Source organism: Musa acuminata, chromosome BXJ3-3 (genome assembly GCF_036884655.1).
Source record: "Musa acuminata AAA Group cultivar baxijiao chromosome BXJ3-3, Cavendish_Baxijiao_AAA, whole genome shotgun sequence".
Classification (NCBI taxonomy): Eukaryota; Viridiplantae; Streptophyta; class Magnoliopsida; order Zingiberales; family Musaceae; genus Musa; species Musa acuminata.
Genome location: NC_088351.1, coordinates 3,498,360 through 3,620,000, shown reverse-complemented (window position 1 = coordinate 3,620,000; position 121,641 = coordinate 3,498,360). Strand labels below are relative to the sequence as shown.

The 121,641-nt window shown below is 38.6% G+C and overlaps 15 protein-coding genes, 1 long non-coding RNA gene and 1 other non-coding gene across 29 annotated transcripts; 11 read left to right on the top strand and 6 right to left on the bottom strand.

Annotated features, from left to right (window-relative positions):
- Positions 1-5,194: 5,194 nt before the first annotated feature.
- Positions 5,195-10,687, top strand: LOC135586684 (uncharacterized). Of its 2 annotated transcripts, none has more exons than XR_010495043.1 (12): positions 5,195-5,400; positions 5,505-5,601; positions 5,676-5,753; positions 6,435-6,551; positions 6,664-6,849; positions 6,931-7,068; positions 7,197-7,681; positions 8,564-8,663; positions 9,186-9,245; positions 9,323-9,422; positions 9,493-9,612; positions 10,134-10,273. XR_010495043.1 is itself a non-coding variant. In XM_065143057.1 (12 exons), the coding sequence occupies exons 1-12, from the start codon at positions 5,327-5,329 to the stop codon at positions 10,446-10,448; spliced, it is 1,863 nt and encodes a 620-aa protein (XP_064999129.1). In that variant the 5' UTR covers positions 5,195-5,326; the 3' UTR covers positions 10,449-10,687. The 2 variants fall into 2 exon arrangements, 1 of the variants encoding a protein (XP_064999129.1); XM_065143057.1 differs by having other exon boundaries at positions 9,323-9,415; positions 10,134-10,687.
- A 1,660-nt stretch (positions 10,688-12,347) lies between these two features.
- On the top strand, positions 12,348-15,309 carry LOC135633127 (protein FATTY ACID EXPORT 7-like). Its single transcript, XM_065142239.1, has 3 exons — positions 12,348-12,583; positions 14,818-14,952; positions 15,042-15,309. Exons 1-3 carry the CDS (start codon positions 12,529-12,531, stop codon positions 15,185-15,187), a joined length of 336 nt encoding a protein of 111 aa, XP_064998311.1. The 5' UTR covers positions 12,348-12,528; the 3' UTR covers positions 15,188-15,309.
- Positions 15,310-24,405: 9,096 nt separating this feature from the next.
- On the bottom strand, positions 24,406-25,551 carry LOC135633850 (F-box protein At5g49610-like). Its single transcript, XM_065143795.1, has one exon. The coding sequence runs from the start codon at positions 25,549-25,551 to the stop codon at positions 24,406-24,408; it is 1,146 nt and encodes a 381-aa protein (XP_064999867.1).
- Positions 25,552-28,370: 2,819 nt separating this feature from the next.
- On the bottom strand, positions 28,371-29,552 carry LOC135633849 (F-box protein At5g49610-like). The gene has a single exon (XM_065143793.1). The coding sequence runs from the start codon at positions 29,550-29,552 to the stop codon at positions 28,371-28,373; it is 1,182 nt and encodes a 393-aa protein (XP_064999865.1).
- A 14,897-nt stretch (positions 29,553-44,449) lies between these two features.
- Positions 44,450-45,625, bottom strand: LOC135633848 (F-box protein At5g49610-like). Its single transcript, XM_065143792.1, has one exon. It carries the CDS (start codon positions 45,623-45,625, stop codon positions 44,450-44,452), a length of 1,176 nt encoding a protein of 391 aa, XP_064999864.1.
- A 4,111-nt stretch (positions 45,626-49,736) lies between these two features.
- Positions 49,737-52,012, top strand: LOC108952357 (uncharacterized). Its single transcript, XR_001977170.2, has 3 exons — positions 49,737-49,873; positions 51,405-51,622; positions 51,715-52,012. It is a non-coding gene; the product is annotated as an uncharacterized LOC108952357 (long non-coding RNA).
- Positions 52,013-53,163: 1,151 nt separating this feature from the next.
- LOC103976871 (leucine-rich repeat extensin-like protein 4) lies at positions 53,164-55,585 on the bottom strand. Its single transcript, XM_009392211.3, has 2 exons — positions 55,334-55,585; positions 53,164-55,251 (listed from the first exon to the last, which is right to left on the bottom strand). Exon 2 carries the CDS (start codon positions 55,224-55,226, stop codon positions 53,334-53,336), a length of 1,893 nt encoding a protein of 630 aa, XP_009390486.2. The 5' UTR covers positions 55,227-55,251; positions 55,334-55,585; the 3' UTR covers positions 53,164-53,333.
- Positions 55,586-58,420: 2,835 nt separating this feature from the next.
- On the top strand, positions 58,421-65,101 carry LOC135582017 (vacuolar cation/proton exchanger 3-like). Of its 2 annotated transcripts, XM_065143059.1 has the most exons (13): positions 58,421-58,897; positions 60,420-60,473; positions 60,703-60,963; positions 61,084-61,151; positions 61,267-61,295; positions 62,423-62,619; positions 62,693-62,905; positions 63,424-63,558; positions 63,899-64,015; positions 64,098-64,151; positions 64,268-64,384; positions 64,558-64,654; positions 64,837-65,071. In XM_065143059.1, the coding sequence occupies exons 1-13, from the start codon at positions 58,850-58,852 to the stop codon at positions 64,851-64,853; spliced, it is 1,407 nt and encodes a 468-aa protein (XP_064999131.1). In that variant the 5' UTR covers positions 58,421-58,849; the 3' UTR covers positions 64,854-65,071. The 2 variants fall into 2 exon arrangements, with proteins under 2 accessions (XP_064999131.1, XP_064999130.1); XM_065143058.1 differs by lacking the exon at positions 60,420-60,473 and having other exon boundaries at positions 64,558-65,101.
- A 543-nt stretch (positions 65,102-65,644) lies between these two features.
- On the bottom strand, positions 65,645-68,897 carry LOC103976869 (uncharacterized). Its single transcript, XM_009392209.3, has 6 exons — positions 68,480-68,897; positions 67,434-67,487; positions 67,237-67,317; positions 66,268-66,337; positions 66,099-66,187; positions 65,645-65,955 (listed from the first exon to the last, which is right to left on the bottom strand). Exons 1-6 carry the CDS (start codon positions 68,636-68,638, stop codon positions 65,821-65,823), a joined length of 588 nt encoding a protein of 195 aa, XP_009390484.2. The 5' UTR covers positions 68,639-68,897; the 3' UTR covers positions 65,645-65,820.
- Positions 68,898-70,054: 1,157 nt separating this feature from the next.
- LOC103976868 (glucan endo-1,3-beta-glucosidase 6) lies at positions 70,055-74,689 on the top strand. Of its 5 annotated transcripts, none has more exons than XM_009392207.3 (3): positions 70,055-70,165; positions 70,784-71,259; positions 73,546-74,689. In XM_009392207.3, the coding sequence occupies exons 2-3, from the start codon at positions 70,931-70,933 to the stop codon at positions 74,642-74,644; spliced, it is 1,428 nt and encodes a 475-aa protein (XP_009390482.2). In that variant the 5' UTR covers positions 70,055-70,165; positions 70,784-70,930; the 3' UTR covers positions 74,645-74,689. The 5 variants fall into 5 exon arrangements, with proteins under 5 accessions (XP_009390482.2, XP_009390483.2, XP_009390480.2 ...); XM_009392208.3 differs by lacking the exon at positions 70,055-70,165 and adding an exon at positions 70,243-70,478 and having other exon boundaries at positions 70,865-71,259; XM_009392205.3 differs by lacking the exon at positions 70,055-70,165 and adding an exon at positions 70,243-70,478.
- Positions 74,690-75,304: 615 nt separating this feature from the next.
- On the bottom strand, positions 75,305-75,377 carry TRNAE-CUC (transfer RNA glutamic acid (anticodon CUC)). The gene has a single exon. It is a non-coding gene; the product is annotated as a tRNA-Glu (tRNA).
- A 2,885-nt stretch (positions 75,378-78,262) lies between these two features.
- LOC103976867 (squamosa promoter-binding-like protein 12) lies at positions 78,263-84,104 on the top strand. 5 transcript variants are annotated; one of them, XM_065141806.1, is made up of 7 exons: positions 78,263-78,553; positions 79,535-79,731; positions 79,802-80,688; positions 81,114-81,250; positions 82,594-82,857; positions 83,316-83,688; positions 83,772-84,104. In XM_065141806.1, exons 3-6 carry the CDS (start codon positions 80,024-80,026, stop codon positions 83,645-83,647), a joined length of 1,398 nt encoding a protein of 465 aa, XP_064997878.1. In that variant the 5' UTR covers positions 78,263-78,553; positions 79,535-79,731; positions 79,802-80,023; the 3' UTR covers positions 83,648-83,688; positions 83,772-84,104. The 5 variants fall into 5 exon arrangements, with proteins under 5 accessions (XP_064997878.1, XP_009390476.2, XP_064997879.1 ...); XM_009392201.3 differs by lacking the exon at positions 78,263-78,553 and having other exon boundaries at positions 78,680-79,731; positions 79,802-79,899; positions 79,992-80,688; XM_065141807.1 differs by lacking the exon at positions 78,263-78,553 and adding an exon at positions 78,681-79,381.
- Positions 84,105-84,996: 892 nt separating this feature from the next.
- On the top strand, positions 84,997-88,072 carry LOC135632752 (SUMO-conjugating enzyme SCE1-like). Its single transcript, XM_065141515.1, has 6 exons — positions 84,997-85,040; positions 85,686-85,785; positions 85,879-85,962; positions 87,370-87,522; positions 87,601-87,714; positions 87,813-88,072. Exons 2-6 carry the CDS (start codon positions 85,717-85,719, stop codon positions 87,873-87,875), a joined length of 483 nt encoding a protein of 160 aa, XP_064997587.1. The 5' UTR covers positions 84,997-85,040; positions 85,686-85,716; the 3' UTR covers positions 87,876-88,072.
- Positions 88,073-89,073: 1,001 nt separating this feature from the next.
- LOC135633761 (aspartate--tRNA ligase 2, cytoplasmic-like) lies at positions 89,074-100,508 on the top strand. The gene is made up of 10 exons (XM_065143637.1): positions 89,074-89,652; positions 91,444-91,554; positions 91,786-91,899; positions 92,629-92,919; positions 93,005-93,115; positions 93,290-93,343; positions 94,249-94,328; positions 94,403-94,518; positions 99,029-99,143; positions 100,114-100,508. Exons 1-10 carry the CDS (start codon positions 89,089-89,091, stop codon positions 100,238-100,240), a joined length of 1,683 nt encoding a protein of 560 aa, XP_064999709.1. The 5' UTR covers positions 89,074-89,088; the 3' UTR covers positions 100,241-100,508.
- Positions 100,509-101,863: 1,355 nt separating this feature from the next.
- LOC103976863 (preprotein translocase subunit SECE1) lies at positions 101,864-102,589 on the top strand. The gene has a single exon (XM_009392196.3). The coding sequence runs from the start codon at positions 101,925-101,927 to the stop codon at positions 102,468-102,470; it is 546 nt and encodes a 181-aa protein (XP_009390471.2). The 5' UTR covers positions 101,864-101,924; the 3' UTR covers positions 102,471-102,589.
- Positions 102,590-106,614: 4,025 nt separating this feature from the next.
- On the top strand, positions 106,615-116,122 carry LOC103976861 (DNA repair endonuclease UVH1). 3 transcript variants are annotated; one of them, XM_009392195.3, is made up of 9 exons: positions 106,615-107,523; positions 107,677-107,900; positions 108,104-108,213; positions 109,386-109,553; positions 109,911-110,714; positions 112,012-112,122; positions 112,224-112,484; positions 114,035-114,258; positions 115,407-116,122. In XM_009392195.3, exons 1-9 carry the CDS (start codon positions 106,658-106,660, stop codon positions 115,615-115,617), a joined length of 2,979 nt encoding a protein of 992 aa, XP_009390470.2. In that variant the 5' UTR covers positions 106,615-106,657; the 3' UTR covers positions 115,618-116,122. The 3 variants fall into 3 exon arrangements, with proteins under 3 accessions (XP_009390470.2, XP_018678389.2, XP_065000000.1); XM_018822844.2 differs by having other exon boundaries at positions 114,035-114,253; positions 115,407-115,546; XM_065143928.1 differs by lacking the exon at positions 114,035-114,258 and having other exon boundaries at positions 115,407-115,538.
- A 2,852-nt stretch (positions 116,123-118,974) lies between these two features.
- On the top strand, positions 118,975-121,275 carry LOC135633923 (cytochrome P450 CYP73A100-like). The gene is made up of 3 exons (XM_065143929.1): positions 118,975-120,236; positions 120,317-120,444; positions 120,521-121,275. Exons 1-3 carry the CDS (start codon positions 119,401-119,403, stop codon positions 121,123-121,125), a joined length of 1,569 nt encoding a protein of 522 aa, XP_065000001.1. The 5' UTR covers positions 118,975-119,400; the 3' UTR covers positions 121,126-121,275.
- The last annotated feature ends 366 nt before the right edge of the window (positions 121,276-121,641 follow it).

The following is a 121,641-nucleotide window of genomic DNA, read 5'->3' as shown; positions in this document are numbered from 1 at the left end:
ACAAACATATCAATGACTAAAGAGATTGTTTCAAACAAACTTGATAACGAAATGCAATATAGGGACAAAAGAACTCAAGGATATCATTTCATTAGATATAAAATCATAAATATTATTTTATTCAAAAATATTTGGTTCATTACAAATGCAGTAAGGAGTAATTGGAGCATGCTAACGAGGAAAGAAATATTTCATAAAATATTAATGACATATGAAATATTTAAGAATATATCAATAACATTCTAAATATTTCGGGACATTTCGAAACAAATGCATATGAATCAACTAAACAATCCTCTTCTCTTTTTTAGCATGAATTTTTCTTGCAGAACCTGTTTACTATGCATATTAAGTCAAGTGAATTTCTCTCTGATATGTTATATGTTCTTATAACAATTTTAATATTGTCTCCCAAGTAATCTTTTTGTTTCATTCAGAATGGTAGAAAATTCTAGTAACAAAAAACTCTATTTCATGATATTTAATCGCAGCATTGACACAAGAAAGAGAAACTGGAGTAAATTTTTCTTATCAACTTATGTTATCTTATCTACGAGAATATATACATTATAGGAAATAAAAAAAAGACTCTTCGGGTTGTTTCGAACAGCTCCTCTTGTTCACCCCATGGTCGAAGTGTATTAGAGTAAGGGATCAACGGTGCAAACAACAATCACAACGGTCCCAATTTCTTGATTTCTCCATCCTTTATATTGTTGGTGTATGCATCTTCATGTGTGGTGAAAATAAGTAGCGTAGTCGTCGCCACCTCACACAGCATGGTGGACATCAATTTGAGTGGTTCCTTGAACCCCATCCGGGCTAAGCTTATCTCATGCGCCATCACCCATTGTAACGCACCGTTGCCACTCTTCCCTAGTAGCTCTAGAGCGAACACCCGAGAAGACATACGGTAACGATTCAGGCAAACTGACTTTCCCTCCCACTTGCCAATCCCAATGGTGTTGGAGGGATCAATGTTCATTCTTTCTGACAGATGGATGATCTGCGTGCACTCGGTCCTCAGGTTGAAGGCGACGACGTACATATTAATCATCGATGCCCAGAATATAGTCTCGTCGTAGACCACTGGGAGATTCAAGTCTATTGCACCCCCACCAAAGTCGAGATGCTTGTCCATCGTCCTGATCTTGGACTCCGAGTTGTAAACCTGGTAGCGACACAACGAGTGCCACCCTCAAGTTGACGAGAGGTAGACCAGCTTGTCGCATTTTGTCACTCCGTCCCCTTCGTTCATGAAGCTCACCTAGATGCCACCCTGTGGACACATGTTCGAAGGTGTGGGTAGATGACACCAAGTCCTACGAGCTGGGTTGTAGACATCCAAGCTAACAGTAGTAGCATTAGACAATTAGTGGTTATCGTCCATGACGAAGACAAGGTCATAAGTTGACCCATTGATGAAGCAGTTGTTCTTACTCAGGAATATGCTGAAAGTTCTAGGGACATCGATGCTAGAGTCAATAAGAAGAAAGGACTCAAGGTAGTGTAGCTCTCGATGAAGAATCTGAATACGAGTTTGCAGAGATATAACATGGTGTCGGGAAGTAAATAGTTTCTGATTTCGGGCTTCTCCTAACCCACGAAGTTGATGCTAAGGCTTTTCTTGTGGCGTACTGTCCATGAATGTAGAGAAGACGATATATATATATATATATATATATATATATATATATATATATATATATATATATATATATATATATATATATATATATATATATATATATATATATATATATATATATATATATATATATATATATATATATATATATATATATATATATATATATATATATATGTGTGTGTGTGTGTGTATATATATATATGTGTGTATATATATATATATATGTATATGTATATATATATATATATATATATATATATATATATATATATATATATATATCGATAATATTTCATTACTTACAAAATATGCTTATACAAGAACCACAATATATCAACGAACAAGACATGCCCAACAATTTGAATAGCTTTCCATTACCTTAGCCAAATTCAAACATTTTAGTGAGTGACAAACTAACCTGAAAAATTTATATAATAACAGAGTAAGCTAAAAAGCTTAGACAAACATATCAATGACAAAAGAGGTTATTTCAAACAAACTTGATATCAAAATGCAAGGTAGGGACAAAAGAATTGAAGGATCTCATTTCATTAAATATAAAATCATAAATATCATTTTATTCAAAATATATTTGATTAATAACAAATGAAGTAAGGAGTAATTGGAGCATATCAATGATATATGAAACATTTCGGAGAATATCAATGACATATAAAATATTTAGAAATATATCAATTGTATTTGAAATATTTTTGAACATATCAATGGTGTATAAAATGTTTTGGAGAATATCAATGACATATGAAATATTTCGTAACATATTAATGACAATTGAAACATTTCGAAACATATCAATAACGTTGGAAATATTTTGGAGCACATAAATGACATAAGAAATATTTCAAAATGTGTCTATATTTATTTTGGTATATATATTTATATATATATATATATATACATATATATATATATGTATATATATATACATATATATATATGTATATATATATATATACATATATATATATATATGTATATATATATATATATACATATATATATATATATGTATATATATATATATACATATATATATATATATGTATATATATATATACATATATATATATATATATATGTATATATATATATATATGTATATATATATATATATATATGTATATATATATATATATATATATATATATATTACTCAATTGGATCTCTAATTTGCTACATGAACTTAATATTATCTTTTAATTTACTCTAGCAATTTATTAATATTATGTTGATGTCAGTATCACCTACTTACACTCCAACTCAATATCATACTCTCTTTTGGAAACATATTTTTATCGACTTTTGTTTTATTAGAGATCAAGTTTTGTGATTTTATACTGCTTATTTCTCAATTTTTGTATTTTTAACCAACTAGTTGACTCTCAAAAAAAAACTAGTCACTTGTTGGGTATTTCAATTACATCATTATAAGATTAGTATTTTTTATGCAAGCTTAATTTTATGGGGGCATGATAAAAATAAATATGGAACGTAGAAATTTATATTTCTCATATGTTTTAATCCTTTATCAATCTATGATATGAAGATCAATGATATGTGTCCATGATTTCAGCACATGATTGAGAAGATCGAGAAAATATATTTTTTAAATTTATATAATTATGTATTGGTTGTATGAATGTAAAATATTCTTGACTTTCCTTGTCTCAAAAGTACAATTGAGATTCATTATAAAATTAACTTTTCTCGTCTCAAAAGTACATTTGAGATTCATTATAAAAATTAAATATATAAAATGTCAAAGTAGTTGTCACCTCATTCTCCTATATTAAATTACTCAAATTATCTAATAGCATCCTTATTATGGATCCCACGTAATACCGGCAAGTACTTAGTTCTTTATAATATTTATCTTTTATATATCTAAATATTTTTATTTATAGTTAATAAATTATCATAATTCATACATCGGCCCTCAAATATGCATTAATCAATTCTAAAATATATCGTGCGATATCAGACTCTTAATCATAGATTTCTTCTTTGTATTCATTCATCCTTTCATTTTCTTCCCTTTATCGATATTAATTGAGCAAGAAAAACTAATGATAGAACATGTATATCAATCTACATTATTTTCTTCGGAGCAAACATGATCAATTAGAGTTCTACGAAATAGAACACAATCGTAAAATTCACCACTAAAGCTAAATATTAACTCATCACCACCATTGTTTTAGAATTTGAACTTGATCACCGATCTACTACACTTGATATCACCTCCCAATATACTTCAATAATATACTATGATAGTGTCAGTACCACTTACTTATGCTTCAACTCGGTGTTCCACTCTTACATATAAATACATTACTTTCACATTGCCATCAAGTTGTGTAACGTGTTTATCATGTCCATACTTCTAACTAACTTATTGACTCCTCACAAAATCTCTTACTATTATAGTATTTCAATTATATCATTCTAATATTAATATCTTTGACGGAAGCTCAATCCTACGAGAGCATGATAGTGATAAATATGAAATGATAAATTTATTTTTTTATGCATTCTAATCCTTAATAAAGCTATGATTCAAACATCAATCACCATAATATATATGTATGATTAAGCAGAAAAATATCTTTCTCAAATTTATGTAAATATACATTACCTCTAAAATCATCATTCTTTTCACAGTAAATTCTTTAGATATATTTATCTTGCACAAAAGCATCTATAACATCTCTTATCTATTTAATGCCAACAATATTTGTTGGGTACAGTGAGAAACAATTAATTATCTATTTGATGCTGCCAATATTGCACTTCACCCCTGACTAATCCTTTCCCACAAATACAATGAAGAATAATTAATTATCTATTTAATATAAATAATAATTATTGATTTTCTAAAACAATAATCTTGTACTTCACCAATGAAAAGTTTTTTTTCTTGAATCACAATAAAGAGTAAATGATATGATAATTATCCATATTCAATCTCAATTAAACACACCAAGCCCAATCAATAAGAATGTGATCCTGATATGATAATTATCCATATTCAACAACACTTATATAAATACTATAAATAAGAGCTACAATTTATTCTGAAATCCTAAAGTGTTTTTTCACCCATATCAATACATACTGAGCATCATAGATGACAAAATACAGACATTCAACCTATGCAATCTTTTATCACCCCAGGATTGGAAATAAATAAGGTGACCAATGACATCAAACCCCATCATTAATTTTTTTATGAAAATACTTATTAATTTTTATGACAATTGGGAGAATCCAAAGAATTGTACTGCTTTAATAAAGTGGGAATAAAGGCCACTCTGCATGCGGGGATCCCAACTCTCTCTCTCTCTCTCAGCCAGTAAGCAAAGAGAACCAAAGATGAAAAAGAAGGGTCAGCATGACCTGTCAGGTTCTCCGCCTCTATTCTATTCACCATTCCTCCTCTCAGCACCAGCAGTAGTGGCACTTCCCTTCCATCATTGTAACACCTCTACCGCTCTTCCTTTTTGCTGTTGGTGTACAGTCCGACACAAGTGACTGCACACTTCGCTTTGCTCTATAATCACCTATTTCAGCGCCACACAGAGAGAAAGAGAGAGAGAGAGAGAGAGAGAAGAAGTCGGAGTTGAGTGAGCTGTGGTGGTGGTCGATAAGGAAGACATGCTGTGCCTCAAGGCAGAGGCTTTGGGTGACGAGATGTACTCTTCCAGTGGCGCTATGCCGCCCGTGAATCTGTGAGACCTCTCTTTTCTCTTTTCTCTCGTCTCTCCCTGTGACTTGGTTTCTTCTGCTTGTTCTCTTGTGCGCCTTAGCATAACCGCCCCCGCCTGTTTCACAGTGGGAGGTCGATCCGGAGACTGATGCATAAGGTTGGGAGGGGTGGTGGGAAGAGCCCGCACCGCTCGGATCCATCCGCGTCCTCGTCCGGCATGGAGGTTTGTCTTCTTCCTTCGATCCAGATGCTGTTCTCTTTGCTCTTTCTTGTTTGATAAATGCTGATATCTGTCAGGATGAGAAGAGCAGTTGTGGTGGAAGAGAAGAGAGGCGTCGGAAGGTGTGCTGTTACAGATCGCAGCTCGAACAAGAAGTAAGTGCATTTGGTGGTGTTCTTCTTCCGTCTGTTTCAGTGTTCCATGGAAGAATTGGGCTCCTCAGATTTTAGGCCATCGATTTGTAGACTAATCTAAGAGATGCTGACTTTTGATAATAGGGTGCTTCGGAAGTTGATCATTACAATGTAGTAAGAACTTAAAGATGCTATGTTGTTCCTAATGATAAATTGGGCTTATTTCACGACAATGAATGTTACTGAATCTATTGTGTCAAGCTCTTAGATGGACCATAAACTGAGAAATAATAGATTTCTTTTGATGTCTTATTGGTAGAATAAGGTGGATCTTAGTTTGTAATGACTAATGGCTTAACCTCGTTGGTGAATTGAGATACAAAAGCTATTTATTTTCCTTTTTAATCAAGTAGTTCTCCCAAGATCCTCATTCTTATTCTGGTGCATCATACCAAGCAATGAAAGACTAAATAATACTAAAATTTACAGAATTACTGTTTAGTTGCCTAATTGTTGCAATTTTTTTTCTTTTTGTATGGATATAACCAAAAGGAAAACTTTTTATTGTATGTATCTTCCACATACAAATAGATGCCGGATCATTCTTTTCGTTTTATTTGGATCGTAGCCTCAGTCTGTATATGCATTCCAATTTTCATCTTTATAACAGGATGACTCCTATGACATGCTGAAATAACACAGGTTCAGATATTACAAAAGCAGCTACAAGAGGAGATCAATCTCCATGAGGCTTTGGCAAATGCTTTGGCTAAAAATGCTGCCCCTTTGTTGAACTCTACTGATAACATTCCAGATGAGGTAACCTTCAGCATGCCATTTCATTTACTTTTAGATGGCTCTGGTATATGAAACAATCATATTCTACACTTTTAAGGACTTCTATGTATTTTGTCAACTTCAATGTTTTCAGATTCAGGAACTTCTACACAGCATAGCCACACTGGAGATCACTGTTTCAAATCTAGAAGAGGAGTTGGTTACCTTGCATCTTCAGATTTGCAATGAAAGGGCTGAGAGACACGTCGCTGAAGCTCATCTAGGATCCCCACCACTGACACCAGGGCCACCATCTCCATCTTCTGACTGTAAGCCAGAGGTATATTGTGCTTTTAATTTTTTTCAGTGAATTTAAGTATCAGGAATTCTTGTTGCTAATACTTTTTGCTGCCTTGTTTAGCATATATTTTCCTCGAGCATTTCAAAGTCTCAATTAACTCAGACACCTATCTCAATGCAAAAATATGTATTATCTGGTTGTGAAGATTCACAGTCCATTACAGACATAAGATCGATGGAGAGATGTCCAGAGGCAGAGGTCAGTTCTGTGCATTCTTTATCTTGCTGTCACCTACAGTTAAGCAAAATATGTTGTTATTTCCCAGTGAAGAACATTGTTTAAATTCCAATATAGTACCTCACATACAATCTCTTCGGCTGATGCAGATACTAAGATCACGCAATGCTAGTGATGAAGGGACAGATATGGGTGCTTCTGTTCAACTATCTGTTGAAGTTGAATTGAAGAATAATTTTCCTATAGAAGACATATCGAACAACCCAAACAAGCTTTCAGAAGAAATGGTTCGATGCATGAGAAATATCTTTCTTTGTCTATCTGGATCATCAGACATCCTTCCAGAAATGTCTTCTTCAGAGGGCTTTCAGTCTTCCCCAGTCGAGCACCTATCTTCATCTTCTTTCATGTCTTTCTCAGACTCATCCACAATGACCTCACTATTTCAAAGTCCAGAAGGGATTTACCAAACGGATGAGGTAGATAAACAAATGTCTTCCTTTGATCCATATGGAGTAAGTTACAAAATGAACTGGGGGAATGTAGGAAGCTATATTTTGGCAGCTGAAGTCTCTTGGATGTCAGTTGGAAGAGCACAATTGCAATATGCTGCTGAGTCTCTGAAAAGATACAGGTATCATGACATACACTTCTGCTTTCCATGTACAATTGTAGTTAAATGAGTTATAAGTCATACTCTTTCAACTTGGAAATATACATGTTAAATTCTTTGTGTGTCTGTATGTATAATTCATTAATTAGAATATCCATACAAGACTACTTATGATTAGTCTTGGGGAGCTTCATGTGGAACTTTATTTCTATGCTATAAGTACTAGTTAGTATCTGAATTGCATTATAGTTTCACAACTTAATTATAGAAATTATCCATGTTTGATTACATGAATTACATTATTTACCATATTTACACTGTTGTGAGGATTACTGTCAATCAAAATATGGAATTTTTGAACATCATGTCAGCAGCAGATTTTTAGATCAATTTGAACTGCTGCAATTTTAATTTACAAAACAATGTGCTGTTGATTGAGAATAAGAGATGGAGAAAGAGAGATAATAGAGGGAAGTTGAGGGTGTCAGTGTGCCACAGTAAGATGCATCACAACTGATGATGATGGAGGACTGCATGAGGGGCAATTTATCAAGTCTATTAAGATTTTTGGTTGGTGTATTGCTTTCCGGTTGCCCTGGCTTGATTTACAGTTGAAATTCAAAACCGCAAGGTCAATCGACTTTCCTTGAGGATTTTGGGTGATGTTTTTATATCATTTTTTTTAGCCTAACTGGGACCTGAAAGCTTATTTATGTTAGTGTGGTACGGATGACCAAGTTTTCGAAATCAGCACACCAACCAAACTTGTTTGATCTTTGCTAGTTTCTTTATCAAATAAAAAACTTTTTGGGATTGTCTTGTACTCACATTTATATTTTCGAAAAGATGGTACAATGTTTAGTGTGGGACGGCAACTTATTACTTCTAACTCTACCACTTCAGGTTTTTTGTGGAGCAGTTGACAGAGGTGAATCCAGCTTGTATGAGTCTCAATCAGAAGCTTGCCTTTTGGATCAATGTTTATAATGCCTTAATGATGCATGTAAGTTTAGAACTAATTTGTTCCTGTTCTATTGTCTCATGTTGAATACTAATGTATTATGCTCTAAAGAGAAAAATGATTTCAACATCAATTTAACAACCAATTCAGTACATCTCTGCATTTAGATACTTTAGTGCCTGTAAATTAAAGCATCCCTTGCTTATAAATTGGATGAAGCCCCTTGCAAACGCTACAGGTTCTTACCTTTTCTTTTCATGATAAGACAACAAATGATTCTTGATTCATTTGTTGATGTGTACCATCCAATAACTCTGAAAAAAAACTGAAAATAGATATGAGTGGTACATTAAGTGATACCAAATGGCATTATCCATAATGATGATTTGTCAAACCAGTAAGCTGGACCAGTATTCAAAACCATGGTTTTCTTATTCATCATTTTTTCTTATCTCAATAAAATTCAATGCGTGCTGCATTTTGCTTTCAGTAAAGAAATTAATATTCTTGAAATATTTTTTCTTCATGTTGTTTGTGATACAACCTCTCTGCTTTAACTGTCAGGCCTATTTGGCATTTGGAGTTCCTAGAAGTGACATCAAGTTATTTTCTCAAATGCAAAAGGTTTTATCTAGTAACTTTCTGTGACCATTTTGTTGATGGTGTGATATATGCTGTTACAATTGTGTTATTTGCCTCAGGCATCTTACACTATAGGTGGTCAGTCATTTAGTGCAGCTGAGATTGAATTTGTCATTCTGAAGATGAAACCACCAATGCATCGTCCACAATTAGTATGTGGTATACAGTCCTATTGTCTTTTTGTATGCTTTTCTTTCATCATATATCTCGTTTGATGCACTTTTTTCAGGCTCAATCTCTGGCACTTCACAAATTTAAGATTTCTAAGGAGCACCGAGAGTACTCGGTTGACAGCGCCGAGCCCCTGGTAGTATTTGCCCTTAGTTGCGGAATGTATTCTTCACCTGCAGTGAGTTAAATAGCTCTTACAATTTACTGCTTTTAGAGTGTATATTTGGTGGCATAGGAGTAATGTTAATTGTCTGAAGCTGAAAGCTGTTCTAGTAAAATTAAATTAGTCTAACTTCACTGTTGACTTCTTTGAGTAGAAGATGCATTGATGTGCCTGAAGCTGAAAGCTATTCCAGTATTAGTTGCATGCTTTTAAGCCCTTCAATTAAAAATTATGAAATGCTGCTGAGGAATTCTTTTCAGAAATTAGAAACTCATATACTACGGTTTACTTATTTATGGATTTCTGGTCTAGTTCGATAAAATTTCCTTGAGTTTGACTGTTCGTGACTTACAATGAACTTACAAAAAAGCATTGTTTCTCTTCTTCAAATTCTTAGATCATTTCAAGTAGAAGATCACTCATAAACCTTATGCTTGATATCTATGGTTCTTTTCAAAGCTGGAGGTGATGCAAGTTTCAGCTCACAGTGATTTGTTGCCTTTGTGCTCCTACAAACATGATTCCATTTGATGCAGGTGAGAATCTTCACTGCTGATAATGTTCAAGATGAGCTACAAAACTCCATGAAGGACTACATACGAGCATCGATAGGTTTAAGTGATAAGGGGAAGCTGTTAGTTCCAGAGATGCTGCATTCGTTTGCCAAGGGTGTTGTGGAGGACTCGCTGCTGGTTGACTGGATCTGTCGCTACCTTTCCTCGGATCAAATAATTATAGTTCACTATTCTAAACCACAGTGGAAGCAGAGGTTACTCGGTGTTCGGAGTTTTAGCATCATCCCATTTGATTCAAGATTTCGGTACCTTTTCTTGCCGGACAAGACTTCCTGAGATTTGACCACTGAATTGCTCAGAATCAGCCAATGACGAGTCATCTAATTCTGAATTTGTATGATTTTTTTCTTTCCAAATCTAACAACAGATATAATTCCATTGGAGATTCCTATCGACCTTCGGGTGCATAAACTGGTGAATCTTTAAGTGTGGATAATGAAAGCCAGTGAAGAGCTATGCACAGTGATATGGAAGTTGGTAGGTACAACCTCTGTAAATGATTTGTTAATTTTGGATCCGTGACTTTTTTTTTTATCAGCAACTTTGCAAGATTGCCAGAAGGTTGTCTTGATCTGCGGAACCATTCTTGTCAATTTTTTTTATTTTGTTTTGTACTCATCTTTTTGATTGCTCATAGATAATCATTTTGTGAGACCTCTGAATCCAATAAAGGGGAAGACATTGTTCATCTTGTTGTCCTTAATGTTTTGTGTGGTTCAGATAACCATTGTGCTGATCTGAGTGATGCTATCTTATGTAGTTGATGAATGCTAACTGTGGATGGCTTTCAACATGAAGCTGGATTGTGTGAGCTGATCCTGAAGAGATCAGTTGGAAAGGCCCTCGGATTGGGTGTTGTATGATCAGTAGCAATAAGTATCCTAATTAAATTCATAGTTAAGAGTATGTTTAGTTGCATAAAAAATTTCATGAAAAAAAAAAAGGTCAAGATTCATTTTAATCATTTTGGTCATGGACCTCTTAAGCATTTATAGTTTATTTCTGTGTAAAGTAACCTCTATATTTTAAAAAATATATTATATAAATTTTTCTCGTCAAGTTGGAGTTAACAAATGCTAAAATCTATTTACATGATATACTAACTCATAATAAAATATTAATATAATGATATATATAATTTAAGATTCATTTTATCTCATGTGATTTTGGCCATGGACTACTTGAGTCCTTATGATTTATTTATATTTAAAATAACTCATATATTTTAAAAAATATAGCATATTAGTCTCTCTCATCAAGACTGAATTAATAAATATTAGAATCTATTTACGTGACATACTAACTCATAATAAATCATTAATATAATAACATATGTAATTTAAACTAAAAAAAAAGTAAGACCATCATCAATGACGGGAGGAGACGTCATCGTGAAAGTGACCACCAGCAATACCATATAACCACTACTATCTAATAAGGCACCATACACATGTAGCTTCTCTAGTGTTGAAAATGTAAAGATTATTTTAGACGCGAGTAAATCATAAGGGTTTAAGTGGTCCATGACAAAAATCACAGGGGTTTAAATAAATATTAATTATTTTTTAAATTTAAATTATACATGTCATCATATTAATAATTTATTATGAGTTATTATGTCATGTACACATGTAAAGATTATTAATATGTAAAACAACATATGTTAAAATAAATCTTAGTGATTTAGTATATTAGTATGAGAAATTATTCTTTTAAGAAAAAGTTATTTGTTTTCTATAATTTATTTATTTTAATTAGAAAGAAAATTTCTTGAATCTCCCTTTTATGACTTAATCATGTAATATTATTTAGTATAGTATATTTCTTTTTTCCTACATTTCAAAACATTATTCACTTTTGTACACTAATAGAATGCCTTTTACTTTTCTTTTTCTCCTCTCTTCAAAACCAACAAATCCCAAAAAGTCATGATCAACACTATTATTTTATTTTCAGATTGGATAAACTATAATTACTTTTGAAGGAAAACATTTTCCATCTCTGACTTCGGAAACCAAATCGGTGGGGCCCAACTGAAACTGTAGGTGAAGTATTCCCATGGGCTCCACGGATTGGTCGATCAGTGTCCAACTACGGGGCAGGTGAGAAAATGAGGACTCTTTGACTGTGTACTTTTAAATGTTAATCAATATTCTGGAGTCTTCTTCCGCCCTTAAATCGTCTCTCCGCCACGGGCGACCTTCGCCGGTTGATCCGCCCGCCGCCTACCCCCCTACCTGATCCCCTGTCCTTTGTCCGATCGTTGGCGGGAGCGTCTGTCTCATCGCCGCCTCTGATCGGGTGGTCCAGGAGGTGGAGGCGACGGTGAAATTGGTGCAACGAGGATAAGTAGAAGATGGATAAGTCCACATCTCAGCTGCTAACGCTGGGTTATGCTGCCCTCCTCGGAGGTAATCCGATTCCCTTGATCTGTTCTGACAGTAAACTTAGCCCATCAGTTATGATCTGTCTGATATTTCATTACTTGGTGCTGTAGTTGCCCTCAATTAGGGCATCCTTCGTAAAGCCTTTATCCAATCAGGTGGAGTTTTCCTTTACACACTGGCCCACTTTGTTCCCCAGCAAATGACTCATGTCCTTTATCGTTCCCATCGAGTTCTGTGTGTGACCTTGTTAATTGGATCATATTTGTCGAATAACTTGTCCTAATCTTATCTCTGCACCAGAATCTAGTGGACACACCTTCTTGCGGCAAAAGGATTCGAGGTCAATACCATGAGCCAAACATTTCTTGGTGGAACCCAAGTGAACACCCCATGTTTTTTTATGTTCTAGAATCTGATATAATAAAAAATATTGAGTTTAGATATTGCAGACCAGAAAACAACAGTCATCTTGTTGTGAAAATATTTTGTAAAACTCAAAATGGTGCTATTGTGTCATTTTTGGTAGAAAACAACTCTGGTATATCGTAAAATCAATTGCTTGATTATCCACATAGAAAAATAATGCAATTTATTCATCGGCTTATGCAGCAGAAATGTAGCCCTTTTGCCTTTGCTCAGCTGGTGCACAATTTTATTAAGTTTTAGTTGTGCTGAAGAGCTACTCTTTTAATTTCATTAACCTTCATAGGATATACTAGCAATCCCCCTTAACAAAACTGACTTTTTCCCCTGATAGTTTTGTCTGCATGTGGTGTAATTTGGAACAATTACAGAGGACCTAGTGGGAAGGATCATCTGTGCAGTGCCATTTGTAAGGCTGTTTTTTGCTTACTAGTGCAGGTTTGGCTGCTTAAGCTTGACATTAAGATAAGTGATAAGATGCTTGTTACTAACTTTGTATTGGTTGTCACTAAAGACTAGATGTTCATTCAACAAAGAACTCCTAGTAAGTGCTGGTACATCATCTTTTTAGTTATATGAATATAGTTCTAAGTCAGCTAAAATTTGTTAATGATGTTAATGCAGCAGCAATATCTAAATGACGGTATCATGTGTTTGTTGGCGTAGTAGTCTTGAATTGATTTAGAGATGGAGGAAAAGGTGAATCTCTGAGGGAAGAGTATTAGGAAGTATGAACATCTCCATTGTTATGACCTAACACTGGCGACTCTCAGCATCGATCGTTTTTGTATCTTGGTGCATGTATCCTCTGAGTCTAGTTATGAAAGGCTTTTGTATATCTATCTGTACAGATGTGGCACTCATTTCTCACTTTCCATTTTAAGTTCTCATAAGTAATTATTGCATTTAAGTACTCTGTTAAGAACCATCATACATAGCTGGAAAAAAAAAGATAATAGTGAGAATAGGCTATTATCATGAGCTACTTTTTGTGCATTTAGCAGAGGCTGCACTCTGTTTGAATTGCAGAGATTTATGACAAGTATTTTGGGTAAAGAAATTTTTTGCCTGACATATGGTATCTCAACCTGAGCAGATTCAAAATGTTGACAACCCTTACTCTGAAAAAGCTGTGTATTGATACATATTTGATATGATGTGTAGTCTACAAATAATCTTCCTGAGCATGCATTACCTTTTGAGGACTAACCCAAACATTGTACATATCCAGACATCTAATCTTAACATTGGTCTTTTTTCTGACATGACTTAAGTGTTACGGGAAGACACACACGTTGAAAGATGCATGTCTCATTACCAACTCGTGTAGATGTTTTTCTCTTTATTTCGGTACTTCAACGTCACCAAGAAATCATATTTTGGTCATATTGTCCATCCCTGCAAGTTATATGTGCTCATTATTGTTTCTGAGTTTCGTAAGCAATTTGTTTTTGTGAAACATACTTTTTGCCATTTATAAATATGGATGTTTTCGGGCCATACTCAACTCAAAATCCATTTGGGGTCTGAATCTGATAAGCTTATGGATCCAAAATGAGGACCCGTACCTAAGATTCAGATAGGACATTCCAATTTATGTATCATTGGGTAAGATCTAGGATCCATACTTGATCCTGTAATGTTAATGGATCCAAAATTTTAGGTTGGACTTCATATCTTGTATGGAGCCACGAGGGTTATGGACATTCCTATCCCCATAAGACATGTAAACCACAGCAGCTTTCCTTTTCTGCTGCATTCTTGCTTGTGTTTGAAACAAGCATTCCTCCATTGGAAGGCTAAACATTTCTTTTCTCCCATTGGCATCCTTGTAGCTGGCGGTGTAATGGGATTTGTGAAGAGCTGCAGCCAGAAGTCATTAGTTGCCGGAGGGGTATCGGCTGCGTTATTGTGTCACGTGTACACCCAGCTTCCAGAACGACCTTTATACGCATCATCCCTGGGGTTAGGTATGATTCTAACCGGTTCTACCATGGCTATTCTGCTCAAGCTATATCTTTTTCCTCCTTGTGCTTAACCTGCCTGTTTTACTTATCAGGTACGTCTGTGACTCTTCTAGCTGTAATGGGGTCTCGCTACAAGAAGTCTGGAAAGGTATTCCCTGCAGGTGTCGTTTCTCTCGTGTCCTTGATAATGGCCGGTGGCTATCTTCATGGAATTCTGCGTAGCAGTAAAACATTGTAAGTTTGAATAGTCTTCTTCGTGTTCTTCATGGACATGCAGTAACTTCATCTTCATGGAATTCTGCGTAGTAGTGAAACATTGTAAAAGAATTCTGCGTGGTAGTGAATAGGCTTCTTCATGTTCTTCGTGGACTTGCAGTAACTTTTTCTTTTATGCAGCTTGACTGTGTTCTTGTCCACCCAGTCACAGTTTCTACTGTGCAAGAACTTCCATAATTTGGATGCAGTTTTGCTAGGAAATAGAACATAACATCAACAATGTTCACGGCACCAAAACTTATAAAAGAATACGCATAGTTATTATTTTCATAATTAGGTTCTAAGGTTGTCAATTGTAGACGCTTGATGGTTTGCTTCACAAGCGCATGGCCAATTAGATCATTCAAACAGGCTCTTTTAATGCTCTCTGATGGCTTTGTGGATGGAGCTAATTATAGATTAATCTTTGTAATTATTTATTTTAATATTTTAATTTATATTAAGATCTTTATATTTATGAAAGTAAAACATTTGATCATGTTACTTTAATAATTTTTTTTGATTTTTAATCCTATGAAATTATCTTTTTAATCTTAGAGGGATTTTAATGTTTTATTTTCGTAAGTATAAAAATTTTAATATAATTTTTGAAAGGTTAAAAATTAGGTTGTTAAAGATAGTTAATTATAGAAGGTAATTTGTAATTAGGTTTTGTTTGCCAACTTGATCGGTAATTAGTATAGTGAGAACAATGACAGATTAGGAATCACACAGAGTGAAGGGAATCAAGCTCAAACTCTCCTTATTTGTATTGGAGAAATAAAGAGACTTATGTTTTTATTGTATTATATTGTTTGTGGGATATTTTGATTCCTTTATCAATAATGAAAAAAGAGAATTCTGTTATGTTGTAAGAGTTTTGATGCTCTTGTTGGCCCAAATAATTTCATCTGGATGACGTGAGAAACTAATATTAATTATCATCAAGAAATAAGTGGGATTATATTATGTTAAGATTCTCTTACATAATCAATATTATAATATATTTCATCTAAGCTCCTCCCTCGAATGAGTCTAATGTTATTATTCTAAAATATCTCTTATCTCTTAGTCACTAAACGCTTTTGATTTCATTAATTCTATGTTATATGGATCCTAACATTTTGAATTTTGGATGATTGAAAAATATTTTATTTTGAATAAATTCACACTTTTATATATCTTGATCTATAATGCCTTTTAAAAAGTAGTATAATTTCATTGTACTACAAGAAAGAGTAAGGCATTGGACACTAAGAGAAACCGAAGAAAATTTTTCATGCTATTTTTGGTCTCTCTGCGGCAATGCATACATGACAGGGAAAAAGGAAAAAGTCTCATCGGGTTGTTTCCAACAGCTCCTCTTCTTCACCGCATGGCCGAAGCGTATTAGAGTAAGGGATCAACGGTGGGTAATGGCATCCCAGCGATACCAGCTTCTTGAGTTTTCCATCCTTTATATCATAGCTATATGCTTCGTTTTGTATGGTGAAAACAAGTAACGTGGTCGTCGCCACCTCACTCAGGATTACGGAACTCACGATGGGGAGTTCCCTGAACCCTATCTGGCCTAAGCTCACCTCATGCACTCTCACCCACCCTGGCGGACCGTCGTTTGTCTTCCTCAGCAGCCACAGTCCGAACACCCAAGTGCACATTTCGTAATGGATTAGGCACAGCGACTTCCCCTCCCACTTGCCTATTCCGATCGTGTCGAAGCAGGCGACGGCTGCTTCTTTCGGTAGAGGGATGATCTGCGTGCGCTCCTTCCTCACATCAAAGGCGACGACATAGTGGTCGATCCTCTCGAACGGTTCCGAATGTGACGATGCCCAGAACACGACGTCGTCGCAGACCACCGGGTGCTCCAAATGTAGTTCCATCCGACCGAAGTCGAGTTCCTTGTCCATCGTCCACACCCTCGCAGACGAGTCATAGACCTGACAGCGGTGAAACGAGCTCCCTGCTGGGGTCCGTAAAAGGTAGACCAACTTGTAGCCTTTCGTCACCCCATCTCCATCGTTCATGAATCTCACCGCGATGCCGATGCCGCCCCATGTCCAATACTTGCTCGGCGGGGAGGGCAGCCGGCACCGAGTCCCACGGGCCGGGTTGTAGACGCATAAGGCATCATCTTTGTACTGCAAGACAAAGACGAGGCCACCCGCTGACCCAAGGATTACGACTTTCCTGTAGGACAAGAATTCGAGGCTGCTTCTGGGCACACCGGCGTAGGGGTCAACGAGGAAGAAGGACCCAGGAACGTTGCTGATGTGGGGAAAGAAGCCGGAGATGACATTGTTGTGGTACGTCTGTGAAAGGAGAAAATGAGAATCTGATGAGAGCTGGCGAAAGGTCTTGCAAACAGAGAGGAGCCTAAAGAAGGTCTTTGCTGGGAGGTAGGAGAGGATCTCTGCCAGCAAGTTATCGGGAAGGGGACGACCGCTACTTCCGAGGTTGATGCTATGGGTGCTATTGAGCGTACCATCCATTCCAACGATCAGAGATTTGAAAGAGTCCAACTTATTGTCCATTATATAGAGAATAGAGAAGGACGATGACTCTTAGTGTGAGAAGATATCAAACTCTCCTCATCTGAAACAGAGAAATGTTTCGAGGACCGATTGCCATATTCATGCACTCTTTCCATGAAATTATATATATATATATATATGTTTCATATTTATTGTATTACAATAATGAGAAAAACATATCGTTTTCATATATTTTTTATGAAAATGACAATAAGTAATTACATTTAACATTATCATTTCAGACATCATATGAAAATAGTAGTTAATTATTAGATTTAGTGTGATCCTTCTAAGCACTCCCCTCTGTTAGACATTATCCATGATATCTAACTTGCCAAGTAAATGATAAAATTGATTTGACTTAAGAGCCTTAGTTATCACTAAGATCAATAGATAGTGAAAAGATCATTAAATTGCTCAAGTTGCCTCTGATCACTACTTTTTCCTAATTCAAATAAAGAAAATAATCATCTGAAAAAAAGAGAGCCATTTTTAGTTTCAAAATTTTCAGATAAACATAAGGATGCTAAAGATAGAATAGTCGTGTGAGGGATTATTTTACTACTGATTTTGAATGTTTAAGGGAATTTTTAATTTATGGAATTGCTAATTTTTAACGAATCTCGAAAAAAAAGAACATTTGACACTCTAGTAAATTGAAGACTTCCAAGTTAAGAATGCTATATGAGCCTTAACAATCAATCCACTTCAAACCATTTTTAGATAAATTAATTTGAGACGGTAGATTATGATATGGACAAAATGGACAAATGAGGGGTGACCATAACACCAAATCTTATCACAATGTGACTTACATGAGTGTAGGACAAAAGCAAAATCCAATGTATTCGGGAAGATAGTGAGATTTGTTACAAAGATGATCAAATTAGGGTCGAAGTTATGTCTTTTACTCCAAATTTTGGAATTAATCGATTGCTCAAACTTGGCCTACTCTACATATAATTTCTAATCTTAACTTTTCATACCTTTTGAATATAAGTAAATTTAAGATTTTATAAGATCTATGAATTTTGGTAAAAAAGACTCAATCTAGATGACTACACAATTGAATTATTTAGTGTTTGTTGGAATATCATAATGGTCCAACTGATTTTAATTTCATCATTTTTATCATAGGTGTATGCTTATTGATGATTTACTAAAGTTTTTTTTAACCAATATTATTATATAATTTAAATTATAAAATTCTTCCTAAAATCTTAATTGAACTTTTATTCCCCAAATTATCTCTCATGGGCAAAATATTTTTACAATTAGCCAACATTTAAGAGAATATTCTATCGACATAAAAAATTGTTGTTTTGGAGGTATAAATCTAGGGTAAAAGTCCTTTAGTGACAATTAAAATAAAAATTTTAAAAATTATGATAAATTATTTATTATCCCTCGATCTTGCATCATTCATTCATTCTTTCTGAGAATTGACCTTATTCTTCTTATATTTATGTCATTATTACCCAAGTTGTTACATAAATTCTAAACCATGATTCCTCCCCATAAAGTGCTTATTTCTGATTTTGATTGTAAAATTTTACAGATTCAACGATAGCTTGATGATTAGAATGTTAGTTGTCTATTCAAATGAGGTAACTAAATCAAATTATGCATGATGACCAATATACAATAATTTATCTTTGTTTCCAGGATAACGAGAAGCCGAAATGATGAATTTAGTCATGAATATTTTATTTATATTATTTTTTTTAGTTATAAATTGTTACATTATACAAGAAAAAATATTACCACATTTAGGATTTTTTTTCATAGGATTAAAACATCATTCCATATATCAAAAGTCAAATAAATAAATATTACTTTATTAATATATATATAATAAATAAGTATTATAATTTATTTATTTATCAAAATATAAATTAAAAGTAGTCAGAGGTTTTATTTAGAAATATAGTGATGCTAACTCATAAATAAAATTCAACTAGCCCTATCAATGTTTGTTCTCTACTAAAATTTGGTATAGTATTATTAGGAGGTTACTTTAAAACTTAAAAATAAAATAAAAAATTTCAACAATATTAAAGAGAAACCTTTTTAAACCAATTATAAAACAAATATATGTTTAAAACTCAATAATCGTATTACATATATCAAATGCATGAAGGAATACTCTTTCAATAATAGATAATGAGGCTTTTTCCTACTTAACGAGTTTATGATCTCGTAATAGTGAATGGAGTTAAATCTACATTACACTCTTAATAACAAAAGGAATAGTATCTCTTACTCGCCAAAGTAGGGGTACGTTGCTGAATCTCGAATTTTGATGATAAAATCAATTGATGAGTTTGTGATCTAATGTGCGTTTAAGTGACGCAGGACTAGCTTCAATCAGAAAAGAGAAATTGATTAAAGTAGGAGTAATAAGACGTTAGGCCAGAGTGAACATATCAGAAAATTGGACGTCGGTCGGAGGATCGATCGACTTGTCAGTAGAAGGCTTCCTGTCGTGAATTCGGGCATCGGATCGAAGGATCGGACTTTGCGCCAAGGAGATCGGAAGTTGCGGGAGTCAACATGCCGATTGGGCAATACGTCGAAGGATTGGACGAAGTGTCGGATAAACCAATGACAAGTCGGACAACATAGGATTCGCTTGGAATCGACTATGTCTAGATTGAGTTAGTTTAGAGTCTTATTGAGTCGATTTAGAATATAATTAGGCCAACTCAATTAGGGACTAATTAGGCCTACGTTAGGGTTGAGTTGGGTCGAATGGAAGACCCACTCGGCCACTTAGAACCATACCAGGCGGTGGTACCATTAGAGCCTAGTCTCCGAGACTTTGTCAAGTGGTGGTACCGTCAGACTGGGCGGTGGTACCGCCAATACCCCAAAAATCGGGGATGAGATACTTTTAGGCTCCAAATTTGAATCCGTTTGAAGCCTATAAATACCCTTCTCATCTCTGCTTACATCACACAAGAACTGAGAACAAAAAATAAGGAAAAAATTTATTGTAATCTTGTGAGAGTTCTCCTTCTCTAGTCTAAGGTTGATTTCTGTTTAAGAAAGAAGTAATCATTGGTGTAAAGGTTCTCTCCTAAGCCTGTCAAAAGAAGAATCAAGTTGTAAGGGTGTTAAAGGATCGAGAACCGACTTTCCCTCCCACTTGCCGATCCCAATATTTTATTTTTTTAAGTATAAAAAATTTAATATATTTTTTAAAATTTTAAAAATTAGGATGTTAAAAGTAGTTAATCATAGAGGATAATATATAATTAGGCCTCGTCGAAGCATGTGGTATCTTATTTGCCAACTTGATCGATAATTAGTACAGTGAGAACAATGACAGATTAGGAATCATAGAGTGAAGGGAATCATTGCGGGATATTTTGATTCCTTTATCAATAATGAAAAGGGAAGAGAATTATGTTATGTTGTAAGAGTTGTGATGCTCTTGTTGGCCCGAATAATTTCATCCAGTCGTAAATAGATGAAGCTGGATGACGTTTGAAACTAATATTAATTATCATTAAGAAATAAGCGGGATTATGTTATGTTAAGATTCTATTACATAATCTATATTCTAATATATATCATCTAAGATCCTCCCTAGAATTAGTCTAATGTTATTATTCTAAAATCTCTCTTATCTCTTAGTCACTAAATGCTTTTGATTTCATTAATTCTATGTTATATGGATCCTAACATTATGAATTTTGGATGATTGAAAAATATTTTTTATTTTGAATAAATTCACACTTTTATATATCCTGATCTATAATACGTTTTAAAAAGGAGTATAATTTCAGTATACTACAAGCAAGCAGGCATTGTCACAAGAAAGAGAAACCGAAGAAAACTTTTCATGCTATTTTTGTCTCTCTACGGTAATGCATAGATGACAGGAAAAAAGGAAAAGTCTCATCAGGTTGTTTCCAACAGCTCCTCTTGCCGACCGCATGGCCGAAGCGTATTAGAGTAAGGGATCAACGGTAGGTAATGGGATCCCAGCGATGCCAGCTTCTTGAGTTTTCCATCCTTTATACTGTAGCCGTATACATCGTCCCATACGGTGAAAACAAGTAGCGTGGCCGTCGCCGCCTCCTCACTTAGAAACACGGAGCTCACTTGGCCTACGCTTCTCAAACCTATACCGGCTATGCTTATCTCATGCAACTTCGCCCATTTTGGTGCACCGTCGCTCGTCTTCCTCAGCTTCCACAGAGAGAACATCCAAGAAAGCCTACAGTAATGGATCAGGCACAGCGACTTCCCCTCCCACTTGCCTATTCCGATCTTGTCGGTGTAGTTTATGCTTGCTTCTTCTGGCAGTTCGATGATCTGCGTGCTCTCTGTCTTCATGTCGAAGGCAACGACGTACAGCCCTAATTTCGTCACCCAAAACACGGTCTCGTCGCAGACCACCGGGTGCACGAAATCTAGTGCCTCTGGCCCGAAGTCGAGCTCCTTGTCCATCGTCCATGCCCTAGCCACGGAGTCATAGACCCGACAGTGGCTCAACCAGCTCCATTCCCTGGTGACTGAGAGGTAGACCAGCTTGTAGTCTTTTGAGACCCCGTCCCCATCGTTCAAGAAGCTCACCGCGATGCCGCCAAAGAAACACTTGCCCCTGGGGGATGGGAGCCGACATCGAGTCCCACGAGCCGGGTTGTAGACACACAAGCCATCGTCTTCCGTATGCAAGATGACGACGAGGCCACCAGCTGACCCGAGGATTATGGATTCTCTCTTGAACATGAATTCAATGTTGCTTTTAGGCACGTCAGCGTAGGGGTCAACGAGGAGAAGGGATATGTTGGTACCATAACACTGGACGAAGAAGCCGGAGATGGCGTTGTTATGGTATGACTGCGAAAGGAGGAAATGAGAGTCTGACGAGAGCTTGCGAAATGTCTTGCAGACGGATAGGAGCCTAAAGAAGGTCTTTGCCGGGAGGTAGGAGAGGATCTTTGTGAGCACATCATCGGGAAGGGGACAACTATTGCTTCCCAGCTTCTTCGGACGATCGGCCATTAGAGCGATGAGAGATTTGAAAGGCCACAACTGTCCATTAAATAGAGGATTAAGAGGGGACGAGATTTGCAAGGCAAGGAGGATTAAGACCCTTATAGTGAGAAGATATCGAACTCGAGCTCTCCTAATTGAAATGGAGAAACGTTTCGAGGACCGACTACCATATCAGTGGATTTGTCCAATTAAATTACATTTATATGCATATAGTTAGTGATTTAGTATTTGTTATTCTTAGATTAAGTTTACTATTTATATCGAAATTAACCTTAAAACTATAATTTAGATCCACTTCTTTTTATAATATAATTCTTGTCATTCTCAACTCTCCAAATATTTTTTTACAATATTTTGACATATTAATTAAGATTTAAGTTCCCCCGTGTGACAAAATGTTATATTGATGTCATTTAAGAATATATATATATTTATTTATTTATATAAAAGGGAGGAGACGAGATTTCCAAATTATGATAACATTCTATCATTTCAAAAATGAGAAAAAAAATTACTATATATTGATGGTATTACAATAAAGTGAAAATCATATCATTTTTCATATACTTTTATGAAAATGATAATAAATAATTGAATTTAATATTGTCATTCGGGACATCATCTGAAAATAATAGTTAATTATTAGATTTAGTGTGATCCTTCTTAGAACTCCCCTCTGTCAGCGGATTGATCCATAGCACATAACTTACCGAGTAAATGTTTAAATTGATTTGAATTAAGAGCCTCAATGAAAAGATCAATAAATTGTTCAAATTAATTTTCTACCACAAATTATTTGGAGACACAACTTTTCAAGATAGTATATTAAAGTGACTTGATGTACAAATCTAGAGATAAAAGGAGATCGATCGCTTTCAAATTTAAGAGAATATTCATGTGTCAGAGATTGATTTGAATGGAAAGAGGTAGATCATATACATTTGATTTGTCTCATAACTTAACAAATATAATATAAGCTTTTGGGTTGAGTTAGTATCAAATCTGATGTATGCTAATCCAAACCAATTTGACTCAAACTCATCATCCTGGATTTTAAAGTCCTTAACATGTTATTAGATCTAAATAGAAAATGATTCGAGCAGAAAAAAAGTGTTAGATATTTTTGAATTACCATTATGATTAAGGAAGAAGAGATGATTCAGTCGATATCAAGAGAATACTGATAATGAGAGATTGAAAAAGAAGTTAGGAATAAGAAATAGATTGAAAGAGTGGAGTGATATATGATGGATTCAGCACACAATAAATATGGAAAGTCTAAACATTTGGATTGATTTGGTATATTAATTCTAACTATTTTAACTCAAACTGATTGTTATTATATATATATATATATATATATATATATATATATATATATATATATATATATATATATATATATATATATATATATATATATATATATATATATATATAATTCTTAACATCATTGATACAAATAAGAAACAAAAAGGAGAGAACGGTTTTTGCATTCTTTCTAATGATACTGTATAAATCTTCATAAATATTAGCAATTACATATACATATATCTTTGCACGTTACTCTATAAAAGGTTGATCCGAGGATACGTTGCTATTATATTGCAGAAGAAGCAGAGAGACAAAAAAGAGAGGGAAAAGGAAAAAATGTTCTTCAGATTTGTTCCAACAGCTCCTCTTGCTCACCGCATGGTCGAAGTGTATTAGAGTAAGGGATCAACTTGGCGACATAGATTTCCGACGATGTCAGTTTCTTGAGTGTTCCATCCTTTATATCATAGCCATATGCCTTGCTCGATATGGTGAAAACAAGTAACGTGGTCATCGCCACCTCACTCAGCGTTACGGAACTCACGTAGGGGAGTTCCATGAACCCAAACTGGCCTAAGCTCACCTCATGCACCCTCACCCATCCTGGCGGACCGTCGTTTGTCTTCCTCAGCAGCCACAGTCCGAACACCCAAGTACACATTTCGTAATGGATTAGGCACAGCGACTTCCCCTCCCACTTGCCTATTCCGATCGTGTCCAAGTAGGTGACGGCTGCTTCTTTCGGCAGAGGGATGATCTGAGTGCGCTCCTTCCTCACATCAAAGGCGACGACATAGTGGTCGAACCTCTCGTACGATTCCGAACGTGACGATGCCCAGAACACGACGTCGTCGCAGACCACCGGGTGCTCCAAATGTAGGTCCTTCCGACCGAAGTCGAGTTCCTTGTCCATCGTCCACACCCTCGCAAACGAGTCATAGACCCGACAGCGGTGCAACGAGCTCCCTTCTAGGGTCCGTGAAAGGTAGACCAACTTGTAGCCTTTCGTCACCCCATCTCCATCGTTCATGAATCTCACCGCGACGCCGCCCCATGTACAATACTCGCTCGGCGGGGAGGGCAGCTGGCACCGAGTCCCACGGGCCGGGTTGTAGACGCATAAGGCACCACCTTTCCTATGCAAGACAAAGACGAGGCCACCCGCTGACCCAAGGATTATGGCTTTGCTGGAGCACAAGAATTCGAGGCTACTTCTTGGCACACCGGCGTAGGGGTCGATGAGGAAGAAGGGCCCAGAAAAGTTGCGGCGGTGGGGAAAGAAGCCGGAGATGACATTGTTGTGGTTCGACTGTGAAAGGAGAAAATGAGAATCTGATGAGAGCTGGCGAAAGGTCTTGCAAACAGATAGGAGCCTAAAGAAGGTCTTTGCTGGGAGGTAGGAGAGGATCTCTGCGAGCAAGTCATCGGGAAGGGGACGACGGCTACTTCCGACGTTGATGCTATGGGTGTTATTGAGCGTACCATCCATTCCAGCGATCAGAGATTTGAAAGAGTACGACTGTCTATTATATAGAGAAGTAAGAGAGAAGGATGACGACTCTTAGAGTGAGAAGATATGGAACTCTCCTCATCTGAAAACAGATAAATGTTTCGAGGACCGATTGCCATATTCATGCACTCTTTCCATGAAATTATATATATGATAAATTAAAATAAAAATAAAAGAACTTATGATAAATTATCTTGGGAAGCGTTTACACATGTTTTACAACTCTTCTATTTATCATCCCTCATTATGCTTGCATCATTAATTCATTGTGAGCATTCAGGAATCTTTATCTTCTTATATTCATGTAATTATTACCCAAATAGTCACATAAATTCAAAACCATGATTCCTCCCCCTTATTTCTGATTTTGATTGTAAATTTACAGATTCCACGAGAGCTTGATGATTAGAATGTTAATTGTCTATTCAAATGAGGTAACCAAACCAAATTGTGCAGGATGACCGTAATATAATAATTTTATCTTTGTTTCCTAGATAATGAGAAGCCCCCTCTATGGAAATGATGAATTTAGTCACGAATATTTTATTTATGTTATTATTTTTAGTTATACATTATTACATTTATATAAGAAAGAATATTATCACATCTAGATTTTTTTTTTCATAGGATTATGACATCTTTCCACATATACATCAAAGGCCAAATAAATAAATATTATTTTTATTTAATATATAAATTATAAATATTTATTATAATTTATTTATTTATCAAAATATAAATAAAAAATAGTTATAAGTTTTATTAAGAAATTTAGTGATACCAACTCAAAAACAAAATTTAGCTATCTTTATTTAACGGTACAGTAATGTTTGTTCTCTATTAGAATTTGGTCAAAGGCTACTTTGAAAATTAAAAATAATTAAAAAATTTAATAAAATCGAGTAGAAATATTTTATAAATTAATTATAAAACAAATATATATCTAAAAAATAAATCATTCTATTGAGGTTTAACAAATAACCAAAGAAATACTCTAGCAAATAAATAAGCTTTATATTATGGAATATATTTATATTCTCGCAATAGTGAATGAAAAGTGAATAGTAGCCCTCACTCGTAAATGAAAAGTGGAGATATATTCTTATCCATCCATCACATCTTACAGCTTTTTAATCCTTAAAGTAAATTACTTTACAAGTTATCGGTAGAAAAATAAAATCATCTTATACTAGTTATAATCATACAGACATCTTAATTCATTTTTCAAACATCATTAATATCAAATAACGTCAATTAATCATCTATTGACTTGAATCCTAACTCAATTATTCCAATTGAATTTGATTTAATTATAATCTAATTTAACTAATTTTTAATCCTCATTTAATTAGTTTAGAACTATTATATGCTAGTATAATTTGAATTAGATTAAGTAGACGTGAATCAATCTAAACTAATTTAATTTGATTTGATTTAATTAATATTTTAGCCTAAATAAATAAAATAAAAGAAATGGGCTAGATTATATAGTATGGTCTAGGGTTGCACTAGCCCGTATATTGATCATGTGTATTACATATGACTGCTCGGGTTGGATCAAGCAAGCTTATGGGTTGGGGCTTACTTCGCTGGTTGAGCCTAACCTGTTGGTTGAACTAAGTCGGCTAGCTAGTAGACTAGGCTTAGTCTATAGGTTGTGACCTGACATACGGACTAAATTTCAACCCATGATGAGACTTCCACATAAGATAATGATTTTATTTTAATATTTAATTGTACTTAATTTACTAAGAAAAATAACATCACCTAATTTGAAATATTAAAATTTTATTTTATTAAAATTTATTATTAAAAAATAAAAAAAATAAAAATTTAGTTCAAACAAGCTTATGGGTTGGGGGCTTATTTTGCTGATTGAGTTGAATCTATTGATTGGGCTAAGTCTACTAGCTAGTAGACTAGGCCTAGTCTATGGATTGTGACCTAATTTACGGACTAAATTTTAACTCATGATGAGACTTCCACATAAGATAATAATTTTATTTTAATCTTTAATTATATTTAATTTACTAAGAAAAATAACATCACCTAATTTGAAATGTTAAATTTTTATTTCTTAAAATTTATTAGTAAAAAAGAAAAGAAAATAATATACTTTAATTAAAAATTTTGATTACAGGATGTGCCAATTAGTTTCTATACTGCGAATACCCAAAGCATGGGTTGTGTTAGGCTTCTAAAGTAATATAAGGTTTTTTAAGCAAAACATAAAGATATATGATAGGTTGTGCTCGCAACAAATTTTCTATTATCTCCGTTGCCCTCAAGTGGTAATTTTGTGGTTTCATTGAGAGGGTAAGCCAAAGCTCCTAAGAAAAAACCTTCAACTTGTAATTTCTTTTACACGAGAGGATGATATTTGATTCTATTGTCGATATATGTTAAAAAGAATACTCATATGTGAGAGATTGAAAGAGGATTAAGGAATAAATTGAAAGAGTCGGATCACATATATATTTGATTTGGCTCACAACTTAATAAACTAAAACTTAAGCTTCTAAATCGAATTGATGTTAAGTCTGATATATGATAATTATAATCAATTTGATTCAGACACATCGTTATCATGTAATTTTAAATTCTTTCCATCATTAAAATAAATAATAAACAAAAGAGTCAGAACTGTTTGTGCGTTCTTTTTTAGGATAATGTATACATCTTCACCTTTCTCATAAATCTCAGTACGCACATACGTTTATCTTTGTGCGTTTCTCTATAAAAGATTGATCTAGGAAATCACTAAGAACAGAGAAAATAAGAGGGAAAAGGAAACGTCTTCAGATTGCTTCCAACAATTCTTCTTGCTCACCGCATGGACGAAGTGTATTAGAGTAAGGGATCAGCTTGGGGAAATAAGAGACGGGCAGCGATGCCAGCTTCTTTAGTACTTCTCCATCCTTTATACTGTAACTGTACACCTTGCCATATATGGTGAAAACAAGTAGCGTGGTCGTCGCCACCTCGATCAGATCGACGTAGCTCACAAAAGATGGTTCTCCCGTAAACCCCATCTCGGCCAAGCTTATCTCACGCACCTTCACCCATCCTACCGCACTGCCGCTTGTCTTCTTCAACAGCCACAGACCGAACACCCAATAAGATGTGCTGTAATGGATCACGCACAATGACTTCCCTTCCCACTCGGCTATTCCGAGAGCGTCAAAGAAGTTGAGGATTGCTTCTTTCGGCAGAGGGATGATTTGTGTGCACTCCTCTCTCACATCGAAGGTGACGACGTATGGGTCAATCCTCGTGTACGATTCCAATTCTGATGATAGCCAGAACACGGTGTCACCGCAAACCACCGGGTACTCCAACTCCAGTTCCCTCCGCCCAAAATCGAGCTCCTTATCCATCGTCCACGCCCTAGCAACTGAGTCGTAGACCCGACAGTGGTGCAACGAGCTCCTTCCCCGGGTTCGTGTGACGTAGACCAACTTGTAGTCTTTCGCCATCACATCTCCATCGTTCATGAATCTCACCGCGATGCCCCCCCGGATACACTTACCCGGCGGGGAAGGGAGCCAACATCGAGTCCCACGGGCCGGGTTGTAGACACATATGCCACTTGTGGAAGCATCGAACCATCCATTTTTGTTGAGCAAGACAAAGACGAGGCCACCAGCTGACCCGAGGATTTTGGCGCCGCTGTCGCTTAGGAATTCGAGGTTGCTCCTAGGCACACCGGCGTAGGAGTCAATGAGGATGAAGGATCTCAAAATGTTGTCACTATGTATGAAAAATCCGGAGATGGCCTTGTTATAGTATGACTGAGAAAGGAGAAAATGAGAATCTGACGAGAGGTGGTAGATGGTCTTGCAAACAGGGAGGAACTTGAAGAAGGCCTTCGCCGGGAGATAAGATATGATCTTTACGAGCACTTCATCAGGAAGGGGACAACTCCTGTTTTCGATCTTCTTCATACCAACAAGGTCGATGTTACGGGTGTTCTTGAGCATGTCAACCAGTACAACGATGGGAAGATTTGAAGGACTACGACTCTCATTATATATAGAGGAGTAAGATTGAGGGAGATATGTAAGAGGAGAATGATTAGGAATCACATGGTGAGAAGGAATTAAACTTGAATTATCCTTAATTATAATTGGAGAAATGATTCAAGGATCGACTAGTTTACACGTAGGATATTTATTTTCTTAAAAAACCTTTGTCTTTGTTTCTTTTTTCACTAAATGTCGTAATATTAATTATTTCCTTTGATACTTCTATTTTTCAAAATGATTTCAATTATTCTCCTATCTTGCCCTTTTCAAACATATTCAATTGAATAGGCTCATTCAATTAAACCAATTAACTAATCCAAATGTAGGACTGTCACAAAAGGAAAATATCTAAAAATTAATATCGTTAATATATATCAATAAAATAATTATAAAATTATCTTTAACTAATAAACAAAATATTATTAAAAATATACATCATAATATTGAATTAAAAGTAAAATATAACAAAAAAATTATATTTATATAGTAAATAAATAATAATAAAACCTACAAGTTTTAAATTTTAAATAAAACCTCAAAAAGGACTTGCAAAGACCTAAATGATCTTTTTTCATATTTTAAGTCTTAACTAGGTATTTTTAATTAATTTCAATCATGTAAATGTTGAATTTGTGTCACTTAAAGATTGAAACCAATAAAAATACATATTTTAAAAGTGTTAAAAATAGAAAAAAAGCTCATCTAGGTATTTGCAAGTCATTTTAAAAGATTTAAAATTTGAGAACTTTTGGGGAAAAAAAAGTAAGAGATGAGTTATCCTATTTTTGAATAGGACCCTAAGGTAATATAATCTCATTAAAAAAAATAGTGTAGCTCAGGTCATCAAAATATTTTTCTCATAATTCTAGAAAACCTCTTTTGTTAATATTCAAGTAGTTTTTTTTTTTACTAAAGTAGTCGTAAGTAAATCTTACATTATATATATATATATATATATATATATATATATATATATATATATATATATATATATATATATATATATATATATATATATATATATATATAAAATCTTTTGTCACCCCAACTCCGTCTTTCGTGAATCTCATTGCGATGCCGCCCCGTTGACAATACTTGCCCGGCGGGGAGGGCAGCAAGCACCGAGTCCCATGGGTCGGGTTTTAGACACATAAAGCACCGTCGATCCTATGCAAGACAAAGACGAGGCCACCAGCTGACTCATGGATTTTGGCGTTGGGGCAATGAGGAAGAAGGGCCCAGATATGTTGCGGCAGTGGAGGAAGATGCCGGAGATGACATTGTTGTGGTACGACTGTGAAAGGAGGAAATAAGAATCTGGTGAAAGGTCTTGCGAATAGAGAGGAACCTAAAGAAAGTCTTTGCTGCGAGGTAGCAGAGGATCTCTGCGAGCAAGTCATCGGGAAGGGGACAACCGCTACTTCCCCAGCTTCATCGGACCAACGAAGTCGATGCTATGGGTGTTGTTTAGCGTACTGCCCATTCCAACGATCAGAGATTTGAAAGAATACGACTGTCCAAGAGCGAAGGGGGTAATTACCGTACCCCGAGCCGCAGCAGGAACACGTTACCGTACTTCTTCGCCATGTCCACGAGGTTCCGGTGGTTGAGGTCATTGCCGACCTGTAGCCAGTTTCCGAAGATAGGGAAGGAGACGGGGTCGGGAGGGGCGCCATTGGAGCCGGAGCGGGAGAATACGAGGGAGAGAAAGAAGAGGAGGAGAGGAAGAGAGAGAAGGAAGGGAGATTGATCAGGGAACAGATGCTTGGCAGCGTACGTGCAGGCAAACTGCCGCAAGGGTGAGCATGGCCAACTTTGTGGTGGAGGCAGCCATGGCGATGGTCGTTGGCTTCCTTCTAGTTGCCAGTGCTGGTTGGATACAAAGGAGGGAGAGTGGACGGTGATTTATATGCGAAGTAAGCGGTGGTGGTTCGCTCGCCCGCCCGCCGCACCTCCCTTTCAGCTTTCTTGTTTAAGTTTTCGCATCCCACCATCGTGCATATGCATGTATGTATATATGTATATACATACGTTCTTGTCATCCTCTGCGTCATCTATCGACACAACTTTCTTCTTTAAGGACCGATTGCCATATTCATGAACTCTAACCATGAAACTATATATATTTCATATTTATTGTATTACAATAAAGTGAAAAAAAATATATATCGTTCTTCATATATTTTTATGAAAATGACAAATAGTAATTACATTTAAAATTATCATTTCAGACATCATACGAAAACAGTAGTTAATTATTAGATTTAGTGTGATCCGTCAAAGCAGTCCCCTCCGTTGGACATTATCCACGACATCTACCTTTCCGAGAAAGGAAGAGGAAAAAGGAAACATCTTCTTCAAATTGCTTCCAACAATTCTTCTTGCTCACCGCATGGCCGAAGTGAAAACAAGTAGCGTGGTCGTCGCCATCTCAATCAGTTTGACGTAGCACGCAAATAATGATTCTCTCATCAATCCCATCTGGGCCACGCTTATCTCATGCATCTTCGCCCATTCTAGGACACTATCGCTTGTCTTCTTCAACAGCCATAGACCGAACAACCCAGAAGATGATCTGTAATGGATCAGGCACAACGAGTTGCCCTCCCACTTGGCTAGTCCGTAAATATTAATGAAGCTGATGACTGTTTCGCTCGGCAGAAGGATGATTTGTGTGGACTCGTCCCTCACATCGAAGGTGACGACATATGCGTGAACCTTCGTGTACGACTCCCAAGTCTTTTGATACCCAGAACACGGTGTCGCCGCAGACCACCGGGTCCGCCAAGTTTAGTCGCTGCGGCCCGAAGTCGACCGCCTTATCCATCGTCCACGCCCTAGCAACTGAGTCATAGACCCGGCAGTGGTGCGACGCCCTCAAGTAATGGGTTTAGGTTTCTGAGATGTAGACCAACTTGTAGTCTTTCGTCACCCCATCTCCATCGTTCATGAATCTCACTGCGATGCCCCCTTGATGACACTTACCCGACGGGAAAGAGAGCCAGCATCGAGTCCCACGGGCCGGGTTACAAACACATTTGCCAATGGTGGTATTATTGAACTTTTGAATATTTTCAAGCAAGACGAAGGCGAGGCCACCAGCTGACCCAAGGATGAAGGAGCCCGTTTTGTCTAGGAATTCGAGGCTGTTACGGGGTATGCCGGCTGCTAAGGGTGCCACTGTAGTAGGCTGGGTGCCTTCGCCATAGCGAGCTTTGGCTCCCATTATAGAGAGTTTCTTGCTCGCCATAGCGGGTTTAGGGCTTCGACGTAGCGGGCCAAGTGCTCTGCCATAGTTGGTCTTCTTCCTCACAATGGTGGGTCTTCGCTTCTATCATAGCAGGCCTTGGCTCCCACCTGTTGGGAAGAAACCTGTTAATGCGGAATAATTCTTTTCTCTATTTGTGTATCAAAATAGGTTCCTCATCAAAATGCCAACTTGATATCAAAATGCTAATATCAATCAGCACAGCATAAACAATAGAACAATAAATCAATCACATAGTGAGACCAAATCTTTTTAACGTGAAAAACCTAATGTGGAAAAAACCACGGGACCGCAGTCCACCTCAAACTTCCACTATCAATAATAATAATAACAGGTTTATAGTATGTCTTCTCTAGAATAACTAGATGATCAGAATAACATCAAGATTATAGATCTTGGCTCAATAGCATATCTTCGTCACATAGGAAATCTCCTCGAAAGAGAATTCTAGGTCTCACGGAGTGTATATCGTAGGAAAGTATCTTAGAGAGGGTAAACTGTAGATCAACACCGTTAGGATTGTAGAGTTTGCTGCAAGGATTCTTCACATAAAATTTGGGTCGAAACTGATAACGTTTGGCCACCGATCGTCAAGCAGAAAAACTCAGAAACCTTACTTTCTCTCTCTATTTCTCTCTCCTCTTTTTTCTCGGCACGCCGTCGCACGCACGCTGCAATCGTATCTTTCTCTCCTCACCTTCTCTCTCCTTTTTTTATTTCTTTGATTTGTTGATTTGGGCTCAATAGGCCCAATTGTCCAAGCCCACATATGGGCTGGACCCAACAATTCTCCCCCTCTAGCTCATATGGTGGGCTGTACCAAGCCCGCTCTTCGCCTACATGCTTCAAGCTTTATCAATATATCTGAACCATTCTCATTGGTATGCACCTTTTCCAACTGTAATTCTTTCATCTCAAGCATATCACGAATCCAATGATATCTCACATCAATATGCTTGGATCTAGAATGATATGTTGAATTCTTGAAGAGGTGAATGACGCTCTGACTGTCACAGTAAACAGTATATACTTCATGTTTCAAGCACAATTCCTGTAGAAACTTTTTCATCCATAAAGCTTCCTTGCAGGCTTCAGTAACTGCTATGTATTCTACTTCTGTGGTTGATAGAGAGTAACACACTTCTGTAACTTAGACTGCCAAGAGACTGCTCCTCCTGCAAATGTCATCAAGAATCCCGAAGTGGACTTCCTGGAATCAGTATCACCTGTCATGTCTGCATCTGTGTACCCTTCTAACACAGGTTCATCATCACCAAAACATAAACACAACCTGGAAGTACCTCTTAGATATCTTAATATCCATTTCACTGCTGCCCAATGTTCCTTTCCAGGATTTGAGAGAAATCGGCTAACAACTCCAACTGCATGAGCTATATCTGGCCTAGTACAAACCATAGCATACATCAAACTGCCTACTGCAGATGAGTAAGGCACTCTGGATATTTCTTCTTTTTCTTTCTCACTTGTAGGACATTGTTTTGAACTAAGCTTGAAATGACCTGCAAGTGGAGAACAAACTGCTTTGGCTTTACTCATGTTAAATCTTTCAAGAACCTTTTCAATGTAAGTCTCCTGAGATAGCCAAATCTTCCTTTTCTTCCTATCACGAAGAATCTTCATGCCAAGTATTTGTCTCACCGATCCTAAGTCTTTCATGGCAAAAAACTTACTTAGCTCTCTTTTAAGCTTTTCAATTTTTCCAACATCATGGCCAACAATCAACATATCATCAACATATAGTAGTAAAATAATAAAATCATCATCTGAAAATTTCTTCATAAACACACAATGATCAGATGTGGTTCTATCATACCCTTGGCTCATCATAAATGAATCAAACTTCTTGTACCACTGTCTAGGTGCCTGTTTGAGTCCATATAAGCTTTTCCTAAGCTTACATACCAGATTTTCTTTTCCCTTGACTTTAAAACCTTCTGGTTGCTCCATGTAAATTTCTTCTTCTAAGTCACCATGAAGAAATGCTGTTTTTACATCAAGTTGCTCAACTTCTAAATTCAAGCGGGCAGCCAAACCAAGAACAACTCGGATATAGGACATTTTCACAACCGGAGAAAATATTTCTTCAAAGTCAATACCTTTCTTCTGACTGAATCCTTTCACAACTAGTCGTGCCTTGTATCTTTGTTGTGAGCTATTATTTTCAGTCTTCAATTTATAAACCCACTTATTCTTGAGAGCTTTCTTCTCTTTCGGCAGCTTTACCAAGTCATAGGTGTGGTTCTCAAGCAAGGATCTCATCTCTTCTTGCATGGCTTTAACCCGCTCACTCTTATTCTCATGTAGAATAGCTTCTTGGTAAGTTTCTGACTCTCCCCCGTCAGTAAGCATAACATACTCATGTGGAGGATATCTGGTAGAGGGTTGTCGCTCTCTAGTGGATCTTCTCAATGGAATCTCAACTGGTGGTGGAGGTGCCTGTTCAGTTGGTTCAGCATCATCAACTGTAGGTGTATCATCACTAGTATTCTCACCATAATCTTCTTGTTCATCTCCCCCATGATCATCATTAACTACATGTGAAGGAACTGGACCCAAACTCCAAGGAATATAAACAGAGGTTTCTGGCTTCTCAACATTATCACCATCATCAAACAATTGGTCTTCAAGAAACACAACATCTCTACTTCTAATAATCTTCTTGTTCACTGGATCCCATAATCTGTACCCAAACTCTTCATGACCATATCCCAAGAAGATACATGCTTTTGCCTTATTATCAAGCTTGGACCTCTCATCTTTGGGAATATGAACAAATGCTTTACACCCAAAGACTCTCAAATGATTATAAGATATATCTTTTCCTCTCCATACTCTCTCTGGAACATCACCTTGCAGAGGAACTGATGGAGAAAGATTTATCAAGTCAACTGTAGTTCTCATAGCCTCCCCCCAAAATGACTTTGGTAACTTGGCGTGGGAAAGCATACACCTAATCCTTTCTTCAATGGTTCTGTTCATTCTTTCTGCCACACCGTTCTGCTGAGGAGTTTTACGAACTGTTTTCTCAAGCCTGATACCATGGAACCTGCAATAATTCTCAAAAGGACCCCTGTACTCGCCACCATTATCTGATCGAACACACTTTACTTTAGCTTTCTGCCAGTTTCTCTTTCAACATTGACATGAAACTCCTTGAAAGCATCGAGTACCTGGTCTTTATATTTCAAAGCAAAAGCCCACACTTTTCTAGAATGGTCATCAATAAAAGTAACAAAATAAAGAGCACCTCCAAGAGTTCTAGTTTGTATAGTACAAACATCAGTATGAATTAAATCAATAACATCAGATCTTCTAGATGATGGATATGTCTGAAATGCAACTCTATGTGTTTTTCTAGCTAAGCAATGATCACAAGTTTTAAGAGATGTACCTTGCAACTCTGGTAAGAACTGCTTTCTAGCAAGAGTTTGAAGTCCCTTCTCGCTGATATGTCCAAGCCTCTTATGCCAAAGATCTATACTTTCACCTTTTCGAATTGCATTAATCTCTCCTTTGTATAGCTTAGCTTCCATGACATAAAAAGAGTTAATCTTCTTTCCTTTTGCAACAATTAGAGAACCTTTAGTGAGTTTCCATTTACTTTCACCAAAATAATGTGCAAAGTCCTCATCATCAAGTCTACCTGTAGATATCAAGTTAAGACGAATATCTGGAACATGCCTTACATCTTTGAGTATTAATTTGCTCCAAATACTGGTCTCCAAGCAAATATCTCCAATACCCACAATCTTAGATGTACCATTGTTTCCCATTCTAACATTACCAAAATCACCAACAGTGTAAGATCTAAAGAAATCACCATGAGAAGTAACATGAAATGAAGCACCAGAGTCAATTACCCAGTTACTGTCCTGAGCTACAAGACTGACACAACATTTATCATAAACAATAGTGATATTACCTTCAGCAACAACTGTATTGGTCTCTTTTTCATTTTTCTTCATTTCATTCTGTTCTCGCTTCCAAAACCTACATTCTTTCTTCATGTGACCTGGCCTATTACAGTGAGAACATTTGATATCTCTTCTAGACTTGGATCTTCCTCTATAACCATATGGATTTCTGCTATGACTTCTTCCACGTCTTTCTTGTTTTTCAGTAACAAATGCACCAGAAGAAGATTCACCCTGTTCTTTCATTCTTGCATCTTCATTTAGCAAACTGTCTTTAACCATATCTATGGTTAGAGTCCCCTCTGGCGTGGAGTTACAAATAGTCACCAGATACGTTTCCCAACTTTCTGGTAAAGAGCTGAGAAGTAATAATCCCTGCATCTCATCATCTATATTCATTTTCATAGCAACCAACTTGTTTGCAAGACTCTAAAATAGGCTTATGTGCTCAACAATGTTGCCACCATCTTTATATTTTAAATTTACAAGCCTTCTGAGGAGAGAAATTCTATTTCCCACTGTCTTTTTCGCAAAGAGATTTTCTAACCTTTGCTAAACAACATCAGCTCTGATTTCATCTGAAATATGCTCATGCAAGTTTATATCCATCCATCTTCTAATATAGGCAATAGCTTTTCTATGTTGAACTTCTCATTCTTCATCGTCCATAGTAGAAGGTTTATCTTTAACCTTGATAGGCTTATATAAATCTTTGCAATAGAGCAAATCTTCCATCAGACGCCTCCAAGTTGAATAATTTGATGAGTTCAATTTAATCATACCATCTGACTCCATTTCAATCACACAAGAAAACTAGTACCAAACAACCTGATGCTCTAATACCACTTGTTGGGAAGAAACCTGTTAATGCGGAATAATTCTTTTCCCTCTTTGTGTATCAAAATAGGTTCCTCATCAAAATACCAACTTGATATCAAAATGCTAATATCAATCAGCACAGCATAAACAATAGAGCAATAAATCAATCACACAGTGAGACCAAATCTTTTTAACGTGGAAAACCCAATGTGGGAAAAACCACGGGACCGCAGTCCACCTCAAACTTCCACTATCAATAATAATGATAACAGGTTTTTAGTATGTCTTCTCTAGAATAACTAGAGGATCAGAATAACATCAAGATCATAGATCTTGGCTCAAGAATAGCATATCTTCATCACATAGGATGGATCTCCTCAAAAGAGAATTCTAGGTCTCACGGGGTGGATATCGTAGGAAAGTACCTTAGAGAGGGTAAACTGCAGATCAACACCGTTAGGATTGTAGAGTTTGCTATAAGGATTCTTCACATAAAATTTGGGCCGAAACTGACAACGTTTGGCCACCGATCGTCAAGCAAAAAAACTCAGAAACCTTACTTTCTATCTCTATTTCTCTTTCCTCTTTTTTCTCACGCTGTCGCACGCACGCTGCAATCAGATCTTTCTCTCCTCACTTTCTCTCTCCTTTTTTAATTTCTTTGATTTGTTGATTTGGGCTCAATAGGCCCAATTGTCCAAGCCCACATATGGGCCGGACCCAACACCACCATAATAGGTCTTCTTCTCTACCATGTCAGGGCTTTACTTACGTTGTAGTGGGCTTAGGGCTCCACCATAACGTGCCTTCCCGAAGTAGATCCAGACGTTCATTAATAGGTCTTGACCTGCCATCACATCATATAGTGGATGGACTGGGGGATGGCAGCACGCATATTATGCGACAGGCTCTTTCCCACTCACCCCGATCATGTTAGGGGCTCTTGATTGGTCTGGAGGCTTGTGCCTTCCTCGCAGGTCTCCAGGGTTCTTCCCCATTATAGCTAGGTTCGAATCCCACCGCCATTTGTGGATTCCCTCAAGGCAACCTTAGGGATCCCATACTGCCAATGTGTGGACAGTTGTCAATGTGTGAAAGATAAGAGGACAATGACTCCTTCAAACTCCTCTCGCCCCTTGGGGGAAGGCTTATCCTGTGCATGTCTTTCCCCTTACATCTATGTTATTATGTGTCTTGAGTCCTTGGTTAATCTTTTGTTATTGCCCTTGAGGGTTTACCTATCCTTTCCCCACTTTCGATGACCCTCAAGCATCCAAAGTGGGGATGTCTTCCCTTTCCTCCTTCAGTTTTGATTCATTGAATCACCCATCTGTTGGGGTGCTTGCTCTGCCCTTATGTAAGCCAAAGGTGATGCATGTTAACTCATCTTTTTCTAGGGACAAATCCCCAATGGGTCTAAAGGCCCTTTGGGACCTAGGGTCCATGCAAGATGCATACAACTATGATTTGATTGTGCTTCGGTTGGATCAATTGTGATCTCAATACCGCATCCTGGTTGAGTATAGGTTGTATGCCCCCCTACCCGAGCATCATCATTTTGACCCGATCCTTGGGAGTTTCTATTTGTCCTATGATGTATTTGAGGCTAGGCTATGTCTCTTACTCTACTCAGTCATTGAGTCCTATCTTAAACAGTGGAGAATCTTATCCTCCCAAATGACACCAAACTAATGGTGCTAATTAGTGGCATCTATTAGTGAGGATCAAGGCATAAGAATCATCCATACTCCAACATCTTTTCCTCTTGCTTTTATCTCTGGAAAGGGTTGAGTGGCTACTAATCAATCATCTAAGGGGATTTCAAGGTGATCCGAGCCCCCTTAAACAATAAGGGTTAGGGAGTGTAGTACTCTTTTGTCAACACCCATGAAGAGTAGGGCTTTCCCCAATAGGCATGAACCATCGACAACACACCTCCACCATTGTGTGATGAGGATGCTGGTTGTTGGGAAACCTAAGGTGATATCACATGTGTAGTGGAAGAACAGAAAATAAAAAATCCTAAATCTTCACATAAAAAAGTTTCTTGTCGTCGTGCGAAGATTGATGCGTAAAAACCTATAAACCGAAATATCATACGTGTTAAGATATGTATGTTATTTAGGAGGATCGTATATTTCTAAAATTCTATAGATCTATGGAACATGATGAAGAAGGTCAATTATCCACCTCTTTAGTGATAAACTACATGGTAGAGGCTACGAAGACGCTCCTTAAATTGCTGCACGATCCTCTTTTTCATGCGTTCCATGGGATTAAAAAGGGGCCGACACTTTTTGCTGTCCATATGCCCCAAACATGGGCTGTTACCCGAGGAGGAGTGGGAGAGAGGAGAATAGGAAGTGATAGCTAAAAGGGTCTAGCCTATAACCCTTTAGTTCTCTTCTATTTATAGAGGTCCCCTATCAATTTAATGTTAGTTATATGTGCCTTACAAACCAATCACGTGAGTGATGACACTTATGACATGACACAAAATCTTTTTGCTTATTATTATTATGGTAATTTTTTATTTTATATTACTTATTGCATAAATATATTGTAATATCCATGGATCTGTACAATGAATCAAATCGTGATGAGATCACGATAATGAGATCGATTCACCTTTAAACACATACCCTAAATAATCTTAGTCATAGGTTACTCGATAAGGACATCGACATAACTAGACAAACTGGCGTACTGTATACACATCCATATGATAGAAGCGGTTGGTCTCATAGCTGCTTGTGTGAGGACACTAGGGCTACAATACAGGTGCTCACTAGAGAATGAGTTTACTGATTGATCTACTTAAAAAATGTTGGATGGTTGATGATACCTTATTGTCAGATAATTATTTCATCGTCCCAATGATATACCTAGTCCTTAGACTTGAGACACCAAGGATGTCCTATATGAATATTTCTTTCTTTGATACCAGACTTAAAGGTTTAGAAGTTCTAGATTTAGTACCGGACTACATTCTTGCTCAGATAAATTCTTGGTCAAAGTCATTCGAATTGAGAGAGAAAGAGTTTTTTGGGAGAATATGATTAGAGTGAGACTCGAGTAGAAACCATATAGGTCTGATAGCACCATGTCTGGTATATGATTTTTGAGATATTAGATAGACGATGAACTATAAATATGTAGTAACTGAGGACAGATAGATCCAAAGGATTGAATTCCCCTGTATCATTTGGAAACTACGACGAAGTGGCCTAGTACGTCTGTAGTCGATGACTCGAGTGACTTATTACAGAGATAATGATTCATTGAGCCAAAAAGAGTTCTAACAGGTATGACTCATTGCCAGCTTGATATTAAACATAAGGGTCACACACATATAGTAGGTGTTGCGACAAGTAAAGGTTCGGATGTGAGATATCCATTAGAGCCCCTATCTTATTGGATATTTATTAAGCCTCTAAATTATTAAATCTTATGAATGAGATACAATAAAAGCTAATGAGAGATTATTTGATAGAGATATACTGATCTAAAAAGCTTGGATAGTTGGATGAAGATCAAATACCTAATAGGTAGGATCCATTAGGGTTAAGTTAATATGGGGCCTCTATAAATATGAGAGAACCAAAGGGCCATAAGCTAGGCTTCTTAGTTATTACCTCATATTCTCCTCTTTCATTCTCTTCCTCAAATAACATGTATGGAGATTTGAGCAGTGATTTGAGGAGCATCTTCATACCCTCTACCGTGTAGATCATCGCTAGAGAGGAGGATACTTAACCTTCTTCTTCCTCTCCCTTAGATTTGTAATATTTCAGTGATATACAATCTTTCTAGGTAACATAACTATCTCACATGTGGTTTTCAGTTTCGTGGGTTTTTGCGCATCAATCTTCACATAATGATAAACATTTTTTTTTAGAAATTTGGGATTTTTGATTTCTATTCTTCCACTGCACATGTGATATCGCCCCTAGATTTCCCTACACTTAACCCTAATGGATCATGTTCTATTGGGTACTGGATCTCCATCTAACTACCCAAGTCTCTTAGATTAGTGGATCTCTATCTAATAATCTCTTTGGATCTTATTAGATCTCATCCATATGATCCAATAATTTAAAGATTTATTGGATATCCAATAAGATAGGGGCTCCAGCGAATATCTTATATCCGAACCTCTACTTATCGTAACACCTATCATATGCATGTGACCCTCTAGGCTCAATATCGAGCTGGCCATGACTCATACCTATCAAAACTATTTTTATCTCAATGAATTATTATCTCCATAATAATTCACTCGACTTATTAACTATGGATGTAATAGGCCACTATACAGTAATCCCTAAATGATCCAGGGGAATACAATCTATTGGACATATCTATCCTTAGTTACTATATATCTATAGTCTTTCATCCATCTAATATCTCAGAGACTGTATACTGGGCATGATGTTGTTAGGCACATATAGGATCTACTCAAGTCTCACTTTAATTGAATTCTCCAAAAGAACTTTTTCTTTCTCAATCCGAATGGCCTAGGGATTTACTTGAGAAAAGACACATGAGATATTTTTCTTGTAACATTGAGAGAGTATGGTCCTCTACCGACACTCAATTGCTCTTGTAAGGTTGGCTGTCACTCCCAATGACCGTTGTGCTAGATATGTAACTTCTAAGCCTATAAGTTCAAAATCAAAGAGTGGAGTACTCATACAGGACATCCTTGGTGTCTCAAGTCTAAAGACCAAATATACCACTAGGATGATAAAATCACTATATGAAATGAGGTATCATCAATCATTCAATATTCTGTGAGCGAATCAATCAAATGAACTTATTCTCCAATAGTTACTTGCACTGTATCCCTAGTGTCCCCATACAAGCAACTATAAGACTAGTTACCTCTATCATATGGGCGGATATAGATCACACTAACTATCTGATTATATTGATGTCCCTTTCAAGTAACTTACGATCGAGATTAGTTAGGGTGTGTCTAAAGACAAATCAGTCTCATTATTGTAATCTCATCACGATCCAATTTCCACTACACAAATTCATGGACATCACAATATATATAACTGGTAATATAAAGTGAGAAAAATATTAAATAAATAATAAGTAAAAAAAGTATGTATCATGCCACACATGTCATTACTTACGTAATTGGCTTGCAAAACACCTATGACTAATACTACCAACATCCATAGGCCGAGAGAGGTTCCCTCCTCTTTGATACTATGAGGCAAATGGAGAAGACTAGCTGATTGAAGTGGGGGTTAGTTTGGCCGCCAATGGTATGAACTGGTCTTTTTTTTCTTGTGTTTTAATGCGGTTGCCGATTTTTCACGTGGGTTCCTTTCTCCTCGCAATCATGGATCTTTGAGACTTGAAGGGACAAGATTCATCGACAATGGCTTCGGGGTCCCAAGGCACTAGAGTGGTCATACGAGAGCGATCCATGGAGGTTGTTCGAGGACCGCCTACAGAGCCCTCTTGAGAATCGTCCGTGGAGCCTCCTTGGGCACCATGATGACCTAGAGTGACCTTGGAAGAGGCACAAACTCGTGATGAGGAAGATATATTTTCTCAAATTTATAGAATGACCCCATCCCTGCTAGACTCCAAAATCAACCTTGGCCTACTCTTTCATACAGTTTCGAATTAATATAACTCTTTAACTCATCTTCCTTTGAGCTTAGGAAAATTTATTGTGCTATAAGTCTATGAGTTATGGTAAAAGACTTGATCCGTATTGCTAAGAAATCTGCTGATGATTTTCTTCTCTTTTAGAGCCACTAAGAAATCTTTTTAAACTATTTTTGAGAATTTAAAAGATATGAAAATCTCATAAATCAAAGAACCAGGAATCTAAAATTTTCTTCCCTAGATTTGCTCAAGTATAAGAGAGAAAACATGTAAATAATATAATATTAAAGAAGAAAAATATCATTTTTAATACCAGAACCATGACTTGATAACTGGAATGCTAGTTATCGATCTCAAATTGGTAGGGCTGATCTAATAAATTCTAACAAAGCAACATATATTCACTTTCTTATGTGACTTAGATGCCTAAGCTATCTTTAATCAAGTCTGGAGAACCCTAAGATAATTTTTTATGGATAAAAGGTTACCTTCTATCTCGGGATGATGTATCTAAACCAAAATGCCAGGGAGGACTTTCTATGAAGTGAATGTTATTCAACTCCTAAACAATGAGAAGGCCCTCCATGGAAATTCCAGAACTTGATTAGGGACATTTCATATAAGGTGCCTTTACATGAATACAAGGAAGGAAATATGTATGCCAAATTGGTTGCCAATTCCTCCACATTCTGGAATTGTAATTTGCATGAACAGTTGCTTTATCTTTTGTGTGCTTCTAAAATAATACAAAGTTTTCTTTGTGAAAATAAAAATAAATAAATATATAATATTGGTTGTTTTCACAACAATTTTCTTGCTACCTCTATTGATCTCAAGCGTTGTTACAGCATAGCAATTTTGCGGTGCTATTCTTAGTGAGTCGGAATGGAAGAAGCATAAACAAAAAAAAAAGAATCAAATTTATGAAAGTATTTCTTTTTTCTCATAAGATCATTATATTTCAATATTTTATAGATATTTAATAAAACATATTCATGAGTGAGAGATGCATTGAAAAGGTCGAATGATATATATTCGATTTGGAATAAAATTTAACTAGTTTAAGCTTTTAGATTCAACCGGTGTCAAATATGATATACAGTAATCGTAATCAGTTTGACTTGGACTCATCATCATCGATCTTAAAATTCTTAGATCTCATCGGAGCTAAGGAGTGAACAGAAATGCATCAAACATCTTCATATCGCTTCCAATAGCTCCTCTTGCTCACCGCATGGCCGAAGCAAATTAACGTAAGGGATCAGTGTGGGGTCATCGATACCCACTGATCCTAGCTTCTTCAGATCTCCATCCTGTATACTGTAGCTGTACACCTCGTCGTATACGGTGAAAACAAGTAGCATGATCGTCTCCACCTCACTTAGCATGACGGAGCTCACGTAGCATGGTTTCCTAAGCCCCATCTGCCCCAAGCTTATCTCATGCGCTTTCATCCATCTTGGCACACCGTTTCTTGTCTCCCTCAGTAGCCACAGAGCGAACACCTGAGAGAGACTCCCGTAATGGATCAAGCATATTGTTCTCCGCTCCCATTCGGCAATCCCGATTGTGTCGGCGTCTCTGACGGTTGCTTCTTGCGGTAGTTCGATGGTCTCCGTGCATTCCGTCCTCATATTGAAGGCGAAGACATACGGGTCGATCACCACTTGCGTTCGCAAGGTCGACACCCAAAATACGGTCTCGCCGTTGACCACTGGGTGCTGCAAATCTAGTGCCCTCCACCCGCAATTTAGTTGCTTGTTCATCGTCCATGCCCTTGCCGCCGAGTCATACACCTGACAGTGGTACAAGGAGCTTTGGCCGGTCGGTGATAGGTAGACCAGCTTGTAGTCTTTCGTCAACCTGTTGATGTCGGTCATGAATCTCACAGCGATGCCGCCTCGGAGACACTTGCTTGGCGGAGAGGGAAGATGGCACCGAGTCCTACGGGCTGGATTGTAGACAAATAAGCTACTGGTGGTAGCATTGAACGATCCGTCATTCCTATGCCAGACGAAGACGAGGCCACCGACTGACCCGAGGATTCTTGTGTTGCGATTTCTCAGACAATCGAGGCTACTCCTGGGCATGCCAGCGTAGGGGTCAATAAGGAGGAGGGACCTGAAGGTGGAGTAGCGTTGGACGAAGAAGCCAGAGATGGCCTTGCTGTGGTATGACTGTGAAAGGAGGAAATGGGAATTTGACGAGAGTTGGCGGAAGGTCTTGCAGACTGAGAGGAACTTGAAGAAGGTCTTCGCCGGGAGGTAGGAGAGAATCTCTATGAGCACGTCGTCTGGAAGTAGACAGCTCCTACTTGCGAGCTTCTTCAGAACAACGAGGTTGATGCTGCAGGTGTTCTTGAGCGTACCGACCATTATAGCGATAGGAGATTGAAGGACTAGAACTATCCATTGTATATTAAGAGGCGTAAGATGGACCGAGATTTGTAAGGGAAGAAGGATTAGGAATCCCATAATAAGAAGGAATTGAACTCGATCTCTCCTCATTTGAATTGGGGGAAGTGTTTCGATTATTAGAAATCTCATAGTGAGAAAGATTGTCATTTTCATAGACCCGTCGTATGAAATTATATGTTGGGTGATTTTTTTAGAGAAGTTTTTATTTTTATTTTTTTCTAGAGCATCCTAATGTTAATTTTTTTAAAAAAAATCCTTTATTTTTCAAAATAACAAAAGTACCATATTTACTTTTTTTTTTATCTTTTCCATTCTTTCTTTCTTTTTTTGAAATCATTTAATTCAATTAAACTAGTTTTACTAACCCGAAACTTAGATCAAAGAAATATCTCAATGAGCGATTATCATTTTTATGAGTCCATCATATGAATTTATATGTAGGGTGATTTTTTAAAACAATATATATATTTATTTTTTTCTACATAGTATCATTTTTCTGAGAAAATTTTTATTTTTTAAATTGATAAAATTATCCTAACTAGAACGATAGTTAACACTATCCAATATTAACGTGAACCATTATCTCATACTACAATATTTAACGGTTCGGCATATGATTTTATGGCTTAATAATGGTGGGATACTCTACCTAATCGTTTTTTGAATTAATCTTTAATCCTACTCAATATTCACCTTAACACACTATAAAAAGTTCCATAGTGCATTCTTAATTGAATATGAGAAAATACTCTCTAGTTAATCCTAAGTCCTCTTAATCCCTCACAAACTCATAAACCTTTGTCAAACACACCTATTAAATCCTTAGTATGAGGTACACTCCTCGTTTGGATTGCCCCTAAATATGAGGGAATAACCTCATGGATATGATATGAAAAATCAAACAAAGAAAAAAGTGTTTGATCCCTATGTACAATCTCTTATCACCTAAGACATTCCTCAAGGATTTTGCCTCTCTACTTTTGACTTCTGTGATTGAATTTTGGATCCATCTAAGTACATTGCAACCTTAGTAACTCTAATTACATTATATGTGACTATCGAGGAATTCATATGTCAATTTTTTTTTCGAATAGCCTAGCTCGAGAGTGGCATTCACACTTGTCTATAAACTCTATCAATTTTTTTGACTAGTTATCAAACTGAGTTTGAGCTCAAATTTATTAACTATAAATTATTAAAAAGTTTATAATTTATTTTCTCGCAATTCAATAAGAAGAAAATAAATCTCTGGCAAACTATACTAAGAGGTTCATCAAAGAAATAAGGATAATCTCAAACTTATGTGTTTATTTGTCTCCACACCTTTTATCCTCTCCATGCTTATTCAAATCGATTCTCAAAAAACCATCAACCAAATATCCGGAGATATTATAAAAAGTCATTCAATAATATATTATGGTAGAATCTCTGGTGGTCGGAAGAAAAAAAAAAAAAAAAAGTCAACTAGAAGAAACCTATTAAAGATGAACACACCTCCCGACTGACCTCATATAATTTGTCTCGAGTAAAAGACCTCCTCAGGAAGACTGTGCACCGCACAGAAGAGAATCGATTCACCTAAATATTTTCCATACTACTGAAGTATTCCTTCAAATGTCTTAGCCCACGAAATCTTCACAAGAGATAAAATAAAAGTACAACCATGGTCACTATACTAAGAACTGCTATGATCTAAAATAATACATTGATGAATTAAACTGAAAGAGACACCTTCCACCGTCATCTTTCTCAAGTCCAAGAGTTTAAAACAAGGTTGCCAAAGCTTCATTTGATGGTGAAATTATACAAAGGATAACATATATCGGTATAAATCACCATTGCCATTTTTTATAGTTGAGTAATTCAAGACGGGAATCCATATTCAACATCAAAGTCATGCAAGCAGCTAGCAAATATCATCGGTTGGTTGAGGGGAGAGGGGAGAGGGGAGAGGGGAGAGGGGAGAGGGGAGAGGGTCGATCAATAAAATCTTATCGAGATTAAAGGACCTGTTTCAGGATAACACATGTCATGCTTTATAAGCTTAACGCAGATGTAATTCAAGCACACACATAGACTGACTGCCCATCTCCTGCTCCTAAAGCTTGCTACTCTCATCTCTAAGCTACACATGCAGTCTTAAGCAGAACATCTGCCTACATGTAATTGTGTCTCATCTACGCTTCATCTATTATCTATAAGCAGTCATCGCTAGTTCCCCGGGGCGGTAAACCGAGGCCGTGACCTGACACAAGAACAAGTCCCTTGAGAACCGGTTACAGATTGATGAGGAGCAGCAGTTGAGGGAAAAAGGTTGGAGACGATGACGCTTACTTGTTTTGTGTCGGATTGGAGCTCGAAGGTGGTATCCTCCTCAAGTCTATCCCTACCTGTCTTGCCGGTATCATACCAACGTCGTCGACGTTGATCGTGACGTTGTGTCTTGGGGAGGACTGGGGTGTCACTTCGACCGCAATCAGCTTCCTTGCTTGAGCTACACCACCATTGTAGTCATTCCAGTTGAGGGAAGATGGAGAGCTGAGGAGGAGTATCAGCAAGATGAGTGTGACTGCGGCAGGCGCAGCAACTAACAAAGATCTGCCTTGTTCCTTCATGATCTCTCTTTCTCTCTCTTCTTGCAGCTATGTGCAAATGATGTGCTGCTTAAGCTATATATGTAAGACTACGAGTACCGTGTTTGAGCATCCAAATCATTGGATTCTCGTCGAGAATCTCTGTGTGTTGTTTGTTCTTTATCTATCTCGTTTCTTTCACTCCTGTAGAGAATGCAGGAAAACATGTGATTCATCTTTGACTGCCTTCCGAGAACTCCTTGCGAGTTGCATCGTGCATGCATGTGATATTAGCAACTTGAACGTTGGATTTTGCGGCAGTCACCGGCCATTCAACCTCCATCTGCAATTACCATCTCAATGCTTCTTTCTTTGGCTTGATAAGATACAGACATAGTCCCTACACTCATGTGCCACAGAACATGGGAAAGCAACGCTCTCGATTCAAGGAACATCTCAACAAAGTAGGAAAGAATGCCACAGCTTTAGGGAGGTTGATTTGACTTGAATTTCTGGAACACATTGTTGTCTTTTAGCTTGTTCTTCCATTGTTTTACTGTATTGCACAGATCTCAAAGAAGGTTAAAGGAAATATAAGTTTGTGCAGGTCATGGTGTACACGTCTGAAGAAGCTTCTTAAATTATTTTGCCAGTAAGAACCTTTGTTTGACCAGATCTTAAGAAGATAAAAACAACTGCTCGGTTGCAGGTAAGAAACCTTCTAGAAATTGTGTTCAGAGTAGAATAGTTGTGCTAAATGTTGGTGAACAAATATGTCGTGACTGATGAGTCAGCCTGATCCATGGATCGATATTGAGAATCTTCTGTCGGCTAAACTGGATGTCGAAGTCGATCAAGTCTTGGGATGCTCTCTTTGCTGCTTCTCGGGTTAGCGTGTGGGAGTATCAAACAACATCTTGATACGAATTCTGACTTAACGTGTCTTGGATCGAAAATATACCTTATCACTAAACTTCAGATGAATGTGAAAGCTTCTACAAATTATCTGATGCAATTATAAATACCGGGAGAATGACTATATATAAATCTTTGAATATATCACAAAGGAGGGAGACTACAAAAGTTAAAGTTGCAATGAGTTCATGCTGTGCAACATGAACTCAACATTAAGCTATTTCACAATTGTAGAGGTAAGTTTTCCCATTGCAATCGGAGATGTATAAGACTGTGATATAGGATTAAATAATTTCTTTTTTAAAAAAATATTCTTATTCCGATTTATTATAAATATTATATGAAAACTATAATTATTTCTTTTTTCAAAACACTCGAAAATATTTTTGTTTTTGTTTCTAAATCAATAATGATATTTTAAAAAAATATATTTTATTTGGTGTTGGATCCATTTGTTTCGGCTATAATATTCTTTAATAATTTGATTATGTTTTGGTGAAGGTTTTAATCTTTTCAAAAACATTAAATAAGAATAATTATTTAAAATTTTAATTCAGGAAGCGGATGGATGGAGCAGAGGAGAGAAAAGATGACCAGGGAAAGGAGATGAGGCCGGGACGGAGGCGCGGTCGTGGCGGCGGACGGGCGACTTCTTAGGGAAGCACCGCGTTTGTCGGCCGTCATCCCCCGGCTCGACCAAGAGATCCCGTTCTTCCAGGTCCTCTTCTTGGCTCCTCTTCTACCTGCAGTTACAATTAATTAGTGACCCGTCAATTGCTCGGTCGTCGTATTCACCATACGCATTTGCCGATCGCTCCTATTTACTTCCCCTAACAAGTTGCATCGGATCTGCCGACGAGACAATTTTTAGATGATTACGATTCCCAAAAAATGGAACTCTGATACAATGGCCGTCTGTGATATGTTATAGTCAAACTGACTAGACTATGACGCACGATTAATTAGATGGTAGCGAGGAGTAGAAAGGGAAAACGTATGCGATTTTGATCGAATGGTGTAGTGTCCCCATGGGTCATCAATCACTTTGGATGGGTTTCTTAACCCAGAAGTTTTGAGATCCCAGCAATATTAGCATCATGTAGTGTTGGGTCCTCGATGAAAGGTGTTTTCTTTCTGCACTATGCACCAAGATTCGGTTTGTAGGCTACTGATCACATTACAACAGAATCTGAGACATGCTCTTTGTTTTCGGATAATAACTCGACCGCTTGAAGGTGGTAAAGAATGATCTCTTTTTCTTTTCCTATGAAGACGGAGATGTTTGTAGGATAGTCATGGCTGATGGGAAACATATTTCTGGCTTCATCCTTGGAGGGTTCATAATAGAGGCCCCAAAAATTAGAATGAGTACAGCCTACCATTTTGTGGTTTTTTGAGAAACAATGCTGCACTTGGGTATGTGTCGCTTTTTGAATACATAAGGGCCCAATTCTAGTTTTCTATATGCAGCAAACTGCACCTTCTGAAATAAGACTGATGGAGAGGTCACAATTTTCAGTACCATGGGGCATAGATTATACTGCTAATGAATGCAAAATAACATGGTGCATCATAAGCATAATAAGAGGAATTGGGTTGATTATCATACCATGATGTCCCATAGTTTAATCAGAGGAATTGTATTACTTCTGACCATTGCAAGCCAATATTTTAATTGGATGATTTGTATTACTTTCCACACTTCCCCAATTTCAAGGCAATGTTTTAATTGGAGAATGTATCTGGATTATTCTCACCCTTCCCCCATTGCAAGGCAGTGTTAAGGAAGTATACTACCAACTTTCCTAGGTTCTACAATGAGATTTATGAATACTTATACAATTCTCCAAATTGTTTGAATAAAGCTCGGAAAATTTTAGAAGATTGTTTACCAAGATTTGTCCTACATTAGTACCCTGGGTGCATTATCGTTTAGGAAATTGTGAAAGTCCGATAGATATGTGATCGTAGACCCAAAGTTTCATGTTTAGAAAATTTGAAAACTCATACGAAAGGATTTTCTGTGTGTAGAGGAAAATGGTGCTTAGTAACATGATTCATGTCCATGCTGATCCATCTAACTCTCTTCTCATTGTATGATGTTTTGTCATTATGTCTTATTTGTTATGTAAATGGATATGTTTATATTAGGTAGAGAAAGTTTAATAGATCGATGATTGAATCCTGATGGTGATGATAAATAATACTATTGGAGTTAGGCTATTCTATGTGGCATTCAGTGATTTCAGGTTGCTTAGCTATCCATGGACGCTAGTGCCATTGAGGACTGCATCGGCATCAAATTAGTCTGCGTTCTGAATTTATGGAAGTGCATGTATCATTTCTCTTATAAGGGTTACAGGGCTGAGAGATTTCTTTAAATCAGTGTACTGCACCAAAACATCAGAAATGATCATTTCTGTGTTTTGTTTATGCATGGAGGAACTAAATGAACTTGAAACAAAGAGTAAGTGATTTCCATGGTTTTCTTTTCCTGAATTTGCACTTTCCTACTCAAGATGTATATTGACATTCCTGTTTCATTGATGGTATCTGCAGAATTTTATTGAGCACCGACCGGTAACCTGTTGCCTTCCTTCCTGTGTGACCAAGCAATGATCAGATGGCTGATTATGCACCATATAGTCTCACGTTTATAAGATTTAAAAGAGTCGGATGACATATATTGGTCTAACTCACGACTTAATATGTTTAGACATGGATTGAATTGATGTCAACTCTGATATTTGACTCTTAACTCATGCTCAATTTTAAGGACACTCATGTTTGTGCACAAAGTTATTGTCAACGACAAAACCATATTTTTAATGCCATTTCATAGAATTTCTGGATCTCAGTACAAAGTTTTGCTCGTCATCGTTTACTGGTTGACTGTATTGCTAAATAATGTCTGATGGCAAATCGATGCGACTATGCATGCACTCTGTCTCTCTGGTTATGATTACTATCTTGCTAACCGTATGTGATGGCAACTCAATGTGAGAATGCATGTGCTTTGCCTTGTAATTCTAGCCATGGCAAATCATGAACGCTCCTCTGGTAAATGTAACATCTCGATTTGGTTGGAATTGAATTGATTTATAAGAATTGAATGGTGTACTAACATTGACTCCGACTTTGGTACTTTGAACAAGTGATTTGACTTAATAATTTAAGTTGATGTTGGATTTTAGAACAGCTTTTAAATTATAAGTTAAGTATTTTGGATAAATAATTTAAATTTATTAAGCTAATTAAATAGATGGAGTTACAATTGTACTTGATTAAGACATTAATTATTGTACCAAATTGTGAAGGGTGTCCTCATAATTTATTGGATGGTTTCCCATTTGCAAGCGAGCCGTGAAAAATTCGAATGCCTGAGACTTCGTTCCACGAATGGCCACAAGCAGCAGCAGCGCCAACCGAGTTGAGCGCCGCCGGTTGGTGGGTGGACGACTACATTTCATGGCGCTGATGGCTCTTCCGTGCCCACCTGAGTGAGAATGGGAGGCAGCGCACCGCGGCGCCCGCAGCGTGCACGGACCACGTCCTCGAGACACGACACGAGCATCCCACCGACGACCGACCCCACCACCACGGCCCACCCTGTCCTCCATGTCTCCCCCCTTCTCTCCCCTGCCGCTCATGCTTGGGCTCATCACATCCAATAATAATTGGCACTGCACAGTCTTAATCGCCTCACATGCAGCTTTCATCAGAGATAATAGCGCTCGGAAAAATGGAGGTGTTCCAGGTGAGATTGGCATCGCTTTCTGCGTGCTTAAGCAACCCATCACCGTCTTCGAACACTGCCGCTTCGAGCCTCCTGTGAGCCACCGGCGCCACGCATGCCCGTGGCCACGTCCATTGCAAATACACGCCATGGTGCAGCAGTATGTATAGCTTCAACGAAAAATGGCCTCTCAGCCACTCTTAGAGTAGTCCATGCTTATAATAGTATGGCATTGACAAGATCCTGTCACATAGAGATGTAAACGCAGCAAGGAAAGCTAATCCGAGCAATAATACTTGCTCCGATGCATTGCATAAGCGAACGACGACGAACAAGGGCGAGAACAAAAAGAATATCTAGTTGTAATGATCAATTAACAAAGAAGGAATTGGAGGAAGATATAGGGAGAAGAGTAGCAGAGAGACGAGTTTGCCGCGCGCGATCAGTAGTAGGGTATCACCGGCGGTGGTGGCGAAGCATACGACACGCCCACAACAGGGGGTAGTATTGGCGGCGCAGGCTCCTCGTGGCGCTTGGGCGGTGCTGGTGGCGGTGGCAGTTCTGATGGTGGTGGAAGCGACGGCGGGGGAGATTGCTTTGGTGTAGATGGCAGAGGTGATGGATGTTCATGCGGAAGAGGAGGAGATGGCTTCACCACGGGCGGCGGAGGTGGTGGTGACGACGAATATTCCAATGGCGGAGGAGCATACTTGGGCAAAGGCGGTGACGAGTACCCTGCTGGTGGTGGTGGAGCTTGCCATGGCTTTTGTGATGGCGGGGCAACCGGAGGAGAAGTATATGTCGGAGGCTGAACCGGGACAGGAGAAGGCGTTGGATAATACTGCGTTGGAGGTGAGACAGTTGTGGGTGGCGATGGGATGTGGGGAGGCTTTGCTGGTTCGTAGCCGTGCGTAGGAGGGGCAGGTGGTGATAAAGAAGCATGGTAGCCCGATGGTGATGGCGGCGGCGATTGCTTCGGCGAGTATGACGGTAGTGGCGGGGGGTGGGATCTTGTGGAAGGCGATGATTCGTACTGCGGCGGCGGTGGCGAAGCTCGCTTAAAGTAGCCTCGACTCTTGCCCCCGACCGGAGCCGGCGGCGGCGGTAGCTGCCGTCTCCTAGAAGCATACTTCGGCGGCCGCATAGGGGAAGGCGGCTTGGTGTAAGGGGACGGCACGGCGCCGCCACTCCAGCACTTGGACTTGCGGCAGTCGAAGGGATGCGCGGCCGCGGAGGAGCACTGCTTGGGAGAGCGCTGGTCCGGCAGGCCGGGGATGCAGTTCACCTTGCCGTCGAACGCCACCGCCCTCCCGGCGCGCCCGCAGGACGGCGGCTGGCCGGTGAAGAAGTTGTAAGAGTAGGTGAAGTTCTGGAGGCTGGGTAGGTCGCAGACGCCCGGGGGGATGCGCCCGGTGAGGCGGTTGTGCGCGACGTCCAGCTGCTCGGCGCTCTGCATGCCGGCAACGGACTCAGGCAGCGGGCCCTGGAGGCGGTTGAAGCTGACGTCGAAGACGGTTACGCGGCGGAGCAGCCCGACCTCGAGCGGGATGCAGCCGGTGAGGTTGTCATTGAGGAGGATGATCTCGTTAAGCGTGTTGGCCATGCCGCCGATGGAAGAGGGGATGCACCCGCCGAGGTCGTTATTGGCGAGGACAAGGACGGAGACGGGGGAAGAGCCCAGGGTCGCGGGGATACCGGCGCGGAGGCGGTTGGAGTTGAGGAAGATGGCGTCGAGGGGCCGCTCAAAGATCCCCGGAGGGATGGGTCCCTCGAAGTCGTTGAAGCGGAGGTCGAGGTAACGGAGGGCCGGCAAGTGGAGCACCACCTCGGGGAACTTGCCGACGAAGCGGTTGTTGCTGAGGTCCAGCTCAAATAGCAGGCGCAGGCGGCCGAAGGTGGGGGGCACGGTGCCGCAGAAGCGGTTGGAGTTGAGGTGGAGGAGGGCGAGGTCGGAGAGGAGGCCGAGCTCCTTTGGGAGGTACCCGGCGAGGTCGGCGTGGTTGAGGTCGACGCCGGCGACGACGGTGAGGTAGGGATCGTCCGGGGAGGCGGCGCAATATACGCCGAAGTAGGAGCACACGTCGGGGCCAACCCAGTTGCCCGTCAGGTTCTGCGGGTCGGAGAAGATGGCGGTGCGCTTCCACGTCTGCAGCGCAATGTAGGCGTCTCTCAGCCTCGAGTTCGCGAACTGGAAGCTCGGGTCCACCGCCAAGCTCACACCGCTGCCCTCCATGGCCTCGTCCTCTCCCTCATTCACCCCAAGCACAGCAACAGCAGCCGACAAGAGGAAGAAGCCGAGGCAGGGAACGAAGAAGAAGAGCCTGATAGGGGCCATCTCATCTCCCCTCGCTAACCGAGCTCTGAGAGAAAGAAACCAAATCAAAAACAGCTGCCTGTGTGTGTGTGTGTGTGAGAGAGAGAGAGAGAGAGGGGCCAAATCACATGGATGACGGAAAGGACGAAGGTGAGCGACTGCGTCGGGATGTCTGCCTTGCCTCTCTCTCTCTGCTCCTTCCTCACCTCCTCTATTAAATGCACTGCCGCGACTGTGACTTTTATCCTCTTGTATGAAGACTAGCGCTGTAACAGTAACACTGGGATTGGGACTCAAGTTGGACTTCGAGAGTTACCGGAGAGGGACACAGAAGGAAGAAGTGTAGGATCACCAACGTACAGCTGCCATGTCTTTTAGCAGCAGAAACCAGGAACAGCGAGACCACGGTCCAAGCAAGCTCATCCCTCCCCCGAGAGTTCCAGCTAAGGCTGGCCCTCGCCACCCTTCCATGTCTCTTCCCTCCCCTTCTTTATTGAGTCGGTGCCTGACACCTGCTGTTCCCGGGGGATCTCTCCATGGGTCGGATCCACCCAATCACCTCCTTGTTCCGTGTGTGAGGGATTCATTTCCCCCTCATAATTACTGCACCAAAGCTCGTTTTAGGTCGCACCTTCCTCCCTGGTCAAGCCATTTCTCTAAGCTGCCTTGCCGTCCACATGCTACATGCATGTGAAGCAATAAATTAAAGCGAGCCCGACAGGGGAGCAGAGTGAACCACTTTGTATTCTTCCACAGGTCACACCCACGGAGGGCACCGGAGGGAAAGGAGGGGTGAAAGAAGCTTGCCGAGTGCAGTCTTCTCTCCCAATCGATGCCGAGTGCTGGCAGGGATTACTTGCTATCTCAGGGGAAGAAACGAATCCACGTTCTCTCCTCGGACGCAAAGGGAAGACGAAGTGATATTAAAGGCGCTTTTGCTTTGACCTCTGCTCTGCTCCGCGGCCGTCTCCAGCAAGCAATGGACAAAAGCAAGCAGCATCATTGAGGGTGAACGTGCAGCAGCAGCCCACATCAAAAGGGTCGAAGTGTGTTCATCGCATCACATGGCTGTTAATATTAATTCTCAGCAATCATTTCCTACCAAATCTTCGTATTAACACGCCGATTACATGGTTGCTTGCAGAACTTCACATCCATGGATTGCCTCCATGAATCTGTGTGACTCTGGAGATTGAGCTGCAAAAACCCACCAGAATCTATCAATTGCTCCAAGCAAACTACAGAGTTCCACAGTGCTGCTTCGATGTACACAAAAGTGGGACAGGACAACAGCTCACGAGACAACAGGATGAGCCGAGAGTTAAATGCCTTTATTATGTGCCGGAAAGATGGCTCTCCGTGTATCTGTCATAGATAATGGCACATCCAAAGGGGACCTCTTTGCTCATCTACTCATCCGACCACTATTTGTTTTCTCTCAAACGTCAGGAATCTGTGCTGGGATTTGATCTGCTCCTGTAATAGTTTTAGATTGTCACTCAGCCTGATCATAATTGAATCTCTTCAGTGATCAGAAAACAGCTGGGTGAGCTGACTCGAACCGGATAAACGAAGAAGGTGATGTAAGAACAATCCAATGTAAAAAGAGAACAAGCTGTTCACTCCAAAGCAGAACCTGCTTTACATGTTTCCAGCTTTCACTCTACCTGCTTTCTTCACAAAGTCGTGATTGACAGCATATAAAAAGACTGGAGGTAAGAGTAAATGAAGTGCCAGTGATTTCTCTGCATCGATTCATTGAATACTATATATATATATATATATATATATATATATATATATAAACCATATGGAGCTTCAAGTAAGACTGAAGCATTGGCTATTTCAAATACTGATGTGAAAGGAGGATAGAAGAAGCCAAAGACCAAATAAAAAGGCTGTGCCAAATCAATCTTTTGAGTTCTACTTCAAAGGTGTCATTCTTTTTCCTGCACATGCCAACAAGAATTCATAGAGGATCACCCCCTCCTTATACATATGCAAACAAAAGATGCCATGGACTACTCTAGAAAAAGAGATCCTCTTGAAAAATCTGTCAGAAAAGCTTATGTTTCAGCTTTAGATCCAAGATGAGGGTGAAACTTTTGAATTAATGACTGCCAACTTTTACCCTTCTTTTTCTCTTTGCTTTCTTTTCCTGTATTGTAAGAAATTTTGCCCTGCAAATAGGGGAAAAGGAGATCTGCATTAAAGTAGGCATGAACCATGAAACTCCTATTGATAGTAGGAACAAGCAAAGATTTCTACAATCTATCCTTCTGTGTCTCTGAAATGGGCTGCTGAACAATAGATGAAATAATAATTTGAATCAGACTGCAAATTTAATTCACATTCAGGAAAGTAAAAGGATTTTGGCCCACGTAAACAAAATGAAATTATGAACATTGAGCCCAAAACTACGACAACCAAGCAATTGGGCCGAGCAATTTCGGCCCACGTAAGTGATGCTTATAAGTTGGGTCAAGATTTCACTGCAGTGTGAAGTCAAAGCCAACGTCAAATCCAACCAAACATAGAAATCTATGGCTGTAGTGAAGAAGAAAGAGAAAAAATAATTTATTTTTGAATTATATAATATTATGTCTCATAAAATAATTCTGATAATTTAATTCTGTGGGAGCCACAAAATGCTTTCTGCATGTCGATATGCTTCCGAAATCTTGCACAATTAATTGCTGTCACGACCTACCAAGAAATAGCAATCGTAATGTGGCCAACCAATTATGACTAATTAGCCCCTCTACTTTCACACTATCTACATGAAATTGTTCCCATTACATTGTTTTTCTTTAAATATCCAAAGAAGACGCACTTATTCAAATTCAACTTTAAGACCTATTAATCGTTGAGTAATGCGATTGTGATCATAATCATACCAAAAAGTAAATTAATTAGAAAATTCTCTTGCAAAAAAAACATATTTGATAAATAAAATCAGTGATTTTTGTATTTATCCTTTTAATTTTGAATTTATCGCATATTTGTACAAAAATATATCCGCTAATAATAATAATAATAATAATAATAGAAGAAGTTTAAAGGGGTAAATATGTAATTTTGATATTTGTTTATATATATATATATAATAAAGTATAAGTAAATACGCAGTATATATTGGTGTGAGTGGTACGAAATTTCAACGCCATCGAAATGTACGCGGAGTTGCTCGGACGCACGACCAAACCGCTGGTTGCGGGAGACCGTTAGCGTTCGCGTCGCCTTCAAACACAGGAAATGCCGCAGTTTAATGCAAGCGGTAGGGGGACACGAAAACGACGAAGCAGGCGAAGAAGGAAGCATTTCCCACCAAAGTAAAGGAGAAGAGAACGACCGCTTCCAAGATTCCACCTTGGATCATCGCAACCCAAAGAATTGTACCCTCTCCCCTTCCCCCCCCCCATCCCCCTTTGTCCCACCACCTGCTCTCTCTCTCCGCTCTTCTCTGCTTCGTCTTCTGACCGCCCGCGTCTGACTCCCTTCCTCTGTTCTTCTCACTGCTCGCCTTTCTAACGTTCAACCTCGAGGAAACTTCCTTCTGCACTCTTGGTTTTCTCACAGAATTAGTCAACCTTAGGATCGGCACAAAAGAGAAGGCGATACGTTTTCATTTCGGAATCAAGGAAATGAGCGGGAAGCTGCGGGTCGGCTTCGATTCGCAAACGTCTTCGAAGGTTATCATCCACCATTTCCATTTTCTTTGTATACCGCTGTTGATGTTTTCGTTTTCTTGGGATGTACCTACTTTGCATTGATCTTCTAAATTTTCATGCCTTGAGGTGCGAATGGGTTAAAGCAATTTCGCTTCTTTCTTCTTCTTTGGCTTATTTCTTGTCTTCCTTATTTGAGTAGCCTCACTGGTTCATGAGGGAAGTCCTGCAACCCTTTGTGTTGAGGATGAGTTGAGGCTAAGAATTGGATTCTTTCCCAACTTTACACTAGGTATCAACCACCAAACATGTGTATCATTTAAGGTATCCAGCATTGGCTTTAGAATTTTGATTGTGGGTTTGATTTCTTGTGTGTTGCATGAATTACATATTGTTTTGTCTCTCTGTTAAAGACACTGCAATTGGAGTTTCTGCAGTAATTGGTGTTGTTTGCATTAAAGTCGACATTACTTAGCGCTATCTTCACTTAACAAGTGGGTGAAGGTATCTGATTCCACAGACTGGCTGGTCTAAAGAGCAGAATGAGAATAACTTATTGCTTGCTTACTTCTTTTAAAGGAGAGAAATTGGTATATGTTAGGCAATTAAGGTCATAAATGGATGAACACTATGAAGAAGGGATTCTGTACTTCAAAATTGTCACAAAAAACAGCTCATTGAATATTTAGGGGATGGATTGAATGAGATAGCTAGAAAAGGGAAGCATGGTTCTTCGAGACATCGTTTTTGAAGAGGCGCTCAGATTGTTGTTTGTAACGTCTATAGGAGGAGGCAAGGCAGCAGGTAGCTGACTTAACTGGTCATGGGCCTCTTTGACTTTTGGGAAAAAGAAACAGGGCCTGTTGACATTTGATCATCAAATATGATTGCAGAGCAACCAAAACCATGAAAACATATATGAAGATTGAATTAGTAGTGCGTAACTCCATGATTTAGATAGCAAGGAAAGGTAAAGGTAAATTCGGTCTTCGAAGGTTGAATAAAAATGCTTTTATATGGAAGCTTCAAAAAATTCAATGAAGCGCAAAATGAATCCAATAGGCTTGTAGCACAAAAATTGTTGTGCAGAGTGGCAGAGCAAAAACATTAAGTTAGATCAGTGTTAGTAGGATGAGCTTTCAGGACTCGGATGACCATATAGAAACTATCATGTGGATGAGGTTCCATGAACCAGAAACAGGTCACAAGAACCTAAGAGTTTGGGGACAAGGAGATTACTCCAACAAGTGTGTCCTGCATAAGAGTAAGTATGCATGGATTTAAGTGCTATTGGATTGGAATTTTGATCTCGGATTCCATGTACAAATGACTACATTTTCCTTCTTATTCACCAAAAGCTGCCAAAGAAGAAGCTTCTTATGCATGTTCATCTTATGCCAATTTGCTCCCTTGTTTATCATGTCATTTATAAGTTGAGTCCGAGAAATTTACTGATGATAGTCCTCGAGTCCGAGATCTTCACTGATCATAGTCCATTATGTCTGCAGTGTCGTTGTTCCTCTTCATAATCAATCTTTCTTTACAGATGGACAAAATTGATGAAAAACCTCAACTGGGCATAGTTCACTCTCACTTTGAAGTGAGTTTTCTTATGCTTATTCCATAGAACCTCCTCCATACTGCCTTTTCTCCATGTCTATGATGAAATGTATATTGCAGTACTTCAACTGTAGATCAACAAAATTTTAACGTATCAACAAAAAAGGAAATTAACCCTGCATATATGATTTTATGAGCTTAAATTATTTAATTCATGAAAGTCTTTTGTTTGTGACTTATGCTTATATGTTAATTGGTTCATCACACAGATGGGTTCTATGGATGGTAGATCAGAGCATGAATTTGAAGATGAAAGCCTTGTTAGCCCCATGGAACTCACAAAAATGACTAATGGTCTGACTGGAATTCATCATGGTTCCTTCTCTGCTGTGGAACAACAGAAAAGTATCGACAACATCAATACCAGCTTGTTGAGGAGCTTAAAAGTAATACTGTTTACATCCAAGATAAATATATTGATGCCTTGTGGACCTTTAGCAGTCGTGATTCATCATTTGACTGAGGATCAAGTTAGTTGATTTTCTCTAAACCTTTCTTATTTCAGTTGTTGATGTTTTCTGTAGGAACATATATAAACAATTAATTTTTATTTATGATTTATCTTGTGGTAATATTTTTTTGGCATTTAGGGATGGGTGTTCTTTCTGAGTTTGCTGGGCATTATTCCATTGGCAGAGCGTTTAGGTTTTGCCACAGAGTACGATGCTTAGTATTCTATTATTAACATGATAGATAAGCTATTATTCTTCAACTCATTTATGCAGCATCATAAGTTAGCAATCTGATACAATTATGTTCTTGCCATGATGCAGGCAGCTAGCACTTTTCACAGGACCAACAGGTAGTATTTTGTTCCATGCAGATTTAAGGCTCACACTTTTGGTATTTTGGGACAGCAATAATCAAAGCCACTTGTAGTATTTAAACAACTAAAACATACTAAACAGTCCTGATAATTACTAGCTTTTTACTAAACTGCTTATCATTGGATTTCATTATTTGATGGACATCTCCATAAATTTTTAATTTGTTGTCTTTGATTTTAATGAAAGTTGGTCAAACATAATTAATCAATTTAATGAGCTGCATAAAGTAAAACTAGATCAAGCTACTTCCAAGTCAAACTGACCATCCATCCGGTGATCCTACTCGACGAATTGGTTAGTTACGATGACTGAGATCTAATTCTCTGCTGGCCATTATAGTTCTCATCTATTGAAATGGTATTTAGCTTACTTAAGAATACATGAGAGCCAGCATCTCTTTGCTTGCATCATAACGAGTTTTAAGCATAAATTTAGTTATGGTTCTGTTGAAACACTCAATACTGGATGGCCATCTACACAAGGATTGCCATTTCATGGAAAAATAGGATGTCAATAGTTTTTTTGGCATGGTACAATTATTGTGGCATGCTGGTTGGCACGTACTTGTACCGGCTAGCGCAACCTAAAAATTGGCCTAATCATATATGGCCATCTTGGCACAATTCGGCATGATACCTTCCAAGTCCATTCTGGCACGGTAAGATCTGAAAGTCCCAATATGTATCGATCAACATGATAGTGAACTGTTGTATGCTAAATCCATCTTCTAGCATTTGTTCAATGTCGTAAGAGTTTATTATGCACAATCCAAGGAAACAAGCTTGGAACTTTGCAGCTCAGGTAATCCAAATTCATGAGTACTCGATGATGCTAATGTGATCAAATTTTCCTAATGTAACTAAAAAAGGATTAAATCTGAGAATTTTTGTCTTCAATGTCATTTATATAGAACAAATTATGCCTGCCATTTACTCAAACCAGAGGAGCAGCAAATGGCCTGTTCTGTGCAAGGACAAATATTTTGCACATTTCAATAACTGTTAGTAATAGTTTCTGCTTTTGCATATATGCAGCCCCTTGTTACATGCTCACCCAGATGATGAAGAGTTTTGTTCTAACACTAGCAAATACACACATGCAGTGGGAGGCCTTCTGAATGCTACTTTTGGAAATGCAACAGAGATGATAATATCGGTCCATGCACTAAAAGGTGGAATGATACGGGTCGTTCAACAGTCGCTACTAGGATCCATATTGTCAAATATGCTGCTGGTTCTTGGTTGCGCATTCTTCTGCGGAGGGATTGTTTTTATGAAGAAGGACCAAGTTTTCGATAAGGTACTGTTATTTGATTACGGGACTGTGCGGTTTAATTATGAAGGTCACAGTGATTGTTACTACTCTGTGGCAGGCAGCTGCTGTAGTGAACTCCGGCTTGCTTCTGATGGCAGTGATGGGCTTGCTCTTCCCTGCTGTTCTCCATTACACACACTCTGAAGTACATTATGGCAAATCAGAATTAGCCCTTTCAAGGTTTAGCAGCTGCATAATGCTTGTGGCATATGCCTTTTACCTTGTTTTCCAGCTAAAAGGTCATAATGAATCCTACGAGCGGGTCAATGAGGTTAGTTCTTCATCCAGTTTTCGCAATATCCTTCCGTTCTTCTTGATATTTTTCTTGGCATTTCATCCTGATAACTATGGTGGTTTTAGATTGATACAAGTGTATTCTCTATGATACAGTTTGTTTCTTTGGCATATAGCTGCTGCTTCTGGAAAAAAACTTAAACCTTTTTATTTTTCTCAAATTGAGTTTTTTACTGCTAAATCTGATCTATAATGATCTCCAACATAAGATTTTAGGATACCATTGGTGAACATTATATAGGATCAGAGATTTTTTTTCCTAAAAAGGTCACATGTTTTTCTTTTATAATTTGGAAACTCAATTGTGCAGAAATGATCTCCAGTTGATGCTAACTCTGGATAAAATTATGCTACTTTTTGATGAATTGCTGTTTTGTTCAGTTATTTTTTTGACATTTATTTCCTGGTTTTATTCGATCTTCCATCTTCAGTTGTGCATTCTTACACAACATGGCATTTTTCATTCTTCGGTTCTAAAATTAAATTTAACTGAAGGAAGGAGGTCAAAATGAAGGGGGTACAGATGATGAAGAAGTTCCTGAGATTTCCAAATGGGAAGCCATCATTTGGCTAGCAATTTTGACTGGTTGGATCTCAGTGCTCTCTGACTACTTGGTTGATGCCATACAGGTTTGTATTTTGCTTTTCTACTCCTTAATTCTTTTGCTGAAGTTTGATTTTAGAGTGTCACTGTGTAAATTAGTACAATAAGTGCACTTCATGTTCCAACAAAATTATACATGATCTTCTTGGTCATGTAGCTTTGTACTTCCTTCAAATGTAAATGACTTCACCTTTTATTTGCACATTATATTTGTTAAAATAAGTTTTCAAAATTTCAAGAAAAATCTGGCAAGAGTCTCACCTAATAGACCAGGAAATGTAGATTGCATTCTTTCTACTGTTTCATTACCTCTTCCCACCATTGTTTGATGACCTGTTGCCACTGCATCCATGATTCCTCTCACAGGGTGCTTCAGCCGCATGGAACATTCCTATTGCTTTCATAAGCGTCATTTTGCTGCCGATCGTGGGGAACGCAGCTGAGCATGCGAGTGCAATCATGTTTGCCATGAAGGACAAGCTCGTAAGGCTCCACATCCCTTAAATCTTCGAAGTTGTACTGCTTGATCATCTTGAGGAAGGCTTCTCTATCATATTTTCTCCAGGACATTTCTCTAGGAGTTGCTATTGGGTCATCAACACAGATATCCATGTTTGGGGTATGCCTAGTAATCATCATCTTTACTCACCATGGACAGCCCAACATATTGTTTTCAGCAGGGTCTTTACGAACAATCTATCTCATGCTATTCCATTGCATGTATTCACCATGCAGATCCCTTTCTGTGTGGTGGTAGGGTGGATAATGGGACGACCAATGGACCTAAATTTCCAACTTTTTGAGACAGCATCACTCTTCATTACAGTATTAGTTGTAGCCTTCATGTTGCAGGTAAGCTTCTGGTTGTACTACAAATGTTAAGAAAAGTAGATTAATCTGTTTCCAGATGGCCTTTCGAAAGCAATCGCAGCAAAATCTCTGGACTATACTAAGATCCAGTAGAATCTAATCATTCTTGCTATTTATGATGTGATCACAAGTTGATATGATGGTTTTTGTTCCAGGAGGGTACTTCTAACTACTTCAAAGGTTTAATGCTCGTTCTTTGCTACCTAATAGTAGCTGCCAGCTTCTTTGTACATGTTGACCCTTCTCCAGTCCGTGAGTTCCTCACATCAGTTGCTAGCTTACCATATGCATCAACCAGAAATCAAAATCTTTCACACACCGACCAACAACATTTGATTACTGCTTTTGCTTCAAGCATTCACCACTGCAAATGTATATACTCCTTTGGTCATTCAACACACCTAAATGGCCGAATGGGAATAATTTTTTTGCAGAAGACAAGAAACCCTGAAGATAGCAGCAGGCGGGCATTGTTTCGGATGTGGTACGCGAAAGCTGGTTGCGAGGCATCAACTGTTGCTTTGGGTTCGCAGTTTCAGCAGAGGAGCAGTGATTCCAGTGGATGACGATTTCTTTAGTGTAGAGGAGCTGATCTTTATAGTTCCATCGGAGGGCTAAAGATTTAGACATGTATAAAAGGAAAAAAATATACATATATATCTGCTAAAGGTTTTATGCTGACAAGCCATTTAACAAATGGATCTGTTCAACGCTCAGTCTGAAACATAATATCATATCGTCTATTTTTCTGAAAAGGAGTTGAAACGAGTAAGAAACAGTACCCGATACATACCCAAGTACGTCTCTGCACCACTCGGGTTCTTCTGGCAGCCTCTGATGCTGAAATGTTTGAAAACAGGAAAAGCATCAGAGCAACAATCAGCAAATAATTTGTAGCCAAAGAAGGATCGATCTGTAACTTTTTGACTACGAAAGTTGGATAGAAAACAAAATATCACTGTACAACGATGACAAAGCTCTGTGAAATGACAAGAGAGTAGACACAATACGTTCAAAAGAGTTTGAAGAAGCTTCATATCACGAGTCGGATGATCCCACCGATCATAGTATATGACATAATGAATCTTGATTGGCGCGAGCACAATCTCTGTTTTCGTTTGTCGACTTAGGAAATCCACGAGCACAAATCTAAAGAAAAGCAAATAAAAAGGTAACATAGTGATTAAACAAATAAAGGTTTCAAACTGGGAAGATCGCACAAAACATACCGACACTCCAAGAGCATGTAACGGCATTTAGATTCAATTGTCATAAAAGTCATGGGCAATTAGATTCAATAGTTATAAAGTCGTGGGTGATTAGATTCAATTGATAACATAATCTTGTACAAACAAGAGGAGGCTTGAGCCACAACAATCCCAGATGAACCAAATTGCACCAAAACAAGGGCTCTACTTCTACCGATCCTTCAGCTCTTGTTCGAAGTCCATTAGTTTCTCACGGATAGGTATCAAAAATGTCCTCAGATCCTTGCATATCTGCATTTTATCTTTGGCTGCCAAATCCTTTTCCTCACTGAGACTCACCTCTACCTGCAAGAGCAGACATCATTATGAAATGCTACACTGCAACATTGCTCTGATTTTGTCAGACCATGAATTAATAACAGTTAAGTAAACGCTGCCTAAATTTGTGAATTAGATGATATTCTAGATGGTAGTGATAGGGCATGTACCTGCAGATCCTCAAGTTCACCAAATGAGAACTCAGGGATATCTAAGTGACCCTTGATCTTCTTGTTCTCATTTTGAATCAACCATTCACCTGCTCCACAACTCGATGAGCTTATACCACAAGGCAAAAGAAACAGATCTGGAGTCACCAAGACAAAAGAAGTACTCTACCTTTGAACTTCAAAGTTAATTCGTAGGTATAACCAACTCTCTTCTTATTTCGCACTGTCACAAGAAAAGCCTGCTCGACACAGTCAATAATATAATGCTATGTTAGTAGCTTTTAAGGCATTAGGTGCTTAAGTAATAAAGATAATCAATAAATACTTCAAGATTAATAAGAAAGAGCACAGAAACCAAGTTCTGCTCGGCCATTTGATACATTATTAAACCAGCTAACCAGATGTCAAAGAAAAACACAGAATGGCACAAAATGCCGTGCATTTGCACACAAAGAGAACAGGTAAACAGCCTTAGTCATTTCACACACTATCCTAAAAAGGACAGATATTTGAGTTTCATTATTTAATAAGCCAGCATTATTTTTCTTAAATTGAATCAAACCAAACAATGATAATTTTTAAATATATCAGTGGTGATTTCTCAATGATTCATCAACTCTCAGTCTGTAAGATACACATGTCAGGGACACAGAGGAACATATACTACATCAGATATTCAATGACATGAGGAAATATTATCAGTCAGTTCAGGCTATCTTGTATAATCTATAGTTGTTTTAAGAATTCTGTTGGAGTCATATGTCTGGTGTCTTTCCAGCAAAGGTGTTTCTTGACATTTCATTTATAGAACCATATGATGCCACAAAATATTACATTTATAGAAATAAGAGGATCAGATGCAGCCACATATTCAAGCAAAGAAAGCATGACGGAGAATGATGATTATCCCATATTTAAGGATATCTAGACCATAAAAGTAGAGCATAGAAACCTAAAACTCAGGAAGAGCTCAAGATCTAAACAGGAGGTCCAGATAGAATTCCTTTTGGACATCATGGCCACAGAATGATTAATCTTACATGTGCTAACTCCATAAATAAGGCTTCACACATAGAAAGTAGAACTGTGATAAACAACAACCAAACTGAAATTATGGATTAAATGGTCTTATACTTACATCGCCTGAACATTTGGACACATCATTGATATATGCTTTACCATTAGAGAATTCCAATGAGTCCATCGACTTGAGCAACTCCTGAAATTCAAGATCAAACCCATCTACATTTTCTCAAACAACAAGAGAATAAGGTATTTCAATAGATTCACGCCAACGTACATACTCTTCATCTATGAATTTATAAGGTTTCGTACCTTTATTCTGTTACTTGCCCACGAATTAAGGTTTCTCTCCTCCCAGGTTCCAGCCTGCAAATTTATCCAAATAATCAAGGCACGCATGAAAAAAGAAACAATACAAAAAAAAAAAAATCTTATCTCACAGAGTTTGTGAGCATGCTTTTAGTTTAGATGAGAAGCATCTTAAACTGTCAGCTGATAAAAACAATACTGAGGAAAAATACAATATTTCATAGGATGAAGGCGACCCAACACATCCTCCCACTGTGACCAACCATATCTTATGAAGCAAGATAAGCAAAACATAAGAGATCTAAAATACATATTGTCAGACATATGACATTGACAAATCTATAAATAAATATTTCAAAAGGCTTCACTAAATGGAGAGTTAAAACAGTGTATTAATAACCACTAGATTACCTCGATAGACATTGTATTGACTAGAGTTTTGCACACTAGATTTCCTTTTTTTTCAGATATATTAATAGCCACCTGTAAGTGTGACTGATGACTACAGTAAAAATGAGAATCTATGTTGCTCAATCTTAACGCCATGCTTATTGCTCAAATTTAGGAATATAATATTACAGCTTAACACGGTGCAAATTTAACATACTGGTACGTATATATGATTCTAAATTAAAATATCTAAAAATATATGTTCCTTACAATTTAAATAATTCTAAATATGTTTATTTTAAATGCGAAAAAGTAATTCCATTTTACTTTCTCTTCTATTTTTATTTTATCTCTTATTTTCTCATCTTTTTCTTTCCTTTTCTTCTTCCTTCATATTTTCTTGTCTTTTCTTATCCTTTTTCTGTGCACGATAGAGTAGATATCGCCATAAGTTCTAAAAAATAGTTCACAGTTAAGCTTGTCTACTCAAACTTTCAAATGACATAAAAATTAATACTGCTTACAGACGAGCTTCATGTCATGCACACAATCCATCCTTATCTTATTTTAAAACTAGCGTCAAACCATTAACCCCACGTTACATCACATACCAAAATTAGAACAAAAAAAAAACAAAGAGAAAGCGATGGGGAAGGGACCTGATTCCAGACGGATCCCAGGGTGTTGGGCTGAGGCTGCTTGGAGATGTCGTCGGCGGAGAGCTTGCGGGGCACCGGAAGGGGGGCAGCGTCCTCCCGCGTCTCCCTCACCCAGTAGGTGTAGGACGCCTGCTTCTCGGCCACCCCGCCGCCCTCCATACGTAAATCGCCGCTACCCTACCGGATTCGAGGAATCGAAGGCCCGGCGAGAAGACAAGAACCGATCGACGGAAAGAGAAGAAGGAGAAGAACGAGATCGGATCGCAAGGTCGACCGAGGCGGCTCTCCGACGAGTTTGGGGAAGCGAAGACCCTGGAAGAGGCAGGCGAGGATCGTTATAGGCAGGCGCTTGTCTAAATCGGGGACGACTCTTAGCTCCGCATCGGCTAAACCGGGAGGGTTCTCGAAGCTTCCGGGGTCTTCGGAGCCCTTCTCGAGCCGGTACTCTCACACGGGCTGGTGTATACTAGCAGCATCCGCACGTGTCCACTGGAGCCCAACTTGACCTGACCCAACCTATAATTAGACTCGGATCCACGAGCCTCATTGCAACGTTATTTGAATTCGGCTCGAATTATTTTCAATATAACTAAAACTAATTAATTTTAGTAACTAAATGTGAATTTTCGACTTCAGGTATTCTCATCAGCATTATATTAAATATATATGTATATATATATATATATATATATATATATATATATATATAAGAAATTTGATTTCATCCTTTTAAGTGAATTAGATGTCGGTATGACTATTGTTAACAGTTTAATTTTCGCTTACAATGCATTAAAAACAAAATAAGATAATCACAATAATTAAGATAAGATCTTATAGTCTTGTTGAGAGGAAAGAAAGATTTAGTTTGGATTAGAGAGATGAACATAACACATGATGTTTGAATATAATTTTACTTTATTTTCTGAGAAAATGGAAAGTTTGAGACGAGTGCAGAGTACTCGTCCCCGCAAGTCTCTAAATCTGTGAAAGCTCTGATGCATGCTCTTTAAGATCCAGAGATGATGAAGACTGAGGAACGCAGAGTGCTCAGCCAAAAGCCTCTGTGACCCACAATTTATATCACCCATCGATGATGACCCCATTCTCTTATCCGAAACAGGTGAGGGGACTGGGTCAGCTCTACCGGAGCAATGACCCTCTACAATACTCACTGGTAATCAATGTTCGCTTTTGGAGATTCATTTGCTTCAACGAATGATTACAGATGTAGCTTTATTGTAGTTTATTCACAGAGTAATTATGTCTTCCTCATTGCTTTCTCTGTGATCCTACCATCAAGAAAGAACTGTTTACCTGTCACTGTGAAGCTAGTAGTAATGCACAGGACATGGCACTCACCAGTAACGAGACGGACCCAGTCACAAGCTTGTGCGCACCTGCTTCGGCCTGGAACAGCCCGGAGTGCTCATGAACTCATCAAACTTGTCGTGTCCGTTTCAAAACACTAATGTTTCCAGGTATCCTTCTGCTTTCTTCCAAATGAGTTTTCGAATTCATACACTGCGCATAACGCATGAATCATATCACCACAGACTCTGCAGGTCGGCAAACTCTGGATCCGTGAATGCTTTCACATCTTCCAAGAGTATTGTCAGTCAAAACATTTATGGCGAAGACCACTGTGTGAAGCACCATTATCCAAGCCAAGAAGGGTGCCATCTTCAGGTACTTTCTCTATAATTCATGCCAAGAGAAAACGACCGCAGTCCATTATTCATGCACGGAGCCACCTCATCTTCGTTGTCGCGCAGTGTGCTCAGGATCTTTAACTCCCCCGTCGTCTCAGTCGAAACAAAAAGAAAAGGATAAAAAGGATTTTTTGTATCTTTTCTTCTTAGCGGTGCTAATTAAATGTGGAGTCGGGATTTGTTAGATAAGCGAGGCGCTTTAAGCTTGTTGCCTTTTTCTTTTTCTCTGAGTGGGGAAGGGGAATAGACTGGGCTGGCTGTCATGCTGCAGCCGAGAGGCCTTTGGATTGGTCTGTGTGATTAAGAATATTCTCTCTTTTTATTTTTGCTTTGTTTTTTCCGTGATCTTTGCCCCTCCTTTCTTTGCTTCTGCATCCTGTTTCAGAAAGATTTTTCCTTTGCCACCACCACCTACTCTTGTTGTAAAAGGCTCTTTGAAGCTCATCAAGTGTCGATGCAATTTCCAAGGGACTATTTTTGGATCTGAAGAAGCTATTTTTGGGTTCTTGCTGCAAGCTTTAATCCCTTCTTGGAAAAAAAACCAAAACATCATATTTATTGCTGTTGACTGCTGTCTCTGTGTTGATTTCTTCAGGTTGCTCTAAGTGGATTTCCTTGGGGATTTTTTTGCTGGTGGTAGTGAAATCTCTTGATCCAACTCTTCTTCTGTTGTTAGACTTGGGGGTTCTCGAGTTCATGAGGTAGACTGGGAACAAGATCTTGGAGTTGCAGCTTGGGGAGAATGGGGTGGATTTCACTTGCTTTTGGGGTTCTTTCTTGGATTTGCTTACTGGTTTCTGTGGGTGGGATTGGTGCTAATTGGGGGACACAGGCAAGCCACCCTCTATCGCCAACTACGGTGGTTCAGATGCTGAAGGAGAATGGGTTTCAGAAGGTGAAGCTGTTTGATGCTGAAGAGGGCACAATGAGTGCCCTGAGGAAGAGTGGGCTGGAGGTCATGGTTGGCATCCCAAATGACATGCTTGCGATGCTGGCCACTAGTATGAAGGCTGCAAACAACTGGGTGTCCAATAATGTCTCAGCATACATCAATGATGGAGTCAATATCAGGTTCTCACTTTCTTCAGTACATTGCTTTCTAACTAGGGTTATATCTTGTGATCCATATGATTGCAGTTGCTAAATGATTCCTTATGAACTTTTAATTTGAGATAATAGATCACCTCCAAGTATTCCAATAATACAATCCTGCGTACACTTGATGAATATTGAGACATCGGGATTTAGCATATTGAACTCAGTCACTCTACCTAGCTGAGGACTCTTTGGTAGCATTTTTGGTGTATCACCTGGGAGTACTCGGAAACCGTAATCCTGCACACACTTGATGATATTGAGACCTGGAAATTTAGAATATTCCAAGAACACAATCCTGCATGCACTTGATGTATATTAAGACCTCGAGATTTAGCATATTGAAGACAATCACTACCTAGCTGAGGACTCTTTTGTTGCATTTTCGGAACAAACCCGTCTTTCCTTTTCTTTTTGTCAAAAATAGAAGAACTATATTAACTCAAAGGATGATTACGAGGTAAAGCTTGCTCATCAGAGTACAAAATAGAGAAAAGTCAGGATGCCAATCCTGCCTCCAAATGTGATCCGCTTTGGACTGTTTAGTAAAAGAAGCAAGTGAGTGGGCACACTGGTTGCCTTCCCTAAAGGTGTGTAACACTCTCCACTCGACGAACGAGTCAAGTAGAACAAAAATCTCGCAAAGAGACTTAAGAAGGAACCAAGGAGGGAGTTCCTTCTTGAAACAGACCCATCTTAACTGCATAATATACCACGTTCTTTCAGCATTTATGCAGTCCCCACAATTGGGTGAGAAGTCATGGCTCTCGAAATCCTAACCAATATGGGACTGCATGAAATTATTAAACACAAAGTTATAGGCCGATTGAAACTGTTTGTAAATAAAGAAAGAGATGAGGCACAACACTGGGATCTAGAAGTAGGAGAGGAAGCAAAAAGTTGGGGTTTGAGGTCCAGTCTTCTGAGCTCCTAGTTCTGCTTGCAATGACTCATAATTTGCTTTTAGCTTTTCTATTTCTTAAAGATCTTTCTTGATCTGGCAATTTAAGTATCAATGACTTTGTCAAATTTATACAGTTTCTTTAATGAATGTGTTGTTCTTTACTGTTCTTACTTATTTCACCAAAAGAAAAATATATGAGAAATTAGTTGAAAGAACAGCATCACGTATTCTGCTAATAATCTAAATATTTCGCTCTATTGGAATTCTCATTATGCTAAATCTAACAAAAACATCTCAAATTGTTCCTGCCACTATGAAGTGTGTTCTATTCTTGCCTCTTCCCTTTAGAAACCATGTATGGCATGGTTAAAACTGCAACTTCTTTGACAGATGCTTACTGATAAGACGTTTTAATTCATATTAAAGCGACAACTATGGACATTATCAAAACATTTTAATTTTTGCAATCATAATTGTTATGATACACCATTAACTTTCTCATGAGCATGAAGCGGCTAGGTAGATATTATACCTTTTCGGGATTCCATTGTGCGTGTAAGAGCACAGAGCTGCTAAGCGATACCATTACCAAAACCGAATAACAACGTGGTCTTCTACGACAGCATGGAAATGAAGGGTTTCTCTCACCTCACGTTTCTTCTCCTCAAACGTGATTGCCAAGGGTCACCCCTGCCGGTTATATTAGTTATATATTTATGGATTTATTAGTTTCCTCTCATTGGGAATCTACCATGTTCTAAACTGATTTTATTAGGAATGGATGCTAGCTGACTGGACTTTTTACAACGGATCTATGATTTTATTCGAATTTTTCTGAGAAGCTCCGTAACAAGTGATAATTAGGCCTCCTTAGGAGATATTTCCATCAGGATTACTATTGTAGTGATCAGGTTTGGGATTTGAAGAATTCCTAGATTGTAGATCCGTGTTCTATATGCATTCTCCGAACCCCTTGTTTAACCTTTTCCTTTCTCAAACAAGAAGCTTCTTTGACGATATAAGTACTCTTCCTTGTGTTTTTCTATTTAGATGTTGATGTATGCTAATTTCCATGTATTGATATTGATCACGTCATATAAAACCTGAGCTGCCCCTTTCTTTATGAGGATTTCTTGACTTTTGGTTTATAATGGCAATCACTCGAACTGCAGTTAGCATGCAAGTCCAGCCTAGTGGTAAAGGTTGATGAACCAAGGTGACAGTACCTGAAATACTTTGTGATGTTCAATGCTGCAATTTAAACATTGTGTTCTGGTTCCCTCACATTGAAATTTTCAGAAGGAATAATTCATATTGATGCTTTGCTCAGCAAAATTTTGCTCTCTTATCATGAACAGGTATGTCGCAGTTGGAAATGAACCTTTCTTGCAGACCTACAATGGGAGCTTTCTGCAGACTACTTTTCCAGCACTCCAAAATATCCAAGGAGCTCTCATCAAAGCAGGCCTCAGTAACCAGGTCAAAGTCACTACTCCACAAAATGCTGATGTTTATGCGTCACCTAGTGGTCGACCTTCTGATGGGGACTTCCGCTCTGACATTCGCGACCTCATGCTGGCCATTGTCAAGTTCCTCAATGACAATGCCGCACCCTTCACCGTGAACATCTATCCTTTCATCAGCCTTTATAGCGACCCCAACTTTCCTGTGGACTATGCATTCTTCGAAGGATCTTCCTCTGCTGTCGTTGATGGTTCAGTCACATACAGCAACATGTTCGACGCAAATCTTGATACTCTCGTATGGGCCATGAAGAAGAATGGCTTCCCAAATCTCCCCATCATCGTTGGTGAGATTGGTTGGCCAACAGACGGCGACGTGAATGCAAATGTTCAATATGCTCAGAAGTTCAATCAAGGATTCATGAACCACATCTCATCAGGGCAGGGCACACCGATGAGGGCTGGACCGATTGATGCATACCTTTTCAGTTTGATCGATGAGGATCAAAAGAGCATCCAACCAGGGAACTTCGAGCGGCACTGGGGTATCTACACTTACGATGGGTGGCCAAAGTATCAGCTGAATCTGGGGACGACGAAGACTGGCACGCTACTTCGTGCCAAGAATATCCAGTATCTGGACAAGAAGTGGTGTGTTCTGAAGCCCTCTGTCAATCTCGATAACTCAAAGGTCGCACCGAGCATCAGCTATGCATGTGCTAATGCAGATTGCACTAGTCTCGGTTACAAGACTTCGTGTGGCGATCTGGATGCCCGAGGGAATATATCATATGCTTTCAACAGTTTTTACCAGAAGAACGACCAGGACGATGTGGCTTGTGGTTTCGAAAACCTGGCGACGACCACCAACAAGGATCCATCCACTGGTACTTGCCGGTTTGGTGTAATGATCATAGCTGATTCTGGAATCAGATACCAGGGAGCTGGTCTGATACTGTCTGTACTTCTTTCACTATTTCTTACCTTGTTTTGACATTATTATGCATGGTGTCTTCAAATTGCAGCCATACTTCCATGACTAGTGTGCATTCAGTGATCATGAGCTCTTAGCTATATAGAACAGAGTTAACACCTGTCATCTACAGTAGGAAGTTCCCCATTTATTTTTGCTTAATTGTGTCTGAATGATTCATAATTACTTGGGTAGGATACTGTCACTACGAAGTCAGCTGTTAGAACTCAATCTGTCAGATAGTCAGCAGAAAGAACACAAACAAGAGCAGATGGGGCTTCAACGGACATGGGATGGGAGCCCAGATGCCTCAACCTCTGATGTGACGAGACTTCGCAAGTACAGTGAAATATTTTCCATGTCGAGGGCGGCAAGGCAAAATATCAAACATGTGGTGTGCTAGGATCAGCCGAGCAAAATCACAAACAATTGGAGCTCAATTTGTCGGATCGTCGGCAGAAAGAACAAAAAACAGGAAAGGTTTCAGCGACATGATCTTCTTCTGCTCTCTCTGGGCAGCAGATGGGTGCTTCACAGGACATGGAATGGAGCCCAGCTGCCTTCACCTCTGATGTAATAAGAATCCGGAAATATTCGCAATGACGAGGCAAAAAAACAAACATGTGATGTGCGTCAGTTAAACATAAGTGCATAAAATAAATAAATAAGTTCCAAAATTATTTCCGTTGCCGGGACTCGAACCCGGGTCTCTCGGGTGAGAGCCGAGTATCCTAACCAACTAGACTACAACGGACTCACATCCACCTTTGGATTAGATTTATTTATATATATAATCTAAACATAAATGAGATGATGCAACAGCTCATAAAGAATTGGGAATTGTATTCCCCCCCCCCCCCACTCAATGAGCTAATAAATGCAACATTGTAACACCTGGCATAAAGTATGTTAAGGAAATAGCCAATTGACTTGATTCTATGTTTTCTTTATCATGGTGATAGGGCACACAACAAAAGACTGCCACTTGCTATCTCATTGAACCCCAACCAAGTACATGAAGCAAGTTGGTGTCATATATTTAGCATAGACACATAAAATATTAGAGCTCATATTAAATTCTACTTGTCAATTTGAGGACACCAAAGAACAAACTTGGGTTTAAACAACTGGATTAGATGCAAGGATGCAACAGCTCAAGTGCTCTTGATGGAGATGAAAGGTGTTAGATAAAGCTAAAGTTCAAATTTTATAATATATTTTTGTCAATTATATTAACTACTTCATTAAAATTTAAATAATTGGTCCCTTGAACAATGCCCTCTCGATGCAATATTTGGGCCACATTTTAGATTTTATAAAAAAGAATTTATTATTATATTTTTATTTTAAATCAAATCATCTACCTTCGTGTTCACGAGAGATAACAAAGGTTGAATCTTTATGTTCAATTCAACCAATTAAGATGTTTTTGCTTTTCGAGATTCACTTGTGGACATTATGAAATTAGTTATATGAGAAAATGAATTGTTGATTAATTATGTATCAACAAATATTTTTTTTCTCTTTTGAATTTTTGATGCAATTTACCATCATCATCATGATCATCTCCATGAGTGGGTCTTGTGGAGTAGGCAAAATGAGTTCACAAGAAGAAACAAGCCATCAAACGTGATTTTGATATAGAAGAGCACCTCTGTACTGGAGATGATGAAAGATTCTATTGTGGATCAGATCAAGGAGTTAATCAAGTACAAAAATGTGGTTTTGTGCTGATGACTAGAAAGAAGATGATTGAGCATAACCATAATGACAAGGTGGGTTTAGTGAAGTCAAATCAAGCAAACTGACATCATTTGAACACACACTGCCTTTGCTGCTGTGGTTTTTGATAGATCATTTGCATCTGGTGTCTAATCTTTCTCCCTTTTTTTGAAGTTTTTTCTTCTCAAGAGAATAGACAACATAGACTTGTCATTGTTTAAGAACTGCTTGGGTACTGAATCTGCAACCACACAAGACCAATGGTCAATCAATGATTAAGGCCAGGAGGCTTCTTAGTTAGAGTGTATCTATGCTTCCATTTTGTCCAAATTAATATGAATAAATGATTCATTAATTCCTATTGCACTTCCACCAAATTAAAGAATTCTTGGTATGCATGTTGCTAAAACCCCACTCTCTTTTATGACTTTATTTTACTCAGCTGCTACTGATAGTACACAGAGTAGATAAGTAGGTTCTTGTGTTGTTGTTTTCTAAACATTAGATGAGAGGTGTTTGTTTAACTACTCTTTTTTGTTTTTTTGACTTGTCTTGACCCCCAGTGCAGACAATATCAATCTACAATTATCCATGGAAAGTCATTTACCTTACTGTATGTTGGTAATTCTTTTCATTCAAAACCTCCTACTAAAAGTCCTCAATCAATTGTCACAGATTGCAAGTGCAACAAAACCTTGTTACACTGTGAGAAAGAACATGGCTTGATTCTGGTGGCACATCATTATCACAACCAATCAATGTGATAAACAGTACATCTCACAAACTTATTTTCTTAAAGACCAGCTATCTTGAAAGAGTGTCTTGAAGATGGCAAATTCCCTATACAATCATCAGTATGATTGGCCTCATGATGAATGAGATCAAAAAAATATTTCATAAGTTGGTCTATTTTGAGTTAAATAATCTTGAAGAAGAGCCTAAAAAATTGCCAAAGCCAGAGAGGCTGCTCCAGCAGCTGATGCCCCAAGCTACTGTCAGTGACACCAGGCCTTAAAGATTCCAAAAGAAAATGATAGGTTCATCTTCTCAGACCTCCAAGAAAACCACTGACAACATCAGGAACAGTCACAGCAGCAACAGCATCAATGCAAAAATGACTCCTTGGTGGCAGCTTTGTCAAGTGGCTGTTGATGCCTCCCCCCACTGATGGAACAGGAGCTCAGGTCCACATGATATTAAAATCTGTTCCTTGCAGAGGTCCCAAGTTAGATGGGTCAAATAATGTTGACCTACCAAACCTAGATCCGACACTTATGAACAGTTCAGTTTGGTGTAGCCTTCCAGAAATCCATGTGCCAATGTCTTTAGCTCATTCAAGGCAGCAACTCATATATTAAAGTTAGATATATTAATTACTACAGATCCTATAAGGCATGGTGATATGATGCAAGTGATAAGCTCATGTAGATGGGTTTCATGATCTTGGAAAATCATTTTTTTTATTATCATAGGTTTTAATTGTCTGACATATAAGAGTTCCGAGTCGATCCAAGTTTGACATTCAAACTTATCGTAAACCTTAAGAGTTTGAGATTGAGATAGTTTGGAACTTAAAACACATCTTAAGTCTTTTATAGTGAATCTTTGCCCATTACTCGATCAAGAAAGATGTTTATTTATAAAGGAATAATTTAAATATATTAAAAAAAATAAAAATAAAATTATAAATAATAAAAATAAGAATGTTAAATAGGAATCTCTAATATGAGTAGACCCTTCGTACTATTTATTAGACAAACTCACCGGGGGGGTGAGTGTATTCGACTCTGACGTTGGACAAAGTTGTAATTATATTCCAATAGTCGAATTTTCTCGTCTTCTTTAATTTCCCAATATATTCTTACTTTTTTGGTAGAATTCCCATCTTGTCGCACCTCTTCGAGCTCCTTTCTCACTGGGGGCTGCCATCTCTCTCCTCGCCGCCCATTTGGAGCGAGACAAGATGGAGTGCTCTCTCAGTCAAGAGGGGCGAGTGTTCTGGTGCGGCCAGGTGACCGCACGTGATCGCTTGCAGTGCATTTCTGATGGCTGTTTCCGCTCTCGGTTCAATGCACCTCCACCAAAGATCGATTTCGATCAAAACAATCTGGAACGAATGGTGGGTCTCACAAACGCCGCCCGGCTTGAACCCTAGAACGTTCCCAATAATTAGGGTTCAAGATTCCGCCCTTTCAAGGGTTCTCACCGGTATGTTCCTTTTTATCCTTTCCCGACCGGGTAAAAGTTGCATTTTGGTTTCCGTGTTTGATATTGCTGCTCCCCTTGAGGAGGTAAAAAGTACGCTTTTTTTCTTTACCGAGCTTGGTCCGATAAAGATGGCGGGTTGGTCTGATAACAACGATGCAATTGGGTCCTTATGGCCAAAGATCTCTTCTAACCCTTTCCTTCTCCGGATTAAACCTAATCTGAAGCTTGTAAGAAGTATAGAATGGAAGATCTGGCTTAGACATTAGTTAATTTGCAGTACCGTTTCCTTTCGACGTTCTGTGACAGTAACTTTGGTCGGTTGCTTTCCTGTACGAAAGCCACTGGGTTCCTTGTTATCAATTAGGTGGGAGACTGCAGTAAAAAGGGCAAAAAAAGGGCACGAAGAAGCATACTATCGTGTTTCCATGTGCTTGTACCACTTGTGTGTCCACATGTCGCGTTTGGTCGCTTTCTTTACCTTTTCCTCACGGCAAGCCTTTTCCTTGCGATCTCCTTTTTGATGTGTTGATGGAGAAGGTGAAAGATTTCTAGCTTTTTAGCTCGGTTTGTGGTTAACTGTGCTTGTGTGGGAGGAAATAAAAGGCATTCCAACATCCTTCATCCAAGAATAGAAAGTTAGAGCTGTCCCAAGTTGACTTCTTTGTTTATTTTCCTTCAGCCCGAACAATGCCTTGTGGTTGATTGATAAGAAGTGTTCTGTGGTAGCTCAAGTTATTTGGCACCTTCCGATGGGAGGGCCCGAGTACACGGAATAAAGTTGATCATAGATTGGTGGAGCAGAAAATTTTGAGAGAAAATAACTACGGGGTAAAGTTGATATCCATGGATGTGTTCCTTTTTAAGGGAGCACTAGTGCTAATTGTTTTATCAGCCAACTGGTAGTACAGACGTTGATCAGATTTGTGGCAGAATAAACCAACAGAGGGAAATTTGTGTCTTGTGTTTTTTTTCATGTTTCAGCTGTAAGAAAAGGAAGTGTAAGAAATGCCTTAGATGCTTCCGAGTCATTGCTCCCGTGAAAGGAGTTTGCTGTAGCCTGGATCAAAGAAGATAAGCGCAGAAGATTCATTATGTTTCTGTGAGTTCAGCAGGAAACACGATTGCTTTTGTTATTGATGTGTATGGACATTAACCGTATCCTGGCATGACAACCGCAGGTAAAGATTGCTCTTTTCCATCCCATTGCTATGTTTTCCCCTGATCTGATCAACAAGTGTTTGATTGCAGTTTGCTTTTCACAAGCTCCTGTCATTAAGGATGGAAGAAGTCAAGAAGAGCCTGTGAAATTTTCTTGGTCTGTTCTCTTCTTTTTTTATCCAGATTAAGTGAGTTCTGTTTACTCTTTTTTGGTTGAATTTATTCTCGCTTGATGATCCAGCACCTCCGAGTGCATTTTATTAGTCATTTCTTCCATCAGAATTATACTTGAAATCTGCAAGTGCTTCTTGGATGGATTGGGTTGCCAAGACTCCACTCCAGTGGGATTGGGAAACTCTGGAATTATTCAGTGAAAAAGAAAAAGAAATATGTAAATCTGCACAAGAACCTCTGTTGAAGAGTCAAGGCAGCATGGGTATTTGCAATGGATCTGTGTGTTCATCTCATGGTGAAGCATCATCTGCTCTAGAATTGGGCAATAGTTCATCCAAAATCTTCGTCTCGTCATCGGTTGACTCTTCACCTAAGACAGAACAGAGAAATTTGGAGTTTAACTTTAATTCAGCTGAAGCGACCCCTCATAGCTCGAATAAGATTATCTTTGCAAGGGTTGGGGGTTCTGGAACTTCACCTGTTCCTTTGGCTGCAGGCCGCCGTAAGGAACCACTTACTCGTTTGAAGCTTGGGCACACCTATTTTGAAGAAGGTGGTGCAAAGAATAATGTCAAAAGCTCATCTTCCTTGCCTCCTTTGGCCTCATCCGCTGTTGTAGCTAAGAAACCTAGGGTGTCTCAGCAGAGCTCACAAAGCCCCTACTGCCAGGTTGAGGGTTGTAACATTGACCTTACCATAGCTAAAGATTATCATCGCAAACATAGAATCTGTGAAAGCCATTCAAAGTCTCCCAAGGTAATTGTAGCTGGTCAGGAGCGCCGGTTTTGTCAACAGTGTAGCAGGTGAAGCTCTTTTAAGTTGCTTTGTGAAAGTGAATGAAACATATTATCGAGCTCTTTTAAGTAACTTATATCTTATGGATCATTTTGGTTTTTCCCTCTTTAACACATTGTCAACACACCTCGTGGATCATATAGATTAAAGTTCTTTGCTGCCCAATATCGTCATGCTGATTGTAGTAGTTACACAAGCTTAGATGGCCAATGTGAACAGAATCTGAAGCTCTAAATGAAATGACTGGTGAAAGGATTAGTAACTCTATATTTGGGTATTGCATCAGGACTTTATAGTAACATATTCTATGCAAGTGTTTTCTGGTCATTGTGTTGTATGGTGTGCTCCAGATATATGTTCTGTTGAAAAATTTCATACGATTTGTTTTATTGACAAATCAAACAACCTGAAAATAACCTTTCGGTTATTCCAGGTTTCATCATTTGTCTGAGTTTGATCAAACAAAGAGAAGTTGCCGTAGGCGTCTATCTGATCATAATGCACGCCGTAGGAAGCCACAGCCAGCAACGATCTCATTCAATTCTTCAAGGATTTCCTCATCATTTTATGGTATAACTTGACTATGTCCTTTGAAATTAGCAACTCGAATCTTTTTTTTTCTTCCTAAAGAATGGTAGCTTCAGGCAGCTATGTTCATTTTCTTACAAGCATAATGGAATTTTGGTTAACAGTTTTGCTGTTTCTTTTTAAAAAACAATATTTCTATTTCTTTTTCTGTTTACTGAATAATTAAATTCAGGCACATGATTTGGAAGCACGTTATTAACGCTCTTAAACTGTTGTTTTTCTTGGATTGGCAATAGAATCTCCTTTTCTGCATTTAGTGATTATTTTAGTATTATTGTATTTTTAAATGGATTTAAGTTAAATATATGGGTTAAGATGCATTTTTAGGTTTGCGTTAACTGCACAAATGGTCTTATTCTTAGTATTCCACAAGTGACTGCTTCTCTTGTATAAAGTCACTTTTGTTTATTTTAATTTCAGATCCTTCACTCTCTTCTTGGATTGTATATTTTTTCTTGCCTCTTTTTATATTATCTCCTGACGTTTTGTTGCATCCTGTTTCAGCTTAAAAGGGTTATCTGAAATTTATTCCATAAGTTTGATTGAAGCCAATGGTTTCAGTTATTTAAGTCGGATTTGATTTTTTTCCGCTTAGTGCTGTCAACTCTGATGCCTGCATCAGCTGGTTGCAATAATCCATTGTTAGATGCATTCACTTGAAATCTTTCCTTTTCTTTTTCTGCAGCATGCCTTTTTTTGCTTATTGCCTTGTACATAGCTTAATGGTGGAAAGTTGGAACATCATGGCTTACTGTTGTCGTAGTTGTTGTCTTGTATCTTTTTTGCTTCTTACTGGTTCAAGTTGACACCACTTTGTTCAGACTAGCATGAAATGTCATTAAAAGCAGCTTCTGCTACTGTGTTTAACACCCACGTTGGATATATGCACAACACATAGTCAGTAGTACATCCAATCCTAGGAATATCGAGTCTTGTAGGACCACGTTCAATTCTCCAATATCAGATTACAATTGAGAGGAGACGAGTGAACGTGTACTAGCAGCTTAGCAAATTGCTTCTTCAGTAGCTGTTGAACATGTACTAGAACTGGTTAAGTATAGTAACTAGGCATGTCTGTGGATTGCCAACCTTCCATTTGCAATCTGTAGCAGTTTGAGTGAATGAACATTTTTGTTCTTTTTGTTGTTAGCATATGTGGTTGCTGGACATTTTTGCCTTGTCAATTTAAGAAGTACAAAATTCACTTTGGAAATTGCAATTGTTTATGTTAACTGCTTGTAGATCCCATGATTACAACCTTTTTCACCGCAACTTGAATGAAGGTTTTCTCTCCGTATGTTTTATCTTATTGTGATCCTGTACAGATGATAGACATCAGATGAATCTTGATTTTGGTCCAACTCCTCTGGGTCACATGACAACCACCGTAAGTTTCCCATGGGATGGCCCAAGCAACTTCAAGCTTGTTCAACCCAATTCTTGGACAAAGTCAAATAAAGTAGCAGGCATTAATGGGCAGCTGCAGTTTTCTAAATCTTGTCAAACACACAATATTTCCACCCTTCGCCATGTCAACATGGACGGGCTGTTGCCTACCAAGGGCACCACTGTCGATGTCTTAAATGAAGGTAACATTTTAAAGCACTTACAAAGTTTGTTGAGAAAAGGAAATAGCTGTCTATTAATCTTTTGTATCCATGTTTGGAACTGTTGTATTTTAGGTATAGATATACCAACTTTATTGTCTCTTTCTGTGCACACCTTAACACCATGTGTGAAGGACCTGCCATGGTCTTTTGCATGGGGGAAAACGTATGTCTTATGTGTTCCTCTCTTCGGTAAGACATGTATCAGGAGAATTTTCCACTTCTCATTTGCATGATAAGCTAAGCTATGCTCTTCTTCCATGAACATTACAAAAAGATTAGTAGCTATTCTTTCTGGCGATTTTTGACATAGAATACAACTGAAAATCAATCTACTTTGTGCATATTCAGGATGATTGGTTCCTATAATGCACTCCTTGTTCTGAAGCTAGCCATACCGAATTAGTCTTCAGGTTAACATTCAAGTTTGTACTTTACAGCTCTGGAATCATCTGCTTTTGCTTCCAACTTGGATGGAGCACCGGGTCTTGGTTGTGCTCTCTCTCTTCTGTCAAATGATCCATGCGGTTCAGCCAACCCAGGACCAACTTCTCATATCAAGCTTGCTAAAGCAAAGAATGCAGTTGCTATCCGTCCTGCTGCAAGTCCGGTTGATTTAGCAACAAGGTTTTTGCAGGATGATCAGTCACCATCACAGTCCATGATGCTGCCGTTCAACCCGCAAAACGGTAATGGTGGTCAGTTCCAGGAGTTTCAGCTGCACAAAGCACCATACCAAGCCTCCTTCTTCGACTCCACTCGGATACACTGAGACCCTCGACCAGATCACAATTACATTGTTCTGAATCCAAGGTCAGTTTCTACTTCATATACTTTCTTGTTTAATGCTCTGCAAATTTGCACTGTGATCTCTCAGTGATGCTTTTGTATACCAGGTGATGTTCTTGCTATCGACACTGGATTGATCAGCTCCAGATGCTTGGCAACATTTACTTGTATGCCTTTCTGTGGCATCCACTCCGATACCATCAGCTCCTACTCTTTAAGGCTTTCTTCCTTTCCCTTGTTCCGGTGAAAGATGCAAGCGCGTCGATAAGTGATCGTGTCATCGAAGAAGTTTACTTCCTTGATGAGCTTCAATGAGGTTCCCTTCGATCTATTTATAGTTAAGAGTATCTGTCCATGCCAAACGGTACTAAATTTCTCAGCTGAGAACATTTGCTGCTTCTATGACTGCTTTGTTCTTGATGAATATGGAAACCTTTGGTCAATAAGATCATGAACTATCGAAGCCCTCCTGCATTCCTGCATTCTTGATTGGATGCAGCCATATATATATATATATATATATATATATATATATATATATATATATATATATATATATATATATATATATATATATATATATATATATATATATGTGCTTGTTAAAGTGGTAAAGGCGAACCTAATTTGAAGGGCTACGTATCAATTATTTTTTGAATTATTTATGAAAGAATCATGCAATAGTCAAGAATCAATTCTGGATGTGCTCATGCTCATATCCCACAATAATAAAAGAAAAAGATGATAGCATATAGACATTTGAAGAGAGAATAAAGGCAACGATCAAATATTTTTAATTTGATAGCCAAATAAATTTTCATGGAAGGAATTACTCATAAAACCTCAAATTTTTATCTTTTTAGCATAATTTCAAATAATTATCGTCGAACATTCTTTTCAATTTCCCGAGTATAAGTAGATATAAAAAAAAAATCTAATTTACATTGCTATTTTTTAGAAAACCTATTAGAAGATAAGAATATTAGGAATACTTTTGTTATTTAGGAAGTGGTTAAATAAGTTTTAACATTAATAGGACACATGCCAAATTTTACATGCATAATGGTAACCATGATATTGTCAAAGGACAGATAGGTAAATATATATAGCAACGCCGAAAGCAACGGGACGAAAGGGGCGTTTAAATTGCTTGCGTACTTCGCACGCGGACTGTCCATTCTATTCAACGGCCGACTTCTTTAGGCATTAAGTCGCTATCCCCCGTCATACCACGCAGAACCGTCCGTTTAAGATCGGACGGTCTATCGACGACGCTCTTTCCACGTGCGTTCCCGTCGACCTCCATCACAACCCGCTATTAAAAGCCTTCGTCTAGCTGGAAAAGAGAGCCGTGTCTGCGTTCGCTTCTCTCGAAGGTATGCGCTACTCTCTCTCTCTCTCTCTCGCTTGTTCTTCGTCTTGTGCCTCTCGATTAAGGATTCGATGCATCGAGTTGGGTTTTCTTGCTCGATCTCTGTGTTTGACGGGTTCTGCACAAGATTAATCTCATCGATGGGTCTTTCTTGTTCGTAATAATGAGGATAACGTCGGTGATTGAGGTGATGAACAGTCTGCATGCTAAAATTTGAAGCTTTCATGTGTTGTCATCTCCTCCGCGAGATGAAGATGTTTGTAACTAGTGCAAAATTGTATTTTACTTCGAATTTTCAGGATGATGCTGTGATTTCTCCTTATTTTTGGCGTTTTATACTTTTGTAAGCACGTCTCACTGATGTTAATTGGACACTAAGAAATTTTTCTGAGGTTAGTTGCATTACGAAGTCCATATTTAGGGTTCCTTAATCGACACTTGGAATCGAGGATGTTTCATGTATATGAATGCTCTCCATGACATAAAGTTCTGTCTGACCTCTGCTGTGTTGAGATTTTTTCTCTGTTGCCAGTAGTGCTCCCATATGGTGCATATATAGCGTCGTTACTTGGTCATCATCACTAAAAGCTTTACATTTCAATTGATACCTATAATTGCAAGGCAGAATTTTGAAGTTCCGTAATTGTAGGAACCTGAGAGATCTGCAAAAAGGGTACAACATGTCTGGAGGCATAGCACGCGGTCGTCTCGCAGAAGAACGCAAAGCGTGGCGTAAGAATCACCCCCATGTGTGTTGCTCTCTCTGATTGTGGGCTCATAGAATGTTTATAGCGTCAAATTGATTTATTGTACTTATATTTTAGTGGTGCCAATATTGGTAGGGTTTTGTGGCTAAGCCAGAAACATTGGCAGATGGTACTGTGAATCTGATGATATGGCATTGCACGATCCCTGGTAAGCCGGGGGTAAGTCTGATTCTAATCTCATACATGAATATCTTTGTTTGCAATCTTCATTTTCCTAGATAGCTCTTTAATTTTGCCCTTTCTTGGGCATAATTAGTTGTCTTACTATTTTTACCATGATTTGATTTTGATAACCACATGAAGTTTCTTGACAACCCGTTTACTATCCTGATGAATAGATATTTATGTAATTTGGTTTCTCAAAATAATGGTAAATATATGAAGCAAGTTGATTAGACCATTCCAGACTTGGGTGTCTGGTTGTTGCTGTGTGACTCATTTTGTCTTTTTTCTCCTTGAAGATTTTTGTTTATTCTTCTTAATCTTCTCTTCTCATTTTTCTCCTCTTTTTGATATGTTGGGAATATGGAATTTGTTGGTTTCGTTGTCTACCTTTGGTAGCTGAACTAACTATATTGCCAGAAATAAGGGAAAAGTCTCTATTAAGTTGCCAAATGAATTGAAGCAATATTTTTCATGTTTATTTATCAGTTTTATTAGTTGGTGCGAATGTGTTATTTTGAACAACAACAATAACGTAAAGATAGTGCTTTAAAGTCTCAGCTTCTTGGGATCAAGCTTAGGAGTCTTTCTGTGATGAGATCTAATTTGGATTTGTCCAGGATTGCAATTTTCACTAAAAGATTGGTATTTTTTTCTCATGTTCTATTAAAATCTTACTTGGTCTTTCTTCTTATGTATCAAATTTTTTTGTGTTATAACCTTCTGATGTTTTATAAGGTATTTCCCAACACGTATGGACCACTTAGATGAGTTAATGTCATCCTCAGCCAGTACTACCTCGGACCTGCTTGAGATGCAATCAATTATCGTCTTTCTTAGTGGCTCTGCTATCTCAACAATATCATCGTGATCTAATGTTTTGGTGCATAATGTTTGCTAATTACCGGATGTTATTAACACTGAGGCATGATTTCGTAGCTTGTAAATTATCGATTTAGTACCCGTTCTGTAAAGAAAGTTTCATGAAAAAACAAATGTATGGTTTTTATGTATATGAATTATGCTTACGTAAACTGATTTTCTCACAACATAGTGGATGACAAATTAGATGTGCAAACAAACAATTCTAGTGAAAGCAATTGTAGAGAAGCAGAAAGCTACTCTTGCAATCATATGGACTTGTTGATACGTGCAATTTTAGGAAAAAAATTAATAGTAATGGACTTGTATATATAATACCCTAAAGTGCAATACCTTGTTAAAACATTATGTTGAACCACTAGAATCAAGGGTGCTTAAATTTAATGCAGGCTTATTTGCAAAAGATAAATACTATCATATATTTCCCTTTTCTAGGTATATTTGAGCTAGACATCTGAGTTAAAGTCTTGTCAGGACAGGTGTGTACTCTTAAAATCATAATTTGCAATATTTGCATTGCAGACTGACTGGGAAGGCGGCTACTTTCCCCTAACACTCTATTTTAGTGAGGATTACCCTAGCAAACCTCCCAAGTGTAGGTTTCCGCAGGGCTTCTTCCACCCAAATGTCTATCCTTCAGGAACAGTGTGCCTTTCAATTCTCAATGAGGACAGTGTAAGCTACTGCTGCAAACCATCTTCATTGGCATATGTCGCTGTTAAATGTGTTATGACCTGCCTTTGTCATATGCAGGGATGGAGGCCAGCCATAACAGTGAAACAAATACTTGTGGGGATACAAGACTTACTAGATCAGCCAAATCCTGCTGATCCTGCTCAGACCGATGGCTATCATCTTTTCATCCAGGTCTGTCTTATCAAAATCTGCATGGCTTCTTCGTGGGCTTGTCAGGGCACCAATTTGTGATTCTGATGCAAGAAGCTAACATGTCTGCTAACTTACAGGATCTTGAAGAGTACAGAAGACGTGTTCGACAGCAAGCCAAGCAGTATCCGGCTCTTGTCTAGTCTCACCAACTCGTGCCATGTATCGTAGGCGATAGACTTTTGCTTGTTATTCTGACAACTAGTTCCAGTCTGAAATCAGCTATGTCAGTGTGGTGATTTGCCTAAATGCATATAGACCAATGCTACTCCCTTGTTCATCCATGTGTAACGTACTTTGTTAATTGCAAATGAATTGTTGTGATCGTCAGCTATATCAATATTACTGATCAGGTTCATCACGATACCTCGACTGGGTTAAAATTGATCCATACCTATCGGTATCTAGAAAATTTTTGCGAATGCTTATGCTTTCAGTGCAAGTTCATGAATCTGGTTTCCTGATTACAGTTGAAAATTTGCTCATTGTGTCAAGGTGCAGTTGCAACTTGGGCATCACACAATGCAACGAAGACTAGCTTCTCCATCTTACCAGTGTGCATGCGACATAACAAATTGTGTGCCATATGAACATTCCTTGTGTACACACTTTATGACATCTTGATGAACTGGAAGTTGGAGAGGAGTAAAATTTGTTGTCTGTTGATATCCTTTTTGCAGCAGTAGTTTCTTATGAATATGATTTGGAAAATTGAAAGGAAATGAGGTCCTACTTATCAAGCCAATCTGAACTCTATTCACAACAGCTAATCTATGTTATTAATCTATGAGTCAGAATAAAGCACTCATCAAATGGTATCTTTTATAGCATCAACGATCTTTGCCTTGTGTAATCCATGTCCTCCATAGTGGAGTGTGACCACATCAAGTTGCATTAACAAAGATTGATGTCTGATAGTGGAAGAACATGAGGAATTTGTGCAAGAATGATTCTGTTCCCATGGTCTTAGAGATCAAGATTAGAAGAATGCATTATTAACTGTGATCATCCATCAAACATTTCTCTTGGGAATAAAATATTAAACAATATAGGTTAATCATACTTGTTAAGATATTTAGTTAAAAATATACATATATATATATATATATATATATAAAATATCTTAAATATACTTAAATATATTCTCATTAAGTATTTATTATTCCAAATAATAGTCAATATGTTTTTCTGGAATTTATAGGGATATATTTGTTAAAATCGAGATTAAAAGGAATGTATCTGTTAAACTAAAATGTATAGGGATATATATCAAATACCTGTCATTGGAGGGTTGTCTTTGCAATGTTGCCATCTACCTATATATACCTGCTACTAGTAGGGTTTTGTTGATTGTCGATGCGCGGTGCCTTCGCCATGGCCTCATCTGAAGCCGAGACCGCCGCCCAAGCGCCCCCGCCGCCCACTCCGGCCGACTGCAATGCCTCCGAGACAGCGGCGGGGTCCCTCAGCAAGAAGCAAGCCAAGAAACTCGCTAAGAAGGAGGCCAAGGAGGACCGCAAGCAGCAGTCCGCTACAGCCGCGGCCGCCGCCTCCCAGGTGGACTCCGCTGAGGCCGATCCCTTAGCCGCGAACTACGGCGACGTCCTGGTCGAGGATATCCAGTCCAAGGCGATCAGCGGACGCGAGTGGACCGAGATCGGCACGCTGGGCGCGGACCTCGCCTGCCGGGCCGTGCTCATCCGGGGGGTCGCCCAGACGATCAGGCCCGTGAGCAAGAAGATGGCTTTTGTTGTCCTGCGGCAGTTCATGAGCACGGTCCAGTGCGTCCTCACGGTCGACAAGGAGTTTGTGAGCCCCCATATGGTGAAGTTCGCGACGGGGCTCAGCAAGGAGTCGATCGTGGACGTTGAAGGGATGATTTCCATTCCTAAAGACCCGATAAAGGGCACGACCCAGCAGGTACTTGATTATTCCCAATTCTTGTTGTATAAATTGTCGTAGCTTTGTTCGCTAATTAACATTTTAACTTTGAATTTGAGACTTGATGCAAAAGGTATCCCCAATTCGAACTGATTTTGGTTATATGGTGTGATTTCGAGGATTGCGAATTTAGCAAGTCTATGAGGATTTTAGCTGACGAGAATGAGAGACCAGGGAGAACCTTTGAGTTTACACGACGGCTGACATTGCCCACAAGTGTTGCATTCTTGAAACCGAGAGACACAGAATTATGATGTCTTGCCTCCTTTAAAACAATAAAAAGCAGGGATAGTGTTGTTTTTGAAGGGGATTTCCCTTGTCCTAAAATGATAATACGGAGACAGCGTGTTGGCTAACTCCTTAAATTTAAAGGCATTTAAGTCGATGCTGCTTATATGTTCTGATTTTTTTAGAGGTTGTGATGGAATCATGCCATGAAGTTTAAGGATTCTTGCTAGAGTTGGCATAAGCTGACGCATCTGATTGGTTTTCATATTGGAAATGGAAGAAGGCTTTATTTTGGTTTGATGTCTGGCTTGCTGGTGGCTCAATTATTCAAAGGATGTCTATTGGTGGTATTGAATTAACTGATATTGTTTTTTTATGCTAGAGTTTTAGAATGCATTTTTAATGGGCATTTGTATTTGTATTCAGCTTTGATTAAGAAAGCTAGGTATATATGGGAGAAAATCAGAGAGGTAATATATTGTAGATCGAGTTGTTTGGCTTCCCATACAAGTATAAGTTTTAGTGTGCATGACACTTGGCCATTGTTAGGAGGAAAGAAGCTAACATAGATTAGTCAAGGGGGCAGTTTGGTGTAAACATAGAATCAAATCAATAAGTTTTAATCCTATGGCTAGTGATGCTGGATAAATTACTTACTCTAACAGGTTCGTGAAAGATGGTGTTATACATTCTCTTCTTGCATTTTCTGTCAGGTCAACGAATAGTCAAGGTACCACATGTTTTGTTAGGCATTATGCTGCTGAGATTTGGAGGAGAATGTTGCATTGCAGAAGTATGACAAGGCCTATTATGAACTTTCTCCTTGAGTTCACATGATTTATTTCCAAGTATAAGAAAGAAAAAAATTGAGAAATTACATCAGGAAGGATGCACAGATTACTGGGAACAGATGAAGAAAAATTAGAGTTGTTGACCCCTTGGTGTTAGAATTGAAGTCATAGGTTATCGGCTTGAGGTCAGGAAAAAATATTGATGATGGATTAATGGCAAAAATGTTGGATTAGTGGTATATGACAATAATGATATACAAAAGATCCAAGTGGAGAATTTCGTTCAAATCCCATGTACGACATTACTTGAATCAATTCTAGGTTCTAAGCCCAGAGTAATGGATAGATATTATAATCACCTCTTTATTGTAATTTGTTAACCAACTCTGTGAATGTCAAAGATGCATGCCATTGATGTGAGATAATTGCTTGAAGAATTAATTTTCAGTTTTTTCCTGCTTGAATGGCATATACAACAGGTTTCTACCTTATATATCGATATTATGTTGCCTGATCTTTTAGCTGATTCTTCTATTTGCTAATATTAGAAGATAGCTGCTCAACAATCCATCTTGTTACCCTATCTGGTCTTCTCCATGCCATTTGCAAGTTTCTTAATTTATGTGCCTTGTTATGTATGGCAACCCTGTTTATTAAGCATCCTGTACGATGAAGAAGTCTCTTGGATATTTTTTTGGGGGGCAGGGAGGAGAGAGAAAACAAGATTCCTTACTCAAATTTTAATCTGCAGGTAGAAGTTCAGGTAAGGAAGCTCTACTGTATCAACAGATCTGTACCTAATCTGCCTATTAATATTGAGGATGCAGCACGAAGTGAGACAGAGTTCGAAAAAGCAGAGCTTGTAAGTTTGTTTTAATTAAAATTCTTTTTTTTGGTACATCAAAAGGGTTAGTAATAAGTAACAGTTTTGTGCTTTTATCACCTTATATACTTTTATGCTAGAGGTCAAACTATTATAGTATCTAGGACTGTTAGAAAAAAATTGGAAGTTCATTTGTCTTACTTTTTTTTAATGCATATAAGTTTTGGTTAATTGATTAATCTTCTGAAGGTGATAAACTGAATGACGCAGACTGGAGAGCAGCTTGTTCGTGTTGGTCAGGATACACGTTTGAACTATAGAGTTCTTGATCTGCGGACTCCAGCGAATCAGGCAATTTTTCGTATTCAGTGTCACGTTGAGGATGTAAGTTCACAATATTATATACCAGATCTAGCCCTTTTTTTTTCCATAGAAAGTTCCTTTTTGTGCTCACTTTTTCAGAAATGACCAAATTTGGTGCTAAATTCTGTTTGTTCTATTATCATTTTTTAATGAAAAATTTGTATGCCATGCTGCTGCTGCTGACATTATCCAGCATTTTGCCTATTACATTGATTGTTACTAATAGGCTTTCACCATGCTGTCTTGTAATGTAGAATTAGCAGCATTGTCGTGGAATGGTTTGCATGGGCTTATAAACACCCACTTCTGTGCCATGCAATCCTTTCCTTTGTATGCATTGTAATGACAGGGATTCTTCAATTCTTAATCAGTAGACCATTGTAAACAATTTAACTTTTTGGAAGTTGGAACACGTTAGTTTAACTATGTTAGCACCATATGCCACATGGATTGCTTAGTAATTGGTCATAGGTCTTTGTGGAAAGGAATAACATCTTTCGAGATTTGCGAGCTAATTGTGGCCTTTATTTCTACAACGTCTAATTAGTTTTTGCCTTTTCTGAAATGTAAGCTGTCTTTATGGTGTAGCAGCCCTGTGTAGATTTTTTAATTCTCTTAGAATGCATCTAACTGAAACATTTTTGATATAAAAACTTACATTGCAGCTTCACTATATTTTTGCAGAACTAAAATCAAAGCATTAGTCTTTTTATGTACAAAATCTTATGTGACCTTAGTAACAATGTGCAGGTGTTCAGGCGGTTTCTACGATCTGAGGGATTTATTGGTATCCATAGCCCAAAGTTGATTTCTGGATCAAGCGAAGGAGGTGCTGCTGTATTTAAGCTTGACTACAAGGGGCAACCAGCATGTTTGGCACAATCACCTCAACTTTATAAACAAATGGTGATATGTGGTGGTTTTGGACGTGTTTTTGAAGTTGGCTCTGTGTTTAGAGCCGAGGATTCATACACACACAGGCATTTATGTGAATTTGTTGGACTTGATGTTGAAATGGAAATTAAGGAGCACTACTTTGAGGTAGGAATTCGACTGTATTGCATCCTCTAATTGAATTATTTTTTGATTTAATTTTCAAGATTTCTTGTTGTATTTATTTGCATAGGTTTGTGATATTGTGGATCGATTATTTGTTGCAATGTTTGATGACCTGAATGAGAATTGCAAGAAGGAACTTGATGTTATCAACAGGCAGTATCCTTTTGAACCTCTGAAGGTGAAGGATATGATGTTTTTATTAAGATGATATATAGAATTCTTTAAACAATTGAATCTCCTTCAGCACATATTGTCTTTCTGATTTTCTCAATATGAAAGAATACTTCTTTCATGCTTTTGGCAAGCTTCCCCTGTATATTGTTTTTAATATCCTTTAGTTTATGATTTACAGTACTTGAGGAAGACCTTGAGACTTAATTTCCAGGAAGGCATCAAAATGCTTCAGGTGCATATCAGATGAACTGGTTCATTTTCAATATCTTCATATTAAAGTCACTCATTGGTCATCACTCGTTAACATTAGGTTATGAGCACTTTTGTATGCTTTCCTTTAGTTCTCTTTGATTGTGTTAAATACTGAAAGTTAATGCAATGAAGATGAGGCTGATATAGCATGCTGCATGGCATTGAAAACAAATTTCAGCCACGTGGAGAATGAAATATGTTATTAATCTGTTGGAGGCTGACTTCATAAGGAATCTGGTAGAGATTATGATCTGAACTGGTGATATGACTTATGAACAGAAAAAAAAGGTTATCACTAAAAATTAATAGTTTGTTGAGTGGAGGATTGTTGGCATGTAGATAGAAACCATTGCTTTTATTTATATTAGGATATTGACATTGGATTGCAATCTGGAGAGCTCAATCGAATGCACATCATAGTGTTGGTTTTATCATGAAAGTCAAATTGAAGCTGGGACTTTGTGTTTGTTGAACCTGATAGTGATGTTCATAACATTCATTCTGGTAGAAATTTAGTATATATATGTTGCGGACACCAGACTCTTTTGTGGCCATTTTCAAAAAGCACATAGCTTCTCTTCCAAAAAGAACCTCATGTTGAATATTAGTAATGTTTTTATGTTCTCTATTCAATTAAATTACTTGTTAAAGAGATCAAAGGTTGCGATAATTTTTTTTAATCTGTTACATGGAAGTCAAATTTGCTGCGTTGCTATGGATCTCTCAGTAATTATGCAGCTCCAGCATTTAACAGTTTAATTTATTTTCAAATAATTAAAGTTAGCTACTCTGTCTCCTTTGCTTTCTGACGATGAAAACCAAGTTTCAATCATAAAGTTAGTTTTATGTGGCTTCTCGACTAAAGAAGTCTGAGTGATTTGACAGGAAGCTGGAGTTGAAGTTGATCCTCTAGGTGACTTGAACACTGAGGCCGAGAAAAAATTGGGCCGGCTTGTCCGTGAGAAGTAGGTTACTTTTCTACTTTTGCAGGTTATATGAGATTTGTGAATGACATGCATAATCTTCCTTGCCAACACAGGTATGACACAGATTTCTACATTCTCTGTCGATATCCTTTGGTTGTGAGACCATTTTACACTATGCCTTGTTATGATGATCCAGCATACAGTAACTCGTTTGATGTTTTCATTCGAGGTGAGAATTAAGGCATTGTTTATTATTGGCAGTTTCCATTGCTTTAACTAGTCTTGAAAATGTGTGATTTCTTTTAGTCAGCTACCTAATATTTTATAGTGGTGACTAGTCTCTTATGTTTTCTGTACAAAAATGAGCAACTGATTTTAGTATATTTTTTACAAACAAAAAATATTCTCTCTTTTCACCTTGACACTTTTACTACTATAAAACACACTATTGATGAGTTCTCCTATAGATTTAAGTTCCTGTTCTCGTTACATCACAAGCAAAATTTTAAGATATAATTTCAGCACTATTAGGTTTTTAAAAGACATGTATAGTAGCCTTTCTTAATCCATCATTTCTGTTTTAACTGGTCATTTACCATTATTAAACTTTATCACTTTTAAATCATTCATCTATTTTTTTTAAAACTCAAAGTCTCAGAGTTGGTTGTCAGTTTTTGAAAATGCACAACCTTTCTTTCATTTTGACTAGCAATCACCCATGATATCAACATCACTTGTTAGTGCCTTGCAAGTCCTATTATGGTTGCAATTACTAATGATATTGTGCTAATCTAGCAAGTGGAATTAATTGGTTGAGTAAATGACATCAATAGTAATCACAATGTCATGGATTTAGCGGGAATTACCTAGGTCGTGAGGCACCCTTGTGGCAAAGTCACGGACTTAGCTAGAGTTGCCTAAGTCTTGAATTAGTCTTGTGCCAATGTCTCGGAGTTAGCTAGGATTGTCTAAGTCATGATATGACATTACATTATCCGTCCGCAAAGGGTCAACCTAGTTGTAACCTTGCTCAGGTCTTATAGAACCCGTAAAAAGAGCAAATTGATAAGTTTGAAAGTGAGCGGCGAATAAGTCTTGATGTCTCGTGAAGAGGGCAGCTTTACAAATAATTTAGCAAACACTCGATGTGCAAGAGAGAAAAGAGAGGAATGAGAAAATAAGGACTTTAAAAGGCAAAACGAACAGTCGTAAGTTCACGAACGATTGCTCGTCGGGTGTCGGGCGCGGTGGCAAATGATAGCCAAGCAATTTCACGCATGATACCAACATGTTCACTTGTTATTGCCTTGCAAGTCCCAGTATGGTTGCAATTACTAATAATATTATGTTAATCTAGCAAGTGGAATTAATTGGTTGAGTTAGTAATTGACATTAATAGTAACCAATGCTCAAGTTTTTTTCACTCTTTCATAACATCACTACAAGAACAACAAAGCTATAAGTCCCAACTATTTGGGATCGACTACATGGATATTTTACCGTCATAAAGATTTATAAAATATCATATATTTTATTGAGTTCAGAATACTTAAATATTTATTTATAGTTTCTATTAAAGTCTCTTTAGGTCTTCCTCTACCTCTCCTTGTACTATTAACATTAATTATTTCATCTCTTTTAACTACAATATCTATAGGCCTTCTTAGCATATGCCTATATCATCTTAAACGATTTTCTCTTATCTTATATTCTATTAAAGCGATATCTAGTTGTTCACGAATTAAAGTATTTCTTTTTTATCTTTCCTCGAAACGTCATACATCCATCTCAACATTCTTATCTCGACAACATAAACTTTTTTGTATATGTTTTCTTTTAACTGTTGAACACTCAATATTCATAAGACATTGTTAGTCTCACAATTATCTTATAAATTTTTTCTTTTAATCTTAAAGGTATTTGATGATCATATAAGACTCCAGACGCCTCTCTCCATCTTAATCAATGATTTAAAAACCTAGGTGCCAAAAGGCGCCAAGATCTCAAAATGCTCGAGGCGCTAGGCGCTCGCCTAAGCGACGCGAGGCGCTCTGACAATGGAACTTTCAGACAAGGAGAAAAGAATTGTTAAGAGGGGGAGAAAAAGTTACCGATAGTGGAACTTTCGGATGATAGAGGCGGTGGCGAAGGAACTACGAACGGTAGCAATAGTAACGACGGAAGCTACGGACGACAACAATGACAACGTCGAACGACAGTAGCGGTACAGTGATCCAGTACACTCAATTCCTAAAATAAGTGTGAAAAGAACTCTCTAACGCACCTCGAAAGTTCTCACATTAGCACAATGACTTCTTGTTTGCTTGAGTGAGATCACGATGGATTATGCAATTCCATCCTTTTAAAGTCCTTGTTACACCCCCTTTGATATTGTGGCATTGGATTCTTACCAATGTTTGCATTAGCAGTGTAGTATTTACTATTTAGAGCCCTTTACGCAAATGGATGTGTCTCTTACTCTTCGGGTTTGGTGTTGAAGAAAGGGTAAGGGTAGAACATATTTTTTATTTTGACAACAACCATCAACCTATGTTGATTGGTCAAACTTTCGTCAAATATAACTTTATAATTTTTACAAATATATCTACCTTTCTAGTGAGAAAAAAATCTATTTGACTGCAGTTGTGACCACTCTTATAAGTAATTAAATGTTCATATCTTTTCGTACAGTGAGTATTTATAATTATAAGATCATACGAAGTTGCAAAATGCAAAATCATACAACCATCTTCATTTCTCTCCCTGTAATCAAAGCTCACATGCACATCTTTATATTCACCATATGTTTTCTCTACATGATCATTTAAATCTCTTCCAATTATAAGTTTTTCGATTATAAACGTACATTGAATGATATCATTTAAGTTTTCTCAAAATTTTCTTTTGGTTTGATTATCCAATCCGACTTAAGAGGAATAAGCACTAATGATATTTAAAACATCTTGTCTTTTCATAAATTTTAGAATTATAATTTTATCATTAAATCTTTTTACATCTATAATATTGTTCTTAAGATCCTTATAAATAACAATTCCTACACCACTTCTGTGTTTAACTTTTCTAGTATACCAAATTTTAAATCCAGTATTATTAATCTCTCTAGATTTTGTCTCTACCCACTTAGTCTCTTTTAAACAAATAATATTTATTCTTCTTCTGATTATAGTGTCCATCAATTATAGTCTCTTTCTTGAAAATGTTCCTATATTCCAAGTTGCTAATCTAACTATCTGTTATTGAACTTTTTTACTCCCATTCGTCCAAAACATTGAGAGAACCCTACTTAGCACCACATCAGGGTGTCGATGTGATGGGCCTCTTCCAGGCGACCTCCTAGCCAATCATTTGCAATTCGGGACACCTAGGTAGTGAAGGTACCTTGTGTCACTTTTGAGTGATGACCTAGCTCTATATTGAAATCAGTTAAGATCTATGTTCATGAGATTTGACATAGTTTTATGCTGGTAGTCAGTGACCCAATGCAACCTTTCACCTTTTTCATCCGGGATTGGAACTAGCATTGGTGGTTTTCTTTTTCAAACCTAAATACAATACTATTATCCAGACCCTGGTTGTGTACATGCATAAACTGCTTATAGTTTTCTGTTTGTACATGGGCCATATATTTTGCTGATAATACACATGGATCTACCTTACTGGACAAAATAAACCAAGACCTTGTTAGTGTACCATTTCTTCGGATAACAAGTTTAGCTGTACGCTTATCATTAAAGTTGGGAAATGTTTTCTCAATACGGGCTGCGATGAGAAGCTGGTTTAAAATGGTTGTTTGACATGTACACTGTGCACATGAAAGCAAATTGTGGTGAGTTAATAACATCCATATAAAACAACGTAGGCAGTTTACCATAATGTGGTTAGCTGTCTTCAACAGTCATCTGAGATTTGTGTATCATATAGTAAACACAGTGCTAGAAATTGTTCTGTTAAGCATAAGATTCTGGATGCAGCCATGATTTGTTTGTTTGAAAGAGTGTGTTGTGTTCTACATTCAAGTTTCATCTTGACAGTGTATTTGCAGTCACTTACTGTCTTCATTCAAATGTTTTTCCTCGAGACTTCAAAAGTCAATTTTCCACCAACTTACAAACAAATATCAAAATTTGTTCTTTAGTGTGACACTTGACAATATAATTTTTCTGCTGTAAGTATGGTGAACTTTTGCATTGTTCGAAGCTTTTGCTGAATAAGGTATTAGAGCTTTACATTTTGCATGTCTCTTCCCATACAATGCAATTTCTTGAGGGAAGCAAGTACAAAATAATGGTGGCATTTAAATAACTCATGGGTTAGGCTTTTGGGGCTCAGGAGCTGATTAGGGATATTTGTTTGCTGCCCTCAGAATAATGTGCCTTGGTGTTTTTGGCCTCTCATTAGTGAAGTAAACATTAATTAAAAACGAAGCAGAATATACAAAGTTGAATTTGGTATAATGTACTACACAGGATTTCTTGTGATATTTTTCACTTCTGAAAGCTCTGTATATTTGATGCCTAATTATCTAGTTATATAATTAGAAACAACTTAATGAATCTATAGACACAGCCAATATTACTCAATGAATTTGCATATGCATTATTTTTTAGCATATGCCTATTTATGATTCTAGGTACATTTTTATTTTGATTATTCAGTTATATTGTAAAATAGACTGGTATTTTGCTTTTCCATTCTTTAACCTCTCTTTTCTTCCCTAGGTGAGGAGATAATTTCAGGGGCTCAAAGAGTACACCTGCCAGAGTTATTGACCACTCGTGCAGAGGCATGTGGGATTGATGTAAAAACAATAGCATCATACATCGACTCCTTCCGGTATTTATCTTTCTGCTTCCTATTTTTACCATTGGTACTATTTATTCCTTCTGATGTTTGTTTTAACTATTTCTTGTCATGATGATTTCATACCTTTAATTCCTTGTATCACATGTTTTTGCTGGCACCAATACTCATAACAGAAAGTATACACAATATATGCACACCAATTGGAAGAATATACCCACATATGTGACGCATTCCTACCTTACTTGTGTTTTGTTCCATGACTTCATTCAAAGATATGTTTGTAATCACAGTAATTTTTACTGGTAGAATGCTCAATGAAATGGTTCAGTTTTTAGAGTGGTAAAACCACTAGGCATCAAAACATTTGATGAGGAAAAACTAATATAATTGGAGAAAACCTAATGATACGTTACATCCATTATACATCCTTTTTTATTGTAGCACCATAACTAGCTGTTCAAACTTGAAGCAGACCCTTCTCCCAGGTTAATGCTTTAGTTATCTGTAGTAACAACTTTCCTTTTGATGGTGACCTTTTAACTGTGTGTGCGCATGCACATGTTTGTGTGTGTGTGCTACACACTTGCACAAGTGTGTCTATTTGTCTTCATGTCTCTCTGTCCATCTATCTATGTGTGTGTGCGCGTGTGAGTGTTCATGTGTGTGTGGGTGTTCTTCTGTGTGTGCGCATGCATCTGTATGTGGACGTGCATGTGTGTGATTGAAGGGTGGCTTGCTTTTCTTTTTTAAGCTTCTCTTTCATGAGTTCCAACTGTCAGAATCTGAAGAACCGAGTAAAGACATCTAAGTCAATAAATCTGCGTAATGCATAAATCTTACTAGAATTAGCTTTTGAATGTAATAGATGATGACTAAAATAAATTGTGGAACATCCTTTGGGATAACAGACTACTGATCACTGCAAATATGGAAATAAGTACTGAGCCTTTGTTTACTTATTCATCCATGTTCTTATGTTGAACTGGTGAATCTTTTCTAGGTATGGCGCACCTCCACATGGTGGCTTTGGCATTGGCTTGGAGCGAGTGGTGATGCTCTTCTGCGCTCTCAATAACATCCGCAAGACATCCCTTTTCCCACGCGATCCACAAAGGCTTGTTCCATAACATTGTCAGCCTCATTGCTTCCATCATTGGAAGTTGTCGTAATCTGTTGTTAGGGCAAGTTCAGGAACCCTGGGCAAGTCCTTTGTTGCTATATAAGTACACCTGCTTGATGTCTTTCTAATCTACTTTCTCGTTTAACAAGAACAATGTTTCCCCAACTCCCAATGTCAAGTGTGACTTTTTTTTGAATGTATCTTTTATGGGTTATAAGCAGCATTATATGTGGGACAAACGAATGAGATGCTGTCTAAATTATTTGTTGTCGCTATCCTACTGTTTCTTGTGAATTGCTTGAAATATATGTTGCACAGGTGCTTCCATACTGATCCGAGTGGACCCTTCTGGATGGTCGGATTATAAAAATTGAAAATACTGGTTGAAATGGATCCAACTTGTTGGTCGGATTAGAAAAATCGAAAACTGATTATTGACTGATCTTTTTCACTTTTTGAATCAGTCATGTAATGAGTCAATTGACTTGTTTATTTTTGAATGATTTGTATGAATCGATTGAATTGAATAAAAAGATTAGGTTATTTAAATATTTTTAATTCAAAAAAAATTATTTACTTGTTGTAAATAAGGGATATAGAAAACCTAAGAATCGACTTAGTGACAAATTTAACCGTAGCTTCAGCAAAGATTAAATGTGGGGAGAACAAACGATAGTTTACCATAATCAAATAAGAAAGTGAACCAACTTAGCTTTTGGTCAAGGCTAATTGCATAGTACTTTATGTAATTAACTATTATTAGCATCTCGATCCCTATACTTTAAAAAATTAAATTGATATTCGTACAATTACGAAAATAAAATATCTAGATTTATTTATATCTAGATTTATTTATCTTACCGTCGTTGGTTTTATTAACGAAAATATGAAAACAAGAGATAAAAATATGATTTTAACATTCCAATAATGGTGGCCAATGATGTCGATGGTAGCACCGTTAAGAGTTATTGTGAATGTGAAGAGTGACGACAAGAGATGAAGACTGCTCGACATTTACATCAACATTGATACAATTATCGAGCGACATCTACATTGACGTCGATCCAATTATCGAGCGACGAAAAGATCACCAACGCAGATGCAAAACGACGTCGCTCAACAACTATGTCGATATCGATGTAGATGTAAAACGACGTCGACGCAGATACAAAGTGATCCCCATATTTCATTGTCGCTCTCTTCATCCATAACAATCGACCGTAATCCCCAACGGCACCGTCATCCACCACCACTAATGTCGTCGCCTATCACTAAGGAAACGTTAAAATTATATTTCTATTATTTATTTAATATTTTTATTAATAAAATTAACGACGCTAGAATAAATAAATCTAGATATTTCATTTTTATAATTAAAAGGATGACAGCATAATTTTTTAAGTATAAAGATGAATTAAAAAATAACTGATTACAAAGTGTAATTTACCCTAACCCGAGTTCGTTCACTTTCTTTTTCAGTTATAGTAAACTATCGTTTGTTCCCCCACATTTAGTCTTTTGATAGGCCGAGGCTTAAGTCGTCGCGTCACACAAGTCGTTACCTAGGTTTCTCCTTAGTAGCGCCGCATTCGTAGGCTTAAGGTGTTTCCGCGAGTAACTTTACCGCTCTCCGAGCCACCCCTATCTTCCTCCGAACCGACCGATCTCTTCTCAAGAGTAGCGAGAGCAACATGGCGGTTGCCCCCTTCTCCCGTCTCCTTCTCAAGCCCCCGCCGCCTCCGCGCGCCGTCCCGTTCCGGGCGGCTCTCCCCGTTCACCTCCACCCCGTCCCAGCCCAGTACTCGCCGCTGCGGGTCTCCTCGCCCCTCCGTCTCCCGGGCACCCGCCGCCCTCGCCGCTTCTCCGCCCAGGAGAACGGCGGCGCTTCCGAGACCCTGGAGGAGTCGGAGGCCGACGAGGGAAGAAAGAAGGAGCAGGAGGAGGAAGTAGAGAAGAGGGACACCGCAGCTTCCACCGCCGCGGCATCGGTGGCTGAGGAGCTCAAGGAGATGATGGAGGCTAGGAAGAAGGAGTCGTCGTCGTCGGATCTGTGGGGAGGGGTGGCGGACGAGGTGAGGGAGATCGAGTGGCCACCGTTCGGCAAGGTGCTGGGCACCACCGGCGTCGTCATCGCCGTCATCGCCGGCTCCAGCGTCGCCCTCCTCACCGTCAACGCAATCCTCGCCGAGATCTCCGACAAGGTCTTCGCGGGCAAGGGCATCCAAGACTTCTTCTGAGAACGCCCAAAACAAAACAGAAAAGAACAAAATTAACTAAACCTCTTCATCATATATATTTGAAATTTTTTGTACCTTTTATGTCAATTTCTTAATGCAAGCTCCATTATTCCCTGGAATTTAATCCTCTCATTGTCTCAGGTTGAATTTTTGCAATTTTATCGTCACTAAGAACAATAAATAGAATAACTTTTTATGGATGAACTTAAATTTGCAGAATTATAAAGAACGATAGCTAATATACATATAAATCACATAATTTATAGATTAAAGATGCTTAAGAGTATGATGCATACACTGATAAGTTATAACAGCAAGATCATAAAAAATAGAAATGATAAAAAAACCACACCATGATTAAGAAAAGAATCCATGACATGCTCAGTACATGTAATACAAATGTTATACCTGGCATGAGAAACCAATCCAAAAGCAGAAATTGATGCAGAAATGGAATTCTAAGTGACAAAGGTTTGCATTGATGCAGAAATGAAAATTTGAAGTGGAGAACAGAAACTAAAAGCAGCAGAGACAGTACCAACTTAGGCTGCATACTGGAGGCAAAGAATAGCTTTCAACACAAATATAATGCTCCACAGAAAAGCAGAATCTAACTGGTTTGTACTTGGTGAAAATAGGAAACCCTAGGGAGTTATGACAATAAACAGAGTAGATTGTGAAGCTTGCCGTTTGCACCCGGTAGCAAACGTCAAACCTTGTACAATGACCAATTTAATCTACATAAACACCCTGCTTTAACAACTTTGATTTTTCCAAACCTTGAATAAACTCCAAATGAAGTAAGTATGATATGTACATATATACTTTTCTCGGGTTCATCTAGAAAATTTCTTTGTTAGAAAACTCTAACCAGCTGAAGACCAAAGGAAGCATTGCGATCAAAGCTTAAGCATTTCCTCTATTATGCATCAATTTTTACTTGATTGCTCAGCTATTGGAAGACCCATGTATTTAACCAGTGAAAAGTGGTCATCATTAATGGAACAGTATGAGCAAAATTGATGAAAGTATCATCAAATCAAATTGTTTAACAAGTACAAGAGATTGACAAAATGACAACAAATTAAAGTTCTAAGCATATATCAGTTTGTACGTGGACCTAGTCTGATGTGTCCCATAAAATACACCCCAGTTAGATGCACTTGAGTTTGTAACAGCGCCCAGTCCTCCAGCATAGTCATGCACCGCTAAGGAAAAGGCACGAGACAATCAAATTCACTGCTGTTAAGATGCACAAAAATATAATGAACATGTATTTTGTAATCCACGATTGCTAAGCCTAGTCAATATCACAAGGTAGAAGTTTGCACCATTGTGCAAGGTAGAAGCCTAGACAATCAAATTCACTGCTGTAAGGAAAATGACTGCCTTGGAGCGTTTTCCATCTTTTAAGCCTACTCAATATCACAAGGTGGAAGTTTGCACTATTGTGCAATCCAAGATTTCTAAAAATAATGATCAAATGCTGCATTTCGGGATGGTGTCGTCATGACATACTGCAAATCCCCAATACTTCATTAATTAGGATAACTGCTAGTTTAATAAGGATATCATTTTTTTTGGCTTGTGCAGGTAACTTCATCTACCTTAAAATGTAAAAGTTCTTCTAAGCAAGATATTTAATTTATTTTCATTTAGTAATGATTGCAAAATTACAAGATCCTTAAAGGATAATTTATTGTGTTGGGCAACTTGAACTATCCTAATTTGATAAACAAAAATGATATGCTATCTCTAACTTGATGCAATCAAAATGCTTCTCATGCCCACGTGTGCATATACCTTGAATATAAGGATTCTGAACACTTGAATATAGTATACATTGAATTTTGAATTTCCATGCTTTAATTAGTCTCCTTAATACGACGTACTATATGTGAATGGTCATTTGATATATAATTGATTGTTTATGCTTATCATAAGTTATATTTATGATGACCATAGATTGTTAAATTGTACATAATATCACTTAATATATGAATTGTAGCAATATATAATTTACATAATTGTTGTTTGCCTCATTCATATCGTGTTGTGACCTACTTTAAAAGATTTGACATATAACTACGTCCATGTTGCAACGTGTTCATGTCCAAGCAATGTCAATATAGATTTGTTCCAAAGGTTATAGTTTCATTGTGTTTCTAAATTTAGAAAGCATTTCTCACACATGAATCCAGAAAATAGAATAGTCTCTTTATTCTTCACATCCTCACAAAAAATATGAGATTGTGAAATGTAATAGAGTAGAGCAATAAATAAAAGAAACTTTATAATGCCATGAGAACGACCAGTCTGCCATGGCATTCAGTAATATGTTCTACAAAAATTAAATTGTCACAGGACTTGTACCAATATGAACTTTCGGACTAGAAACATTGCATGACATAAATCTTTTCAAGCTTGAATCAAGAAATTATATTACTCAATGGATTACTATATAATGAAGAAAGACAATAATCTAAGTTGCAGGAAAATACTGTCAAACTGGTCCACATTTTCAAATCTAAGTGACTGGAAGTTAAATGTATTCTTTCAGCCGATGGTTTTCATTCAGATACAATCATGATAAAATTTTTCAAGTTTACATGTAGATGAAAATTGGTTTTCTTCCATATAGAAAAATAGTCTACCCTAATTCATCCAATCCAATATATACAATGATTCAAGCATTTGTTTCCAGGGACAATGAAATATACTGAAAGGATCTCAAGTTCACAATTGCATGTGATACTACATTTTGGAGTTGATCATACATCAAAATCTTGTATAGTTTCAGAAAATTGTTGCTGATAGACATGCGGATTTTGACACTAAAAGCTTGTTTGAAAAAGCAATTACACTGTCTGGCAACTCCGTGCAAATGAAATGCAACAAAAGATGAGATTCACAGAAAGTTATTAGAAAGTAAAAACAAATATTCAACAGAATGCATTTAACACATCATACAGAATATGGAATCGCTTAAGACAATCCCAGTTCACTCACAGACTCCCTATTTATGCATTTGATCAGTTGAATTATTCATGGTATACTTTTAGCACTTCATACTTAACACACCAGTGTTCCCATGTAAATCATATAAAATACTACAATTCTTCTGCTACACATATCAGACATGATTTGTACTTGTGAAATTTGGCAAAATTACCTAAGTATCTGACTGCTACAAGAACAGCAATTAAACTATTTCATTTGAACCATTCTGCAACGTCAATGACCCAGAATGAGAAAGTACCTGAGGCGTTTGCTCCTACTCGAATATGTGAAGCCCATGGTAATTGGCGCCTTCCCACCCTCAGAGCATTGAGTTCATTCACCTCCCAAGAGATGTACTGGTCGAAAACAAATCATTATCTTCTAAGAAATCACTACTGTTTCTACGGATATATCTGTAGTGGCACCGAATGTGTCCACTCCTACCTCTTACACTCTAGCGACGCCTCGGGGCTTGAATGAGATCACCCTTCTCAAATACCTAAAAAAACTAGTGGATCAGTTCATAGAATCGGAGTGCCTCCTCAACATCCCTAATTCCTAATACAAAAGGGGACGAAGAATTGAAGAGGAGGAGATCACACCTTCGGATCTGGTGGTCCTCGATGCGGTGGGAGAACCCAAAAACTGACGAGATACGGACGCTCCAAAGAGAGGGAGATGGAGGAGGAAAGGCGTGGAAGCGCGGATTCAGAGTGCGCGATTCCATCGGCGGTGGTGGCAAATTGAGGAGCGGAAAGGGAGTAAAGGAAGGTCGAATGCCGCCGTTTCTAATTCTTTTAATTATGAATTAACTCGAAAATTCTACCGCTATTGCTCGAATAAATTACAATTTCGAAATTGACCAATCTTTTGTTTAATTTTTGACCCGAGTTCAGCAATTTGGAGATCGGGTCCGGTTAGACAGGTTGGCTTGGTTTGGTTGGACCTGCGTGCGCCTAAATAGGCAATTTAGGCTCGTATGGAGGGATTGGATTCGTGTCCGGTCAATTTAGTCTTTGTACAAACTACCGGTTCAACCGCTTGGGATCCGAACCCTATCCGTCTTGAGACCAAGGCCAATGGACCGGGTCGGATCCCATGACCGATAAGAGCCCGATGTTACCTACCTCTTCCCTCTTCCTGGTTTCCACCGTTTCTCCGATCTCACCCCAAGTCGCGAGTCAGCGATGCTCCCCTTCCAGGGGCTGATCGTCTCCGACCTGCTCGACGACCTCAACGGCGACCTGGTCGTCCTCTCCTCTGGCCTCCCCCTCCCGTCCCTCGTCGCCTCCCTCCTCCTCCTTCATGACGCCTCCGCTGGCTCTCTCCTCCTCCTCTCCGCCTCCGACACCCAGAAGTCCGCCATCTCCGCCGCACTCCGCAGGTATGGGCAACCGGACCTCCCCCTTCCCTCTGATATCCCCGGCGACCTCCCCTCTCACAACCGCACTGCTCTCTACGCCTCCGGCGCTGCCCTCTTCGTCACTCCCCGCGTCCTCGTAGCCGACCTCCTCACCTCCCGCGTCCCCCCATCCTCCATTGCCGCCCTTGTCGTGCTCAACGCTCATCGCCTCTCCGACACCTCCACCGAGGCCTTCATCGCCCGCATCCTCCGGGACCACTCCCCTTCTTCCCCCATCCATGCCTTCTCCGATCGGCCCCACGCGATGGTCGCCGGCTTCGCCAAGGCCGAGCGCATTATGAAGTCCCTCTTTGTCCGCCGCCTCCACCTCTGGCCAAGGTTCCACGTCCTCGTCTCGACTGACCTCGAGCGTACCCCACCCGAGGTCGTGGACGTCAGGGTGCCCATGACGCCAGCCATGATTGGGATCCAGGCTGCGGTGCTTGGGTCCATGGATGCCTGTCTCAAGGAGCTCCGGAGGACCAACAAGGTCGACGTTGAGGACCTCACTGTCGAGAACGGCCTGTTCAAGTCTTTCGATGAGATCGTGAGGCGGCAGCTCGACCCCATCTGGCACACTCTTGGGAAGAAGACCAAGCAGCTGGTTAGCGATCTCAAGACCCTAAGGAAGCTGTTGGATTACCTTGTCAGGTAAAGAAAGTTACTTGTGAAATTTCTACTGCTGTCTACTTTTGATGCTTCTTATACTTCGAGGTTCAAGATTGATTCTTCGTGACTAAAATTTACGGCAGTGCTGTTGAGGTTGGTTCTTAATTTTAGTTTAGTGGAAATTGTTCTTGTTAGGTACGATGCTGTTACGTACCTGAAGTATTTGGATACCTTGAGAGTTTCAGAAGGTGTTCGATCAGTGTGGATATTTGCTGATTCAAGCTATAAGATTTTTGAGCTTGCGAAAAAGCGTGTTTACCAGATGGTTCGAGCAGATGGGACAAAAATCAGTGTGGACACTAAAAGCGCCACTAGGAAAAGGAAAGTTAATAATGAGAGCAAGAAAGAAACAGGAAGTGGTGAGTTCCCCCTGTTTCATTTAGTTTCTGTTCTTTTCCTTTTGACTATGTGGGTTTATGCTAATGGTTGTCTTGCTAGTATGTATCTGCATACCATTGAATCCTCGCATCCACCCATTTCAATAATGAAGGCTGGAGAAAATCTTATTCTAGATAAAGACATCATGCATTGTATTGAATAATATTACTGTTCATTTCGTCAGGGACTGGAGCTTCTTCTGCAATTGAAACAGATGGAAGTAAAGTGGATACAAAAGCTGGTGTAGTGTTGGAAGAAGTCCTGGAAGAAGCCCCCAAGTGGAAGGTGTTACGTGTAAGTGAGTGAGTTTGCTTGCTTTTCTTCATTGTCCACTTGGTACGATACACTGTGTTTCCCTCTCTTGTTTTCTTCTCCCACAGCAGTGTAGCACGTAGGATGTCGTGTTATGAAGTTATGTTCTTAAATAGATGTTATCCTATCAGAACTTTGTTTCTAAACAGATGATTATTATGTCAAATCTGTATTGTGGGTGGTGCACGCTGATGCAGCAACGATATAACACATATTCAAGTCCCTCATTGAAGTCTCTATATGGCACTTTACATTATATCTTGTATGTTTAATATCTTTCATAGTCCATCGTGCTATATTTGTCTGTGTGTGTAATTGGGTGCCTATGGGATGTAAAAACAATTTCTTCTGGCAGGCTTAAGGTGCTCTTATCCAGTTTATAGCTTGTATTGGTGCCAAAGCAAGGTATAAGTGGGCAAGAGTTTTGGAGTGGAAACATGCATGGTTAGAAGGGTTCTTAAAATGAATTTCATGGTCAAATGGTCAAAAGGAATTTCATAAAGTTCCTACTTCCTAAGGAACTTTATTTTGTTCTCTGTTTAGTTATGGAACATATATCAAATGGTAACTTGACATATGCTGCTGGAGCATGCCATCAGGGTCTAGGCCAGACTGGCATGTCTCAGTAACCACTTTGGTGTGGCATGAAAAAATACCATGTCCTTATCTTACAAGCGTGTACCAGTGTGGTCATCCTTGGCCAGACCGCATTTGATTTTGATGACATAATGCTATGTGAAATAGATGAGATTGAAAAGGTTGTAAACTAAATCAGCATTATCAAATTTTCCAGGTGACATCTGATTTTGTATTTGCACAACTGCAAAATCTTTGAACTTCATTAATTTTTTAAGCTTTATTAAATTTCTTTCTTACCTTTTACTTAGATACATCGTACATTTTTCATTTAATTCTCCATGCACAAGTATGAATCAGATATAATAGTGTTGAGAAATTTTATTTCTTGCTCTACATTTTATTAGTTGCAGGTTAAGAACTTTTTCTAGTCCATTACATAAAGTTCTCATTGGAAATTCCCGATTTTCTAGTTTATAAGATTATATATATATATATATATATATATATATATATATAATTTATAATTATATATTTAAGTGAACCTAAGGTAACCAAGAAAAGGAATTTAATTGCAGGAATTGCTGGAAGAGATAGAAGAAGAGCGCAGAAAAGACATTCAGCCTAAAGAAGGAGAAACAGTAGCAGAAGATGCAGGGGATCTCAGTGAAATTGTTCTGGTTGCATGTAAAGATGAATGCTCATGCATGCAGTTGGAAGATTGCATCTCAAGAAGCCCACAGCAGGTGTTGCTCTGGAACTAGTAGTATTTGTATTCAGACAAATCATGACAAAGATATTTCTGTGACAATACATTGTGGTGGCATTGTGATTCACCTTTCTGTAGTTCCTTTTTTCCATAATCCAGCATGATTTTTTTCTTAATACATTCTTCAGATCAAGGATGTTGCACTCTGTTGACAAGTCTGCTAGTATTTGCACGTTAGGTTAAGTTTAGTATCTTAATTAGAACTTTACAGCATATTCCTAGTTTAATTGTTTTTTATGATCGTTTAGAGAAGATTTGTTGAAACCAACTAAGTTTGGTTTCTGATTACTAATGAATACATCTGGATATGATGCTACTTCTCTTTTGGCTTAAGGTTATGCGGGAAGAGTGGGAGAAGTACTTGCTAGGCAAAGTGGAGTTGCACAGTTTAAGGAAACGCAACAAGAAAAGATCTCAGGAACCTAAAGGTTTTGGTGTACTTGATGGTGTGGTTGCTGCTGGATCATCTGATAATTCAGAACCTAGCAGCATATCCAAATATGAAAATGATGCCTTATTGGCTGCAGCATCAGAGATCAACATTTTATCTAAAGAAGTTGATGTTGGGGATAATTCTCAGTCCGAAAGTACAAGGAAATATTTTCGAAAAACAAGAGGAAAAGGAAGATCGAGGAAAGGTTTGTCAAAGACTCAACTTCCTGAAGCTAAAAGTTATCAGATAGATAACAATGATAAAAATGAAAAGACCAGTTCAAAACCCGAAGGTGTACTCAGTGACCCTGAAAGAAAATCCCCAGAAAGTTATCAGGAGAATAATCTAGAGAACATATGTATAGAGAAAGATCTTATTCAGGGGCATAAAGAGGCGTCCCATGGTGCAACATTGAATCATATCAAGCCACTTCCACCTGTGCAATTTTATGCACTGGATAGTGACCAACATATACTTGATGTGCTGAACCCATTTGTTATAATTGTATATCATCCAGACATGACCTTTGTAAGAGAAATAGAAGTTTACAAAGCTGAGAATCCCTCTAAGAAGTTAAAGGTCTACTTTTTGTTTTATGAGGACTCTGCTGAGGTGCAAAAGTTTGAGGCAAGCATACGCAGGGAAAACAGTGCATTTGAATCCTTGATCAGGCAGAAATCACTGATGATGATCCCAGTGGATCAGGTCTGGTTCATTACCATTGCATCCCCTGCATGTTATCTCTTTTCTCAGTTGTTGATCCTTTCCTATCATGTATTACCTCTATCACTTATCTGCAAGCATGAATTATTATATCTCTAGACGTGAATTCATCTGTCCTGAATGAATTGGAGATAATGTAGTTATCATTTCCCTTGGGAATTTCTATTGTTTATTTTAGTTAAGTGCAACCTAGCATACAAATTGTTTTATGCCTCTTTCTGTATGATGGGCTTCAAGAACTAAACTGGAGTTTTCTTTTATGGAATCAAAGTATCTGGTGCATAAACTATCTGCTAACAGAGTATGAATGACTGTTCAGTAGGGCATTTGAGAACCTTTGAGGATCTTCGTTACTACAAGTTCTCCAGAGGCTAGCTTGTCATTATTGTTTAATTTGTGACCAGACCCTGTGTACTGTAAGTTATAATATATGCAAATTGATTATATTGTAAAGTTTTGTTCTAAACTACTTTTGTGTTTGTAATGACAATTTTCACTTTTAGTCAGAGGGTTCCCTCATGGTTGCATGAGCTTAAGAATTCTCATGCCCCCTTTGGCTGTTTGGAGAATCTCTCTTGTATAAATATTATCTTGGTGAGGAACGTCACACTATCTTTTGAAGATCAACCTCATATTGGCTGTTTTATCAAATTTTCCCAGTAAATTCTTGTGCCTTCTTGACTATAGTCATGCTATATTGCTGGCCGATATTGATAGGATGAGCATGAGTCCGTAGACCAAGTTGGTCAGTTAGTTGGCACTTTTTATACTTTTTTCCTTTGAAGGAACAAAAAGGCAGCAGAAGCATCTTTAATAGGCAAGATTGAATATTTTCTAAATTCTACTACTGGTAAGAAAGGCAATAATCTGTTTCAATGATGAGCTTATAAGTAAATTTGAAGATAGTGGCATTGTATTGGTCAGAATCACAGAAATCATGTTTAGCTTTAAAACATTTTTCTGGATATCATCAACTCGATATAACTTGTCTTTCACTTCCAGATATTATAATATTTGTGTTGCTCATGATTGTCAAATGCAATGGTAGAATTGTTTTCCTTTATGTTAAGTAGAGTCTTCATATGTCGTTTTTGAAAATTGTTAACCAAAGAGTCTAATTATAGAATTATCATGAAATCTTTTGCTTTATAAAGTATGGTTCTTTATCTCATGATTCCAGATTGCTGCAAGCTTTCAGTTAGTAAATCTTGAAAGTTGAAAGTGTATCATCATGTTCACCTTCATTAATATTTGTAAAATATTTGTGTTCTCCTTTCAGAATGGACGATGTATTGGACCTAGTACTTCTTGCGAACCACAGTCGGTTATTGCGCAGAACTCATTAACAAGGAAAGCAGGTGGTAGAAAGCTACAAGAAAAAAAAATGCAGGCAATTTTATATCCTTCCTTTTCTAAATCATTTGGAAGATATTCCAAGTATTTTCTTATGAAGTTGAACTGACTGTGCTGTCTACTTGAACTGTTTTGCAGGTTATAGTGGATATGAGGGAGTTCATGAGCAGCCTTCCTAATGTTCTTCACCTGAAAGGCATGCATGTCATACCTGTTACTCTGGAAGTTGGTGATTACGTTCTTTCACCTCAGATTTGTGTTGAAAGAAAAAGCATAGCAGATCTGTTTCAAAGTTTTGCATCAGGTCGTCTCTATCATCAGGTGGAAACAATGAGTCGTTACTACAGAATGCCTGTGCTTCTAATTGAGTTTTCACAGGATAAGAGCTTCTCTTTCCAGGTATTTCATAGTTGGTCTTTGGTCACTTGTTAATCATCATGTATGCCTCTTAACTGTCTTATCCAAGAAACCTCGGGTCAGTCAGGTTATTGGTTAAATTAGTGGGTCAACTGGATGTGCCGCCAGTTTAACTTATATATATATATATATTTTTATATATGAAGCTCATTGGGTTGCTTCCCATTACTTATATAGACTTTGATGCTTGTGATTTGTTGTATTACCATGATAGGAGTCATTTGGTGATTAAAAGAGGAGTGCCATCTTGTTAAGGGGTCTCATCAGGACTATCAGCATTGTATGAGCTCATTTGGTAGTTGAGAAAGTGGACTATCATTTCTATTTCAGAAATGACTAAAATGCCCTCAACAGTAACAGATAAAAGTTGGACTTTTCAATTTGATCTGGCTCAGTTTTCATGAGTGATAGTAAACTTGGTTGGGTCAACTGGTTCAGTATGGTTGTTTAGCACAAACAATCCGATTAAGGGATTAGAGCAGCCAAGGGTCCAGTTCATGATTTTCCCAGTCTGCCTGCCTTTCTGATCCAGTTCCAATAACTATCATGTTGATTATACAGAGTCATTAGTTCCAATAACTATCATGTAGATTTTCCATTGAGTTGAACAAAACATAAATTTAATCATTTTTGTTCCTTCTATGATAGGGAATTCATCTATCTTAATGTTTCCAACTCGACTTCATTAAACTTCTGGATAACTGTTTCCCAAACGCTGAACAATCTTCTGATTGCCAATCTACTGATTGGCAAACAATGCTTTCGGCTTCTTAGCCTGCCATTCTATCATTTTCTGTTTTCTTTGGTACTATGTTGATAAAACCTTGTCTCTATTTGAGCTACTTTACAATTTATTGCAAAGGTTCATATACATAAGACTATGCTAAAACTACACATTCATTATTGTTATGGGATGTTATTCAGCTGATTTTAGGTTATATCCATTAGGATCCACATCCAATTTTTGATAAGCCTGTGTCCAAAATGAGTATCTGTGTGACATTTCATGTGGGACTGGGGTTTGGTGTCAGATTTCTACACACTGGCACAGTACAGATCCTGGTCACCAATCTCATAAGGTTCTTGGATTGAAATGAAGATCCAAGCCTAAAATTTTGTGTTGCGTTTCTGGTTCTAGGGGTCCATCAAGATCCCTAATTATTATCCACATTTTTTGTAAGTCTCCAAGCTCTGGTGGATAACTCATTGGAGACTTTTAAAGAATTTTGCACCTGCATCATTTATGACATCCATTTTGGCTACCAGAGTTTCTTGATCACTATCAATTTGTTAAGTATTGGGCTGAGGTAATATTTGTTGCAAATATCAGTAAATTGCAAACTTCAAATAGTGTGCCCTAACATCTCAAGTGGCTTCAGGTTGTTTTCTCCATCATTTTATGTCATGAACAAGGTGTAGTTTGACTACAGGCCAGAAACTCATTTTAATTGTGTTTTTCTTTCTTGAGGCTGACACTAGGTTTGGTTAGATAAATTTGTAGATGACACTAACTTTCTCATGGCTTCTTACAGTCTGCAAGTGACATTGGTGATGATGTATCACCAACGAGCATAATTTCAAAGCTCTCGTTGCTTGTTCTTCATTTTCCTCGCCTGCGCCTTGTCTGGTCTCGCAATGTGCATGCCACAGCAGAAATATTTTCATCACTCAAACAAAATCAGGATGAACCAGATGAGAGCAAGGCAATTAGAGTAGGCGTTCCATCAGAAGACGGTGTTGTGGAGAACGATGTAAGGTAAACACATGAGTATCTTACTACTAAATTCATAGCAAATAACCACATATTTAACTAGGCAATGTTTTACCAAGTGGCTGTGGTATATGGACGGTCATTTAGCATAAATTGTACCCACATAAGTGGATGCACATGCCTTTTTGCATAATAATATTCAAAATAATATATGATTGATAAATAATAAATATATGTTCAAATCCAGGACTTATGGTGTCGTATGTATATTCATTTAAGGTGTTTAGGTGATAAGTTACAAGAAATGGATAAACGTATGTGATTAAAGTTTTAATGTCATGGACCATGTTTAACAGTACTAATAGTATGATTACAGAATCGTAGCAATAAGGTGGAAATGTAAACCACATATGTGATAATGTGTTTATAAAGATTGCATATATAGCAATATAGGTTTATGTTGCTGTGATTTGGCCAATTGGCTGCCCAACCATGCTAGAACAACTAAGGCTTCTTTTTTTGGAGAGGGGAATGACCCTCTCATCTTCTATCCTTGATTCACTCTGATGCTAGGGGTGACTTTTGTACTCGTCTAATTTAAGCAATAATAGCTTTCTTTTTGAGTAAAAAAGGAAAAAGGTTCATGTCGCTGTATATATGACTGTACGTCGCTGTATTATGACTGTATTTAATGTGTATTTGTGTTATGGAGCATTTGAACCTCAAACCACTCACTCCCTATGAGGGTTTGACTTAACTGATCCTAGATGATGGTCTTTCTGTTTGATTTTCTAGTTTCTAATATTTGTGGATATACTTTCATCCAAATTTTTGGTCAAAATTGTGGTATGTCTTTTTATTTGTATTCATACCTTTGAGTTCCATTTTGATTATAGACAGAATCAAGAGAATCCTTAGACAATTGGGAGTTATGTTTAGAGAGTTCTAGACATGTCATATAAACACTCTCTGCTTGCAGGGATAACGATGTGTATGTTGATCCTTTCCAAACTTTCATTGGCAGAAGCTTTGTGCCCTGGGCTGTGCTTTTTATGTTATATGATGTGCATAGATTTTGGACCAGTTCTTTTGCTTTCAGTATTGGTTTTCTTGGCAATTGTCTGAGAATATTACATTGGGTTTCGACATGTTATATGATAGTCTAAAATTTAATGAATCTGTTGCCGTCTCAGGGCTGAAAATTATAATACCTCTGCAGTAGAGTTCTTGAGGCGTCTCCCTGGAGTGACAGATGCAAATTACAGAGCACTGATGGATGGATGTAAAAACTTGGCCGAACTTGCTCTTCTTCCCATTGAGAGGCTAACAGAACTCATGGGAGGTCAGAAGGCAGCTCGGATGCTGAAGGAATTTCTTGATGCAAAGTGCCCAACCTTGTTGTGATGCGAAGTGCCAACACATGATCTTGCAGAATCAGCAAGTGCACAACACCATCTTTTCTTGTACCCTTCCCAAATTTGAACTTATGAGACAACATTGATTGGTTTCATAAAAGGGGGTGCTTAGGTGGGATCTCATGCACAGCGGTTGACCAATGTGATTTCAAGAACATCACAGGAGGCAGACTAGGACGGCAAGCCTCAGATTAGGATAATTTACCTGTCAATTTGGTCAGCATGGCCAACAATCTCAACCTCTTTTACATTATTAATTGAGATGATTAATTCATTGATTGTTAGCTGAAATGATTAATTACATTATGGGTGGTATTATTACCCAGCATAAGTGTTTGTACAATCTGTTCCTATTAGTTATTGGGGCTTAGCATGTAATTTCCTTAGAGCAAGTTCACATTCTTCAGCACAAGTGTGTCTGTAAATTGCTGTATTGTATTCATCAAGGGAACAAACAGTATTTGTTACAATTACAATCACTTTAATTTCTTTTACCGCAAATGTTGGTGACTGCTTTCTGTATACACGTACAGCTTCGTATGGTTGCCCAGAGGCTCTTCTCCCTTGTGCTGCCAAAATTTATGATGAAAGGTTAACTTCTTTGAAATGATGGTCAATGCAGAACAGTAGGCAAATTTTCTTTCACAGCAAATGTTAGTGACTGGTTTCTGTATAGATGTACAGCTTCCTATGGTTGCCTGAGTGATCTTTGTCGCGCTGCCAAAATCTAAATGAAGGGTAACTTCTTTCAACTTGTGGTCTAGGCTGAACAGTAGTTTTATTTTCTTTGTAGCAAATGATAATGACTGGTTTATGTATACAGGTACAGCTTTCAATGGTTGCCAGAATGCTCTTCTCGTCATTGTGCTGCCTATGTTTATAATGAATGGTAACCTCTTTTAACTAATGGTCAAGGCTGAATAGTACAAGATCCTTGTGAACTCAGTTGTTGTTGGGCTACTTTTAATGCCTGTTTTGTAGATGCTGTTGAACCTGATCTGCACCCACTACATTTTTCTACATTGCAGTGGATTTCAGCTTATATGCTTGCATGACTTTGATTTCCATTAACGCACTCGAAAGATGTCTCATCCAATCAAGCCAATAGATGACAAATGCAGTTTACATGCCATCATTCTGGCACTTCAGGTGCAAGCATAGATAAGTTTCTCCAGAAAAAGTTTTGTTTGGGTTCATTCAGGTATATACTACTTGTTTGATAAGTTTCTAGATGTTTGATAAGTTTCTAGATGTAGTTGCTAAAGATTAATTTTAGTAAATATCTGATGCATAAGCTAGCATTTTACAATGTTTTTCTAAAATTCAAGAATCTGATATTTGTTTATCATGCACTTTTAACTGTTAAAAGTCTGTTACCAAGCAATGATTCTACATTCTGTATCTGCATCTAGTTAATGCCTTAGATCCCAAACTCATGCATTTTTCCTATTGTTCTTTCATATTCTGGCTTGGATGTACCATTTTGTTCAAGATAGATGCTCTTCGTAGTTTCCACTCATCTATCCATCTGAGCTTTTGAGGTCCAGAAATTAGGAGAACCTTTTTTACATCAGAGCTGCAAACTCATCAGCAAGCAGAACACTAAGAAGCCGATACCACAAAGCTCTCAAAAGATGATGGCGAGACACCAAGAAAGATTAAAGGTAATACTAAAACCTCAAACTAGTGGTTTTCATTATCTTCTTGCTCATTGCCAGGTATTATTTTATGCTACTTATCTTGTTGCTTCCAGCACAATTCATATAAAGTATAAGCACAAGCTTTTAGAACTTCCTAAACTGCGTACAACTGCATGTGATACAGAACACAATCAACTTGATACTGCAATTGAGTAGTCAGGGAAGGATAGGGACATCCATAATTTAGTACAAGTTGAAGTATCAAATGACAGATTACCTGTTAATACCACATGTATATGAATCTACAAGCCAAACAATAGGAGTCTAGTTCTGATCTTTATCGCATTTAATACTGCAAGATGACATTAATATAACAATGTTTGTACTACTTTCCTTGGCTTAAATACTCAATTTTCTCTGCTGATTTTATTCTCTCCGGACGCCAATCCCAAAAGTCTCCATCATAAGATAGCAATATAAAGGACACCACTGGAGAAGCCTTCCTCTTGTTCTTTCTTTTATTTGCTGTTGGTATTAGATGGAGTTGTGTTATAGAGTCGTAAGCTTTAGCACTAGAAGTGATTGATGTGGGGAGGGGGAAACCAGCTGGGGAAGTTCCCCAAGCGGAAGCGAACCGCCAACGGCGGTTTCTACGGGGGGCTTTCCGAGCTGTTCGCCGACGACTCGGCGGCCCGCACACCAACGGCGAGGTCGCCGAGGAGCTTCGACAGCGGCGGCATCGTCGGCCTTGGGATCGTGGCGGCAATGTGCGGCCCCGTCTCCCGCGTCTCGCCGGCCCGTTCCGAGCCGATCTCCATCGGCTCGGCCAGGGTCGCCGCCGAGGCGAGTAGGTCGGACCCCACGGAGGAGGAAGAGCTGTCGGAGAGCTACACGTGCGTGATATGGCACTTGGGAGGGAGCCTCGCAGGAAAGAGGGTCTACTTCGACGACGGGAAGGCAGCGTCTTCTGAGCCACGCGGCCGTGGGGGCTTCACGAGCTGCTGCATTCTGGCTTCATGATGAGCTCATCATGGGTCGGATAGTTTCTTTCTTTCCGTTGATTCTGCTTTGAGATTCGGAGTAACATTTTCGCATCTTGAAGCTATTTCGCATTTCCTCTTGCTCTTCTAATATATTTGTTAGTGATCATATATGATAAGCTCTTCTAATATAATAAGGGATTATTTGATCGATTTATCATTGATGCGATCCGTAGGTGTATTCGTACGAGTTTATCATTTCGAAACATGTAAACTTTGTGCACTAAAGGTAAAGGAGTTCTTGGTTCCATACTCCTCAACGTGGAATTATAAAATTTTAATTTTATATATATATATATATATATATATATATATATATATATATAACATAAGTATCATGACCCATACGCTATCTTCTTGATCTCAATCTCACCAACCAAAGTTCCTGCCTCACCTACACAATCAAAATTCCATCATCATCATCATCATCATCCATGTTCCAAACCCACAAAAAATGTCAGCCACTTGACACAGTTCCATAATATTATACTGCCCAAACCACGAGGCAAAACCATGGACGCCAGCAGAAACGAAGGTGACATGAGAACGATACCATACCATGCATTTGTCATCCCAACCATGCGCTCGATTGCTCTCTCTGTCTTAAACCTCACTCGGTCAAACAATCCCTTTGTGTCAACCTAATCAGCTCTTCGGTGAAATGCAACTTGGAAAATTAGGGTTGTCCTTCAACCAACTCTCTCTTCTTCACTCTCCTTCAAGTGTTTGCAAGGAGAACTCTTTCTTTCTTTTACTGTTCAAAAGCTTGTACTTTTGGTTTCTATTGGTCGATCACCTAGAAACATAGTACTTCCCCCATAACAATAGAAATCTTCTTCTTGCATCAGTAAACTGAAGGGAAGTCAAAGAAGTGCCACCAACATCTGCTCTACCAACTCAGCCGAGTCCTCTGACTTCCTAAAGCCATTCTTCTCCTACCTTGTTTCCCTCCGCTGCCCATCGATTACCCTACAAAACCATCGAAGATTTCTTCTGCTCCACTCTCGCCTAAACGCTTATATAAAATCACGTCCTCTTCTCCTTCTCCCTTCACTGTGTCTCAACAAGCATTGGCAACACAGGAAGGAAGCCATGGCGAAGTTAGCCGTCATCACCCTTGTGGCAGTTGCCTCTGCTTATGCTGCCAAGTCCTTCTTCCCCGACCTTTCGCCCTTCTTCCTCTCCCTTCCTCTCCTCCTCCTGCTGCCATTCGCGTTGTTCTCTGGGTCCGGGTCTGACACCCCTCCTGGTCCCGTCTCCTTCCCCATCTTCGGCAACTGGCTCCAGGTCGGCAACGACCTCAACCACCGGAACCTGGTGGACATGGCCAAGAAGTACGGAAACGTCTTCCTGCTGCGGCTGGGCGCGCGCAACCTGGTGGTGGTGTCGGACCCGAAGCTAGCCACCGAGGTGCTCCACACTCAGGGGGTCGAGTTCGGCTCCCGGCCGCGCAACGTGGTGTGGGACATCTTCACCGACAACGGCAAGGACATGGTGTTCACGGAGTACGGCGACCACTGGCGCAAGATGCGCCGGATCATGACGCTGCCCTTCTTCACCAACAAGGTGGTGCAGCAGTACCGGGAGATGTGGGAGGAGGAGATGGACATGGTGGTGCGCGACCTCCGGGGGGACCGGGTGGCGCAGACGGAGGGGGTCGTCGTCCGCCGCCGCATGCAGCTGATGCTCTACAACATCATGTATCGGATGATGTTCGACGCCCGGTTCGAGTCGATGTCCGACCCTCTGTTCCAGCAGGCGACACGGTTCAACTCCGAGAGGAGCCGCCTGGCGCAGAGCTTCGAGTACAACTACGGCGACTTCATCCCCATCCTGAGGCCCTTCCTGAAAGGCTACTTGAACAAGTGCAGGGACCTGCAGAGCAGGAGGCTGGCCTTCTTCAACGACAACTACGTAGAGAAACGAAGGTAGACACAGCTACACATCATTTTCTCGGATCACCACCGCACACCAATGTCTAATTCCCGCGGTTCTCATCCGCCTACAGAAAACTGATGGCCGCAAGAGACGGGAAAAAGCTGAGGTGCGCCATGGACTACATACTGGAGGCCGAGATGAACGGAGAAATCACTTCAGACAACGTGATCTACATCGTGGAGAACATCAACGTTGCAGGTAAACGATGACTCTGTAATCATTTGCATCGAGACTTGACAGGCTTAACGAGAGGCTAATGTTGCGAATGCTACAGCCATAGAGACGACCTTGTGGTCGATGGAGTGGGCGATCGCAGAACTGGTGAACCATCCCAACGCCCAGCAAAGGCTCAGAAAGGAGCTGTGGGATGTGCTCGGAGATGAACCCTTGACGGAAACCAACCTACAGAGACTACCGTACCTGCAAGCAGTCGCCAAGGAGACACTCCGGCTGCACTCGCCCATACCCCTCCTCGTCCCCCACATGAACCTCGAGGAAGCCAAACTCGGGGGATACGACATCCCCAAGAGAACCAAGGTGATAGTGAACGCGTGGTGGCTGGGGAACAACCCGGAATGGTGGCACAAGCCCGAGGAGTTCCGGCCGGAGAGGTTCTTGGACGAGGAGAAGGAGGTGGAAGCACTGGTGGGCGGCAAGGTGGACTTCAGATTCCTCCCCTTCGGCGTCGGCCGGCGAAGCTGCCCCGGGATCATACTGGCATTGCCGCTGCTCTCGCTCATCGTCGGGAAGCTGGTCAAGGACTTCGAGATGGTGCCGCCGCCGGGGGTGGACAAGATCGACGTGACAGAGAAGGGAGGCCAGTTCAGCTTACAGATCGCCAACCACTCCACCATCGCCTTCCATCCGATCGCACCATGAGAGGGAGATGAAGTAGTATGAAATGATGAGATCAAACGGTGTTTATTAGTAATTACACACTGTAATAAGGATTGTATTCTTGTGTTTGTGTGTTTCTTTATGTAAACTCTTGATGAGGATAGTAATTATGATAAGACTCGGTTGACGTCAGCCGACGCCTCACGCCTCGATCGGCGTGACTGCACTCGGTCAACCGAATCGAAACACCGGTCGAGGCGCATTAACGTCTGCTCAGGCGCCCATGTTAGACGCTATCAGCTTGCCTCCTGCAGGCGGGCACATTAAACAGTAGTAAGCTTCCCTATAAATATCCTCCCCTTCATTAAAGAAGGGGGGGGTCACACATACAAACACTTCTTCTTCTGAAACCCCCTCCACATCTTCTGCTAACTTGATCGTCGGAGGGGTCGGGTCGAGCCTCCCGACTCGACCTTTGTGCAGGTGCGAAGCCGAGGGTCCCGGACGACGAGCCCCTGCCCGGAGGAGACGGCGACCATGTCCCGATTGGACCATCGC

Bases quoted from the DNA above. Each gene is read 5' to 3' on its own strand.
- LOC135586684 (XM_065143057.1), top strand. From the start codon at position 5,327: ATGCTGTGCCTCAAGGCAGAGGCTTTGGGTGACGAGATGTACTCTTCC. The intron at 5,401-5,504 runs GTGAGACCTCTC...CCTGTTTCACAG, and splicing joins GCTATGCCGCCCGTGAATCT to TGGGAGGTCGATCCGGAGAC. The intron at 5,602-5,675 runs GTTTGTCTTCTT...GATATCTGTCAG, and splicing joins CGTCCTCGTCCGGCATGGAG to GATGAGAAGAGCAGTTGTGG.
- LOC135633127 (XM_065142239.1), top strand. From the start codon at position 12,529: ATGGATAAGTCCACATCTCAGCTGCTAACGCTGGGTTATGCTGCCCTC. The intron at 12,584-14,817 runs GTAATCCGATTC...GCATCCTTGTAG, and splicing joins TTATGCTGCCCTCCTCGGAG to CTGGCGGTGTAATGGGATTT. The intron at 14,953-15,041 runs GTATGATTCTAA...TTTACTTATCAG, and splicing joins CGCATCATCCCTGGGGTTAG to GTACGTCTGTGACTCTTCTA.
- LOC135633850 (XM_065143795.1), bottom strand. From the start codon at position 25,551: ATGGATGGTACGCTCAATAACACCCATAGCATCAACGTCGGAAGTAGC.
- LOC135633849 (XM_065143793.1), bottom strand. From the start codon at position 29,552: ATGCTCAAGAACACCCGTAACATCGACCTTGTTGGTATGAAGAAGATC.
- LOC135633848 (XM_065143792.1), bottom strand. From the start codon at position 45,625: ATGGTCGGTACGCTCAAGAACACCTGCAGCATCAACCTCGTTGTTCTG.
- LOC103976871 (XM_009392211.3), bottom strand. From the start codon at position 55,226: ATGGCCCCTATCAGGCTCTTCTTCTTCGTTCCCTGCCTCGGCTTCTTC.
- LOC135582017 (XM_065143058.1), top strand. From the start codon at position 58,850: ATGAGCGGGAAGCTGCGGGTCGGCTTCGATTCGCAAACGTCTTCGAAG. The intron at 63,559-63,898 runs GTTTGTATTTTG...TTCCTCTCACAG, and splicing joins ACTTGGTTGATGCCATACAG to GGTGCTTCAGCCGCATGGAA. The intron at 64,016-64,097 runs GTAAGGCTCCAC...TATTTTCTCCAG, and splicing joins TTGCCATGAAGGACAAGCTC to GACATTTCTCTAGGAGTTGC.
- LOC103976869 (XM_009392209.3), bottom strand. From the start codon at position 68,638: ATGGAGGGCGGCGGGGTGGCCGAGAAGCAGGCGTCCTACACCTACTGG. The intron at 67,318-67,433 runs GTACGAAACCTT...CTTGAATTTCAG, and splicing joins GGGCAAGTAACAGAATAAAG to GAGTTGCTCAAGTCGATGGA. The intron at 65,956-66,098 runs GTACATGCCCTA...CTGCTCTTGCAG, and splicing joins GTGAACTTGAGGATCTGCAG to GTAGAGGTGAGTCTCAGTGA.
- LOC103976868 (XM_009392207.3), top strand. From the start codon at position 70,931: ATGGGGTGGATTTCACTTGCTTTTGGGGTTCTTTCTTGGATTTGCTTA. The intron at 71,260-73,545 runs GTTCTCACTTTC...TATCATGAACAG, and splicing joins AATGATGGAGTCAATATCAG to GTATGTCGCAGTTGGAAATG.
- LOC103976867 (XM_065141806.1), top strand. From the start codon at position 80,024: ATGGATTGGGTTGCCAAGACTCCACTCCAGTGGGATTGGGAAACTCTG. The intron at 81,251-82,593 runs GTATAACTTGAC...GATCCTGTACAG, and splicing joins GATTTCCTCATCATTTTATG to ATGATAGACATCAGATGAAT. The intron at 82,858-83,315 runs GTAACATTTTAA...TGTACTTTACAG, and splicing joins TGTCGATGTCTTAAATGAAG to CTCTGGAATCATCTGCTTTT.
- LOC135632752 (XM_065141515.1), top strand. From the start codon at position 85,717: ATGTCTGGAGGCATAGCACGCGGTCGTCTCGCAGAAGAACGCAAAGCG. The intron at 87,523-87,600 runs GTAAGCTACTGC...TGTCATATGCAG, and splicing joins CAATTCTCAATGAGGACAGT to GGATGGAGGCCAGCCATAAC. The intron at 87,715-87,812 runs GTCTGTCTTATC...GCTAACTTACAG, and splicing joins GCTATCATCTTTTCATCCAG to GATCTTGAAGAGTACAGAAG.
- LOC135633761 (XM_065143637.1), top strand. From the start codon at position 89,089: ATGCGCGGTGCCTTCGCCATGGCCTCATCTGAAGCCGAGACCGCCGCC. The intron at 91,555-91,785 runs GTAAGTTTGTTT...TGAATGACGCAG, and splicing joins AGTTCGAAAAAGCAGAGCTT to ACTGGAGAGCAGCTTGTTCG. The intron at 94,329-94,402 runs GTAGGTTACTTT...TTGCCAACACAG, and splicing joins GGCCGGCTTGTCCGTGAGAA to GTATGACACAGATTTCTACA.
- LOC103976863 (XM_009392196.3), top strand. From the start codon at position 101,925: ATGGCGGTTGCCCCCTTCTCCCGTCTCCTTCTCAAGCCCCCGCCGCCT.
- LOC103976861 (XM_009392195.3), top strand. From the start codon at position 106,658: ATGCTCCCCTTCCAGGGGCTGATCGTCTCCGACCTGCTCGACGACCTC. The intron at 107,524-107,676 runs GTAAAGAAAGTT...TGTTCTTGTTAG, and splicing joins CTGTTGGATTACCTTGTCAG to GTACGATGCTGTTACGTACC. The intron at 109,554-109,910 runs GTGTTGCTCTGG...TTTTGGCTTAAG, and splicing joins TCTCAAGAAGCCCACAGCAG to GTTATGCGGGAAGAGTGGGA.
- LOC135633923 (XM_065143929.1), top strand. From the start codon at position 119,401: ATGGCGAAGTTAGCCGTCATCACCCTTGTGGCAGTTGCCTCTGCTTAT. The intron at 120,237-120,316 runs GTAGACACAGCT...ATCCGCCTACAG, and splicing joins AACTACGTAGAGAAACGAAG to AAAACTGATGGCCGCAAGAG. The intron at 120,445-120,520 runs GTAAACGATGAC...CGAATGCTACAG, and splicing joins GGAGAACATCAACGTTGCAG to CCATAGAGACGACCTTGTGG.